Here is a 112,892-nt window from a genome sequence, read left to right on the forward strand (position 1 = left end):
GCTGATTATATAAGAGAAGGGAGGTTTCCAAAGAGTTTTCATATGTTAAAGAAGACTCCTGGGATACCTGGAGGCCTTGCCATCGTCAAGCTAAGGTTTTTCCCTCTAGCAAGGCATTAACAGTAAGATAGTTGGGAACTTCCCAGAGGAGCACTACACCTTGCCGGCTTCAAGTATCTGTCAATGGGCGGCAGGTTGTAAGCACATTTAACTGTATATACATTTCCTTCTGGAAGCTAGGTTATTGATAGTAATGCTTTATTCTTACAAATTGCTAAGACCTTTGTAAACCGAGGGAGACTCCAGTCTTGCAGGATTGTGATCTCTATAAGGTAACGATTTGTTTTTCCTTTCCCTAGCTTTAGGACAGCCAGGAGTGCCTGAGGAATGTCACACATATCCCATCTGGGGGAGGGGGTTGTGGGGTGTCAGCTTCTGCTTTGTCCTTAGCTAGCTTTCTGCTCCCTCATGGGGTGTCGAGGCCTCTGGGCCTAACACAGTGAATGGTAGGCCATCAAACTTTCTCAGCATAAGAAGAAAGCCCAGAGAAGTCGAGTGAGAAAGGCAAATGGAGGCGGGACTGGGCTGGAAGGCACCACGTCCGCTAGTCGGCTTAGACTTTCAGTTTCCTTTTCCTCATCTTGCTGGCGAATTTCAGGCGTTGTCCGCGAAGCCTGATAGGTCGCTGCCCTAAGAAGAGCCCCCCGGTGAGCAGGACGGTACGTGCCGAGTGCTTGCTCCCCTGGCTCCCCACCCTCCCTAGGTCCCAGACCCTACGCTGGAGGGCGGGGTGGGGGGTGGGTGCCGCCTCTCCCGCCCCTCGCAGCTACTCCTGGACTAGCTCTACCCGGAACTCTCCTGGGGCGGGCTAAACCTGGCAGGGGTTAGGGGGAGTGGGCCTTCCGGCAGATGACTCAATCTGCTAGGGTCCTTATTTGCTGTTTGTGGGGCAGGGGCAGGCTCAGGGGGCGGGGAGGGGACGGCAGCCCCGGGACAAACCTCCAGACCGACCTGCTCCGCCACCCTGTTCTCCCGCACCACGGATCGCAGGTGGGCCCCGGGAGGCTGCAGGAGTCCGGGGTGCTGTTCGGAGCACCCCCGCCCACCGGGCCACAGAACCCTTGCCCAACACTGAAACTCCAGAGGACGAGTAAACGTTGCTTAAAATCACCCTGAGAGTTGCTCAATTCCTGGGGCAAACTGTTCAAACGGTTCGGCAGCGTCCTTTGGAAAAGATGATGAGCAAGAAGACTTGTCCTGCATGATTACGTGTCTCCGCGGTAGTAGCCGGCCTGGCTGGAATTTTTACCGTATTGCAATAGCCTGGTGAAATAGGTCAGGGTTGTTTTTCATAGCAGTGTAACACATATTTTGCAAACTGCAAGGAAACTTCTTTGCTGAAGTTTGGAAATAACTGGTAAGATTTTCGTAAAGCCTTAACATAGACTTGTTCCCTCCTCCCCGCCTTTCCTCTCCTTCACAAAAAAATCTGGGAAATGTTAAGTTAATTTCAAGATACTCTGCTTGATGATATCCAGATTGGGACAGAAGGACATGGTGTTTTAAAACGTTAACAGTGGAATGCAATAGAACAAAGGCCTGTGAGGTTTGTTTTTGGTTCTAGGGAACAGGAAATGAGTAGGGCGTGGGTTAGTAAGCACTCTAAAGCCCTCTCGAATTATTTTCATTTGTTGACATTTGAAATTTATTTACGCAATGAGGCTTTAGTCCCAATAGAGAGAGTATGTCAAGCATTTTGGACACCGACGACCCTGATAATCTAAGGCTGGGCTCTGGTGGGCTTGACCTACTTTAGGTAAGAGATTTCAGATAAGAGGAACAGAATTTTTGGTATTTTCCCTCTAGTAGTTCCCCTAAATAATCTTACAAAAAAGTTTCACTGGGAGAAAATTCGGCTTGACTCCAAAATTACAAAGAAAACAAAAGAAAAGACTCGGGTTTGGAAGGGAATTTTGAATGCCGTACAGAAGTTTTCACTTCTCATGCTAACATTTGTACAGCTTCTGGGATGGATGTCCTGATTAAAATGGCTTTTTCTAACGACTAAACGTTTTCTATTTCTGTTTGTAACTGGCATTTGCACTTCTCTTTAACACTGTATTACTTACTAGCTTGCACCCGCTTTCGAAGGTGAATCCGCCTACACGTCTGCAGGAGTGGGGTGCACCTTGCCCCCTGGGAGTCTTGCATGACTGCGGGGTGGGGGGAGCAGGTGGGAGCGTACGCTTCAGGCAGTTTTCAGCGGTGGCAGGGGGCCTACTGGAAGCTGCAGCGGAAATAGGTTTTATCTCTGGGGCGCGCGGGAGTCACAACTTCGCCCTCAGCGCGTAGGTGGGGCGCAGCCGCAGCACCCACTCATTCTCCGCGAGCAGCACGTAATTCCCCTGAGTTCCACGTGGCCCTTTGCCTACCCAAGGGAGAGTTTCGGGACAGCCGCGGGTGTACCCTTGTGGAGTTCTTTTAGGTGCGGGGGCGGAGGGTTCTCGAGCCTTAAGTCTCTCGTGGGCTGCCTGGAAAAGACGCACAGGGACTTAGCTGGAGGAGGCTCCCGGAAGCAATCTGGAGAGTCCACCTGTTGATGGGTGCGACGCTCCCCTCCAGTTTCGGAGTACTCCCAACGCCGGTTTTCCGGAGCTGCAGGTCCCTCACGGTGGGTCTCGCTCCTGCCCGAGATCCAGCGGGAAGAGCCGGGGCTGCCCGGGCGTGAGTAGACTAAGAATCCTGTCCGTCTCTCCTCTCTCGACCTGCGCCCCCGTGCTGGAGTCGCCTGGGCTCTGGGGGTGTAAGGGCACTGCCCCTGATCCCTTCCAGAAATGGATTGAACCGCTTTTAGCCCTTCTGGCCTGTTTTGGAGCCTCCTGGGGACTCACCTACATCAGTTCCAAGTCACCAGGCATATCAGTTAAATCTCAGGAATGGACTCCGTTTGGTTATTTCTTCCTTGTAGGGCCGCAGAGGCTAATTAAACTCGTGTTCATGGACTGAACTGCCTCCTTCCCTTTGATTAAATGTAATCCTACCAACATTTATTGAGCTCCTGTGGGCCAGGCTGAGTTCTGGGTGCTGGGGACATAGAGATGGATCTGAACTTGTTTCCTTCCCCAAGAAGCTCACAGAGTGGTTGGGGGAGACTGAGAAAAGTTACCTACACTGGTAACTTAGATGCAAGGCAGCCTAGACAGGGACCACTGACAGCCAAGACTGGGAGGAAGACGTTTGGGCCATGTTGGAGAAGTAATGACAGGTAACAGAGGGCAACGTGTACTCGGGCTCATTCTTGCTTTCCTTACTATAAGCCACCACCACATGTTCCCTTCCTCTCTACTTTCATACACTTGGTGGCTGTCTTTACACTTACCATAGAATTGCTCTTAACACTCCGTATTGTAATGCTTTTCTTAAAAAACTTTTCAGTGAAGTTGTATTATAATTATCTGTGTTAAAATATATGCAAAGTAAATAGAGCCCTTAGGAGTCTACTCCCTAAGATAATGGAAGGTTGAAGCTTAATGTTTTTTCCAGACATTTTATGCACTCAAATACAGACTTTTAAATATTATATATACATATAATATATATATTGTTATTTTGTATGATGCTGTTTCTTCAATTGCATTTCAGAACTGGTTTTTTTTTTTTTTCTTTTAACATCTCTTCTTTTTTCAGATGGAATTTCACTCCCCTCTGGGGTCAGTGTTTCTAATGAGAGATTTTCTTTTCCTAATTACCACTTTTCTTGTTTTTGAGAATGTGTGTATCCACAATTTCACACTTAATTCATTTGCTTGTTCATATGTCTCCAGTGTCTTTTTTCCTTCAGTTCTGGGTCTAGAGAAGTCATTCTTCTTTGACCCCATGTACATATGAATGAATATATATATATATATACACACACACACACATATTTTTAATATTTTCTTTCCAGATAAAAGTGCTTCTTTTCTCTGATGGTTTCTGCTTTTAGCCACTTTGTCTTTATTTGGCCACTTAAGTGTTTGTGCAAAACAAACAAACAGCTTCTTCGTTGTTTTCCTCTTATTCTATTCATTGGGTTGTCATCTTTGGTAGTTCAGTACTTACGGTTAAGAACTAACCTTTACCCATGTGATTCCACATTCATTTATATATTCAAGATGCTCTGTGTTTTCTGCAGGGAACTCTTCAGCTGGAGAAATTAACCCATTTTATTTAGGTTAATGTCTGTATACTTAAGTTTTTCAGTGTAATTAAAAAATTCTCTTGTAGCTACTTGCCGCAAGGTTTAAAATGTTCCTCAGGCTAATTGCTTCAGTCTATCATCTGATTTTACAAGTGGGAACCAAAGCTTCCTTATCTGCTTGTCAAATTCTTGAGCTATTTTTTTTTTTTAATCTTCTTTTTGGATCTTCCTTTTAGCTTACCAGATCTTTTTTGTTTGGTTTTGGTTTTGGATTTTACTCGAAGCTTTCAAAAAGTATAGCTTTTTAAAATCAATGATTTTGTTTTAAAGAGTAGGCACACGACATCTTGCTTGGATACTATCTGGTGAATGAACCAGATTCCTTGCAAGAATGACCAAAGCTTGATTCAAAGTTGAATAAAATAAATCAATAATAAGTGAATCCCTTCATTCAGCATTTACTGAGCATCTGAATTTACTGAGTCTGTCTTTTTCAGCTGAATTGTCAAGGAATCTTTGAAGCTGGATTGTCAACAGGAATGTCAAAGAACCTAGAAAGAGGGAGCAGGAAGGAGATCAGGAGGTGGGAATAGTTAAATAGGTACCAGAGATAGTGATGGGATTGAAGCAAATGGGGAATTTTTATTTTCTTCTTTTCCAGATTTTCCTATAGCATGCAAGTAGTGCTTTTTATAGTTAGAAAAAAGAATGCTATACAGGAAGAATTGCAAGGCTTTATATCTGCAGTATTATGTGTAGCTTATGATTTTGATCAGGACTATCTCCTGATGGCCAGCCTCGGAGAATCCATTGTATGAACTGAGCAAGCTATACCTGCTAGGTTGAATGTTTAATTCAAGCTAGTCTTGTATAGATGGGCTTCAGAGCAGAGAAATGTCTGCTAAATGTTTTATTTTAGTGTGGCATAATTGATGCCTTGAACAGATAGGGTTGTTTCTTGAGACCTTTGTGATTCGTCTGATGAAAACCTTGAGAAGGGTTGTGTATTTTCCTGATTGGGGTTGCATGGTGGTAAAGATGACCTACAGAGAACTGAGGTCACAGCCCTCCCTTGCACTACTTGGAACTAAGATCTGGTCTCTGAACCCAGGCTTTGCTGAAACATTAAAATTTGGAATCTTGCTCAAACTCAGCTTTGCCTGTTGCCTTTTGTTGTTGTGGAGGAAATTGAAGCCTCAGAGTAAATTGATGAATGCAGTAAATGCTTCACACTGTCCTGTGACTGTTTCTTAATCACATGAGTGAATATAGTGATAGCTCATGGACAGTTAGTTGTGTCTGAAACTTACACCATCTCATACGAGGAATTAGTAATTTTGATGATATCCTATTTGAGGAAGTAGTTCTTTAAATTTATGCACTTTTGAGGCCAGCCTGAGAGAATTATACCACATGCAGAGGACCGGCCTAGAGGTTTGGTCAAATTGAAAATCTTGACACATTAATCTTAGAGTTTTAGAAATTATTTTAAGTGCAAAGGATAAAATTTTAGCTAAAGGCAGAGTGAGATAGACCTTTTGTTAAAAGGCCAGGGGATGTCCACTGAGTTTGACTAGAGAACTTGTATTCTGCCTGTTGAAGATGAGGTCCTGTCAGGTCCTAGGAAGCCCTTCATGGAGGCTCATCAGGCCTCTTACAATCACACTGTAAGCCACTCTTAAACAATAGTATTGTTATCTCTTATATTTGCAAAACCTTCCTTTCACAATCTGTTTCCTGGATCTAACAACCAGGTTCCAAATATGATATCTATGCCAACACCAGCTCCATCTTGCTTCATTGTAGATTACGAAAGGATGAGTAGGCATCACACATGTGTGGGCCTGCTGGAGCTGTGTAATGATGACCAGTCTGTTCTTGGGAGGGTGAACTTGTCAGGGCTGGCCAGGGTTCACCACAGCATAATAAAGATGAATGAGAACCTACCTATCCTCAAGGACCTTACCGCATATGGTAGATACCCAACTGGAATTAGATAAATGTCAGAAGAGAGTAAAAAAGAGTGTTACGAAGCAGCAGGAAATGACCTGACTTAGAAATCAAGACAAGCTTATAGAAGAGAAGCCTTGAAAGATGGGACAGAATTTCAGTAGACAGAGACTGTGAAGAGGGGAGGGGCTTTCCAAAGGGAGGCAAATGCTTGAACAAGGAGGTGGGATAGAAAAAGCCCTGTCCAGAGAACATTGAGATATCTATTTGTCATGAGTTAAATTACGAGTTGGGCAGAACTCTTAGATCTTCTTGGGGAGATACTCTTGGGTACTGGGGCTATGTAGGAGAAGTTTGCTCCTCATGGAAATTTAACTTTGGTTAAGATGGAATGGGCCATGGGGCTCCTGGGTGGCTCAGTTGGTTGAGCGTCTGCTTTCGTCTCAGGTCATGATCCTGGGGTCCGGGATCAAGCCGTGCGTCAGGCTCCCTGCTCAGATGGGAGTCTGCTTCTTCCTCTCTCTCTACCACTTCCCCTGATTGTGCTCTCTCACTCTCTCTCTCAAGTAAATAAATAAATAAATAAAGTCTTTAAAAAAAAAAGATGGAGTGGGCCATTGCATTGAATGGATTTACTTCTATTGACCCTGGTGATTCTGCTTATGTTTTTGTATCTAATTAATTGATTCATACTCTCCTCTCCATCTAGATCCTTTCTCTCTCTGTAGTTCTTTCATTCTCTCATTTTCTGCAACCTCTATGCAACTGTTATGCAACAGAGAGGCGATTGGAGGTAATGTTATGTTTGCATTTGTGGGAGCTTCCCCGAGAGTCATGGGACTGAGCCCCATTAAAAAATTTTATAAAAACATCTTCTAATTTTATGTCATTTTATAATTAAGATTATCTATTTTTTTTGTGGGCAATTTGCTATAATTGAAATGCATGGCTTGTGAAGCCAAATAATGTTTTTGTGTGTATTTTTAGCTACCGATGCATAATAATGGTCAGTAACCTCTCAAGTTGGGAAGTGTTTATGGCTATGCTTGGTATGTGGTCATCTAGGTAATCTGCAGCATTCCAGAAATCAGGAACCACGTGATGATCTATTATTTATAGATCTATTATTTATAAACCTCATTTTAAATATCTGTGTGTGGGGGGGGGTTGTGCAAAATGCCCCTTCATGCACTTTCTTAGGTTTAAAATGCCTCAGGTGGGAGAGGAAAGATGGGTTCATTATATTAGCTGCTTGAATTGTTAAACACACAGCCCACGTCTACCGATTCTGTACGTGTGTGGAGGAGAAGATGGCTTCTCTTTGGTTCAGGATGACTTCACACAACTCCCGTGAGATAGCCACATCCTCTTTTGCCCAGGATCATGTAACCCCTTCTCCTTGATCTTTTTAGAGTCCTCTGGGTGACTCTCTGAGGGACTTGATGTTCATGTTTCAGTGGGGATTTCCAGACACCTGAAAGTTCCGGCTTTGCATGCTGCTTCCTGACCACCAACTCTGCAACACCTTCAGTATATGACTGGTCCGGTTTGGTGGTGTTGCTGGGAAGTTACATTTGCTTTTATACTGTGGCCATGCTTGATTTCCTGTTCATGCGGTGACTTCGCTTTAGGCAGAGAAGTTGTGCAAAGAATGGAGGATTCAGTATGTTTTTGGATAGATTAAGGTATGATGGGAACTAGTCATGCTGGTGGCTGTGTTACTGATAACAGAGAATGTCATGTGCTTCGGATACCAGATGGTTTGGAGGCAAATTTGACATTCTGTGAAAAAGGTTGAGAAACCTGACTTAGGTTAACCACATTTTACTGTTACCTGCTGGGGCCAATAGGTACTGGGAGTTATGTCCATCGTACTGTGATGATACAAAGAAGTTGCTGGCCAAGTCTGTGTGGGCTCTTCCCAGGAAAGCTTTACACAGTAGGAGATGCTTCAGCTGGCCCTAAAAGCTGAGAAGGGTTTTGCTGGACAGGTAAGTGGGAAAAGGTAGTGCAGGCAAAGGCATAGAGGCATGGGAAAGAACTCTGTATTGAGATTAGGTTGAAGCCAGATGTGCAAAGTGTCTGTTAATGAGAGATGAGGGCAGGTGCTGGACCACAAGAGTCCTTGAATGCAAAGAAAATTGGAACCTGCAATGGGAGATGAGGAGTCATTGGAAGGTTTGAATTAAGAAAATAACTTAGTTCAAGCATGAATTTCAGAAAGTTCATTCTGATAGGAGATTGATTTGGAGGGGTTGAGACCATAGGCAGGAAAAACAGAAAGGCCAGGAGAAAAGTCTGGGTAAGAGATAGATGCTAGGGTACACCCTCATTTAAGGAACAGGAGCAGAAGGAGGGTGCTGAGGAGTCAGAGAAGGTTAGGGGAAGACTGCGTGAATATAGTGGTGTGAGGTGAGCCAAAGGAGTTTCCAGTAGGGATTAATCAGCAGCATCAGATGGGATAGACTGCCCAGGTAAAAGAGAACTTCCAACTGACCTTGGATGTAACCACAAGGTCACCAAGTCCCCTATAAGAGCAATGTCGGCAGGACTGGCACACTAGGGTGAGCAGAGTGAGGCACTCACCTCAGGCACAACATTTAAGGAGGGGTGTTCAACTCAATAATTAAGATAAATAATATTTTAGCACAATATTTTGAAAAAATTGACATTCATGCAGAAAATTCACAATGAACAAAATATCAAAATTTAAAATAGACACAGCATCAGTTTACAGATTTTTCTTTGGCCTCAGTTCCAGTATGGCTCCGTAGGGAGTGTCATTTTGTAAAGGGTACTGTGAGAGGGAGGATGCAGGTAGCAGCATATTGAGTGAATTGAAGTTGTAGGAGTTGAGGCACTGAGTGCAGACTCTTCCTTTATGAGGTTCCAGCTTTACATGAAGGGAAATAAAGTGAAAGGGTGGTTGGCCTCGGGATCTCAGGCTTAAGGGTATTTTCATTTTATTTCTTTTTTTAAGAGGAGAGACTTGAACATGTTTATAAGCTGGAGGTAGAGAGAGGTTGATGAAAGAGTAGTTGTAGGGGCTCATGGAGACAGGAGGGCACAAGGGGAGTGGATGGTCCTGGCAAGGTGAGGAACAGCAGGTGCTGGCCCCACAGTGGGAAGGTGGAAGATCGTGGGAACTTACTCCTGATAAATGTCAAGTTCAACCGAGGAGAAATAGCACCAGTGGGTGGTGTTAAGGTACAAGAAACCCATGAAGTTGGGAGCTGTCAGGCAGACGTGGGAAAGGAGCTGACCAAGGTCCTGTAAAAGCAATCGCTGAGCAGCAGTAAGGGGCCAGCTCAGCTTGAAAGCCACAAGGGGCCAGCTCCGCTCGAAAGCCACAAGTATTTGGTGTGATCTTTGCCCCTCTCCTCAGCATGACTTGCTACTCTAAACGTATGAGTGGAGGAGGCTCACCATCCAAAGATGGGGTGCTGGGTTGGCCAACCATCCTGAGACTCCTGGGACTGAGGAGCGTCCTGAGAACACAGACAGGACTTCCACTGCTAAGACTGGAAAGTCCTGGCAAGCCAGGACCAGTCATATACCGAAAGTGTTGCGCAGCTGGTGGGCAGAAGGCAAAGGGCAAGATAATCGGAGGTGCTGGTCAGAGAGAGTTCCCCTGTGCTCTAGGTCTAGTCTGGGGAGAAAAGGAAGTGAGGTCATTATGTGGTAGCAACTTGTGAAACTCCTTTTATTCATTGATTCATTCAACAAATATTGACAACATGCTTACGATGAGACGGGCACTGGGGTCCTTGCACAGGATTGAACCACAAAGATGTGGGTGTCCTCCTAGATGATCCTTCTGTGGCAGCTAATGTCAGCTGGTGGTCAGGACCCATTCTCATCTCTGTCTAGAGGTTGGAAAGTTACAAACTTCATTTCCAAGACTCCTTTACAGCTGGGATGGGAACTAAATTCTGCCAACTTGGTGCACTGAGGTAAGATCTGTAAACAGAAGTGAGGTAGAGGCCAATAGCTGGCTTTTCTTAGTTTCTCTGTTGGCAAGCATGATGGTGGTGAGGTAGGGATTTGGGCAGCAGTGTTATGGTGTCCAGTTACCAAATTTGGAGGTGTTGGAAGCAGCTGGGTTGGTTGACTGCTTTCTGATCTCTGGGTCACTTCCACGCAGGTGAGCCCAGCGCTCCCAGTGACGGCCCCGATTCCCCACTGCCCTGGCTGAGACAAGATCTTCCAGGGTGCTATAGGAGCTTTTCTCAGAAGCCCAGGCAAGAACCCTTTCATCCAGCCCTTGCTACAGTTTTGTAAGCATCCATATTAAATGTATTTCTACTGAAAATACCTGGACTGCTTTCTGTTTCTAGAACCTGGCACCTCTCCTTCTATTAGACAGTCTTGTGGATATTAACAGTGATGACATCGCCTTTGTTTGGTGTTAAGTAGCAACCGTTCCATGACTCCTACTTGAGAAATGAAACTAGAACTGATCTCAGGTTTAGTTGCTTTGCTTGTGAAGATTGGGGACAATTTAAAGCAGAGAGAGTGGAGAGTTTGTGTGGGTGTGGAAAAGAAAGGGGAGACAATTACTAAACTAGAATTTGCCAGTGAGGGGAGGAAAGAAGAGGGGGATTTCTTACAAATTTTAGAAAACATACCCAGATGCCAGTTTTGTCTGACGAGGGAAGGTGAACTGCTTAAAACAGTAGAGCGAAACAAAACTGGCAGAATATTGATCAGCCAGGAGGACTGGAAAGAAAAAGAGTTGGGCTTGGAATACCCCTTTGTCCTTCAGTAGAGGGAGGCGAAGCAAGTGACTTCTGAGGAGGTGAGTGGAGTGTGGAGCTAGGCAACCCGGGGAGGGGGTGCTGGGAAGTGCCGTGCACCGTCCTTTCTCAGAACTTCTAAAGAACTCATTCTACATGCCACCCCCTCCTAACCCCTTCTCCCCCGTTTTTGTAGCATGTTAAATAAAATCTGACATGTTCTTTTGGAGGATAACTTTGGGGGTGCCTCTAGGCTTTCTTGTTCTAATATTTGTCTATATATACACCAAGGAAGCTCTAAAAGTATTTTGAATGCTGTGAGATGGTTTCCACGGGGCGTGCTCTGCCTCTCCTCCTCTTCTCCCACACACTTGTATTTTCTTTATACAGTACATGTTAACTGAACGGATAAAGGCTGGGTGTGAAGGACAAAGTAATTTCTTAGTTTGAAAATCTATAGGGTGGGGCACCTGGGTGGCTCAGTCAGTGGCTCAGGTCATGATCCTGGACTCCCGGGATCAAGCCCCATGTCTGGCTTCCTGCTCAATGGGGAGTCTGCTTCTCTCTCTCCCTCTGCCCCTCCCCGCTTGTGTCCTCTCTCTCTCTCTCTCTCTCTCTTAAATAAATAAATAAAGTCTTAAGGAAAAAAAAAAAAGAAAGCCTACAGGGTTCCCCTTTGGTTTATTATTGTTTTCTAATTTTATTGTACTGTGGTCAGAGAATGTGGTATAAGGTTCATTTATTTTGATGTCTGTATAGCTATTTCTCAGCTTATAAAGTAAAATGTTACAAATTCAGTCATTCCCCCTGTGCATTTTTATCTAGTCACGTTCTATTCATCCTATAATGGAAACCACTTTTCTGAATTTAGCATTTATTGTTACTATGTGTGTTTTCATATTTTTACTACACACACACACACACATTGCTGAATAGTATATGGTATTTTTTTAACATTTAGGATTTTAATGTAAAATAATCATATGGTATATATGCTTTAGCAACTTGCTTTCCGCTTCAGCAAAAATATTTGCTTTGTTGTTTTTTTTGTGAGATTCGTGTAGTTCTGGTTCATTCATTTTCAGGGCTGTATAGTGTTCCATAAAGGACTATAACATTTTATTTTATTTTTATTATTTTTATTTTATTTTTAGTAAAGTGATAGAAGTTTAAGTGAAGATACAGAAAAAGCTCTCAAGAGTGAGAGGGGTCCTGACAGGGTTGCCCGGACTATAACATTTTATTCAGTCTCTTCTTGATAGCCTTTTAGAATGGTTGATGGTTTTGCTTTTCTTTTCTTTTCTTTTCTTTCTTTCTTTCTTTCTTTCTTTCTTTCTTTCTTTCTTTCTTTCTTTCTTCCTTCCTTCCTTCCTTCCTTCCTTCCTTCCTTCCTTCCTTTCTTTCTTTCTTTCTTTCTTTCTTTCTTTCTTTCTTTCTTTCTTTCTTTCTTTCTTTCTTTTTGCTATAATATCCACTGCTGCTAGAAACGTTGTGTATGTGCCTTGGTATACCTGTCTGAGAGGTTTTAAGGATATTTACTTAGGAATGAAATCTTCATGTCATAGAGTAATGTATGTTTTTATCTTTATCAGATATTGCCAAATTGTTCTTCAAAGTAGCTGTACTAATTTTTGATTCCTCCAGTAACGTTGGAGATTTTATATTTCTCTGACATTTGGTAACAGATACTAGCATTTAACTGATGTGAAATAATACCTCATTGTAGTTTAAATTTGCATTTCTCTGACTACTATTCTGGCTCAAACATCTTCTCATATGGTTAGTAGCTATTTGGGTTTTTTCTTCTGGGAAGTGCCTGTTGCGTCTTTTTCCTTTGGGTTGCTTGTCCTATACTTACTGATTTGCAGAAATGCTTTCTTTCAAGACTTTATTTTTATGTAATGTCTACACCCAATGTGGGGCTGGAACCCACAACCCTGGATCAAGAGCCACATGTTCTATTGACTGAGCCAGCCAGGCGCCCCAGTAGAAATGCTCTCTATATTCTGGATACAAATTCTTTGTTAATTAAATATGATGCATTTGTCTTCTCTGTCTGTGCTTAGTCTCTTTCATTTTTAAAAGGATGCCTGCTTTTTATCTTACAAAATCTTTTTGTAATTGGAGGTTATAGATTTTCATTTAGACTTTTATATCCAGGATTTTAGTACGAATGGAATTGACTTATAAACGATGTAAGGAAAGGCTTCCAATATCCCCCTTTATGTATTGAATAACCAGTTGTCCCAGCACAATTTCTGGACATTAATGTCCTTTCTGTATCGATTGGCAGGACCCCCTCAGTCATCTGTGTGTGGATTGATTTCCGAGTTCTCACCTGTGTCTTGGTTGCTTGGTTATATATCCCGGTGCCAAATACATTTGTATAAAATCTTGATATCTGGTAAGGCAACTTCTTCCAACCGGTTGTTCTTAAAAACTTGTATTGGCTATTCTTGGGCCTTCTGCTCCTTCACTTAGGTTTAAAATCAGCTTGCCACAGTCCATGGCAAATTATTTTTAATTTTTTGATTGGACTTCTAGTAAATTTATAAATTCATTTGGGCGTCTATTATAGCCAGTTTTTCAGATTATCTAGCGCAGCGTTTCTTAATCTTGGCACCACTGGTGTTTGCAGTTGGATAATTCTTTGTTGTGAAGGATGTACATCAAGGGATGTTTAGCGGCATCCCTGGCCCGATGACCAAAAATGTCTCATGACACTATCAAATGTCCTCTGAGGGGCAAAACTGCCGCTGACTCAGAAGCATTGATCTGGCGTATTGCAGAAGTTTTCCTTATTTTCTTGAACGTTTTCATATTTATTTAAATTATTTCAGATGCAGTTTCCTCAGATGTGAATTTTAGTTGTGTTGTCTACTGTCATGGTGATTTTTATTTTTTTTGCATGGCAATTTTTGAGCGGGAACTTGCCTCCAGCGGAATGGATGTCTTTTATGCCCTGGGTTGTGAAGGTAGCCTTATGGGGTAGTTTTGAGTTTGCCTCTGAAGATCTCATAGGCTTCCCTAGTTTGAGAGTGATTTTTATGTTAATGTCTTGGTTTGGGATTAAAAGAAACCCCAACAAAGTAGTGATTACTTGGACCCTAACCCTACTTCTCCCTTCCATGCTTCCCTTTCTCAAGTGCCTGTCACCTTTAGCTACAATTAACTGCCTCAACACCACCCTAACATACACACTGGTATTTTGCTGTAGGTTGGACTGACTCAGCACGGGATCTGTAGTTTTCCTTTTGATATTTTTTTCTGAATATGCCAGATGCTACCACTGAGTAATTTGGATTTTGCTGCCAAACTATACCTCCATTAGTACAGAGGGAAGACAGCGTGCCAGTTCTCTTGCTGAGTGTGCGTGACTAGCAGAAAGTCCTGGTATAATGGTTGGAGGGAATGAACTGAGCAGATAATTTTTTTTTGAGCAGATATTTAAAAAAGTGATTATCTAATGTTAACTTCTTGATGGCGTTGTTGTATCATTGATGACTACAAATCACAAAAATTGGCTACTGTTTTTAAAAATAGGGAATTAGGGGCACCTGGGTGGCTCATTTGGTTAAGCATCTGCCTTCTGCTCAGGTCAAGATCCTGGCATCCTGGCATCCTGGGATCGAGCCCCACTGTGGAAAGTTGGGCTCTCTGCTCAGCAGGGAGTCTTCTTCTCCCTCTCTCTGCCCCTCCCCCCTGCTTGTGCACTCTCTCTCTCTCTCAAATAAATAAATAAAATCTTCAAAAAAATAAAAATAGGGAATTGAACATTTGATTTCTCTTAGGTTCTTTTTCAGATAAGTCTTGTGAACATGGATAACATCTCATTTATTCTTCTGTGTTTAATCACCTCTTTACTTATTTTATACCTTCTAGTGTATATGAATATTTTATGGGTTGATTGATAACAACTGCTAACAAAATTGTGACTTTTAGTCAATAGAATAAGTACTTCTCTTCCTTCCATGGAAACTAGTGGTAAGGTTAAGGTATTGTTAGCCTGTGAATAAAGTATAAGTTTAGGGTCCCTGAAATGCATAAAATTGTTACTTAGCTTTCAGATTAAAAAAAAAAATAAAGTAGTCTGAGTGCCAGTTTTTCTACATTCATTGAGCAGCCATTTAGTAAATTCCATTTCTCCAGTTATTCATAATGGCTATCTTTAAGTGAAGTTTGGATGAGTGGGCACAGAATTGGCGTAGACACACCAATACTGATTAGCAAGTATACATAAGGTAAAATGTCTATTTTTATTAAGAACTCACCCACTTAGCCCTATTGTGGGAAGGCCAATGTGAAGGATGTAAATGAATGGTCTACTTTAAAATATTTTAAATTTTTGAAAAATAAAATAAAATTTAAAATTAATTTGATTTTGTTACTTTCAGACACTAAAATGGTTATTAATATTTTCATTGATGGGGAACTCTGGGTCTCTAGGAAATTGTGTTTACTCTAAGAATCTATTTTGTCTTTTTGTCTTTGACTGTTTAGTGTCCCTTATACCCCTTTTTGCTTTGACTGCCAGGAAACTTGGACAAATTCACAGTCTGCTAAAATCTGTTTAGACCTTTCCGGCCTGCATATTTGCTTTGTCTTCTTTATCCTTTCACCCCATTTCAACTTGCTAACGTAATGGTTTTTTAAACTAATTTTTCCCTCTCGTCTCATATAAAATTTTTCTTGTATTTAGTGTTGCTATTATAAGATGCCTCAAATCTATTGTGGACTGGAATTGTACATAAATAAATAAAATAGCTTCAGTGTTTCTTTCATTAAACATAGCTCAATAAATATATAAATACCCTTGTACACAAATAAGTAACGGTAACAGTAACTTACAGGGTAGTTCTGTTTCCTTTTTTTTTTGCTAAGATTAACTTTTAACCTTAAATGTTCTCTAATAGAAATAGACCAGGTACTCTCTCAGAATGCAAGAGTTTATTTAACATAAAATATAGTTGCATAAAATATGCAACTTTATTTATTTTTTGCTATGAAACTTTAGAATAGAATAGACAGGGGCTGCCATTTGCATCTTAAATTTTGAAGAATAGGTTGAGTTTCAATGGAAGCAGTTAGGACTACACCTATGGCATTACCTCCCATTGCTCCCACTCAAGTCCAGCCCTGGGACCAAGAACTTTCCCCAGATTTTCTGTTCTGCTTCCTTCCTTCCACCGATACCATCAGCAACTCCTGTGATAATTGCTGACCTGAAGCAGTGTATTGAGACTTAAGGGGCCTCTGGCACTTTTACGGGCTCAGGGTCTGAAGCAGTGATCAAAACTTGACAAGGCCTTTGTTCAGCTAACGGGTCAGGTCCTATGAGCATTCATGATGACATTGTGAAAAGGACCTGGGACTTTGGGAGGATGGCAGCAGAGATTTCCGCTTACGAGGGGTTTTAGAGTAGGAGACAACTGGGAGAAAAGGGAGTAGTTCTGATACCTGCAGAAGGTCTCTTGTCAAGACCCATATTTGTTCAAACCTACCTGGTTGGTGTCACGCACGTAAAGTGGGAGTTAACCATGTGACACCAGTTTTTCTAGTCCATTTAGCAGCTTAGTCATTGGGCTTTTTCTTCTTCCTCCTCCCACCAAGTTTATTCATAATGCCCTTTAGTTATTAACTCTCTCGTTGTGATTTTCTTCTTACTGTATTTGACATTCTCATAAATTCTGGTAAAGCCTGTGGGATTTTTGGGAGATAATTTGTTTCTGGTTTCATTTCCTTTAAAATGTAGGTTTTCTTCTTTGTCTGTTTTGGGTTTTCGATCAGTTGCTTTGTCTGCCTTCTATAGACCTAACAATGTAAATTTAATCTGCTAGGCTAGAGAGACCAGCAAGAAAGAAAGAGCCTAAACCTTGAATCTGAGACATCAGTTACTTTGATAAGAGGATTTAAAAAATTCCCTTTTAACCACAGAACTCCATTGGAAAGGTTTTGGAAAGAAATGAAGAAAACCATCAGAAATGAAGTCAGCAACTTCACGGCCTTCTGTTGACTAGAGCGGCGTTTTATTACTGCAGTGTTTTGGAACGACACTGTGCAGGATGTCTACTGAGGTCATCCATCAGGTTGAAGAGGCCCTTGATGAAGACGAGAAGAAAATGCTTCTTTTTTTGTGCCGGGACATTGCTGCAGATGTTGCTCCGCTTAACGTCAGGGACCTTTTGGATATTTTAAGCGAGAGAGGAATGCTGTCGGCCATGGGCTTGGCGGAGCTGCTCTACAGGGTGAGGCGGTTTGACCTGCTCAAGCGCATCTTCAAGATGGACAGAAAAGCCGTGGAGACCCACCTGCTCAGGCACCCTCGCCTTATTTCAGACTATAGGTAATTCATGAGCAATTCCCAAGGCTGGACCTGGTGGGAGGGAGTGAGGTGGTCTAGGCTTATGAACAATAGAAATGAGGCCAGTAAGGAAAAGCAATGATGTTACCTTCTTTACCCATAGATTCACCTGCCTTATGATGTTACCTCATTCCTTTGAAGTCTTTGAACATTTTTGCTAAAAGTAATTGGGCAGAAGATCATAAAGAAAGTGGAAGGGCTGGGTAGCGTGTGCTTGTTTGCCTGATAGATAGAATGAGAGAGATGAGAATGACTAGGAGCTAGTAATTCTTGCCATCCTCTGAATGTGAGACCTGCCGTGGTCTTTCCTAGCTTATTTTCTGTGATGTCAGACTGGCAAATTCTGAGAAAGGAAATAACAAGTCTGACGGTGATCTTCCTGACCTTTGCAGAGCTCTGTGATCCCTCCTGAGTCCCCTTTGGTCTTTCCCATGCGAAGGAGGTTAGTGAGGTGGGCTGCCTTTCTGTGAGTTCGTATGAGGTCCTTGCCCCCAGAGGCTCGGTGGGCCAGGGATGCAGAATGAACATCCCATCGATTAGCCAGCTGTAGGCCCCCTTCAGTTCAGAGAGGAATGGTCCCTGGAGTCCCCTTTAGTTCAGACCGTCTTTGAGTTTTTCCTTCCTCCTGTTTACATACTACTCTCTTGGAGGTTCAGCGGAGCACAGAAGCCACAAGAAAGGCTGCATTTCTGGAGAAAGGATGATACCTTGTAACCTTAAATGAATGGCTCCTTTTTCTCCAAACCACCAGCCTTAAGTTATATCAGTGAGGCATTATTTGGAGAAGATGTACATTATCAAGAACTATAGTAAAGAGAGTTGGAAGCAGCATAGGCCTTGGAAAGTGTCTGAAACTTGAGGTCTAGAGGCCTATTTAAGTCCCAGAACAACCAGTTACAGGCCACATAGGCTGAGCCAGCCACTAACATTGGTTGGGGCTTCATTTTCCTACTTGTAAAGCTAAAAATAATGAAAACTGATTTCGGAAGTTTGTTGGTGAAGATCAATTGTAATAATTTAGTATGTGAAGTACTTCTAGAACTGTGGAGCCCTCTACAAATGCAGGGGTTCATTATTATTATTGTAGTTACTCTCGACCATCTGCCACCTCTTCAAGTATCATATAATGTCCGTAATGTTCTTAAAACTTTTTCAGAGGCACTGGGTTTCAGTGAATAAGTTAGGGCACTCTCCATTTCCTGTCTCTTTGCAATGGTGAGTAGAGACAGTTCCTCGGAGCCTGTGGGCAGAGAGGCTGGGCAGTGGGATTCTAGATTCATCAGTGCATCTGTTTAGTGGCCTTTCTTTTGGGTCAACATATGCCAAGTGTTTGGTAAGCGCTAGAGCAAAATGAACGAAGCATGTTCTGTCCTCAAGAATTTGAGAACCTCATTGAGAAAACAGCCTTCTAAGCAGTGATGACAGTGTCAAGGCAATAATGCCAACCACGGAGTGTCCTGGGAGCCCAGATACAGTGTGATGGTGGCTCCCATTGGAGCAGAGGTGACTGAATCAGGAGGAGCTTTCTAGACAAAGACATCTATGGTCACAGTCCCCAGGCTCTAGATGCCTTTTACTCTTCGAGTTCAAGAGTGGGCCAGGATATCACGGGTGTAACTTCGCTTTAGAAGCTTGCGACTCCAGGTATGGTCCCTGGGTCTGCAGCAGCATCAGCCCCTGGGAGTTCGTAAAACAGAGAAGACAAGACCACTTCGAGTTCTATTTCTGTCTTCCATCTTAGTCATATATGTTCTTCACCTACTTCATCGTAACATCTGGGGGAGTAGGGGATTCTTTAGGGAAGTTTTTATTCTCTGAGCTGTTTTTAGAGCAGTTAGTTGGAAAGAAAGGTACTGTTTCCTATTGAAAGTACGGGCAGGGTGAATTTTCTTTTTGAGTTCCTTTAAGATATCTTCCTGAGGTGGCCTAGGCTTTCTGTTTTATGGGGGTGCATATCAGATGGGGGCCTGAACTAGCCTTTTAACCGGTTGTTGGCATAGCGGAAGCATAGGCTCTTGGTGTTTTCACTAGGATGGTATCTGAATTTACTAAAAAAAACTTGTCTGGTTTACAGGGTGCTGATGACAGAGATTGGTGGTAATCTGGAAAAATCTGATCTGTCCTCATTATTTTTCCTCATGAGGGATTATATTGGTCGAAAAAAGTTAGCCAAGGATAAGGTGAGTGTTCTTTTTCTTGATTCATGTTCCCAAGAGCCTATCAGAAGGTGGGGGTACTCTCTAGGGTGTTGAGAGAGAGAAGTGGGCCCTTGAATAGGGAGGCCCAAGCTGGGGGTGAAGGTAGGAAGCGAGAAGAATAAGGTCTTTTCTTAACATTGATAGGAAGAGAATCGGTCTCTCCTTTGAGAGGAAATAGGGTGGCCCCGGGTGTATCTCTCATCCTTGTATTTTATCCTTATTTCTATAAAAGTCAGAGGCCTGATTTAGGCATCAGTTTCTCTCCCCCGTTTGGCAGACCATCTGGGAGGGTTAGGAAGTCCCATCTGCTCATGCTGAGTGCAAACAGGTGGGAAGTACGAGTCCACTCCCGTCTTGCCCTCCCACAGCATCTGTGTCCCCTCAGCTAGCTCGAGGCCAGTGTGAAGTCATTAGGCTCCATGTGGAGATGAGCTGGGGGAAGGTACTTGTGACTCACGTATTCAGGGAATGGCAAAAGTAGAGATTTGGTGTTGGAAGCTAGGTAGCAGTCAAGATCTCAGGGATGTGATTGCTGGAGTATTTAAATTCTGTCTGGCCCTATGTGATACTGCTGGCCTAAGGACAAGCCAGGAAAACCTCAGGTCACTAGATTATGACAGTATGTTTTTGAAGGACTTGCCTTTGAGGACTATGGTAAGGGGTTGCCTGAGAATTTCCTCATGTTCTTTAATCACTGTAGTTTTGTTTCTGAAATCTAGGCAGGTAAGGTGACTGCATGACCCCACCATCAAATGCATCAAATGGGAAGGAAAATGAAAAAACAGAACTTCTCTGGTGTCCCCGGATCAGCTGATCTGCTGGTCATTTACATCAATGTCGTGAGGGTGATGATGTAAAAACATAAATTTATAGAGCCTCAGTAATCAAATGTTAAACAGAAGGGAAAGGAATGCCTGTTTCTGAAATACAGTTCTTTCATAATCTCTTCGGTCCAGGGCAAGTGACAGCAATATACCCTAACTTTTAAATTTTGCCCCCTCAGACCTCCTGAGTCAGAATGAGTTGGAATGTCCAGCATTGACTAAAATACTTTAGGAGCTTCAAAATTACATCATTGGGATTTTTCTAGTAGAGACTTGTCCCCAGCTATCTTCTCTCTTCCCTTTTTTAGGAAGGCCCTTAGAGTTTTTCGTTATAATATCAGCCGGAAATATCTTTCGGAAGAGAATGAACTCAGGAGGATTTTATTTTTAGGCCTGCCCTCTCGTGGTACTTCTTGATGTCATAAATGGCCCATGTGTCTATCCCCAACCTAGGGACGGGTTGTCCACCAAAAGACTTAACCACCTCTTTCTCAGTAAAATCCAGGAGTATAATTTGCTCTTGGCCTTGGAGGGACTATAAAACAGAGAGGTCTGGTTTAGGATCACTGAAGATCATGGAAGGGGCTCCTCTTGTCACATTTTCTTGCTGTTACAAATCACACAGCCTGAGATTTGCATTTAGGGCTTAAGAGCAGCCTTACTGACATTTGTTTTTTGTTGGTTGCTCTCTCAGAGTTTCCTAGATCTTGTGATCGAATTAGAGAAACTAAGTCTGATTGCTCCGGATCAATTGGATTTACTAGAAAAATGCCTGAAGAACATCCACCGAGTAGACCTGAAGACAAAAATCCAGAAATACAAGCAGTCGGGTAAGTAGAATTTTGGCCTTTCTGTGGCCTAAGGAAAGTACCCTATGCATCCGAGGTTTGGTTGGTAAAGATTCACTTGTCGAATGCGTGGAGGGAACAGAACCGAGTGTCGACAGCCCCCACTAGCCTGTGGCTAGAGATCACGTCCCTTTCTATCTTTCATATCCTACATCTGCTGACTTCGTCACCCTATACCCATGATCACAGAGTCTCAGCCCTCTGCAAAACGCTGCCGAGAAGTTCTTAACATTCCGGCCTTCAGGAAATAGTCTGCACCCCCATTTTCTGCACAGGCTGGCAGCATTGTGGACACATAGGGCTTTCGAGTGCATGTCGAACCCTGCTGTCTTGCTCCAGTGTTGGGCCTGACCTCCATCCAACTCCAGGTGGCATCCTGTCACTGGGATCCCCTAGCTGCCCTGTGTGTGTCCTGAGTTTCACCAAACCTCCTCACGGAAAAGGGTAACTTTGCTTCCTCCATAAGGGGGACCAGACTCACAGTGGCCTTCTTTCTCGTGCCACCCCTCCCCCATTGTCTTTTAGATTCAGCCTCAGCCTGGGCTCTGTTAGCAGTCCACTGCCACCATAGAGGCACAGCCTAGAGGGCATAGCTGAGACCCAGGGATCTACATCCCCCTCCCCACAGATGACCGATAAAAGATCGAGGGTCGGTGTAGCATTTTAGTCCTTTCTTAACGGCAGTGGGAGAATCATCTGATCCAATATTTTGAATTTAGTCAGGTAGTTAGATAGAGTTTAGGGTATTTTGAAAGATGGATGATTGACTGAACTGAGCCATTGTTGAATATTCATTTGACAAGAACTTAAATCCTAAGTCAATACCTCTCTTCTGCTTACAGCTCAAGGAGCTGGAACAAGTTATACAAATGCACTTCAAGCATCATTCCCAAATCTGAGTCTTAAGGATCCTTCATGTAACTTAAGGGTGAGTCTGGAGCAAATGTACAGAATTCCAGAAACAGTTGCAGGACTTTGATAAAAATATATATATTCTCACAGCGTGTACTTCATTTAATGTCTGAAAAAAATGTGATAGAAATGTGCATTTAAAAAAATATGTGTAGCTTCTTATGATTACAAAGCTAACTTGTGTTCATTGAGAGAATTTGGAAAATACAGAGAAAGTTCAAGATGTATTAAAAGAATTTTTGAAGTATGTTTTCTCTTACCCCAGTTCCTTTCCCCAGAGGCAGCTTTGTTAACCCTTTTCTTCTGTAAACATCCAGAGATAATCTATGCACATACCATATTTCACTTTTGTTTTTTTCTTTTTGTGCAAATGGTGGAACACTGTGCCCCTTGTCTGAGCTGGGAATTCTTGGAAATTTTTCCAAATGAATCATAGGGGCCCCGCCTCTATTCAGTCATTGTTTTTAATGGATGTATATAGTTCTACTTCCTGGATGTCTCACAACGTGTATCGTAGCCCTTTCTTGTGTGTGTATATTACAGATCATTTCCAATCTTGTGTTACTGCAATGATTGAAAATAAATATCCTTATATTTACCTCTCTGTGCATTTGCTTGTTATTGGGCTTATTTTAACAATTTCAGCAGAAGTGTTTTTGTTATTGGGCTATATTACTGAGTGAGTGATTCGTGACCATAAATGTCACATAGTCACTTCTGGTTGTTGTGTTATTATATGGTGCAAAGTATTATCATAATTGTTCTTGGTTAGTTTTTTATCTTGAGAAGTTAATCCTAGTATAATATCCTCATCCGCCTAGAAAGATATGTGGAATTTGTAGTTAGGCCTTAGGTCACAGTGCAATTTCATGGTTAGATTATAAAAGCTTTCATAAACGTGTGAGGAAAACATTAACTACCCCGGTAATAGAAATAGTTTCATGAAGAATGTGAGCTGTGCGAGATAACCTTGAGCAATAGAATTTCAGAGCTAAAATGGGTATTGAGGATTATACTGTCCAACCCCCTCATCAAACAAATAAGGACATTTAGGCCTAAAGTACATTAGGTGATTGCCCAGCTCTATGGGCCGCGTCAATGTTCCTTCCTCTATACCATGGTATATTTAATAAACTACCACAGTCATGGCACAGCTTAAGTGTATCTGTCATTTTTTTTTAAAGAATCAAATACACTTCCGTTTGTCCTTCTGAATCTCTATGATACCAAGTCATGAAACAAAATTGATTCAGGATTCAGATCCAGATTTTCTGAGCTTTTTCTACTACTGTATATCTAATATAAATTATACTGTCACTATTGGTTAAAAGCTTGCCATATTTTTACTATCATCTTTCTATTTTGTTGATGAAAGTAATTATATTCACTGTGTAGCCTATTGGGAATCCACATGCTCTGTATTTAAATTTCTCCTTTAATTTGCTGTATTGATCTATGACCCTGATCGTTAATTCGTTTAGTAAGCAGACACTGTGGCACATGGATTCAGCGAGGAGGTAAATACCTGGATGTTAACTCATACAAGAGTGCAAAGTGTTTTAAAAATTACAGTGACATTAAATGACACATGACACAACATATTATAGAATAAAAATGTTGTGTCACTCTGCAATACAATGCTTTTTAAATCTAGCTTTGATTTGATGTTATATTTCTTTAATAGCTACGTAAACGTGATTGCACATCCATGTAGGGTTCCAAATTCTATATAGTATTATCAGCCTCTGGCTAAGTCACGTATGATTAGTGATAAAAGCAACTTACATGTTTTTCTTTAGACACACAGACTTAGCTGCAGACACAGCTTAATGAATAGTGTACTTCTCTCTTTTGGCTAGGATAGCTTCAGAGGAGAACTGTCATTTGAAAGCTGAACCTATCAGATGGTTTGCAGTATGTGGTATATGTGCCTTACAAAGGACCTGTCATCTGAGAAGAGCAAGGGTCGGTTCAATCTTTCATTTTCTGATTAATTTCATTCTAGCCCACAGAATTGGTAGCTATTTATTATTTATTTATTTATTTATTTATTTATTTATTTATTTATTTATTTTGGTAGCTGATTTTTGAGAACCAACCCCACACGTGGCTTATGTGCAGCTAGGCACTGTAGAAACACAATAATAGAAAAACAGTAATATGCTAGCACATCAGAAAGTGCTTTGTGTACATTTAATCTTCACAAAAAATTTATAGGATGGCTACTATTATTATCCTCATTTTGAAGATAAACAAACATGGAGGTTAAATAACTTGCTCAAGCTTACACAGTTAGTGGCAGAATCAGGATTCATAGCCAGGTTTGTCTGGGCGAGAACTCCCCACTGTCTTTGTTTTTGAGTATTGTTGCCACAAAAATTATACCGTAGTTGCAGGTGTACAACATAGTAATTGGACAAGCTTATACATGATGCTACGTTTACCACAGTATAGCTACAACCATCTGTCCCCGTACAAGCTAATGTCATTGATGATAGTCCTTATGCTGTGCCTTTTATTCCTGTGACTTGGAAGCCTTCAGAATTGGAAGCCTTCACGCATTTTGCTGACCTCCCATCCCCCTCCCCTCGGGCAACCATCAGTTTGTTTTGTGTATTTAATAGTCTGATTCTGCTTTTTGTTTGTTTATTCATTTTTTTAAGATGCCACATATGAGTGGTATTTGTCTTTCTCAGACTTATTTCACTTAGCATAATACTTTCTAGGTCCATCCATGTTGTCACAAATGGCACAGTATCATCCTTTTTTGTGGCTGTGTAATATTCCATTATATATAGAATATTCCGTATATGTAATACTCCTATTTATGATATATTATGTATATATACGTATATCATCCATATCTCTTCTTTACTGACAGACACTTAGGTTGCTTCTGTATCTTGGCTTTTGTAAATAATGCTACAATAAACATGGGGTACATATATCTTTTTGAATTAGTGTTTTGTATTCTTTGGATAAATACCCAGGAGTGGAATTACTAGATTAAATAGTATTTCTATTTTTAACTTTTTGAGGAACCTCCTCCATACTGCTTTCCACAGTGGCCGAACAAATTTCCATTCCCACCAGTAGTGCCTAAGGGTTCCTTTTTCTCTCCGTCCTCGCCAACACTTTAGAACTCTCATTCTTAATCATCGTACGTACATTGCCTCTGTGTTAAAGGACCAGGTAGAAGGTCAACCTGATGTTCCAACAGCTTGTTCTGACTTGGAGCAATTATAGCAACTCGACAATGCCGTGACATCTGACTTTATTGAGCTGTTTTAAAACATTCTAATAAGCTAATTTAGCATATTGCATGTTCATTGTATTTTCGCTTTTTAAAAAGAAAAGTTGCCTTGTGCTTTGGCTGTAGAATATGGGATTTATGCGGTTCGCTGCTCTGGCTATTCTTCTTTAAATTATTTAACTGTGAATGTGATACTTTTATTTTTTTCCTGGGTAAGAATTCTATTGAGATATTTAAAGAGGTGTGACATAAAGTGCCTCTGAAAAAAAACTAACAGGGTATGTGACTTATTCTTTATATTTGAAGCTCCAGAATGGGAGAAGTAAAGAACACAGACTCAATGTGGGACAACTTGACCTGCAAAGTAAGGCCAATTTTTCTTTATATTCGTTCTTTATAAATGCTTGATAACTCGAGTACAAATTGTTGCGTGTTTGGAGTTGGCCATTTTCTTTATCTACATATTCTGATTAAGCTTTCAAAATAAATAGCAGTTACATTCTTAAAATGTAGCCATTGGCATTTCTAATTGTTTATTGAATTAGCTTATTTGAATGTAAATACCTCCTCCATCAGCTTCATCACCTTGGCTATATTTCTTTTTTTTTTGTTTTTTTTTTTAATTTTTTTTTTTAAGATTTTATTTATTTATGTGACAGAGAGACAGCCAGCGAGAGAGGGAACACAAGCAGGGGGAGTGGGAGAGGAAGAAGCAGGCTCATAGCGGAGGAGCCTGATGTGGGACTCGATCCGGGTACACCGGGATCACGCCCTGAGCCGAAGGCAGACGCTTTAACGACTGCGCTACCCAGGCGCCCCACCTTGGCTATATTTGTAAGAGATGTGCTATTTATTCCTGAAGTGGAACTCTAGCCAGGCTATGTTAAACATTAATCTAGCCATGATAACGAACCATGCTAAACCAGATATCTGGCAGCAGGAAGAAGAAAGGTCACTAGGATATTGTTTTATAGCTCACTTTTAAAAAAGATTTCATTTATTTAATTTTCAGAGAGAGAGAGAGCACACAGCAGGGGGAGTGCCAGGCAGAGGGAGAAGAAGACTCCCTGCTGAGCAGGGAGCCCAATGTGGGGCTCGATGTGGGGCTCGATCCCATGACCCTGGGATCATGACCCTGGGATCATGACCTGAGCCGAAGGCAGATGCTTAACTGATTGAGCCACCCAGGCACCCCTATTTTATACCTCATTTAATAAATCTAGATACTCTACAGATGACATTCCCCTACTCCTAAAAAGAAAGAAAAAATACAATAAAAAACTAGTCATTTCGACCCATACGACTCTTTCTTAAAACATCAACACTTGATTTCATAACGTCATTTTTTTAAAAACTGTGCTTCTTTTGCTTCACTTCCTTGAAGTGAAGGCTGAGACTTGGTCTCACGCTGTATTGTAGCTGATTGTGCCTCAGAACCCCAGGAGGCAGGGATCAATAGGCAGGGGAAGAGGGCTCAGTCTTCCCCGAGGGGCTTGGAATTTGTCCCATGTGCGGTGGGAATCACGAATGTTCCCAGTAGAGCAGTGGCCCGAAGGAAGCCTTCTTTGTGTGGCAGGCCCCTTGCCAAAATCTTCTGAGTCAGCCTCCATGCTGTCTGTCTGCATCTAGAAACTGAGAAGCATTTTGCCCAGATTCGCCAGATGGTACTGTTCATGCCTGTCATTCCCTACCTAGTATTTTGCTCTCCAGCAAAAGCTACCGAGAAGTGAATTTATTCCTGAAGTGACAACGTGTTTCTCAAAACACTGGTGAGGTGGTGAAATTAGCATTCTGAAAGCTGTTTAAAAGGAAAACAGGAGAACTGGTAGATTCGGATAGGAATGAAAACCAAATTGGTGTTCTTTCCATAGCTCCCTGATGGCAGGCTTCTCCTTAATTGTAATGATACTGGCTGTTATGTGCAAGTGACGATTTACTGAACTCTGCATCTGAAACTCATGATGTACTCTATGTTGGCTAATTGAATTTAAATTGAAAAAAAAAAAACACAACGTAATGACACAGGTGAGATGGGTGAGGCTCCCAACACCCATAGTGATCCTTCAGAGAGCTAGGGACCTGCTTTTGCCTGGACCTGGTTTATTTGCTGGTAAAGAAAAAAGCTTTCATATTAATTTGGACTTCCAAAGCTTTTGATTGGATGATGATGATGATAATCACTACAATTTATTAAGCTCTTATTGAGTGCCTTAACCCAAGATAGGTATAGTACATAGATTATTTTCTGGGTTTTTTTATTCTGTTAATCCATGATTGCTTAAATACTAAATGAAAAAGAGAAATTTCCTTTTAATCCCAAGTATCAGATGACCACTGTTAACATTTGTATACCTCTAGACTCTTACTTTTAAGCATATATATGTGTAAGCATATGCATACAAATACATATTTTTAAGTACCTGGGATTAATATTACCCATGTTATTCAATAATCCATTATCAGTTAATATATCCTGCATATCTTTTCATGTCGAATACATAAAGATCTTTCTTATCCTTTTTAACATGTATAGTATCCATTATATGTACCATGATTTATTTAGCCAGTTTCATGTTGGTGGATTTTTAAGTATTTTTCTAGTTTGAGGCCCGTTATAAACAATTATTCGGTAGATATTTTTGCATACTTGCTCTGTTATTTCCTTAGGATAAATTTCTGGAGCAGAATGTTGGTTTAAAAGGTAATGTCAGTTGTCCTTTAAAAAGACTGTTTCTTTTTTGTTTTTTTAAGATTTTATTTTTTTGAAGTCATCTCTACACCTGGTGTGGGGCTTGAATTTACAACCCCAAGATCGAAGAGTCACATGCTTTACTGACTGAGCCAGCTGGGTGCTCCTAAAAAGACTATTTTAACTTACACACTTGAAAGTACTCATTTCCCCCAAACCTTACAAATACTGGCATTTTCTTTGCTTGTCTTCAGACATTCTCATTTTTGTAACAATCTTAAAAGGTAGATGTTGGTATGCTCATCTTAGGCACCTAAAAACCAAACAAAGCAAAACACCCTGAGACTTTCGGAGGAACCTTCCCTAAGATCACAGCTCCTCAGTGATGGTGCTAGGGTTTGAGCCAGCCATTTATGGCTTCAAAACTGGTGGTTTCTCCACCTCTCTGAGCTAATAAAGTGATTTTTACCTAATGTTACTGGTTTTAGGTTCGTCTACATTTGCTAGGCTCACTGTCCTCTTATCTTGCCACTGCCATTTTATTTTATGACCTCTCAGTATCCCTGGACTAGGAAAACATGGCCATCTGTTGCACACGTGGCAGATACAAGGAAATGTTCCCTTTTCTGCAGTCTCTAAGGCTGTCCCCTCCAGGCATTGCCCATGGTTTCAGCACATGGAAGAAAGCTATCAATATAGTTGGGTGGTGAGGTTATTGGATTCTCCCTATCTGTTTAAAAATTCATCAAGTCACCTGGTCCTCACCTGGAGAAGGGCAAGGGAAAGCCTTTTTTCCCTTGCTATTTAAGCAATTTTTCTACCTACCCCCTGCATAGCATGGGGGCATGTATTTTCTTATCAGTTAGATTCTTCAGTGTGAGGTTGGAAGAGATAGTAAGGGGAAGGAACTAAGGGAAGAGAACAGCTGAGAGATAAAGAAACCCAGACAGCCTGGGAGCGGGCTCAGTTCTCCTTCAGCTTTGTAAATGATTTCTCTCTCATCCGCCAGGAGAATCAGTGAAGGCGTCCATCCAGGAATCAGGAGCATTCCTACCGCGGGTACAGAACAATGATCTGATCTGGTATTGTACTGTATGCACAGTGTCTGTGGAGAGCACTGACTGCTTTAAAAGATCTGTCCGTTAACAGTTCTCTGTGACAAGAATAGGACGCTGCCAGTGCCATTCTCCTGGGAGCTCTCCCAAGGGGGAACATTGGATAGAGCAAAGGGAAAATGTTGATGTGGATTGCATTCGTGAACTTTGGAGTGTGGGAAAATTCCAGAGTGGCAGTTCTCTTCTCAGCTGAGTGATTGCTGACTATATAAGTAAGCAGTGACACCGAACCTTGACTTGCTCTGGCTTCTTTTTTAAAGGCCAAAACCCCTTCTCCATAAGGAGGCATTAGAAGGCCTCCTTTTGTACTGGTTTGGAAAGATACTACTTGTATAACCTCAGGTTACTGTGGAAACATGTGACCCATCCTTTCTCTCAGCTTTAAATTGTCTTCATCCTGCAGAGCTAAGTCATGTGTAAAGAGACTGTGATTTTCATTAAAATTAAATACCGAGACAGCTTGTCTTCAGCACATTACCTAAACAGAGAAAAAAATGTGAAATTAATGGGAAATGTCAGCTGTGGTGACTTCAGGCTGTGTCTACTGAATGACTCACCTGGCAACAGGACGTTTGAGGAAATCCAAAAGAAAAGATGATGTATGTGTGGTACCTTCTGGAAACAGAGCTGTGTCCGGAGTTTTTAACAATCCCTGCCTTCCTTTCCAGCACATACCAGAAGACAGCTACAGGATGCGGAGCAAGCCCCTAGGAATCTGCCTGATAATTGACTGCATTGGCAATGACACAGGTGGGTATGGACGCTGCAGATTAACGGATGCTCCGCAGTGAGGTCACGGCCCAGACAAGCTGTGTTCATCAGTGATCAGCACCAGCTGTTTTAATAAACTGCGGCGGCAGCCTGTGGCTTCCATAGTGAGCGGTCTCTCTCATGTCACAGCCTAGTGTGGATTAGGCTGGAGTGAGCTTCGTTCCACGTGATCATTCAGTGACTTCATCATCTGAAGCCTTGGGGTTTTCCCCAGGATCCTCTGTATCTGGCTGGTGGATGAAGGAAGTGCGCCGAGGATCTCACAAGGGATTTTAGGGACCAGTCCTAAAAGTGAGGGGCATCATTTCCACCCACATTCCATTGGTCGAACTCACTCGTGGGGCCCCACCTAACTGCCGTAGACAAGGAACTCAGCCTGGCTGTGTGCCAGGAAGAAAAGGGAAGGGGATTTGGGGAGCACATAGCATTGTCTCGGGCACAAAGGTGTGACTGGTTGAAAGTTGGGGAGCTTCAATCTTGCTTTTTCATGCGGGGTGCTGCGGCAGGGAGGTGTCCTGGGATCCAGAGTGGGGTTGAAAATGGAAGGCTTTCTGGCTTCGGTGTTATCAGATGTCCCATCATTTCCCATAGATAGACTGTGGAAGCTCTTCTGGGGAAAAATTAAAACTGTTATAAATGTGTGTTCGCTTAGAGGCAGCGTGTTCCTTAGTTCTGCCGTCCTGTCCTTGGGCTGGCGGCCTCAGTCTGTACTTTGTGTGTTACTCTTCTTTGGATCTGAACTGATTCTCTTGCTCAATTGTCGCTGGATGTCCTGTTCAGTCTGAATCAATCACTGGTGATGAGTGAGAGAGAATAAGAATCTTATTGTGAAAGAACATGGTTAATTATTTATCTCTTCCTCAGAAGGGTTGGTCATCCCATTTCCACAGTTTTCTTGCTTTTCAGAATTCTTGGAATGAGTCAGATCTGTCTTTTAGGCTCGCTTAAAATGTTACCATGGCGAGTTCCATGGGAAGAGAATCTAAGAAAAGGTCAAATTAGCAAATATTAGGTTGAATTTCCCAGGATTTCAGATATGATCTCATTTTTCTCATGTCCTATTTCTGGTTAGAGGTGAGATGTGCTGACTCCTCAGCTATAGATAAGTGTCCTTTCTCTCTTAGCCATTAGTACCGATATAAGAATGAGAAAATATTTCCTCAATGAGTAACTTCCTGCTTTAAAAGAGAGTATTCGTCTTCCACTTTCTATTATAGTCAGTTTTGTTTCATTCATTGGCAGAAAGTTTCCAACTGCAGGATGTATATCTGTTGTGTGAAGAGAATCATAAAGCCATGACCTGCTGTGAATTTGTGACTAAAACCCGGGGTCTGTGTTTGCCTCTTGTGCGCTGGGATTGAATGTGTGTTTGTGTTTTCCTGCATTATAGGAGCATGGTCAGAGTTGGTCCTGGAATAGGACTGTGTGCATTTGAATCATGGCTCTGCCATGTCCTAGCTTGTGACCTTGGAGTATTTTCCTAGCCCCTGTAAGCCTCAGTCTCCTTTTTTTTTTTCTTTTTAAAGATTTATTTGAGAGATAGAGTGTGCGTGCACACACACATTGGGGGAGGGGCAGAGGGAGCGAATCTTCAAGCAGACTCCCTCCTGAGCATGGAGGCTGACCTGTGGGCTCGATCCCACGACCCATGAGATCATTACCCATGAGATCAGGACTTGAGCGGAAATCAAGAGTGGGACACTTCACTGACAGCACCACCCAGCTGCCCCTCAGTTTCTCTTCTATAAATGGGTAGATAATAGGACCTACCTCTTGGGGAGGCTGGGAGATGTGAATGAGTTCACACTTGTGAAGGGCTTAAGCCCATACATTACCATTTCTACATCAAAATGAATGGATGTTCACTCTAAGTGGAATAAAGACCATCAATAGCCTCTCATCGGTTTAGGAAAGGTTTTGCCACAGAATGAATCGGGGAAAAGAACAAGGTTTTCAGAGCTTCTGGGGTTTCTGAATTGTGGACGAGGAGTTGTGGATACATGATAGAGTACTTTGAGGCTGCCTGAGGTACCCAAAAGCCTCTTTGACATGCAATAGGCAGGCTTATTATTGATACTGTTTTCTCCTAAGAAAAGCTAGTCCAGAAGGAATTACTAGTAACCATTTGTACTTAAAAGGAAGGTATATTAAAAGTAGTTTAATTTTGAGTGAATGTAGGTTGTCCATTCAAACCCCTTAATTGGTCTATGGAAACAAACGAAAAGTCAGACTTAGACAAAGCTGACTCTGCCACCCGCTTCCTAAGTCACTCATTCCTCTGTCCTTGTTCACGATCATCTCCCCTACTTGGGGGGCCTTCCCTTTCTTCTGTTTGGTCAAGTCCCTGCTTAAATTATGCCTTTACCACAATCTCATCTCCAGGTGTCTCAGCACAGATGGTCCCTCCTCCGACCGTTTATTTTACCTAAAATCCCACTGTACTGTGTGACATGTCAGTCATTATTTGTGCGTATTTATAAGCTCCCCAACTAGACAGTAGGCTCCTTGAAGGGCAGGTACTTCGTCTGTATTTCCCAACATGAAATATAGTGTTTCTGCAACATAGGAAGAGGAACTTTTTAAAACATGAGTTTTGGGGTCAAGCGATTTTGAGAAATGATGAATAGTTTGTTCCTCCTTTGGAGATTTGCATTGGTCTTAAAGACTGAGCAGTTCTCCCATAAAGAAACTTATTTAAGTCTTAACGTTGCATTTCACATTTATGTTTGACATCAGAACTCCCCTTCTCACTAAGAATATCCTGCCCAACTTGTGTTCCATTTGTATACCTATTTTTTTTTAAGATTTTATTTTTTTATTTGACAGAGAGTGAGAGAGCACAAGCAGGGGGAGCGGCCCGTGGAGGGAGAGGGTGAATCAGGCTTCCTGCTGAGCAGGGAGCCCAACCCAGGGCCCAGGACCCTGGGATCATGACCTGACCCAAAGGCGGAAGCTTAACCAACTGAGCCACCCAGGTGCCCCTTTGTCTGCTTTATTGTAATTAGAACTGGGCTCATTCAAGGTGCTCATTAAGTAGTGGTAAATAGACTAATGAAGCACTCCCTCTTTCTTAGTTATTCTATACATTTATTTAATGGACTTCTTTTTATAGATTGTGTCAAGATTAATGCAGACTCATTTTATTTTGTTTTATGATTTTATTTTTAAGTAATCTCCACACCCCAGGTGGGCCTTGAACTCTTGATCACATGCTCTACTGACTAAGCCAACCAGGCACAGGAATGTGAACTCATTTTAGATGAAAACAAATTCTAAATGAATGGCTTCACGACTTTTTACTGTATTTAGTTTTTTGGATTTCATCTCAGTTGCCCCAAAGCTGTGGGTGGTGCTGACCCTAGTCCTTGTCCTAACTGCAAAGCCACATAAAAACTCATCATTTTGGGAAGCTGAGGTTTATAGAAGTAGGGCTGGGTCAGGAGTGGGGTTTCCAGGGCGGGCGGAAGGAGAAGTGTGACTTCTGCAGTTGTTGAGGTTTTATTTTCCAAACTCAGCATCCAAGTTTTTCTTCCCCTATTTGAGGGAAATGGCAAGGCAGCTCCTGTGATAAATGTGACACAATCTGACTGCCCCCAGCCCATTTTAATGCAGGCTAGAGAGACTTCCCTGTGGAGTCCCTTCTAAGGAGAAGCTTCCATGAGAGAGATGTGCTGCAGGCTCCTTTCTTTTCTTTTTCAAAAAGATTTTATTTATTTGTCAGAGAGAGAGTGAGAGAGCATCAGCAGGGGGAGGGGCAGAGGCAGAGGGACAAGCAGACTCCCCACTGAGCAGGGAGCCCGGATGCGGGACTCAATCCCAGGAACCTGGGATCATGACCTGAGCCGAAGGCAGACGCTTAACCGCTTAACCAACTGAGCCGCCCAGGCATCCCTGCCTTTATTTTCTTTAAAATTAATATCTTACATTTGAGTAAGCACTCATAGTTTGCTAAGTGTCTTTACAGACATCTCACCGGATCCTCACAGGCACCTTTTGAAGAACATGGTATAGGCATTAGTATTAATAACATTAATTACAGATGAATAAACTAAGACAGTTAATTTGTTCAAACCCACCCCATCATTACTCCCTTGATCTTATAAATCAGACCGGGCTATATCCATGCTCTTGTTGGCCCAAGAAAGTTGTAAATGCCAGCTAGCATCAGTCCTCCCTCTCTGATAGAGGAAAGATGTGACATTATGGGAAATCTCGACTACAGTGACTTCAGGCTGTGTCTACTGGGGTGACAGTGCAGCCAGAGGGATATTTAACGGAGGCTCCATCTTGGTCTGAGGCCCCTCCAGATTTGCTGTTCTTACTGGCTTTTGGGAACCTGTTATGTTTTTGGCTTTACCTCCCCTTTATTCTTGTTCTACTAGGTAAGCACTTCCTGCCCCAGACGTCGGATTCCCATCCCCTTCCTAGCCCCTCTGTTGGCGTAAGTTAGTTTTCCCAGGTCCAGGCAAGGTTCAGACCCAGTGGATAGGTAGAGGAGCCAGGATTTAAACTTAGATCTTGTGATTCCAAGACTGGTTCCTCTTTTGCTGGTCCCATGCAGCTGCCTGCTCGCTGCTGTGTGACAGTCTCCACTCTAGCCAGAACCCACAGGGAAGCCAGAAAAAAACAAAGAGATGGAAGGCACGGGACAGCCCTTGTTCTGTCCCTGACCCCTGCACACCAGCATGGAAAGACAGACTATGGCTTTGTTTCGAGGATTTCGATAAGGGAGGAAAAATCTTATCAGTGCAGGGAGGGTTTTGAGGGAAGTGAGTCAGTCTGAGAGAAGTAAACAATAGCTTTGAGTCTGGTGTTTTCCTGTTTGCCTCTGCCCCCTGGAGGAAAGAATACGCCATGACATATGAGTCTTCAAAGGAAGACGGGAATAAAACACTAGTGATGGAACTGGGGTCCTTGTCTGGATGCTCTTTGTCCAGTCCTGTGTTCCAACCTGAGCGCAGTACCGGGTATGGAAGGCTTTCCTACGCCTGCTGAGGTGAAGTCCAGGGGGCTGTGCTGGTGGGCTTTTTCTACCACCGTGAGATCCTGTGGGGACAAGTGAGCTGTTATTAGGTTCTCCAGCAACCCGTGTATCATGTCCTTCATGTCCCTCATAATATTTATCATGGGGTTTTAAGGAGATTGGCACCTTCTTTATATCTCTCCGTTATTACATGATATATAATTCTTTTTTTTTTCACCCTTACCTGTGGGCCAGATGAAAAGTAGGTAGCCTAACTACATCCTTAAGTAATGGTAATTATCATTCCCTTATCCTGATTTACCTGTTGAATTATTAATCTAATAATGTGTGCAAATCACTCCAAAATTTAGTGGCTTAAAACAACAATATTAATTTATATCTCTCACAGTTTCTATGGAGCAGGAATTTAGGAATAGCTTAGCTGGGCTCTTCTGGCCCAGAGTGTCTTGGCAGATTGTGGTCAGATTTTAGCTGGGGTCATCCAAAGGCTTGACTGGGATTGAAGGGTCCTCTCAGGTGGCTCACTCATGTGGCTGTGCAGTTGGTGCACGTTCTTCACGCGAGCTTCTCCGCAGGACTGCTTGAGTGTTCTCGTGACATGGTAGCTGGCTCCCCCCAGAGGGAGCTGTTCAAAAGAGAGAAAGAGCCAGGTAGAGACTGTATCCTTTTTATGATCTAGCTTCGAAAGTCACATCGTATCCCTTTTGCCATGTTCATTAGAAATAAGTTACCAAGCATGGTCCACATTCAAGGGGCAGAGAATTACCCTTTTTAAGGAACGAGCGTCAGAGAATTTGTGGACATATTTATAACTGCCATATCTGGTAGATGTGGGGTCACAAATAATCCCAGCTCTCCTGAGTGGGAAGTTCTGCTAGACCCGATGTGAACATATCCAGGTACTGCCCAGGGGCTCGGTGAATTAACTCAGAACACTCAGGAGAGCTCTTATTTGTCCAGTGGCTGGTTTTTCCAGCTTTTTGTTTACCCAAGTTTGTGTACCTTTTTCTGTCTTTCTCTTCCTATTTCCTGTTGAGAAGCCAGAAGAGAAATTGCAATAGCTGACTTTGACTTTTATAGTTTATTAGTGGTTGGTGAAGTTTTCAGGGCAAGAAGGCTCAAACTATTGGCTGAAGCTATGAGTCTTTGAATTATTTGTGACTATTCAGACCTCATGTTGTTTCCATTTAATGCAGAGAGTTGACAATTTGTGGCAAACAGTTACATGGTAATTTCAGGGGAGTTATTTACCTCTCCTTTCTGTGATGCCTGCACTGGTATGAGATGGGGCCCTTGTGTTCCTTGGTAGAAGTTGTATCTGTTCTAATTACTAGTGTGTTGTTTGATTTGGGGTGGAAGCAGTGGTAGACTTCTGGAAGACCATACCCCGGGGGATGAAGAGTCATGAGACATGGAGAGAAATCCAGAAAAGTTGGCTAAGAGTTTGGATAACAATCTGAATTCAGAGATGCCTGTTTAGCTTAGGGAAGAATAGTTTCTAATTCTACAAATGAATTAGGAAGTGGAGGCATGCCTCAGACAAGGAACAGAAACTTAATGGGTGGCTCAAAGGGATGTGAAATTTTTAATGAGGAAGAGAAAGATGTCTGTCTCTGCTATTAGAAAGATATAACAAAGCAGGAGGCTGTATTTACTCAGGAGACTGTATTTACTTCTCTAATGAAGGCAAACTGAGCAGATGGGAAAGAAATGGACTGGGTAGACTATAGAAATTTCTAAAAGATGGAAACGAGATTTTTTAAAAGAGGGAATAGGGCCCCAGGAACTTTATTTGTATTACCTCATTTAATCCTCACAGCACGTTCACAGGGTGGGTATCATCACTTCCATTTAAAGCTGGGGAGACCCACTTCTTTGAGGTCATGCAGCCCACAGGTGTAGTAAGGTCATTGCTAGAAGGCAGGCTTGTCTGGCATAAAGTCGGCCTTTTCCTCTGCCTTCCACTGTTCTGCAGGCAAAGTCAATCCAGGATTCCTGGAAACGCGGAGAAGAATCTTGGGGGCACTGCAGGGAGTCTTAGCTAAGGGCTCCCACTGCTCAGTCAGAGGTAACACTGGGAAGCAGGCCGTGAGAGGAACTGGAGAGTCTGGAAATGGTCACGACTTCAATGTGGGGCCTCTGTATCAGCCCACAGCCTGTGGGGATGAGGGAACTCGTGACCCGGGCCATCCTCTCTGCAGCCATTTGGATCTACGCTCTGCAAACGCATCCATCTCCTACATTCTTGTGTGTTAGTTTAAGAAAGAGCCTTTTGAAAAATCCCCAACTTTGTTTTGGTTGAAGAGAAGAAGTTTTGTTCCCTCTTTGGTTGCCTTGGACTAGAAGTGGACTCAGTCCATGCCTGTGGCCAGATGTGCCTGAGGTCGCCTCAGGCAGGGACAGATGGTAACCGAGAACCTGGGACATGAATGTCGTGTGTTTCACGTTGATTCCTTCCAACCCGGTGCTCAGGTCCTTCAAAACCTCAAAAGATGCAGGGACAAAAGCAGAAATGGATAAGTAATGGAGATCAGACTATGCTTAGAATTGCTAGCCGGTGTCTCTTAAGGTTTTCTCACGCTAGTGTTGTTTTCTGTGTGTGTTTGTTTATTTTATCCAGCGTTTCTTCGGGACACCTTTACTTCCCTGGGCTATGAAGTCCAGTATTTCTTGTATCTGAGTGTGGACAGTATAATCCAGATACTTCGCCAAGTTGCCTGCATGCCCCAACACCAAGACTACGACAGCTTTGTGTGTGTCCTGGTGAGCCGAGGTGGCTCCCAGAGTGTGTTTGGCGTGGATCAGACACACTCAGGGTTCCCTTTGGATCAGATCAGGAGGATGTTCATGGGAGACGCATGCCCTTCTCTCTTAGGGAAGCCAAAGCTCTTTTTTATTCAGAACTATGTGGCATCAGAGAGCCCACTGGACAACAGCAGCTTGCTGGAGGTGGACGGGCCAGAGCTCAACAACTTGGAATCCAAAGCCAAGCAGCCTGGGCCATGTACCATCCACCGAGAAGCTGACTTCCTCTGGAGCCTGTGCAAGGCGGACGTGTCCCTGTTGGAACGGTCTTCCAGCTGTCCGTCGTTGTACCTGCAGTGCCTTTCCCAGAAACTGGGGAAAGAAAGGTGAGCCACCTGGGTAGGCTGTGGCCCATCCCTGGACCACTTGTCTCTTCTCTTGCTACCAAGATGGAGATGACCACTGTGCCACGCTGGATGCTCTTCTCTTCAGGGAGAAGAGGATTTTTTATTCCCTGTTGGGGTTGCCTTAGGAGGAGGACATTTCATTAGGGCTTTGTGCTTCAGGAGGTCACTTGATAGTCAGCTTGTAGTTTGGATGTTGTTCAACAAAATAAAGACATTTTTAATTATCTTTTTTTTAATGACAAAAGCAGTACATCCTCCTTATTAAAAATAAAACCCATGAAATATAAATGCCAAAGCAGAATATAACAAGCAGTTACAGGCCTACTTATTAGATCAGTCTCTGTGAGCCACATCTTGGCGTATTGCCTTCCAGATCTTTGTTGGATACCTGCACAATCATATCTGAATGTTTTTAAAACCAAAGTGGAATCATCATCTACTCTTACTTTATAACCTGCCTTTCGTTGGTGTAACAGTGTATCATTTTACAGCGCCATTTTAATGTCTGCGGAGCAGTCCAGAATATGTCTGTGGCGTACTTCACTTGACCCATTTTCAGTCATTGGAAGGTGTCTTGCTTTCATAAAAGGAAAGCGTTCAGTATCTTTGGAGCTCAGTATTTGTGCTTATCCGTACTGTTATCTCGAGGAAAATTCCCAGAAGAATTGCTGTGTCAAACGACATGCATTTTTAAAGGCATGGATACAACTTACCAGATTGTCCTCTAGGACAGTTACACGCGCTGTGCACGGGAGCGCTTGTGTCCCTGAATTCTGCCCGACACCGCGTGTTCTTTGTTTCCCTGTCTCGACAGTTTGGTAGGTGGAAAATGGTACCTGACTCCCCACATCGGCAAGTCTTTGTTCTACAGACATTTCTGATGTTTATTGGCAAGAATACTTTTCAAAGGGAAAACCAAACCTTGGTGATCTGGTTTTCAAAATTTAAGAAGGTTATTTCCATGTAAGATTAGCAGTCTTTTTCAGTTGTCCCCTCATAACAATTTAGAATGACATTTCGGAGCCATGTGTGAAATGTATTCTGTGGTAGCTCTGGGGACCCCAGGAATATATCACATGGCCTGTGACACCCCCTCCCGACCCCCTCAGTAGTGGCTCAGCAGCGAGGAGTGGGCTGTAGTAGAAATGACTCAGCTTTCCATGGGCCAGCAGTGTTCTTGGCATGCCTCCTGCATTTGCATAGCTGATCCAGGTGCATTATCATCCCGCTGGCGTGTCTCCAGGATAAGACTCAGTTGCCCCTTGGGTGAGGGGACTGTGGTTATTGGGCCGGGGTGCTGCAAGCTGGTTTGGATCACTCAGTAAGCAGCTTGTAGAGCGTTTAAAAAGGAACAGTTTCAATGCACTGTCACATCTGCTGGCTCATTTCACCCTAATGACAATCTGTCTCCTCTCTGATATTTGCATGGCATTAATTTTTGCCTTTCTCTTTCCAGAAGACGCCCACTCCTGGAACTCCACATTGAACTCAACAGCAGTGTGTATGATTGGAACAGCAGAGTGTCTGCTAAGGAGAGGTACTACGTCTGGCTGCAGCACACTCTGAGAAAGAAACTTATCCTCTCTTGCAAATGAACAGCGAAAAGCCTTTCCTGGCCCTGCCGTCTCCACCACTAGCCAGAAGTAGTTTTCAAGTGAGTGTATGTGTCATGTGGGTAAGGTGAGGTCCCAGTATGTGCCGAAGTGAGCTTCTGTGAGGAATGTTGTCAGGAAGGTGTGTTTGAACTAAAGCCTCTGGGTCGAAGGCTTTGGCCTCTGTTGCTGAAAGCTTGTCAAGCCAGTGTTAGGAAGGAAATGGCTGTGAAACTTGAAAAACCGAGTACTGGTGGAGTTGGGTGCCTCAGGATTATGTTGCTTTCCTTTGTGCAATCAAGTAAACCGGAGCCATGGAGGTAGGGTTGTAGTCACAGTCTGTTACCTGTGGGTATCCGTGCTCCAACAGAAAAGTAAAAAAAACCACAACACAACAAAACAAGGAAACATAACACACACTTATAATCTTACCTACCACGAACCACCACAGTTAACGAGCAATTCTTTTTCTGTACCCAAGAAAAAATGCCTGAATGAGAAGACAGGGTGGCTGTCATCCTCTGTTCAGGCTACTATGACAAAGTACCAGAGATGGGAGGACTTAGGGAAACACCTACTTCTCCCAGTTCTAGACACTGGGAAGTCCAAGATCAAGGAGCTGGCAGGTCTGATGTCTGAGGAGGACCCGCTTCGGGGTCTGCTGATGGCCATCTTCTCACTGTGCCCTCTCATGGCAGAGGGCAGAGAGAGGAACCAAGCTGTCTTGTTATAGCTCCACGTTCATGACCTGATTACCCCAAATGCTCTGCCTCCTAATATCATCGCATTGAGAGTTAGGGTTTCAAACTATGAATTTGGTGAGGGGCACGAACATTCAGTGCATCGCCGTGGCTTTGTGATTTGAGATTGCTAGTCTGTCTAGGACTCAAGTGCTATCTTACAGCTAATCATGTAACCTTTCTTTCTAAGATTTGATGAGATGACCTAAAGCAGATCATTATTTAAAATATTTAAAGTTTTTTAAAAAAATTATTTATTTTTATATGTTTTGACTTGATGTTAAATAGTGTGTATCTCTATGTGCTAATGCAGTAAAATATTTCAAATCTTATAATAGCCCCAAATTGAAAATTTGCCAAGTGTTCAGTAATAAGGGTATGGTTATGATGATATGTTCAGTGGTTGGTGTTTTATGTGACCATTAAAATTATGTTTATAAATAATAAGAGCTTACATTGAGCTCTTATTAGCTCATTACAAAATTACATGGATTGTCTCATTTAATCCCCCCCAAAAACAGCTCTGCGAGGTGGTATTATTTTTCTCATTATTTTTCTTCCATTTTATAGATAAGGAAAATGAGTGATGTTAAGTAGCTTACCCATGGTCACCCCATACTAGGGTATAAACTCAAGCCTTAAAGAGAGCCACTTTGGGGCCCAAATCCTTAACCAGTTCATAATATGGCCTTGACAGGACATCATAATGAGAAAAATGCTCATATTTTTGTGTTACCTGGAAAGGAGTACAAAATAGTATGTTTATTGGAGCTATGCTTAAAATAAAACAAAAAAACTCCTCTCATAGGAAAACGAAAGACCAGAAAGAAGTGATTACAATGTGGCATATGGATGACAGAACTATGGCTGATATTTTCTCCTTCTGTTTTCCAAATTCTCATCTATATTTGTCTTCATGTTTGAGAATATTGGCTTCTGCCCTAAAGCCTAGGTAATTCCTTTTAACTTTCAAGTAGTTGGTTCCTCATCACTAACAAAACTACCCTTCTCTTCTTATTTTTGTCCTCACTTCTCTCTAGTCCCTCTTTTCCAGAAGCAGGACCCCTGGTCTCAGGGCTGTTTTTCTGAGCTGCTGGTTAGGATGACTGATTAATCAACCCTTGGTTGACCCTCATCCCTACCCCTGTTCTATCCTATCTGCTGTTCTCTCCCATTCCCCAATTCCTTCAACCTTTTCCCATGAATAGGCCATCGTAGGCGTCACTTGAAACCTTCTTATCTCTGAAGTGTTTGATATCAGAATCTCTTTTTGCCCTCTGAGATTTTAGGAGCAAGTTTTCAGGATTAAGGTTGTTATTTATGCTGCCAAGAGGTCAGAATTTGAGGTCAGTCTTGTCATTTTGACTGTGTTCATATCCCACTTGCTGATCCCACAGACTCATTTTCTTCTTCCCTAGTAATAGAAAACTGATTTGTAACTGGGCACAAATCTTCACAGAATGTAGTCTACATACAATGGAATATTACTTAGCCATCAAAAACAATGAAATCTTGCCATTTGCAACAACGTGGATGGAACTAGAAGGTATTCTGCTAAGTGAAATAAGTCAGTCAGAGAAAGATAAATACCATATGATTTCACTTCTGTATGGAATTTAAGAAACAAAACAGATGAACATAGGGGAAGGGAAGGAAAAATAAGATGAAAACAGAGAGGGAGACAAACCATAAAAGACACTGAACTCTAGGAAAAAAACTGAGGATTGCTGGAGGGGAGGTGGGTGAGGGGATGGGATAATTGGGTGATAGGCATTAAGGGGGGCACGTGATGTAATGAGGACTAGGTGTTACATATGACTGAAGAATCACTAAATTCTACTTCTGATAATACACTATATGTTAATTAAATTGAATTTAAGTTAAAAAAAAAAGAACTAACAGGTGCTGGCAAGGATGTGGAGAAAAAGGAACCCTCATGCACTGTTGGTAGGAATGCAAACTGGTGTAGCTGCTGTGGAGAATGATATGGAAGTTCCTCAAAAAATTAAAAATAGAATTATCATATGATCCAGTAATTCCACTATTTACCCAAAGAACACTAATTCAAAAGGATATATGAACCCTTATGTTTATTGCAGCATTTTATTTACAATAACCAAGATAACACAACCCAAGTGTCCATCCGTAGATGAATGGGTAAAGAAGATGTGATCTATATCCATATCTATATCTATATCTATATCTATATCTATATCTATATCTATATCTATATCTATATCTATATCTATATCTATATATAATGGAATATTACTTTGATTGATCTAGAGAGTGTAACGCTAAGTGAAATAAGTCAGTCAGAGAAAGACAAATACCATATGATTTCACGCATACATGGAATTTAAGAAACAAAACAAATGAACAAAGAAAAAATGAGGCAAACAGTCTCTTAAATACAGAAAACAAACTGATGGCTACCAGAGGGGACATGGGGGGGATAGGTGAAATAGGTGAAGGGAATTAAGAGCACACTTATCACGATGAGCACTGAGTAATGTATAGAATTGTTGAATCACTATATTGTACACCTGAAACTAATAGGACACTGTATGTTAACTATATTAGAATTAAAAATTTAAAAGGTAGTTGTTTATTGCCCTTCACCTTTTTATCCCTTCCTCTATCTTGCTGACTAGAATATAGTTGTGATGGCTGGAGCCTTAGCTTCCATCTTGAACTGTAAGGATAAGGGCTACACTGTAGGGATATGTAAGTGGTGAGCAGGAAAGAAAAATTTGTCTAGATGATTTTAATTTTCTAATTATTGTTTAAAAATGTATGCACACTGAAAATCTGAGCTACCTATATGTTTTACATGCATCTTGGTTGCTTCCAGGTTTTGGCATTGTGAAAAAGGGTGTGATAAACATTTGTGTGTTGATTTTTGTGTGTGGATACAAGTGTTTAGCTCATTTGGGGAAATACCTAGGAGCACAATTGTTGAATTGTATGGTAAGCCTATGTTTAACTCTGGAACTAACACAAGACTGTATTCCCAAGTGGCTATACCATTTTGCAGAGTTCTTGTTGCTTCACATCCTTGCCAGTATTTGATGGTGTTAGTGTTTTGGATTTTAGCCATTTTAATGGATGTAGAGTGATAACACGTTTTAATTTGCGATTACCTAATGGCACGGTAGTGAGTACCTAATGGCATGGTAGTGAGCATTTCTGTGTATCCTTATTTGAAATCTGTATATCTTCTTTGTTGAGATGTCTGTTCAAATCTTTTGCCCATTTTTATTTTATTTTTTTTATTTTTTATTTTTTTTAAGATTTTGTTTATTTATTTGACAGAGATAGAGACAGCCAGCGAGAGAGGGAACACAAGCAGGGGGAGTGGGAGAGGAAGAAGCAGGCTCATAGCAGAGGAGCCTGATGTGGGGCTCGATCCCGGAACGCCGGGATCACGCCCTGAGCCGAAGGCAGACGCTTAACCGCTGTGCCACCCAGGCGCCCCTCTTTTGCCCATTTTTAAACTGGGCTATTTGTTTTCTTACTGGTGAGGTGTTTTGTTTTTTTTTTTAAGATTTGTTTATTTGAGAGAGGCAGAGGGAGAGAGAAGGGGGAGGGGCAGAGGGAGAGGGAGAGGGAGAGAATCTTTAAGCAGACTCCCTGCTGAGCGCAGAGACCAACTTGGGGCTTGATCTCATGATCCTGAGATCATGACCTGAACCAAAAGGTTGCTTAACCAACTGAGCCACCCAGGCACCCCTCTTATTGGGTGGCTCAGTTGGTTAAGTGTCCTCCTTTGGCTCTGATCCTGATCCCAGCCTGGAGTCTGAGCCCCTTGCTCAGCCCGGAGTCTGCTTCTCCCTGTCCCCCTGCTGTACTGCTGTGCGCCCTCTCTGTCAAATAAATGAATAAAATCTTTTTTTAGAAAAAGAGTTCTTTGGTGTTTTGGATATATGTCCTTTATTAGATATGTTTTACAAATATTTTCTTCCAGTCTATGGTAGAAGTTTGTTATTTTAATGATATTCAACTTAGAGTTGTTTGGGTTTTTTTTTTTCCTGGATTGTGCTTTTAGTGTGTATCTCAGAAATCATCAGCAAACCCAAGGTCACCTAAACTTTCTCCTATGTTATTTTTTTTTAAAGATTTTATTTATTTATTTGAGAGAGAGATCATGCGTGCTTGCACGCAAGCAGGGGGAGGGGCAGAGGGACAATCAAACTCCTTGCTGAGTGTGAAGGCCAAGGCGGGGTCAGATCCCAGGACCCTGACATCATGATCTGAGTCAAAGTCAGACACCTAACCACTGAACACCCCGGCACCCCTTTCCTTTGTTTGTTTGTTTTTTTAGATTTTATTTTTTATTTATTTGACAGAGAGAAACAGCCAGTGAGAGAAGGAACACAAGCAGGGGGAGGGGCAGAGGGACAAGCAAACTCCTTGCTGAGTGTGAAGGCCAAGGCGGGGTCAGATCCCAGGACCCTGACATCATGATCTGAGTCAAAGTCAGACACCTAACCACTGAACACCCCCGGCACCCCTTTCCTTTGTTCTTTTTTTTTTTTTTTTTAGATTTTATTTTTTATTTATTTGACAGAGAAAGAGAAAGCCAGTGAGAGAAGGAACACAAGCATGGGGAGTGGGAGAGGAAGAAGCAGGCTCCTAGAGGAGCAGGGAGCCCGATGCGGGGCTCGATCCCACGACCCTGGGATCATGCCCTGAGCTGAAGGCAGATGCTTAATGACAGAGCCACCCAGGTGCCCCCCTTTCGTTTGTTCTTAACCAGAAATTGTAGAGGTTTGCATTTTGCATTTAAGTGTATCATCGTTTTGAGTTACTTTTTGTGCAAAGGGTAAGGTTCATGTCTGTGTTCATTTTTTTGTTTTGATCTTCATATGTAGAGCTTTATATTGAATATACCAATAGACCCAATATAGGTAGCATGTTGGGAGTTTTAAATAAATGCAATTGTATTATTTGTTTCTTTGTATACAAAGCGCATATTGTGACTTAAAAAATAAAATAAAAATTACATATTGTAAAAGGGTCCAGTTTGTTTAATATATAAACACACTTAATGTATTTATTTTAAACATAAAGGGGATAATATTTAACACTTTTTCTTTTCATTCAAGTGGTCATGTCTGTATCCATGCTTTGTATCATATTTAGGCTATTCACAATTTTTCACTGTTTAAATGATACGAGTAACATCTTTTCTTCCTTATTTGGTAAGGACTTCCTGCTGCAAACCCAGGATTCCCATCCCTTTCTTAGTGCCTCTTCTGGCATAACTCAGTCTTCTGTCAAGACTGAGCATTATTTCAACTGTCTTTCATCTTTAATCTCTCTCTCTCTCTCTTTTTATCCTTCAGTCCAAAAACAAGCTCTGACTCCCCATTAAATAAAGTCCCTCTCTTTCAAGCCACTGTCTTATGTCTGTTTTAGACTACTCTCCTCTCTCTTCTTTCACCCATTTACTCCATACTTCCTTGCTATCTGGATTTCACCGTACTCATTCTGCCAAATCTACAAGATCCAAGGGTAACTTGCACCACAGTTACCAGACTAGTAGTCCATAGATTCTATGGGGTCATTGTCCCCTTCCTACTTCTCTAGGGTATTCCGCCCTAGAGTTCTACCAAGGACTTTTCTGACCAAGTCTTCCCAGTATCTCTCTCCTCCAGATCCATAGATGTGGATATGCACAAGGATCATTCCTTTGTTTTCTCTCTTTATATGTTCTCTTATTCTAACAACCTTGTAGCTTCAACTACTACTCCTGTGCTGCTAACTTGTTGAATATTTCTAGCCCAGACTCTTCAAATTCAAATCTCACCCTGCAACTTCCTGGCAAATGTTTCCACTACATTTCCTTTGGGGACCTCAAACTCAGTGTACTCCAGATACAAACAAAACCTCCATTCCAAATCTGCTTTTCTGCCTGTGTCTCCACTTTCAGTTAACAGAGCCTCCAGAACACCATTTTCGCCTTGATCCACCCTCTCCTATGTTTCTTCATCCCCCTGTTTTCCGGATGGGTTGGTTCTGTACCTATAATGTCTTTTCCATCTATCTCCATCATTACAGCCGCCTCCTCTACCCCCCGGCTTTCATGATCTCTCCATTGAACTATAAGAATAGCTTTCTCACTGATCCTGTCTCCAGCCTCTTAAATCTATGATTACTTCGTACATGGCAACCTGGAGAGTCTCTGTAACTGCAGCTTTGTCACCTCCCTCTTTTGAAACCTTCAAGATTCTCCAGCGCATACACAGTAAGAGTGTGGCTGGGGGTGGGGTGAGGGATGGAGTGGGGAGCAGGGGCTGCTGGTGTAAGTCCTGGAGTCCAAAGGCCCAGAGAACCAGGAGCTTTAATGTCCTAAGGTAGAAGAAGATGACCAACCCAGTTCAAAAAGAGAATTGCCTTTCCCCCTCCTCTTTACTAGACCAATAATGGGTTAGATGTTGCCCACCCACATTGCTGAGGGCAGATTTTCTTTACTCAGTCTACTGATTTAAATGCTAATCCCTTCCAGAAACATCCTTACAGACATAACCAGAAGTAAGTTACTGGTTCTCTGGGTATCCCTTAGCCAACAAGTTGATACACACAGTTAACAATCACAAGGTTGTCTGTGACATCTGATAGTGACATATTCCAGATCTCCCTTTCTTGTTTCACTGAGATATAATTCACCTTTTATAAAATCAATCCTTTTAAAGTGTACAAGTCACTGAATATATATTCACAATTGTGCATATCACCACAATCTAATTTCAGAACAGTTTCATCTACCTAAAAAGATCCTCCATACATATTAGCCATCATTCCCTATTCTCTCCTTCTCCCCAGCCCCTGAGCAAACACTCATCCACTTTCTATCTTTACACATTGATCTAGTCTGGATATTTCATATCATACAATAGGTTTCCTTTTGTATCTGACTTCTTCCATTAAGCATAATGTTTTCAAGATTCATCCATGTTGAAGAATACATAAGCACTTGGTTTTATTTTATGCCTGAATAATATTCCATTGTAGAGGATATAGCACATTTTGTTTATCTGTTCATCAACTGATGGAAATTAGGATTGTTTCCACTTTTTTGGCCTTTATGAATTATGCTGCTCTGAGTATTCATGTGTAAATTTTTGTGTGAATACATGTCTTCAGTTCGCTTGGGTATTTACATTTCCATCAGCAGTGTATAAAGGTTCCAATTTCTCCACATCCCTGTTTTTGTTTGTCTTTTTTTTAAAATTATTATAACCACCCTACTGGGAATGAAGTGGTATCTCATTGTGGTTTTGATTTATTTGCCTTAATGACTAATGTTGTTGAACATCTTTTCATGTACGTATTGGCCATTTGTATATCTTCACTGTAGAAACATCTATTCAAATCCTTTCCCATTTTAACTGTCTTTCTATTGTTCTGGTGTAATTATTATTTTTTTTTAAGTTTTTTTTAATTTATTCATTTGACAGAGAGAGAAAGAGCACAGGCAAGGGGAGTAGCAGGCAGAGGGAAGGGGAGAAGCAGGTTCCCCACTGAGCAGGGAGCCCAGTGTGGGGAAGGGGTAGCTTGATGCGGGGCTTGATCCCAGGACCCCTGGGATCATGACCTGAGTTGAAGGCAATCACTCAGCTCATGGACTGAACCACCCAGGTGCCCCATAATTATTCTTTATATATTCTGGGTACTAGTCTATTATCAGATATAAGATTTGCAAATAGTTGTTTCCATTCTAGGTGTTGTCTTCCCACTCTCTGGATAGGGTCTTTTCTAGCACAAAATGTGTATATTTTGTTGATGTCCAAAACTGATCCGTTTTTCTTTTGTTGCTTAAAAGTTTCGGCATCATATGTAAGAAACTATTGCGTAATGCATGGTCATGAAGAGTTACACATATTTTCTTGTAGGAGTTTTATGATTTTAGCTCTTACATTTAGGTCTCTGACACATTTTTGGTTATTTTTAAATTTTCTTAGAACAGCATTAAAAATATTTTACTCTTGGGGAACTTGGGTGGCTCAGTCGTTAAGTGTCTGCCTTTGGCTCAGGTCAGGACCTCAGGGTTCTGGGATTGGGTCCTGCATTGGGCTACCTGCTCGGTGAGTCTGCTTTCCCCTCTCCCTCTGCCCACTGCTCCCCCTGCTGTGCTCTCTCTCTCTCTGTCAAATAAATAAATAAAATCTTAAAAAATTTTTTTTTACTCTTAACCACATCCGCCTAGTTTCCTAGACAATCTATTGTTAGTTTATTGAGTTCTTTTAGGAAATATCATCATGGAACTTTGACGTTTTGTCACTTCAGATTTACCTAGCTACTTGTCCCAAACTCATTTAAGTAAGAAAGTAAGATGAAAGACATTCAGGGTTCACAGACTGGGAAATGGTGAATTTATAGATCAGCTTCCTAGTTCTACATTTAGGTTCTTCCAACAAAAATAATTATAAATATGTGCCAAAATTTATCTATAACTATCTTCTATGCTGCATTGTTCACGATAGCAAAAGATAGGAAACATATTAAATGTCTGATAATTAGAAATTGGTTAAATAAGTATGGTACGTCCATGGAAGGGAATATCATTTAGCTGTTACACATCATGTTTTCAGACTATTTAATGATATGGAGAAAAATATGTGTGTGCTATTAAGTGAAAAAAGAAAATTGTACAGCACAATTCAATTTTTGGAAAATAATATACACATAGAAAAGTGAAAGGATATATACTAAAATTTTCTTTTTTTAAAAGATTTTATTTATGTATTTTAGAGAGAGAGAGAGAGCGCACATGAGTTGGGGGATGGGCAGAAGGAGAGGGAGAAAGAATCTCAAGCAAGCTCTGCACTGAGCGCAGAGCCCAACATGATCTCAAGACCCTGAGATCATGACCTGAGCGAAATCAAGAGTCGGAAGCTTACTGACTGAGCCACCCAGGTGCCCACAAAATTTTCTTTTTAGAAGATTTATTTGTTTATTTTAAAGGGAGAGTGCGTTGGGGGGGATGGGCATGGGGGGAGAGAGTTTTAGGCAGATTCCATGCTTAGTGTGGAGCCTGATGCGGGGTGTGGGGCCTGATGCAGGGCTCGAGATCACCACCTGCGCTGAAACCAAGAGTCGGACCCTTAACTGATTCTGCCACCCAGGCACCCTATATACAAAAATTTTAAGGTAGTTATAGACTACCAGTGACTGTGGGTTTCTCCATTTTTCAGCTTTTCTACTTTAAATATTGGGAGCTCACCCCCCTCTTTTTTTTTTTTTTTAATTATCTCTTTTGTAGTAAGAAAAGAGCATGCTAAAACAGATAGCTTTCTAGGATAGTGAATCCAAAATGGGTCACTCTTTACTTGTCTAGCTACAATCTCCTGCCAGTTCACTATTTGGACATCTCTGCTGGGATCCTTACCTGGGAGAGTCTTCCCCTTTAGTACATGGCTTCACCATGCTTTCATATACTAAGAATAAAACTGGTTCTGGTAAGGTCTGGAGTGTGTGGATAAAGTGTGGAATGAGTGGGGGAGGAGGGCCTGGAAGTTGGGGATGGGATGGCTAATCAGAAGAGGCTGCTACCTCAGGACCAGGGGTTGGACTGAAAATTTCAAGGCACAGAGCCCTTCTCCAGCTGGCATACCCATCAGACCCCATCACTTGTGTCCATTTTTTTAGTTCACAAGTATATACCTATAAAGTTCCCCTATATAAACCTGGAGGATGGAGAACTTGGACCAAAGCCTGGATGTAAAGGAAAGCCTACCACTGCCACCACCAGCCACTCGGAAGGCGGAACTAAAGAAACAATCCAGTATTTCCCTTTTGTCACTAGGGCAGTGGCAGTCCCCCATCACTGTAAAAGGCTATATAGGTTTTGACTGGCTCTTCATGTAGACTCAGTTGACTGCAACGAATCAGGAAAGATGCCGTAAGAAATGTTTATTCTTTCCATTACTCTCAACTTGCCATCAGCACGTGCTCAGTTACTGTGCTCTAATTTGGAAGAAGTATGAAATACTGACTACAAATAAAACAGCATACCATCTCACCTCCATAACTTGGTGCAGGTGTTTCCGCTGAGTACTAGGATAAAAGCTGAAGTTTTACTTCGTGTGTCTCTATTCTACTTCTACTTTCCAAGCTCAGCTCAAATACCTCCTCCTCCTCCAAGGCATCTCCATCAGGATTCATCCCTTGTTCCTGGGGCCCCTGTGGCACTTAGGTGAAGCCCTGTTGTAGCATCACCACACCCTGCCCTGTGGTTACAGATACCACGGCATACCTGGAGGTACAGGCAGCCATAGCCTTGGGACCGAAAGCATGGGATTTGGAATCAGAGAGACCTAGAATCCCCATCTCTTCCTAGCTTTGGGATGATGGCAAGATACTTTGCATCTGTGAACTTTGATTTCCTCATCTACTGAATGTAGCTAATAACATTGACTTTAGACAGTTCATCAGAAAAGAAGGGATCAAAAAATGGGAGTAATCATAATTACTTGAAGGCAGATGCATTTTATTCACCTTTCCTTTCTAATCGTGCCCAGTTCCGTGCTGTACACATAGGAAGGGCTTGCTAAATATTTAATATTGTTGAATCAAAGTTGAAAAAGCTAATGTACTTTATGAACGGGGTGAGGAATGATAGTTTTGCCAAACTACCTTCTGAAATGCCACAAGGAATTAAATAGAATAGAAGACTAAGACTTAGGGCTTGTGTATCTTTATCTTTCAAAAAAATTGTGGCAAAATATACACGACACAAAACTTACCGTTCAAATGACTTTTAAGTGTACGATTCAGTGGCATTGTGCAACCATCACCGCTAGGACTTGTCTGTCCTTGCTTCTTTCTTTTTCTCTGAACCATTTAGTTATTATTAGTAATGGCAAAGAACTTTTCCAAATGGCAAAAATTCCAATAATGAATGGAAGTCCCTATCTCGGTGCTCATGCCTGTCTGTAGGGATTTTGTAGACGTCATACACACATAATCATCTCCTCCTCACTCAAAGCCACATTCTGGTTTTTCGCACTTGTTTCCAGGACCAACCAATTGTATCTTTTGACCGATTTACTAAATCGATTGAACTGCTCTGCCCATAGTACACTTTAAGTCGTAGGCTTTTTGAAAATTGAAGTACAGCTGACATACTATATCCTATTAGTTTCAGGTGTACGTAATAGTGATTTGATACTTTTGTACACTATGAAATGATCCCCATGTTAAGTCTAGTTACCATGTCACCATACAGAGTGATTACGTAATTATCGACTATATTTCCTATCTACATGTTACATTCCCATCACTCACTTATTTTATAACTGGAAGTTTGTATCTCTTAGTCCCCTTCACCTGTTTTAGGTGTCCCCCAACCCCCACTCTAGTAACCAACAGTTCCCTATGAGTCTGTTATTGTTTTGTTTGTTCATTTGTTTTGTTTTTTAGATTCCACATATAAGTAAAATCACACATGGTATTTGTCTTTCTCTGACTTATTTCACTTAGCATACTGCCCTCTGGGTCCATCCATGTTTTCACAAATGGCAAGATTTCATTAATTTTTTAAAAAGATTATTTATTTATTTATTTGACAGAGAGAGAGAGAGAGAGAGAGAGAGAGCACACAAGCAGGGGGAGCAGCAGAGGCAGAGGGGGAAGCAGGCTTCCCACTGAGCAAGAAGCCTCATGTGGGACTCCATCCCAGGACCTTGGGATCACGACCTGAGCCAAAGGCATATGCGTAACTGACTGAGCAACCCAGGTGCCCTGATTTCATTCATTTTTATGGCTGAGTAATAGGGCTTGTCTTTCTTAAATATAGAAGTTCTCCGGATGATGCCAAGGATATGAAAATGGCACTTTAATATATTTGTTAATAAGCCACCATAAATCTTTTTTTCAGAGATAAAATATCTTTCTAAGATGCTGTACTTATCAGAGCTCTGCACATTTGAATGAGCTGAATTGCAGTGTAGTGACTTAGAGTCAGATTTGCTGGCTTAAATTTTGGCTTTCCCACTAGTTTACCGTATAATCTTGGACAAATTACTTAACCTTTCTGTATCTTAGTATTCACATCTTAAAAGAGGGTCATGCTAATAGTATTTATCTTAGAGCCTTGGGATGATTAAATGAAAAAATGGTAGTTGCCATGTAAGTATTAGGTATTGTTTTTATTCTTAGAAATAATGTCTTCAAAGTCTTTCCTGCTGCACTGAATGTGCTGTGAGGCCAAAGACTTCATCAGTTTTGTCTGCTGAGTTCCCTGCAAATACCTCCAAATGGATTTATAGTTCAGCTCTCCCTCCCTTTTTTCTGCCTTAAAATTTTATTTGCGCATGCAAATGTTTGAGAAAGGGTTAAGATGGCTGACCATTATTTCTCAAGTTTTTGGGTTTTATTTTAAAGGTTAAGAGAGTTTGGAGAAGGAGATGGTTAGGAAAATAAGCTCTTTCTCTCTCCTTTCTTTTTTCTTCTCTCCTTCCTTCTTCCCTTCCTCTCTCCCTCCTTTTTCTCCTCTTTCTTTCTTTCTTCCTTTTCTTTCTTTCTCTTTCTTTCTTTCTTTCTTTCTTTCTTTCTTTCTTTCTTTCTCTTTCTTTCTTTCTTTCTTTTCTTCCTTTCTTCCTTTTTCTTTCTTTCTTTCTTTCTTTCTTTCTTTCTTTCTTTCTTTCTTTCTTTCTTTCTTTCTTTCTTTCTTTCTTTCTTTCTTTCTTTTCTCTCTTTCTTTCATCAATCTCAGTGATCCAAGGGAATGGCAAGAACACTTAGTCCCTTTCAAAAGTTTATTTGTAGGAGCCCTTGGTTTAACCTAGGAAAATCTGGAGCTGTCCCGTTGTGGAAAGTTGTGACTCTTGCCTTTAGGAGGCGCTGTTTGTCAGAGTTACCCCAAACCCGCAAAGGGAGGGGAAAAGGCAGCCGGGGCAGCGATGACGTAGGCAGGAAATAACTTATAAAGCTGCCCAACCGGAAGATCCCGTTTTCCTTGCGGAGGCTGCAAGTCTTGCGTTCTCTTCCCGCGCAAATGGGAACTTCGCTGGAACTTGGATTACGCGGAGGATTCTAATTTCTTTAAAACTTGATTTTCAGGCAGTGTCTCCCGGAACCATTTGCCTCCAGAGGGTCAACGGAATTGGATCTGAAGGTATGTGATTAGCACCTTTCCCCTGCTGAGCTCTTACACTCTAGCCTTGTTCCTTGCTTTAGTGACAGACACTTGCAGAAACTCTCGTCGGCAATGGCACTATTTCTGCGTGGATTTACTAGCCGTGCTAGGGAAAATGAAGGTTTAAAAAGCCCCAGAAAGCTCCAACAGAGACTTTTACAGGCGGAAATATGCTAGTCCCAAAATAGAAACAGTCTGGCCGACTACGGATTGGAATGTTTGGGAAACTGCAAGACAAACGTAGGTAACTTAGAATGGGAAGCCGTCTCCAAGAAACCATTCATTTGGTTTCTGGTATCACAGACTACTTCCAGAAGGGAAGACCCCATGGATGATCACATTAAAAATACCATTTTCTGTTTTCTTTCTCTGTCCCCCCCTTTCCCTCCCTCTCTTTATCTCCTTAAGTAAGCGGCCACACCTAATGTGGGGCTTGAACTCAAAACCCTGAGATCAAGCGTCACAGGCTGTACCTACTGAGCCACCCAGGCGCCCCTTATTTTCTTTTTCTAACAAAAAAAGTAATGTGTGTTCATTGCGTAAAATCCAAGAAACTCGGTCAGGAGCCGAGAAGAGAATTTATAGTATTTGTATTTCTACCACCTAGATCTAACCACTCTTTGTTAGTGATGTTTTTTGTTACGTTCTCCTTCCTTTGTAAAGTGGTTTCTTGTTTCTAAATAGCCAAGTCTTGCAAAGAGAATATATACCTTGAGGCTTTACAGAATAAATAATATTACACTGAAAAATTTTATCAGTTCATTGCTCCTCTGATTAGAATGGAATTTAGTGTAGAAAATACCATATGAACTTTATGAACTGATCTGGTGGAAATACTAATTTAGGTAATTTGTGACTTCCTTCATTGATTTGGGCAACTCTTGTCCAAAACCACCCTTTCTTTTGGGGTCTAGGATTATGGCTTCTCTTTTTGTGCGATATGGACCTGTCCATTATGGTTGTTCTTGGATTAGTGGACACTTGTGAAATATAAACCCCCAGACCGCTTTATTTCTAAAATGAAAGGCATAAATCTAAGCACTATTTCTACCCTTTGGTGGGAATGAATGAAGAGTTCTAATGGGGAGAGATTGTGCTTCGTCAGCATCCCTTTTGACTAGCTCTCACCAGGGACATTTTGATTTGGGAGAAATGAAAGTAAATTGGATTCCAAAAAAGCTCCCTCCAGGCCTCCAAGAGGGTCGCCACACAAGTGTTGGGCTCATTTTTCTGGCGATTGGTTTTTGAAGTAAGCTCACAGGAATTTTTATTTTTCAGCCCTTTTGGGAAAGTCTCCTGCCTGGAACGGAGAAGGCCCGATAAGTTGGGGTTCCATGTATGCTTCCTCTCTCATGTGCTGCCCCACCTCTGTCTCTTTCAGGCTGGCCATGACATCTCAAGGTCAAAGTTCGAGTTTCCCTTCAGATGATAATAATGGTCAATCGAGCTTCCGCGGGAAGCTTCTGACTATTGATTCAAAGCTGGGGAACCAAGATGTGGAGGGCTTAAAGTTTCTCTGCCGAGACTGCATCTCCCACAAGAACCTGGAGGAGTCCAGCTCAGCCTCAGACATTTTTGATCATCTGTTGGCCCAGGAGCTGCTGAGTGAGGAAGACCCTTTCTTCCTAGCAGAACTCCTCTACATAATCAAGCAGAAATCGCTGCTGCGGTACCTCAGCCAAAGCAAAGAGCAAGTGGAGAGTTTGCTGCCTACCCGAAGGAGGGTCTCTCTGTTCAGGTGAGGAGGGGTCTGTGATCAAGATGGGGCCGGGGGTGGGGTGGGGGGTGCTTTCCATCTAGTTAGTGTTCGTTCGGGCCACGGGGCTTTGAAAAGAGGCTGGGATTAAGATCTTTTTATCTACGTCCTTGGATGGCACAGTGCTTCTAAACCAGATCTCGCCGCGCGTCCGGTACTCATGAGATGAGAGCTGGGAAGGTCAGCGAGGCTTTTCAAAGCCCGGCTCTGGGCCTGGCAGTGGCTTCCCTTGGTTGGCTTCTCACTGCCCCAGGAAGCCCGCTTCAGCAGAGCAGGGCCTTCGCTTTTTTACCCTCCACATTCCCAGACAACCCTTCTTCCTGTGAGTCACTGTGGGGACTCATGAGAAGAGGGAATGTATGCATTTTTGCGGCCACATAAGCAGAATGACAAAGGAGATGTGTCTCTGGGGTAGGGAAGGACACCATTTATACCTTGTCCAGTTTTAAATTTTCATACATTTTTGGGTGAAACCCAGAGAGGTAAAATACAGACATATTATCCATGGTGTGACGTACGGGCACAGGTCTATCATGGGTCAGACCTTAGGTAACATGATTTTATTTACTTAAGATTTTTTATTTGTAATTGAGATATAATTGACCTCTAACATTATAATAGTTTTGGGTGTACAACATCATGATTTGATGTATGTATCTATTGTGAAATGATCGCCATAGTAAATTTGACGTTCGTCACCACATATAGTTACAAATTTTGTGTGTATGTGAGTGATGAGAACTTTTAAAACCCACTCTTTAGCAACTTGCAAATATATAACACAGTATAGTTGATCCTTCAGCATACCTCTACTGCTTATTGTGTTATCTTTCTAAATTTTATTTTATTTTTAATCTTATTTTTTGAGAGAGAGTGTGTGCTCAAGTGGGCGCCGGGGGACGGTGGGGGGGAGGGCAGAGGGAGGGGGAGACAGAGAATCTTAAGCAGACTCCACGCTCAGTGTGGAGCCCAATGCAGGGCTTGATCTCACAACACTGAGATCATGACCTGAGCTGAGATCAAGAGTCTGAGACTTAACCAACTGCCCCTACCCCAGCACCCCCTTATTGTGTTATATTAATGTAATAGGCCACTTAAGGCTCAGGGTTTTGTTTTGAATCTTTACAGTGGGATTCAAAATTGTCTATTCATAGGTTGTGATCATTCACATGAGAGAAAATATTTATAAAAAAGCACTTGATTTACTGTGCTGTCCTCTGCAAGTGTGAGGTTTTATTTGTCTCTCTTGGATGTATGTCTTAGAAACCTGCTCTATGAACTGTCAGAAGGCATCGGCTCAGAGAACTTAAAGGACATGATCTTCCTTCTGAGGGACTCAATTCCCAAAATCCAGATGGTAAGTGGGTCGTATAGGGTGGGGTATTCGTGAGCACTGCTATAATTAGTGTTGAGAATATGCTGGATGGGGTTTTCAGAAAGGGTTTGTACTTGCTGGAGATGACGTCATACAGTGCTTGGGAACATGGACTTTGGTGCTGTATGGGCCTGAATTCTAGTCCTGGTTCTAACACCTCGATGTGAGGTGAGGGATTGAAGCTTTCTGAGTCTCCGTTTTCTCATACATCCTATTTTGGACAATCACACTCCTTCCAGGACTGTTGGGAGAATTAGACAACATAATGTGGGTAAAATTTGGCACCTAGTAATCAGGTAGTAAATGGTTAACTGCTGTTGGCACCTACCATGTTTTACCGTAGAGAAACGTGTGGAAATGAGAAGGCAGGAAATCATGGCAGAGTGGGAATGAGTCATTGATCATCTATATTAAGTGTCCTTTTGAGGAACTTTGCATTATCTCCTATGTAGGGTTTTTGTGAAAATCAAATGAGACATACGTTTGAGGATGCGCTTTGTAGAGGGCTGTCCAGGTGTTTTGAACTAACAGTAGTATTTTTAATAATAACATAATTGCTGTCTATTAATATTATTGCTGTATGGGTCATATTTAAGGGTAGGAAAGTAGCAGCCGATCTCTCTTCCAGGCCTTAAAACGTCATATGTTTTTCTTTTGATTGTAATATCAACTTGTAACAAGGAGGTTAGTTAGCTTGGGAAGGGCCACTTTTCAAATTTTACCCTTTAACATTACTTTATAATTGTGCTATTCAGCGGCTATTTTTATTAGATTTTAAGTTATGTAACATCTGGTGACACCCAAAAAAACAAGTAACGTGTATGGAAGTTACAAAATGTAGTACTAAGTGAACAGCCATGAACCTCCCCGCCCCCCCCATGCAATTTAGGAATGCGAGTATCACCCGCGCTCCACATGGCACGCGTACCCCTCCCATTATCACATTCTCCTGAGATCAGCTGATATTATTGACAAATAAATTTGGTCTTTAGAAAAGTCACTGAGGATTGGGAAGCTGTTTTACATGGGGTAGGTTAAATGAGGACTATGTAAGTAATTCATTAAATATGTTTCCTGGTGTCCGACCTGTAGACCTGAGTAGGTTCATTTTGTTTACATTGCTCACAATCTTTGAGATCTTTTTTCCCCTTTTAGAGCCCTCAGGGGTTTTAGCCTCTGTGTCTTTTGATTAGTCATCTCTTGAGGCTCCTTTTTTTCCAGACGTTGGTTGTGGGTTCTGTGGGGTTGGGGACTGAGTCTCACTCATCATTATAGGCCCAGAACGTTTAGAATCTGTTACAGAATCGTGCTTTGAATGAAAGCGTACATGAATGGGATGATATAGTCTTCCTTTTCTCTTTCTGAGAAAATGTCCTGAACCCTTTCCGTTTATATGCTTTTGCAATGAATCACTGGAGAGATTAGCAGCTGAACTAAACCACCTTGATGGGATAGGCAAAGGTACACGGCTAACCTTCTTATACACACTGCCGCTCGTCAGAATCTGCTAATTTTCTCCCGTAGATAGCCCCTGGAAGTTCTGATAGATTTCTGTTTTTGTTTTTTACACCTTTTTTCTTCTCTTTTTATCTTTTTATTCTTAAAAAAAAGCCCAACAAAACACAAGTGTAGAAAAATGACATAAAACAAATGTACAGATTAATGAATTATTATAAGGCTCATCCTTTTGAAACCATCACCCAGGTCAAGAATTTGAATTTTGCCAGACACTCTGGAAGCCCCTCCATTTCCCGCATTCTAATCACAGCCCTTCCCACCCCGAAGAACCGCTGTCCTGGCTTTTATAGTAACCGTGTTCTGACGTTTCTTTATGGTTTTATCATTTCCCTGTGCATTTACCCTAGATGTCAAGTTTAGTCTTGGTCAGTTTTTTTTCTTTTGAGTGTTTTTCAATCTACAGGTTAAACTCCTCTCCCTCCAAACCCTCCCTTTCTTTTTCTTAACCTTTATGTGTTGAAGAAGCACGGGACAGTTGGCGGGTAGACTTCCCGAAGTCTGAGTTTTGCTGATTGTGTGCTCGGTACAGTTCAGCACGCGCCTCTGTCTCCCGTTTTTCCTGCACCCTGGCAGCTCGGTTCAGAGGCCAAATGTCTCTGCATTGGAAGAGATTTCCTGTAGTATGAAAAGCTCTCCAGGTTATTCTGATAATATTCTCTTCCAGCTTAGAGTAGCCTCTGACAATTTTTCCAGTCTCTGGGTCTATAAATACAATGAAACCAGTCTCTGTGGTTATAGCTGTCCCTGTAGGTGAGAACAGGAGTTCTACTCCCCACGACGGGGTGGCAGATGAGGAGATGGGCAGGAGTCCCCGGTATGCTCCACACGAAACCGTGATTTTCTCCTAGGAAAACCTGGGGAGTGTATTTCTTCCTGTACTTCCTCCAAGGGTCTTGGACCTTAGCTTGCAGGCATCTGTGGTTTGTGCCCAGAAGCATAACAAACGTTTTGCCCCCTGCTGAATGAGCTTTTAAGTCATGGAAGGCCCGTGCTCAAGTAGCCAAATGATTTTATTCCTTTCTCATTCAGTACAATAGTAAAAGGAGCAATCGCTGTATTTCCCTGTGGCACAGAACTGTGGGAATACCTGGTCAGATGCAGGAAAAGTACACTGTTTGGGTTCCAAATGATCTCAGCTTTATTCCAAAGGAGATCTATTTCTTCATGTGAGAATTGTGGCTGAGTTCTATACCCTAGGTGATCCAGGTTGATCTCTTTTGGATGTTCTTGAAGTGGGGGAAGGACAATCTCTGAGCGACCCAGATGAGTTTCCGTACCAGGGCTTAATTAGGCTGCGTTATCTGCTGTTGCGATTGCGAAAGATTTTGTCACAGAAATAAATGGTTCAGCAGCCAGGTGGGGAGGGCCTGAACTTCCCTCACTCAAAAAGGAAAGGTCCTAAATTCACACGATCTCTCTCGAGTTAGAAAAATGACCTTTGTAGAGTGTTCTAGGATTCCGTTTTGATAACTTTTGTACAAGTTCATAGCAGTAGAGCTGCCTTCACACATTCTGAGAGACCCAAAAACAGTCCGGAAATCCGTTCTCAGGGTAGTAATCAAATGAATGTTGGATGTAAAGGAAACCACACCCAAATCTACTCGCTTAGCAAAGAAGCAGAACAGGAGCTTTCAGATACTTCCTGCTAGTATTTACTGGGAGGGTGTTCTTAAAGTACGGACTCCGTTTCGATTGTGTGTGTGTGTGTGTGTGTGTGTGTGCGTGCGCGCGTGTATGTAGAAAGTGTCATTTACCAGACAGCTCACAAACTTGCTTCAAAGTATGAAGAATTTCCATCATTGCTTCTAGAATCATGTCTTAGTCCCTTTTTTTCCCTCCTGGTAGGTTGCTGTCAAAATGGGGTTTCTGTTTCAAGGTTCAGTGAGAGATCATTTGCATGTGACCTACCACAGAATTTTGTGTGGTGGATTCCCTCTGACCCTTTTGCCCAGCTGATAACTCTGGATGAATCTTTCTGCACCCCCTTCTCTCTTCTGCTTTATTCCCTGGCTAAGCTATTGCTGTGCTAGGGCTGCAGGTGGGCATACATACTCTTCTTTGCCTTTTCGGCTGTCCTCCCTGTCTCTGGAATTTCTTTGTTTTTTTAAAGATTTTATTTGTTAATTTGACAGAGAGAGAGACAGCCAACGAGAGAGGGAACACCAGCAGGGGGAGTGGGAGAGGAAGAAGCAGGCTTCCCGCTGAGCAGGGAGCCTGATGTGGGGCTTGATCCCAGACCTTATCCAAAGACAAACACTTAACGACTGAGCCACTCAGGCGCCCCAAGTCTCTGGAACTTCTTAAAAAATTATAATCTCTCAGGGGTGCCTGGCTGGCTCATTTGGTAGAGCATGTTACTCTTGATCTTGTGGTTGTGAGTTCAAGCCCCACATTGGGTGTAGAGATTACTTAAAAAACTAAAAATCTTTGAAAAAAGTTTATAATCTCTCTTTGATCGAATGAGAACAGAAATCAAGTAAGATTTTGTAACTCTGGACTTTCCCTTGGTTGTTGCCATCTTGAGTGCCTTATTTGGAAACACTGCACGCGCGCGCTCAGTAACCCTTCCTCATCCTCATGTTATTGCTTTGTCTCCTCCTTCCCCCTACTGCCAAACTTCTTGAAAGGATAGTTTGTATACACTCTTTCTCCACTAACTCAACTCTGGGTCACATTTCAGTGCCTTTCAATATGACTTCAGCTTCCTTCATTCCAATGAAACTTCTTGCTGAAGCCAACATGAACCTCCTCATAACCAGGTTTCTAGTTTCACATCACTTCCACATGTGGTCTACTTTGCCTTGGCAAAGGAATGTTTTTTTCCGTGTTGGCAATGAAGACCTAGTCATCCTTCAAGAATCCCCTTCCATGTGCAGCTTGTGTGAAGCCTGCTTTGTGATGTAGATGAATGATGAATAAATGAGTGGTGTCACCACCGAAAATCATCTTCGATTCTTCATTTCTTCATCCACCTCCAACTGATCTCCACAACTCACCAATTCTGTTTCAGAAATGTTTCTCAAATCCGGCGCCTCCTCTGTTTCCACCACTGGCTTTAGACCAGGTCTTGATCATGTCTTTGCCAGAGTATTTAATCTTGCTGCCAATATTTTCTCTCTAATCCCCTTCCTCCCCCAACCTATTTCAAGACTTCTACTCAAAAACAAATGTGTTCATGTTACTGTTCTTCTTAAAAGCTACTACTGGCATTCCCTGATGCATGGGGCACATGCCAGACTCCTCGCATACTGTATGTGTGTGCTCCTGCACGGTCCCACACCAGCCCGCTGGTCCAGCACTGACCTAGTTCTTATTCAGGGTTTGTACTCAAGCCTCCTTCTCAGAGTTCCTGAACATACTGTCCCTTTTCAACCATTCAACCGTCCAGTATGTCTGGAGACCTCTTCCCAGTTCCCACCCAGCTGGCGCTCAAGTACGCAGTGAGCTAGTGTTCAGAGTTCACTTCCGATGAATCACTGTTCCTGTAGGCTCTCCTGTAAGTTCATGCGTATAGATTTTTTCATAACCGGCTCCATACGCTGAGAAGCCCTGTTCACTGAAAAGATTATGGTGCTTTCCGCCCCATATGTAATTCAATATTAAAATAATACTAGCCAACTTGCCATTTTTCCCAGCAGCATTTAAGAAATTTGTTTTCTTTTAAAATACTAAATATTTGCCCCTCGTTTCTTTGGTGCCTCTGTTTTGTCGCCCCCCCAATCTAATATATCATTTATAGCTGTGAGTGAGAGGCAGTGTAGCTCAATGGCTAACAAGAGAGACTCTGACATCAGACTGCCAGGGTTCAAATACCAGCTCTGCCGCTTATTGGCTCTGTGACTTTGGACAAGTTGTTGAACCCCAGTTATCTCATCTTTAAAATGGGGGTTATACCCAGAAACAAATAATATATTATATGTTAATTAATTGGATTTGAATTAAAAAAATAAAATAAAACGGGGGTTATATAGTATCTGGCCTTATTGGCTTGTTCTTGAGGTTCAGCAAGCACTGCCTGTAGGGATGTAGTGAGTTATGTATGTTTGGTATTTGCTGTTCATATAGATAATTTACTCGGTAACGCCTCTTCCCCCACACTGCTGACCCTCCGCAGGGACAAACACCGTTCCTTATTCATCATGGCAAAACCTGGTCTCTAGAGGCCATGCGGGTAATGTTTAAAGAATGAATGGATCATCAGAAGGCAAGTACATGTGACTCCATTGATTCTCTTGCAGACCTCTCTAAGTTTCCTGGCATATCTGGAGAAACAAGGTCTAATAGATGAAGATAATCTGAGGTTACTGGAGGATCTCTGCAGAAGAGTTGTACCTAACCTTATGAGAAAGATAGAAAACTATAAAAGAGAGAAAGGTAACTAGCTTACGCTTGCTTGCTTGCACAAGACCATGGGAATTCTTTTTTTTTTTTTTTAAGATTTATTTATTTATTTGGGAGTGAAAGCAAGAGAGATCACAGAGGGAGAGGGAGAAGCAGATTCGCCGCTGAGCAGAGAGCCCAATGTGGGGCACGTTCCCAGGACCCTGAGATCACGACCTGAGCCAAAGGCAGATGCGTAACCGACTGAGCCACCCAGGCGCCCAAGACCATGGGAATTCTGAAACTAATTGGTCCTATACTCATCACTCTGATAATATTCTTTTAGGAAAGCCAGAACTTTCTCCTCAGCTGTTCATTCAAGACATACTTATTGAATGCATACTCTGAACGAGGCACAGGTTTAGAAGTTGGAGACACAGCAGTGTATATAAGCAAAGCTCCTGCTATCTTGGAGTTTATATTCTAGGGAAGAAAAGGAGTTTTAGTTAAATGTCTTTTCCTCATTCTTACGTGGGGCTGAGAGTATAGAAAATTGTTTTGAATGAAATAACAAAAAAAAAGGAGGCAGGGTAGCATAGGCATTAAAAATAAGGTCTATGGAGTCAGATTGCCAGGACTCCACTTATTAATGGGACAGCGGTTCTTTTCTTAACCTTCCACTTTCCCCATCTGTAAAGTGGGGATAATAACAGTACCTACCTCATGGGTGTTTTGAGGATCGAATGAAGTAATTCCTATAAAATGCATGTCTGGCATAGAATAAAACATGTTGCTATGGATATGTTTGTCAGAAAGTCATGAAAACTTTCATATTCTCAGAAATTACTACCAGAGAAGAAGAATTTTATTTCCTTGTTTTTTTTTTTAAATCCTGTCTTGTAAAGGTAGTATTGCTAAAGGTAATAGCAGAAGGTGGAAATCAAACCTGGTTACCTTACCGTGTATCAATATGCTAAGTATTTATGTTTTTCCAGGTCCCATTTCTCCACTGTTAAACAAGAGCTAAAATAAAAATGCATGAGTATAGGGGCGCCTGGATGGCTCAGTCAGTTAAGTGTCTGCCTTTAGCTCAGATCATGATCCCAGGGTGCTGGGATCGAGCCCTGCATCAGGCTTCCTGCTCAGCGGGAAGCCTGCTTCTCCCTCTCCCTCCGCTGCTCCCCCTGCTTGTGCTCCCTCTCTCTGTCAAATAAATAAAGTCTTAAAAAAAAAATGCATGAGTATATTCATGAAGCTTTTATACCACACCCATATTTTAAGTCAGTGAGTCAATCTGGTGTGCAAATATCTTTGGTTAAAAACGAAACCAGTTAAAAGGAAACTTCTCTCTAAGAATGCTATAAATAGGGCTCTCTGCTTAGCATGGAGCCTGCTTCTCTCTCTCCCACTCCCCCTGCTTGTGCATTCTCTATCTGTGTCAAATAAATAAAAAAATACAGTCTTAAAAAAAAGAATTCTATAAATACAAAATGAGTTGAGAAACAAAATATCCTGTTGTTAAATTGATAAAATCTCAAAAAATAACTAAAGCAATGAATAAATGCATAACTTAAGTAAAAGTTATGAAGAATAAAAATGATTCTTCTAACCAAAGTTATCAAGTGAGAAATAAAAAGCAGGGAGTTGATGTCAAAAGTACATTTAGGGGGCGCCTGGGTGGCTCAGTTGGTTAAGCACCTGCCTTCAGCGCAAGTCATGATCCCAGGGTCCTGGGATCAAGCCCAGCATCAGGCTCCCTACTCTGCTCTCTCTCTGCCCCTCCCCCCGCTTGTGCTCTCTCACTCACTCTCTCTCTCTGACAAATAAATAAAATCTTAAAAAAAAAAGAAGTACATAAAAGTACATTTAGAATCCTCACTGAACGCTGAATGCAGAGATTTTTTTTCTGATTACGTTGCCATTTTCCTGTAGTTAGTACCCCCCACAAAATAAACAGAGCGGTGGTCAGATGATTTTGTATACTTGAACTCTGGAGAAGGCACTCTGTAGTGTTTATGCAGTAAATGCTTCAGTGAGTCCTGAGACCTGAGCTTTATATCAGAAGAAGAATTCTAATTTTGATTTTTCTTTTCTACAACCTACCTGCTGTGTGATGTCTTTTGGGTGTCAAAAGAAAACAACCAACCAAACTTGTTTTCCTCTGCTACTATCACACCAGCACTTCTGGAACACTTCTGACATGGATGGGTAGGATTCGTCCATACCAAGCAATTCTCTAAGTGTGTGTAGATACCAGCTGGGTGTCCTATGATTTAATCCAATTCTGACACTGACCCGAGATAGTACAGACCTTAACTAAATTAGGTTAAGGGCTCAGTGCCCTAAGACTGCCCCCCACTTCAGACACCCGTCACAAGTTAGTAGGTCCCCAGAATACCCATGACTTCTGTCCGATTTAGCTACAAACTGAGGGTTCCCATGACCCCCTTCTCAGGTTCTGTAATTTGCTGCAACAGCTCACAGAACTCAGAAAAACAGTTTACTTACTAACTTACTTGTTTATTATAAAAAGATTTGACTCGGCAACAGCCAAATGTAAGAAATGCATAGGGCAAGGTATGTGGGAAGGAGCATAAAGCTTCCAGGTCCCCTCCAGGCGGCTTACCCTCCCAGCATCTCCACATGTTCACCAATCTGGAAGCTCTCCAAGCCCCTTCAGTTAGCGATTTTTACGGAGGCTTCATTGATTAAATCATTGGCCATTATGATTAATTCAACCTCTAGCCCTTTTCCCCTTCCCAGAGGTCTGAGTGCAGGGTGGAGAAAGTTCCAACCCTCTGACTGCGGGTTTATTCCTCTGGTACCCCGCCCGTCCCCCTCCAGAGGCTACCCAGGAGCCCCAATCACCAGCCGTCTCAGTAGCATCTTAATAGCAAGGGACACTGAGCATTTCAGAGATTCCAAGAGTTTTAGGAGCTCTGTGCCAGGAAGAAGAGGTCAGAGACCAAATACATATTTAGTGCTGTATCATAGATATCAGTTAGTATTTCAGTATTGACTTAGTATAGTCCTAAGAGCTTGGGCTTAATTCTTCCATTTAGGATGAAGGACTAAAGGACTGAGAAGATGGTAGGTGACTTTTCCGCAAGTGAACGTGATCCAAAGACAAAGCCCATTGTATCTGATGAGGACACAAGCCCTATTTAAGGACCACCAGGTTAACTTCTTGCTTTCTTGAGCCTTGGCGTTTGCTTTAGTATTTTAAATTTCTTATTAAAAATAATGCATAATTATAATAAAATTAAATAAAAATTCAAATAATGATAATACAGAGTTTATCTACTGCCAGCCCATTCCCCAGAGATAATCATTGTTTGCTGTTTGGAGTATACATAGAAAGACAATTTGTGTGTGTGTGTGTGCGTGTATGTATGTGTGTGTAGAAAGCCAGATAAATATATATTTAATTAAAATCACGCTAATCATATTCGATAAACTTAGTTTAGTCCCACCTACGAGACCTCACATTTCCCCATGTACATAATACAGACATAGGTCATTCTTATTAATGGTTCCATTGAAATACATTTTGTGTACATAACATTTATTTAATCACCACTTTTGAATTTTTTTTCTTGAATGGTTTTTTCTTTTCCTTCCTTCCTTCCTTCTTTTCTTCTTTCTTTATCTTTTTTGCTATCGTCTGAGTTCTGGCTTTATTTTTTGAGGTAACACTTTTGTAATCTCTACTTGGCCAATATCTGATGCATTAAATACCATAAGTTCTGAAATAGTATTTAGTAAAGCATATAGTAATTTTAAGGGATAATAAAATTATAAAAATAATAAAAACGTAAATATAATAAGAAATAAAATATAATAAAAGGAATGAGAATATAATGATAAAAACAATGTATAAGTTCACACTTTTTTTCCCCTAGGTGTATGTGTAGGCCTCTTTAAGCAAATGGCACTACAAATCTTCATGTGCCTATAAAATAATTTCCTTCGATGCTTGGTTATCTTGGATTGCTACTAGTCAGATGATGATTTTTGTCTTACTGTGATTCTATTTGCAGCCTCCCAGGTAGTGACACGTCCCACAGACCAGGAACTGGAGTCTTTGCATCAAAGAGAGGAAGGACCATTTTCCCATTCACATATTGAACAGCTGTTAGAAGCCTTACCGGTAGGTTCATTGGTGTGTGGGTAAATGTTTAACCACCAGCTCTTCTCTCCACCCTCAACACCCCACCCCAAAAAGAAAGAGAGAGAGAGAGAGAGAGAGACCCTGATGTGTAGTGTTTGGTGTAAACGTTCCCACCGTGGCTGATTTCATGCTACCAACACGACATCAGTTCCATGACAGAATTTCTGAAAATCTGACGAATGGCTTTCACTAGCTGGTTTGCGTTGACCCCAGTACACCACTGGGTTGTTGTGAAATGCTTCTGTTCTTATCTATACGATTTGATCAAGGCCAGCTTCCCGAACATATAGCCTGTGTAGTCCCAGACGGCCCCTGCTTTTTTAACGCTCAGTGGTCACTGTTTAAAAATTCTTAATATTGTTTGAACAAGGGGCCTCACATTTTATCTTGCATGGAGCCCCACAAATTATGTAGCCTGTCCTTTCCAAAGGACAGGAGTGCCCAGCACTAGAAGGGTGAGCACAGCGGAAACACTGGGAGATTTGCAGTCGGTTTCTTAACAGCATGATCATGATCCTTGGGAGCCACACATGACGTTCTTCCCCGGGACTTAGTTTCTTCCCAGCAGATTTGGGCAGTTTTATTTTGCTAACATCAGTCAGCATCAATGAAGTTATCTCGGCCTTGAAATTTTTTGGTGCTTTTAATTGTGGTAAAAGACAACAAAATTTACCATCTTAATTATTTTTAAATGTACAGTTCTGTACTGTTAAGTACATTTATATTGTTGCATGACCAATATCCAGAACTCTTTCTGTCTTGCAAAACTGAACCGCTGTGTCTATTAAACAATAACTCCCCATTCCCCTGTCCCACGCGCCCCTAGCGAACACCATTGTACTTTATATCTCTATAAATTGGTCTACTCTATTTACCTCATATAAGTGGATTCATGCAGTATTTGTCTTTTTGTGATTGGCGTATTTCACTTAATATAATGTCCTCAAGGTCCATCCATGTCAGAATTTTCTTCCTTTTTAAGGCTAATATTTCGCTGTGTGTATAGGCCACATTTTGTTTATCCGTTCGTCCTTCAGTGGACGTGTGGGTTGCTTTCACCTTTTGGCTCTTGTGAGTAATACTGCTATGAACATGGGTGTACAGATATTTCTTTGAGATTGCGCTTTCAACTCCTGTGTGCACGTACCCAGAAGCGGAATTGCTGGATCGTATGGTAATTCTCTACTTCATTTTTTGAGGAACCTCCGTACTGTTTTTCACAGCAGCTGCATCATTTGCATTTCTGCCAGTAACGCATAAGAATTCATCCACATCCTTGCCAACACTTGCTATTTTCTTGTTTCAATGGCAGCCATCCTAATGTGTGTGAGATGGTATCTCGAGGTAGTTTTGATTTGCGTTTCCTTAATGATTAGTGATGTTGAGCATCTTTACATATGCTCGTTGTTGGCCGTTTGTATTATCTTTCTTGGAGAAATGTCTGTTCAAGTCCTTTGCCAATTTTTTAATTGGGTGGTCCGTGGAAGTTTTATTTTTTATTCTTAAAAAAATTCTCTGATAGCTTCTTTACTACTTTCATGATTTCATATTTTTACACTTACCATTTTTAATCTTTAAATTTGGAAATAATTTCAATCTTAAGGAAAAGTTGAAAGAATGCAAATAATAATAACAACACAGTTTACTCTTTGACCAGATTCACCTACCTATTGTTGACTTTTACCCCGTGTGTATTAACCTTTGCGTGCTTTCTCTGTTATCTATTTATGTAAGCACATACTTTTTTTTTTTAAGATTTTATTTATTTATTCGACAGAGATAGAGACAGCCAGCGAGAGAGGGAACACAAGCAGGGGGAGTGGGAGAGAAAGAAGCAGGCTCATAGCGGAAGAGCCTGATGTGGGGCTCGATCCCATACGCCAGGATCACGCCCTGAGCCGAAGGCAGACGCTTAACCGCTGTGCCACCCAGGCACCCCAGCACATACTTTTTTTCTCACATTTTTGAGAGTAGCTTGCACACATCATTGCTTCTTACTGCTGAATACTTTACTGTGTATTTCCTAAGAATAAGGAAATTTTTCTTACAGAACTGTAGTACTGTTATCCCAATGCCAGGAAAGTTTACTTCATACAATACTTTCTTTTTTTTTTTTTAAGATTTTATTTATTTATTTGACAGAGATAGAGACAGCCAGCGAGAGAGGGAACACAAGCAGGGGGAGTGGGAGAGGAAGAAGCAGGCTCATAGCAGAGGAGCCTGACGTGGGGCTCGATCCCAGAACGCCGGGATCACGCCCTGAGCTGAAGGCAGACGCTTAACCGCTGTGCCACCCAGGCGCCCCCATACAATACTTTCACCACGGTCAAGTGCTACATTTCAGTTTTGTCTGTTGATCCAGTCATATCCTTTATAGCTTTTTTCTCCTCCAGTGCGTAATTCATCTGGGATCATTATGGTATTATCATGTCTCTTTAGTTTCCCTTAATCTTAAACATTTCTACAACTTTTCTTTATGACATTGACGTTTTTGAAGAATACAGTCATCCCCACTACCATCTTTTATAAAAAAAAAATAGAATTTTCCACATTTTTGGTGTGTGGTTTGCCTATGAGTCGTTTCAAGCTATACATTCTCACCAGAATATTACCTAAATGATGTACCCTTCTCAGGGTGTCCCATCTGGAAGCAGTGGTGTCCATATGCTCCCCATTTGTGATGCTAATTTTGATTATTTGGTCAAGATGTTGTCTGATTTCTTCACTATACAGTTTGTTTTGCATAGTTACTATTTTTCCCTTGCAACTAATAGGCAACTGGTGGGGAGACATTTTAAGACCATACAAATATCCCACTCTGCATTAAGAATTTCCCCTAGATTGAGTATCCATTGATGATTCTAGTGTGATTCAGTATTTACCTTGTTGGTTGAAAAAGCAATGATTTTCAAACTCCACTGTTTTCTCCAAGTTTATGAGTCAGCGGTCAGCATGGTGCTGTATGCAAGAGCCCTCTTTCTCCCCAGAATTTTTTTTTGCCCATTAAATATAATCCTCCCCACCCACTTTTTCAGCTAGTTTTATGTATGCTCGGATACTTAGGTGCGTGTAGAAAATACACACACACACACACACACACACACACACACGCGCACACACACAGAGGACTTTGCTCTTTGCCTTAGAAATTCAGTAGTTTGTAAGGGGTGTGGCTCAACCATGGTTCCGAAGTGTAGCTGTTTTGCTGACCTTGGACTCCACTCTGGCCATGGCCTGATAAAGGGGGGTAGCTGTCGCGGTGCTGGGAGCATGGGAGCACCTCACATTACATACCTTCTCCTAGACTCTCGGGGTTGAAAGGTGTCTTAAAAGTTATCTAGGCAATCCTGCCCCTGGATAAAATGAAACTTGGGAAATCATACCAAGTTTCGTCTGCACCTGGCAGGTTTTCTTATGTAAAAGAGCACTGCCAACCATTGCATTAAATGAGAAGAAACAAGTAGTATCCCCTAATTAATGAATTTAACATTAAAAACCAAATCACTAATTAATGAATTTAACATTAAAAACCAAATCAGTATTTTTGAGTGTGGCATTAGGATTTTCTTAAGGAGAGCCACGTCTCTCTATTGAGAAGACTTAACAATGGCTTCCTGTTAAAGCTTTATTGGGCCCTTATTGTTGTAAACAGTACACTGTGGCCACAGGTCATTCATTCCTTCCTCTCTGACACAGAGATTTGGGGGTGTCTACAGATGATGCAGCATTTTCAGAGAAAGAGCCAGGTGGACCTTAAAGCTTATCTCTTGTCCCTGTTCAGGCTGGTTTTATCAGCACAAGGAAGGAGACAAATCAAGAAAACCTGGGGCAGGACCTGGGGAGGCATCTGTGTTGCCTTTAGTCCCAGGAAGTTCGCTCAGCTGCTTGCAGAACCAAGTGGACCAACCCAGTAAACAGCCTGCTTGGCCCTTGGATGTGGCCGAGAGAAACGCTAGCATTTTGCAGGAAGGAAAAGGTGGCTTGGGGGAAGAATGGCCGGAAGTGCTTTGGAGAGTGAAACCGAAATTCTTTTGCGTTTTTGTTCCCTCAGAGTCGGGGAATTCTGGTGTTGTGCAGCCTGGGAGCGAGGCGGTGCAGCTTTGGTCTGGCTTGAAGCTAAGTCCCCCTCTTGTAGCCAGAAGCTCAGAGGGCTCCAGCAGGGAGGCGTCCCTAGAGACTTGGGGGCGCCGTGCTGGTCACCTCTCTCAAACGATGAGAGCGCAGGTGCTGTTTCAGTTTTGTATTTAATGATCTAGAACATTTATGTAGGACTGAAGTCAAAACTGTCAAGAGAGTATACTCGGAGGCCGCATTACATTCCTGCCCCTTCCCCTCCCCCATACATTGTCATCTTTTTTTTAGTTTATTTTTTATTTATCCTATTGTTACTTTTGGCAAAAAACCCCACCCAACCATATCTCCCCTTCATTATAAAAGAGGGAGCCCATTAAAATACTCTTCTTCACTTTCCTTCCCTCATGAAACAGTATCTCATGGGGACGTGTACAGCGTCTTCTGCGTCCTGCTCCACTGTGCACATGGGCCGCAGTTCTTTCCTGCACTTTCTGTTGCTGGACATTCGGGTTATTTCCAGTCTTTAGTTATTCCGTATAATGCAGTGAATAAATATCCTTGTGTGTGTGCCATACATCCTATTTTTGTCACTGTGTCTTTGTGAACCTCCTCCTTTGAAAGCAGAGAGTCAGTTCTCTTGTTGTCACTCGTCGCTGACCTTTTCTGTGGCTGGGGATAAGGTATCTGTCCTTCTCTGCATCAAGTCCAGCCTCCGGCCCCCATCCTAGCTGTGGATTTCCTGTGTTTCATTCATTTCCTGTTTCCTCAACGGAAGGGTTCCTGGCAAGATCAGCCTTCAAAGAAGAAATGGTAGATGTTTCCAACACACTTTACATAACTTGGATCGGTATGGCAGGAATAGGAATATCTGATATATACCAAGCAATTTGAGGTGACTTAGGTGAAGGTTAACAAATAAGTGGAGAATTCATTTCTGATCTCAGTTCAGGCATGGATTATACCAGGCTTTTCTGTGGGAGGATGGAGAGGGATGGGTGGTTTCTACTCTGAAACCCTTATGCAATAGCATCTGAGGAATGCAGGCAATTGCTTTCCCCCCCACCCTTCAGAATGAGCTCACCCTCTGGAAGGAGGGATGGGAAACCCTGGTTCGGCTGAAACCCACAGGCCAGCATGACTGAGCAGAATGCTGATTCTGTGGAAACATCTGGTGAGGTGGGGCTCCATATGCTGCTTGTACTTTTCAGAGGGAGAGAGTCCAGAGGGAGAGAGGTCGCTGGTATGTTCGGTGACCTGAATCCTTGCCCAAAAACCATGACGTTTTGGAAAATATTCCAGAATCTGCTACAGGGCTGAATGGCTTATGAACAGGGCTTTGGTGTAGTCTCTCTGTGATATGTAAAGTTTATCAGAGGCCATTCCTTATTTTATTTATTTTTTCTTTTTCTGGAAATTTAAACTTCGGAGTCCAAACACTTCACTTTTCTAGGAATCTCTTCTTTCTGCCTAAGTGGGAGATTGCATGACACAATCTTGATGAGAGTTACCATTACTGAGCTTGTCACGGGCCAGGCCCTGTTCTAAGAACTTTCTAGGGCTTATCTCATTGAATCCTTCAATCACTTGGAGATAGGTACCATGGTTATTACTGCTTAATGGTGAGGAAGTGGAGACTCAAGAGGTCTAGTACTTTCCTGAAGGGTCACATGACTAGAAAGGAGTGAGGCTGGGATCTGAACCCAGCAGTCTGACTCCAAGGCTCCCGCTCAAAGACCTACCTCTACCACTGTGTAGCTCCAGGAGCTCAGGCAATGGCTTCACCTCTCTGAAAAGTAAGAGTTTCTTTAGGTTTTGCAATTCTGTGCTTTGGAAGTTCGGACATGACTTCTCTGGAGCATTACCTTCTCCTAAGGTGAGGAGGAATTTACAGGTGCTCTGTGCACCTGCGGTTTGGCGTCCTCTAGGTATGCTCTATGGTCTGGGGAAACTGGATGCACTCAGCCTGAGCTGCGTACCCAGGACTGGCCCTTAACTATAGTTAATAATTAACTCAGGCCTCAGAGATCACTGGATTCTACTGAAAACTTGTAGGGTGTGAGAAAAGAAAAGCTTCAAGTTTCGTTTTCCTGTACTGTCACATGACAACCCATCATTGGCTTCATCTCTGCGGTGGATTCTTATTTAGAAGAACCAGGGAGTTTGCAAGAACACTTCCGAGCAATGCAATCTTTAGCCAGTGCCCAAGACATGACTACATCAATCCCTGGGCTGTGGGCTGATTTTCGCCCTGCCCACACTGGGTCTCTGGGCTTCCCCTGTCTCCCCTCTTTCTGCTTCTTGGTGTTCGCATACCCTCTCTATATCCAGTAACAGATAAATGCTGCCAAAGCCCACCCAGGCTTTCTGCCAAAAACACTTGAGCAGATTCATGGGATCTTGACTCCCACCCCATCCTCTGTCAGGACAGCTAAATGTTTGGGGACGGATATTTGAAGAGTCTGAGAACTTCTCCTTGCAGGCGGCAGAGCAACGCTGGTCTCCACGGAGATGCTGTGAGCATCTACTGGCACTCTACCTTCCGAAACCAGCACAGAGGTGTAGAGGGTTCTTCAGGTCTTCTCCCGCAGGGTCCATCCCTTCATGACTGTGAGGGCTCGGAGCTGTTTCTGTCATTGTTCTTCCTCTCTCTGTGATTATCTCTGACCTTCCCACCTTTTTCTGAGACACTCAGAACTGTGTTGGCCTTTGGCCGTGGAGGCGGTGCTGTCGTCCTCACAGCCATACAGAGCCTTCAGATTATTTCCGGGTAGAATTTTCTTTTCTGTCGACCGAAGCCACTTCTTTTCTGCTTGGATCAAAGACATACCAATGTTTTTGGGAGATCATGTTAGCCACACAGAGGCCCCACCGAAGCCAACTCAGCTTATTTGTCATCACATGCTGTTAAAAATAGCCTTCAAAAATAATTATGTGTATTTTAAACTTCTCACTGTGATCTCTACCAGAGAGACTTCTCTGTTTTCAGAGGAGTCAGATCAGTCTAGGATCTTACCATCTGACAAGTGATAAGCATTTGCTAGACTTGTTGTTTCATTAGATCCTTACTTATGCTTTCTTCACTTTGCTGATCCAAAAAGGAAGATACTTTTGCATAAGCTCTTGATTTGCCAAAGTTAAAGCACATATTCTGTTATTTGACGCTGCTGACAGTCTGCAGTCAAACCAAGTGAAGTCGGAATTTTAATCCGTACCTGGCGTTCCACCTTAGACCTAAGGGATTAATTCCAGGCCAGGACCAGAATCTGGAGAGCTCGCAGCCTTTGGTCCTGATAAACGGAGTGGTTGGTTAGAAGCATTAAACCCTTAAAATGAGGATTCCCTAGTAAGCGGTTCTACCTCTTCTTCTTTCAAGGAGGCAGGTGTGTACAGGATGGATCGGAAACACAGAGGCCACTGTGTTGTTGTCAATAACCACAAGTTCACCTCGCTGTCCGATAGACGAGGGACTGATACAGATGCTGGTAAGAAAATCGGGAGCAGTATATCAAATGCAAGTGGGGGATCTTAAAAATCACTTTTTTATTTTCATGTTTTCTTTCTGTAACTTTAATTTTCCATTTAAATGTCAGGATGATATCATAAATGTTTCTGGCCTCTTGTATGTCCCTGGTGTCTTAGTCCACCTGGACTGCTCTACCGAAATACCCTAAATGAGATGGCTTATAAACAACAAACATTTATTTTAACAGTTCTGGAGGCTGGGAAGTCCAGGATCAAGGCTCTGACATTTTGATGCCTGGTGAGAGCCCACTTCCTAGATGGCAGTCTTTGTGCTGCAACCTCACTTGGCAGAAGGGGTGAGAGAGCTTTCTGGGGTCTCCCTGTGGGCTCTACCCTCACGACCTCATCTCCTCCCAAAGGCCCCCCCTTCCTCATACCCTAACTTTGGGGCCTAGGATTTCAACACATGAATTTTGGGGAGACACAAACCTTTTTTAATTTAAATTTTAGGTAGTTAACATACAGTGCAATATTGGTTTCTGGAGTAGAATTTAGTGGTTCATCACTTACATACAACCCCCAGTGCTCAGGGCGCCTGGATGGTTCAGTTAGTTAAGCGACTGCCTTCGTTTCAGGTCATGATCCTGGAGTCCCAGGATGGGAGTCCCGCATCAGGCTCCCAGCTCAGCAGGGAGTCTGCTTCTCCCTCTGACACTCTCCCCTCTCATGCTCTTTCTCTCTCAAATAAATAAAATCTTTAAAAAAACAAAACAAAACAAAAAAACACCCACTGCTCATCATAACAAGTGTCCTCCTTTACGCCCATCTCCCATCTAGCCCATCCCCGGCCACCTCCTTCCATCAACCCTCAGTTTGTTCTCTAGTGTTGAGTCTCTTTTGGCTTGTTTCCCTCTCTCCTTTTTTTCTTTTCCCCTTCCCATATGTTCATCTGTTTTCTTTCTTAAATTCCACATATGAGTGAAATCATATGTTATTTGTCTTTCTCTGACTGACTTATTTCACTTAGCATTATAACTCTCTAGCTTCAGCCATGTCATTGCAAATGGCAAGATTTCATTCTTTTTGATGGTTGAGTAATAATCCATAAATATATGTATTTATGCACACACACACACCACATCTTCATTATCCATTCATCAGTCGGTGGACATTTAGGTTCTCTCTGTAGTTTGGCTATTGTTGATAATGCTGCTGTAAACATTGGGGTGCATGTATCCCTTTGAATCTGTATTTTTGTATCCTTTGGGTAAATACCTAGTAGTGCAATTACTGGATCGTAGGGTAGCTCTATTTTTAGCATTTTGAGGAACCTCCATACTGTTTTCCAGAGTGGCTGTACCAGTTTGCATTCCTACCAACAGTGTAAGAGGGTTCCCCGTTCTCCGCATCCTCGCCAACACCTCTTGTTTCTTGTGTTGTTAATTATAGCCATTCTGACAGATGTGAAATAGTATCTCATTGTGGTTTTGATTTGTATTTCACTGATGATGAGTGATGTTGAGTATCTTTTCACGGGATACACACATTTAGACCATAGCAGGGGTGTCACCAGCCTGTCGAAAGAGCGACAAGAGTCCCTGAGCATTTAGGACTCTGTGGTTTGGGGGAAAGCATGGTGTGTCAGCTAGACAAAACCTGTGTTTGAGCTCTGGCTCCACCACTAACCAGTTGGGGACTGTGGGAGAGTCCCGGGGCCTTGGCTTCCTTTTCTGTGAAGTAGGATGAAAGTTGGGCCTCTGCTGGCTCTCAGGACCATCGAGATAGCACTGTGGGTACTATAAGAAGGCAGGTAGTAAATTGTAAAATTTTATTGTTGTGAAAGTAAAAAACTCCAAGCTTCAGGCTCTTTGCTGTGCAAGTTTTATAACTGTTCACATTGTTTCATCCCTTCATCTTATTTCATTCCACTCAATTTCATTTCATTTTATCATTTCCCCTTTCTCTCCTTTTTTTTTACAGAGCACTTGAGGCATGTGTTTGAGTGGCTTGGGTTCAGTGTGCATGTATATGATAATGTGACCAAAGGACATCTGGACGAGGTTCTGCAGGAATATAAGTGTCATCCAGGCCATGCTGATGGAGACTGCTTCGTGTTCTGTGTTCTGACCCATGGGAAGTTTGGAGCTGTCTACTCTTCAGATGGGACCCTTGTTCCCATTCAGGAGATCACGTCTCACTTCACAGCCCAGCAGTGCCCTGGACTGGCTCACAAACCCAAACTCTTTTTTATCCAGGCCTGTCAAGGTGAAGAGATACAGCCTCCTGTGTTCATTGAAGCAGATGCTGTAAACCCTGAGCGTGTATCCCCCTCCCTTCAGGACAGTATTCCTGATGAGGCAGATTTCCTTCTTGGCCTGGCCACTGTCCCTGGCTATGTGTCCTTTCGGCACGTGGAGAAAGGCAGCTGGTATATTCAATCTCTGTGTAATCATCTGAAGAGCTTGGTCCCAAGGTGAGAGTTTTGAGTTGTTCCTTCCACCTACCTCTTTATCCATCTGTCTATATACCTGTTTGTCTATGTATTCACACACCCACCCATGCACCCATCCATCAGTCCATCCATCGGTCCATTCATCCATTGTCCGTCCATCCAAACACCTGTCCATCCAACAAACTCTATTGAGTACCAGCATATAACTGGAAAGGAAGAAACAGAATTTAAAAAAAACCACAGTCCCTGCTTGCTCACAGTCTAGAGGGATAGAAAAAATAGATGGGGGAAGAGCAGCCCCTGTGGTCAACACACATTGTAAAGCATAGGTGTTATGGGGACACCTAGAACTAGTACCTCACCCAGATTTGAAGGATCAGGAAGAGCTTCTAGAGATGACAGATAGATGTTGGGTAAATAACTGGGACGAAAGGCATGCAGGGCAGAGGGAACAGGATGAGTGAAGGTAGGAGGGCCTTTTATTTGTTCGTTTGTCAGTGTCTCATACTTACTGAGTGCCTGTGTGTTGCCTTCGGCATTATAACACCTTTGATCTGCCGCTGCTCTCACGACTTTCCTCCTGGATCTGCCGCATGCTCCTTATCTGCTGCTCTGGAAATGGGCCTTCACCATGGTTTAGCCCTGGACCCCGTTCTCGGCTCTCTGTAGCTCTCGGCAGCCTTAGCTATCCCTGGAAGCTACTGGTCTCCGTGAAAATGTCTCCCAAATTGCCATCTCTGGTCCATTAATCTCTGAAGTTTTGGAGAGCACAGTTGTTTCATTCAGCTTTATAGCCTCATACTTGACCAATACCTTCTGTGTTGTTGAGCTTGATAAATATTTGCTGGACCCATGAATGACTGAGTGAATCTCCTTCTTCAGGTCAGTTCTGTATATTTCTTGCAGCATGCCAGACATCCTACCCTTGTGTTGCCCTTGGAGCTCATGTTCAGTATGCCTAATTCTGAATTCATCTGCTCAACCCTCTCCAGCAGCCTCCTACTCCTGAATCCCCATTTCTAGGAATTGTCATCATGCTCTTCTGGGAATTCAGAATTGGGAACTCAGGATTGGAATCTTGAGTCAACTTTAGCTTTTCCCTCTTCTTCGCTAATCCCTCCATCCCCACTGTAGCTGTCGAAGACCAATGTCCTATGACTTCAGGGACAAGGCAGTGTTTATCAAGGTCTTGTGTGTGCCTACTGTACTGGGTGCTGAGCTAGGAACTCGGGGTACAGTTGTGACAAGAGAGACAGAATCTTTCATGGAGCTTATTGTCCAGTGAGAGGAAGAGAGGTAATGAAGATGTAAGTAAGTGAGGGGCGCCTGGGTGGCTCAGTCGGTTAAGCACCTACCTTCAGCTCAGGTCATGATCCCAGGGTCCTGGGATCAAGTCCCACATCCAGTTCCCTGCTCAGTGGAGAGTCTGCTTCTCCCTCTTCTTCTGCCTGCTGCAGCCCCTGCTTGTGCTCTCTCTCTCACTTTCTCTCATAAATAAATAAAATCTTAAAAAAGAATGAAAATAAAAGATGTGACTGTTACAGTGTTCTTAAACACTAAATGTAGAACTGAAAAACTTCATATGATTTAGCATTTCTTTTTTCAACTTTGAAATAAGCATTTCCTTATATTTGGCAGGACTCCAGTTAGAATCTTGGCCTGTTAAACTAGGAAGAAGCCACATGTTTTAGGGTTTCTTTCTGTGACTTCTCTATGATGTGATTTCTGTCTCCTGATTGAAAATATTTTTTCGTATCTGCCTGCAGACATGAAGATATCTTATCCATCCTCACTGCTGTCAACAATGATGTGAGTCAACAAGCAGACAGACAAGGAACAAAGAAACAAATGCCCCAGCCTGCTTTCACACTACGGAGAAAGCTAGTATTCCCTGTGCCACAGGAAAAACTTGAACAGTAGAGAGTTTTCATTGATTCTTTGGCTTGAAAGGAAGCTTTGGTCATCCATTCCAATCCACCCCCCCCCCACCCCCGCCATCACAGGAATCAGTGATAGACGGTGAGCTGGCCTGCATCTGTCATTCTGATAACTGGAAATACCTTATTTTCTGAGGCAAGCAAAATCTTTTTTTTCTTTTTTCTTTTTGACAAGTCTGAATGTTAGAACACTTTCTTTCTTGAAGCTTTGGATTGTAGTCTTGGCTTTAGTTGTATGCCCTGAGAAAAAGCAGTTGGCCTTGGTTTGTGCATCCATGAAGTAAAGGATGGAACGCAGGTATATTTTAAGATTCCTTTGAGCTCTAAGAACCATGGTTTCTTAGCCTCAGATGAGCTTCTATTTCCTCTCTACATGAGCACCCCTTATTATCATTCTGCATCCCCTCTGCATGGCCTTGTTTTGGACATTGGATAATGGTAGAGATCATGCATGGTTCCTTGATCTTCTCTGCTCTCCCCTTCCTAAGGCTCCTCTCCCGCACATCTACCTAGGTGAAAATTTGGTCTATACGATGCCCATTTCCTGCTTTAGCGTAAGGAAGGTATTCCTGCAGGAATTGATTCTCTTTGATTGGGAACAGGTTCGGCTCTTAAGATGATGACAGTCCGAATGAAGAGAGACACACTCAGCCACTCTGGGAGCAGAGGCTTTACGGCCTGAGGTTAAACCCCATGTTGGTCGGAACCTTTCAGATGCCGATGATAGAATACCCACATCAAACCAGCTAAAGCAAAGAAGGGTTTTTGTTGTCTCATTCATCTGAAAACACACAGATGGGTGGTGCTGGCTTCCGATGAGGCTTGAGTCAGGACTCAGTCTGCATCACAGCATGTCTCTCTTTGCCAGGGGTTCTCTCAGTGGCTGCACTGTGCTGACTGTGGTCAACAGCCCCTACCTTGTCCCCCACGTGCTCTGTTCCTCTGGCCCAAAGGATGGAGGAGGAAGCCAGCCTGAGGGTCTGAAGCTGTTCACAGGGGATGTTGTTCTCTCTTTAAGAGAGTTGTCAGGCTGTGCCTTGGGGGGTGTGGTTCTATCTGGAAGCCTTGATACTTTTTACATTAAGGTTTTGAATATCTTTATTTATGTGAACTTTTTTTTTTTTTCAATTTCAAGAGGAATTTCTTTTTCAGCTCCTGAAGGAGGGAGGTTGAAAGTCTTCTCCTTAAGGCCTTTATTTCCAGATGAAGAAGTTGAGGCCCCAGGAGGCAAAGTGATTTGCTACAGTTCCCCAGATGGTCATTGTTTACAGGATTTTTTCCCACTTGAGTGAACTGGAATGTCATGGGACATAGCAGGGCTGGAGGAACATTTCCTTGGATATGAGATGTTCATGAAAGATGTCAGGGGCTGAAGAAAAATCACTCTCAGTGATGCCTGATTTTGTAGTTATTCTTGTGAAAGTCGCATTAGTTTATAGTGTATTTGCTCTGAGAAGCTTTTTATAATAGTAATTATGTGGATGGAGCTAGTAATTATATGGATTTGACTGTAGCTTGACCAAGGAAAGGAGTCTAACGCATATGTCAGGATGATCTTCCAGAACTCGTGTTTATACAAGTCAAGGCTAACCGATGGTTATCACAATCTTTGCCCAGTTGAATATACACAGCTTTTGGCCATTTCACAAAAGCTTCTCTGCAAGTGAAGGATGGTGTGGTTCAAAACAAAAAGCAAAGAATCGAGAGGGAAGTCTTGGGTTTCCTTTTGGCGTTGTGACTGTCTTGCTCTGAGACACTAAATCGAGCTAGTTTTTTGAGTCTTATCTATGAAATAGAGAAAAGTTACCTATTGCAGATGAGGATTTAGGGGAATATATAATGTATGTATATTGTAAATATATATATACCCATTTAAATCCAGTTGTTGTGAGATACACATAAGGCCTGTAGGAAGCAGATCCTCTGGCGTTAACCTCAATGGAAACAGCAGAGTGCGAGTTCCTTTGCGTCTAATTCCAGCTGAATTTTAGCCGCTCATCAACCGTAGCAGTCCCCACCGATGTCCTCTGAGTGAAACGCTGATTCTTCCCTCACTGAGTCACAGTGTCCCCAGCAGCAACAGGCCAGCTCTGGGCTCTGAATCCAGCCGGACAAAACACCGCTAAGGAACTCTCCTTCAGCAGCAGCATTTGGGGTTCGATGCTGAAGTACCCCGGTCCTGTGGGTCTATTCCATATTTCTGCTGTGCTGGAACTTAGTGCTTATGCAGGGTTAAATTCTGGAATCAGGAAACGAGCCCACAAGCTTTATTGTCAGAGTTCTCTGGCAGGCACACCAGGAGTCACTAGGCATTGATGACTGGAAGTCACGGGCCTATGTGGACACCAGGAGCACACCCATCCTTCAGTCATTTCTCCTAAATGGAGCGTGTACACACTTGTCCCTTGTCTGTGTGTGTGTGTGTGTGTGTGTGTGTGTGTGTGAATTTAGAGCGAAATACGGGAGGCTATTTGTTCACTGGTATTTGGCGGTGGCTACAGCCATCGTCTGCCCAGACATTAATTCAAGAAATGCTCAGACCAAGTGAGGTTTCTATATATTTTGCTTAGTTGTGCTCAACCTACAAGAGCTGTGGTTAATTTTTTCTTTCTTTTCTGTTTTTTTTTTCCGTCAAAAATTTGGTTTCTATCAAACAAAATGAAGGACATGGAAACTTTTCATAGAATATTATGCCAATGTTATTTAAGAATGATGCTACTGGTGTTGACTATTATTAGAGATACTAGTCACCACAACATCCTCCTGGCCTCTGCTGCAGGGCCTCACCCCGCTGGTGGGCAGGTTTGATCTCACCAGGGTTCCCCTTAGCTCAGGTAATGCAGACATACAAGCAACTGATACAGTGTGGTTACTGATGCGTCAGAACAGACACTGACCAATATAACACTATGCGGGGCACCACTGAACAGCAGCCCTTTATCAGTGATCCTGTCTCCACTGAGGGAGACCCAATGAGAAGCTGACCTCATTTTGTAGATAACTTGTGTGCCATATTTGAGTCCTAAAATCTTCCAGGACCGATACTTCCTGAGTGATTTAGTCACGTTGTTCTTAACCTGGAATTCTTGGGTCCTTGGATGTTTGGGGATTTCTTCTCAGGGTCTACGAGTCTTCCACCTTCGGTTTGAAATGCTTCATTTCCTTTTTGGTGATAATCTTCAGTTAATAGAGGTGGATCCTGGCTCTCCTGCATGCTCACTTCGTACTTAAGCACTGACAAACAACTGTGTCCGCATCCTGGTGCCCTCAGGAAGTGATGAACTTTACCCTGAACTTTTTAATATAGCATGGATTGGGGTTCCCGGGGCTAGCAGTCCTCAGATCTCTTGTTGGGTACCAGTAGTTAATCTATCTGAAACCTGCTCCAGTCCATTCCCTTAAGCCGTGACAGACTCCTAGTCCACCATCCCTCCGCCCCTGCTTACCTCTCAGCGGAGGGAACTCACACTACACACAAAGTCATGGGTTTGAGAGCTTGGAGGAACCCTAGCTGGAGAACCCGTGGTCCAATCTTCAGTGTCAAAGGGCTTAACTAACGTCTGGCAGCTCTTAGTGTAGGATTTGCAGTCTTACCACCTGCTTTCACTGTGAGACGCCTTTATTTGTCCTTTTCCCTGTTGTGATTTTTGTACTTAAACTCCCTGCCTTGCATTCTGAATTCTGGAGCCATGCCAAACAATTGTAACCAACTTGCGGTGAAGTACATGTTGCTTGTGACAAGTTATTTAACTTTGTTTCTGGTAGGGTCTGGCTCTCAGAAGTCTGCAGTTCGCCTTTAACGATGTGGTAAAAATATCGCATTTGTGGTAAAGACACCTTTGTGTCTTTAAACAGCAGCTAAATTTCTGAAAATGGAATCCTTTTTAAAAAGTATTAGGAGAAATTCCCTGTTTAAAGGAAGACTGATTTGCCAGTATAAACAACCACTTTGTAACATAACTTCTGCATATGTGAATTTTTAAAAGAGGCTTTTTCCTCTTTTAAAATTTTTAAATTGTATGAATTTTTACTTTTTGAATCTATTTTTGAATAAATAATATCTTTACATTGCTCAAAGAGAATACAAAAAGGTATTGAGGATAAGTCTTCCCTGCATTTCTACCTACCAAATGTGCAATCCTCCCACCTCTGAATCCCAGAGATAATTTCAGGATTTCTTAATGCAGATGCAGATATGACAGATACAAATTTGTATGTATTTAAAAGTAGGCATTTCTTGAAACAAAGTACATACACTGTGAAACTCAGATCTCTCGTTGGACTCATTTTAAATGATTCTGTAAGGTGCCTGGAAGTACTTGTACAGCTGTACAGTGGGAATGCCTTTATGAGCTTTGTGGACGGGTTACTTGTGGGCAGTAGGAATTGTCTGACCAATAAAAAAAAGGGATTTTTTTTCCTTTTTACCTTTGAGTAATATCTTTGATTTCTGCTTATGTAGTAACATATGCACATTTTGGAATATTTGGGAAGTAGAAGAACACACAAAGAAGAGTTAATTCCCTTATGATTCCATTTTGATGTATGCTCTGCATTTGTCCCTGAGCTTCCCCACCACCTTTAAATCAGCTCACCTACCGTGTCCTCCCAGTCTTGCATCCAGTCAACTCTGTCATTACCAGTATCTGTACCTCCACCCACAGCTCAGCTGCAGACAGGCCTCCCTGACAGCTGCCTCCTACCATTCCATCTCACTTTCTCTAGGACCCTCCCGCCAAAGCCTTCAATGCCCCGGGGGCCTCTGGTTAGTCCATTAACCCTATCTGCCGTCTTTCCAGTGCCAGCACTACCCCTCACTTCTTCCCTCCCTCTTTGTCCAGCTGGAGTCCCATGTGTCGTTAACCGTACTCGCTCACACCCACCCTCAACACCCTTGCCTTTCCCGCAGTCCTCCTCATGGGGCAGGATCCAAGCTCTGGTTAATCCCATATGCCCACTTACCCCCATGTTTGTACTGGAATTTCTGGTAGAGGCGGGTGTAAAAATACACAGTGTTGCAGACCGTTCTCATTTAAAACCAATGACCATAAACTTCAAACAGGCTTTCGGTGGTTCTCAGCAATCCTGTAACATTTCCCTGGTTATGTCACCCTCTGCTTTCTCAGTCTATTTTACACTTTCTTTTGAATTTTCAGACCTGTGTCATCCTCCACTCTCCTCGCTTTACTTTGATGGTCTCAGTGGCCTCACTAAGGTAAGTAATCCGAGATTTCCACCTGCCACCACCGAGCCGTGATCCACCTGCTCCCTAACCGCATTTCCCCGCGTTCTGTCCTGTCAGCAGCGGGTGCACCGTCCGGTCTGTGCTTCTCCCAAGAGTCAGTTTGGCTCTGGTGCGGGGCTGTCCCATCCTGCTCACTCTGAGGACACCACTCTTGTAGCCCTTCCTCCTCTCTCCTGCTCTATTAACTGTCCCCTCTCACCAGATCATTCCTCTCAGCACACAAAGCGTGCTGTAACTTCTCTTCCTTCAAAACTAAAACTAAAACAACCAAAACCCCTGAATGCAGATCTTGTGTCCCGTGCTCAGAATCAGATCCCGAGAGGAGGATTCGTGTGCAAGTGAGCTGTTCAGGAATGGCTCTCCGTTTACAGGGAGTCAGAAAACCTCCCTCAGCCCTCCATCCTCTGCTGAGAGCGGCCCCGGGTGGGAGACCTCAAACTTCCAGGCACTTCCTGTGGTCTTGATATAGTTGTGGAATATAGGTGAGGTTTGGTGCGGTGAGGTCCAGAGCCCACAGCCAAGAAAGAATTCTTGAGCTGTCTTTGGTGCAAAATGGTGGTTTTATTAAAGCTCAGGGACAAGACCCATGGGCAAAAAGAGCTGCTGCACCAGGGTTGTGAGGGGTGACTGATTATATACTTAGGAGTTGGGGGACTTAAGGAAAAGGGAGGTTTTCAAAGTAAGTTTTGTATGTAAAAGAGGACCTAAAGATATTCGAGGCCTTGTCATTGTCAAGTTAAGGTTGTGTCTCCCTCTAGTAAAGCATTAACATTCAGTCAGTTGGGAGTTTCCTGGAGGAATGTTATACTCTACCTATTACAGGTCCTTGTCAATGGGCTGCAGGTTATAAGGAAATTTTATTTTATTTACATTTCCTTCTCTACCTTTGTTCCCACATCACTGTGGATGTGCTGAGGGAACAGAAGGCAAGCTGAGGACAAAGCAGAAGCTGACACCCCACCCTGCCTCCTTCCCACCCCCCATGGGATATAGGCGACATTCTTCAGGCACTCCTGGCTGCCCTAAAGCTAAGGAAAGGGAAAACAAATAGTTAACAGAGATCACAATCCTAAAAGACAGGAGTCTCCCTCAGTTTACAAATGTCTTAGCATTTCTATCAATACCTAGCTTCCAGAAGGAAATGTAGATACAATTAAATGTTCTTATAACCTGCAGCCCACTGACAGGTACTTGAAGTCGGCAAGGTGTAATGCTCCTTCTGGAAGCTCCCAACTATCTTACTGTTAATGCCTTGCTAGAGGGAAAAACCACCCTAACATGACAATGGCAAGGCCTCTATCCTGTGAGTCTTCTTAAATATATGAAAATCCTTTTAAAACCTCCCTTTTCCTTACCGCCCCCAAACTCCCAAGTATATAATCAGCCACCCCTCAAAACCCTGGTGCGGCAGCTCTTTCTGTCCACGGGTCTTGTCCCCGTGCTTTAATAAACCACGATTTTGCACCAAGGACGTCTCAACAATTCTTTCTTGGCCCTCGGCTCTGGACTGCACTCCACGGAACCTCACCTATATTCCAAAACCCTACCAGGTGGGTGATGTTAGGGCTCCAGGAAATTGAGTCTATGGGTCTCTGGAAGTTAGGCTATTGATAAGAGTGCTTTTTTCTTGTAAATCACTGAGACATTTTGTAAACTGAGGGAGACTCCTGTCTTGGGGACTGTGATTTCTGTCAGTTAACCATTTGTTTTTCCCTTCCCTCAGCTTTAAGGGACCCAGGAGTGCCTGAGGGGTGTCACACATGTCCTACCTGGGGGGGGGGGGGTTGTCAGCTTGTGCGTTGTCCTCAGCTTGCCTTCTGTTCCCTCATCTGTCCGAGGGTGTACTCTCCTCACACAAACGTGTGACTCTTGAGAAGCAAAACGCCCTACAATCTGGCAAGCTGGCCAGACTGGCTGGCAGGTGGGGATGGGGTGTGGGGGTACGCAGAGGGGGATTAAAATGGATCAGAAGAGATCCGCCTGAAGCACTGACCACACCCCCCGCACTCCTCTTGACCCCCATATTCCCTCTCCTCCTCCCATCCTCAGCCTCATCCAACGTTTGCAGGGCCTGGGCAACAGTAAAATCTGAGGCTCATAACCTATGTGTTGAAAGAAATATCAACACACTGTTGTACTCTCCTGCTCTTGCTCTGGAATGACTTGAAAGGCCAGGTTGGGATTCATCATTTTTATGGTGCGCAGAGTATCTGCCTCTGGTCCACAGCCTGTGCCTTTCTCTTCCCAACCCTAGCTCCTTCGAGATTACCTGAAGCCCTCAGAGATGCAAAAGAACATGAAGAAAAATGTCGCACAAAGTCGGATCCGTGTACCCTTCAGCCCAGAGTTTTGTGAAAGAATTTTCTATGGTCTCAAACTAAAAGATTAGAGCTCTTTCTTGGATATGGCCACCTTTTTCTTTACTAATTCCCTATAGATCTGTCACTTGTGAATTTAAGCAAAAATGCCCTTTCTCCTTTTAACAATTTAAAAACATCAAAAACAACATTGAAAAGCTAAAGAATGAGCCACAGACTGGGACATGGTATGTACCACATATATAACTGACAAGGGATATGTAAATATATATAAATGAATTTATATTTATAAAATGAATTTATATATATAAAAATATATAAATTCTACAATTCTATAAAATAAACAGTTCAGTTAGATGGGCAAAAAAATATGAACCATTGGTGAAAAGAAAAGAATACAAATGAGCAGTAAACCAACGGGAACATAATCTGCTCGATAATCAGAGAACTGCAAAACTGAAGCCACAATGAGTCACCATTTTGCACCTGTCCTATCGGTAACATTTAAAAACCCATCAGTAGCAAGTACGGGTGAGGATAGTATGAACCAGCAATTCCAGGTCTGGGTCTCTGCCCCAAAAGAAACTCTTGCACATGTGCTGGGAGACACGGAGGAGAATTTTCAGAGCATTATTGCTTGTAAGAGAGAGAAAGAAAAAAGGAAGCAGCTTAAGCAACCTAAATATCCATTGACAGGAGGTTAGATGGATTGGGGTATAGTCACATAAAGGAATACTCATCAAACAGTGAAACAAAATGAACTGGGATTATTAGGCCGAACCATTGAAATTGCCATTCCCTAAGTCAGGAACAAATATTGGCAATCTTGTATGGGTCAGTCATAGGCATGCAGGGCAGCACGATGCTTTCGGGGACTGAGTGGTGGTGAATGGGAACACTGTGAATACACCAAATGCCATTGAACTATTCACTTTAAATTGTTCAAATGGTAAATGAAATTAAAAGTCTATAAAAAAAAGAGCATATGCAATATGATACAATTTACACAGTGTGAAAAACCCGGACAGTCCTGCAGGTCGCTTGTACATTTGTACGCATGGTGTACAAATACAACAATAAGCATGGGTGTGATAAACAAATTCTGGCTGTTACCTGGGGTGGGTCTGGGATTTGGGGAAAGAGTGGGGAATGATGCAGGGGCTTCAGCTGCACCGGTCATGTTTATTTCTTCTCTTTCTTCTAAAATCTTTTTGCGTTGCCCCCCCCCCCCATCTGTGTGGCTCCCTGCTCAGCGGAGAGTCTGCTTCTCCCTCTCCCTCTGCCCCTCCCCTCTGCTCGTGCTCTTTCTCTCTCTCTCAAATAAATAAATAAATGAATGAATAAATAAATAAATAAATCTTTAAAAAAACATAAAAAAAATTCGTTTTGCTTTGATGCTGGTTAATGTAATTTGGTCACCAGACGGGGTGATCTCTCTTTGGCCAGGTCAGGTACACAGGGTGGTTTTGCCCTCTTGGTTGGGGCAGACTGAGTTTCTTCCACCCCATACCTGTCTGTATTTTGGTGGTAGTTATTTCTGTGGCGGTGATCTAACTTGTGTTGCCAAGACAGGAAGGAGGGGCGTTGGCTCACTTTTTAGAGCCATCGTTGTTGCATGTCTAATCTGGCACAGGAAGCGAGCCTGCGGATAAGAAACCCCCTTGTGATGCCTCTGAGTGCCCCAAACCTGTTCTCTCATACATCAGGTTCAAATGCAGACTCAACCTTCTTCATCTGTGACCCCCATTCCCACCCCAGTTGCTGCTGACATTTTTCCATCCCCAGAAGGCACAATCAGAAGCTCAGTTCTACATCTGATCAGCCTACATTTCTGCTTATTCTACCATTTAAAAGTATCCTTGTCCCTCTACTCATGTCTGCCTGTATCTCCAGCTCTGGCCACCCTTCAAGGAGACGGTGAGCCAGTTTTGTCTAGGTGCTTCTCGGTGCTGCCAAATTAGCAACTTCAGCCCTAGGGTCTAGTTGCTTGCCCACGCTGAAAATGATGACTTTGTGAGAGTGACAGAGAGGTGTTATTGTGCCCATTTTATGGATCAGAAAATCAAGGCTCAGAAAAGCTAAATAATAAACAAGGTCACACGACTAGAAATGGGGAAGAACCAAATTTCAGCTCCATTTGGCTGACCTCCACGTCCAGCGGCCTGTCCTTCCTGTCTGTACCATATTGCTCTTGTGAAAATATTTCCTGAGAGACAGGGGGCAGGCCTATACGAGTGGTTTGCATCCCATCTTGGGTTTTGGAGATGGGAGCCTGTCCTCCCTTGCTTGAGTTATCACCCTGAAATGTCGAGGAGAAGCCAATTTTATGAACAGTTTCAGGCCTGTAAAAAAATGGGCTTGGCCTAAGTTAAAGATTAAAATAGTTCTATTACTTACAAGAGAGGTGATTCATTCTGCCAGTAATCGAAAGCACAGCTATGTGCAGAAGTTAGGCGGGTCTGACCTCCTCAGGCTCCAGTTTCCATAGGTCTGGGATCCCTCTATGTGATGCGTGCACTCAGCCAGGTGCCCCCTTTCTTGCTCTGTGTTCGGTAGGGGATTATAATTTCTGGGAAGGACATGGAAGTGAATTCAGTGGCAGTCAGAGAACATATGTCAGGCCCTAAACAGACAGATCTCAACAACTTCCTTGCTTCGGTTTGCCTTTGCTCAGATGCTTCCAGGTGCCTCTGGAGCTGTGGAGTTTAGAATTCCTAACTTGTCACCCTTCTTCCCTCTTACTGCTCACACTTTTGTTTCATGTATCTATGTGTCTATCTCATTTCATCTTTTATTTATTTATTAATTTATTAAGATTTTATTTATTTATTTGACAGAGAGACAGCCAGTGAGAGAGGGAACACAAGCAGGGGGAGTGGGAGAGGAAGAGGCAGACTCCCAGTGGAGGAGCCTGATGTGGGGCTCGATCCCGGATCCGAGAACACCGGGATCACGCCCTGAGCCAAAGGCAGACGCTTAACGACTGAGCCACCCAGGCGCCCCCTCATTTCATCTTTTCAAAATTCTTATTTTCTGGCACCTGGGTGGCTCAGTCGGTTAAGCGTCAGCCTTCAGCTCAGGTCATGATCGCAGGGTCCTTGGGTGGAGTCTGGCATCGGGCTCCCTGCTCAGCAGGGAGTCTGCCTCTCTTTCTGCTCCCCCTGCTTGCTCTCTCTCTCTCTCTTTGTCAAATAAACAAATAAAATCTTTAAAAAAAAATTTCCTCTTTTCTTTATTTGGGAATATAACACAAGCATCTGGTAAAACATTTAAACAGTACAAAAGGACACACGGAGAAAAGTAGATTTCTCACTGATTCCCATCTCCCAAATCCCCACTTCCTTCCACAGAGGTGTTGCTTTAAATTTTTTTATTTATCTAAGTAATCTCAACACCTAATGTGGGGCTCTAACTCACAACTCTGAGATCAAGAGTCACATGCTCTTCTGACTGAGCCAGCCAGGTTCCCCCAGAGGTAATTATTGTTTCCAATATTTTGAATATCCTTCAGAGATATTTTTTTTCTTATATAAACACATATGTGTCTGTGTCTTTCTCTCATTTTCCCCTTCCTAAATGCTAGCGGACTGTTTCGTCCTTGGGTTTTTAAATTTAAGATATCTCAGACAGCCTATTCTGTATCAGAACATACAGGTCTCCCTGATTCTTTTTATGGCGGCCTGTGTTCCATTATACGCCTGTATCATCAGTGATCTAAAGAGCCCCCTACTGACAGGCTTTTAGGGATTGCAGACTTCATGCGGGTAGGAACCAGATCTTACCCATCCTTTGTTTCCTATGCTCCAACCTAAAACAGTGCTCTGCCAGAATTGTTTAATAATTAAAATACAAACACAAACCACAAACACATTCACTCATGAAAACTGGGGAACAGCTTTTATTTATTCGTAGCTCTGAGTTCTGCGTGTGCTGCTTTGCTGCACTAGAAATGCGCTAGCTCTCCTTCAGCTTTCTCATCAGTCACACCGTCAACCAACAGGTACTCGGCTCCGCCAGTTATCAGGTAGTTAGAGAACGTGTGGCTGCAAAAAACGCCCCTGCCCTCTGGGAAAGTATAATCTGGCTGGGGAGAGAAGAAAGGTACTTTTTGGCAAAAGTGACATAATAAGATGATCAAGAAAGGATAGGATAAATTTAAAAAAATGGTATTAGGACAATTGATTCTCCGCCATCAAGAAAATAAAGTTAGATGCCTACCTCAGACCACACACAAAACTCCAAGATACACAAAACTCCAAAAATACAAATGTTAAAACAAAACTATAAAGGCATTAAGAGAAATACAGGCAATAAAAGACCATAGAAGGTTTCCCTAAGCAACACATACAACCTAGAAGTCACAAAAGAAAAGACAGATACATTTGACCACATAAAAGTATAAATCTTCTGTGTAATCAGACACAAAACTGCATTAAAAGAGAGGCAGTGACATTTGGGAAGATGAAAAAGATGCCCATTATATCTTGATAACTAAAAAGAAAGCAAACCGTAAGCCATATATATATTGATAAAGATACTCAGAGTCCAGTCAGAGACGGAAACCACACCTGTAATCTGAAATGGACAATTTAATAGGAAGCATTATTAACCAGTAAAAGAAAGTTAACTATTCAAAGTAAAATCCCTTTAGGGCTGAGGGAGAATACCCCTGGAAGGAAGACTGTCGGAAGACTCCTCCCCACTCCAAGGTTGAGAGTCAGAACGGATTGGAGAAGATGTGGCTGCGCCCACTGACCGTAGAGAAATTCACGGGCGTGTCACGGGTCAGAGGTCGTCAGCAGCGTGCCAGTGGAGGCTGGTGAGCAGGCTTCCTGCTGGCACGCCGACAACATTCTCCGAAGTGTGAGAGCCACTAGGTCTTCTGCAAGTTGCTGGCAGCTGTGCCTTAGAAGCAGGAAGAAAATCACGCTGAACTTGAAAGAGAAGCCCTTCCTCTGCCCCGCCCTGCGCTCTCTAGCGCCCTCTAGGAACAAAACCGAAAATTGTACCGGCGGCGAAGGAGCCATTTTCATTGGGCTCAGCCACAGCGTCGCCAGCCAGGTGGAAGGAGAGTGGATTTGGAGCTGAGAGGCAGTGCGTGGATTGATTCTGGCGTAATATACTGACCCTGCATTTGCAAACAAAACAGCATGTATGATATATGTGCATATTCACACTTCTTAGGCATTTACTCTGTACGCCGGGAGATGTTCTAGGTCTTTTGCATGCATTAACTCATTTGATTTTTGCAATAACTCTCAAATTCCTCAAAGGAATTAATATTAACATTAATATTAATGTCAGGACACGGAAGCACCAAGCTGTGAAGTGACTTGCCCAAGCTCATGCAACTGGTAAGTGGCAGAGCAAGAATCGTGATGGCTTTATAGGCACAAAAATAGAAAGAATCAAAGTAATAGTGTGAGCTCTCAAGTTCGTATTGAAGAGGTCACGGAAGAGGCATTTATTTATTTATTTATTTATTTATCAGTGCTTCAATACATAAATACAATGATAAACGACTGCTTTGTATATGTGGGTGGGCTTTTTCAGGGAGGAGGTTATTTTCGAAAGAAACAAAAATAATTGATAAATGACAACTGTCTGTGCAGGGAGGTAAGAACCTAGTGTCCCGCGAGCACGAGCACGAGACAACTCTCGGTGGGAGGAGGGCATTCCTGGAGGGAGGGGCAGGGGCCTGAGCAAAGGTTTGGAAGAGGGTGAGTCACACAGTTCCTGCCACGTGGTGTCAGGTCCGATCCGTGGCTGGTTATCCACCCTGAGCTCCTCATCTCGACAGCTTCAGGGGAGAAGGTGGCTAGCGGCTGCCGGAGGGCAAAGGAACGAGCACTTCCTGAGCATCTGCTCTCTGTGAGGTAATGTGTTCAAACACCACAGATAACTGCTTTACTCATCCCCGCTCAACAGGCAGCAACCTCATCAAGAAGTCATTAGCATTCCTATTTCCCACCAGAAAAGATCGAGGCTGAGTGAAACAAAGGAAGGTATCCGGATCCTCAGCAAGAGGCAGAGTCAGGGTTTGAATCCAGATCCAGGTCGGATTCCAAAGTCCAGACTCAGTCCACAACACCCAGCTGCTTTCCAGATGGTGAAGGACCAGGCCCCTTTCCCTAACAGTCGGCTTCGGGAATGCTGACCCTGGTGGCCGATCAGCAACTTTAGATCCTTCCCCAGAGATGGAAGGCTACAGGTCAAGTGTTAGTAGAGAGCCCAGCTGAAGGGCTGATACTGGCTTTCAACTCACTTTCAACTCATCTCTCCTTCTAGGAGTGGCCCCTGGGCTACATCCGCTTTCAGACTGTGGGGCTGGGCCTGGGCAGCTGAAGCACAGTTGGCACTCAAACCTTGGGACCACTGAGATGAGCCTGGAATTTCCAAGATGCGCTTAAGAGAAGTGCTGGACTCTGCTGCCTAAGGGGCTGATTGAGAAAGGTACTGTTTGGGACCTACCCACTCTCTTGATGCCTTATGAGTCCATTATTGTTACCTACAGGCTGGGTTATGAATGGAGGGGGCGCTATTTACCCATGTTCTTGATACCTGGGCCAATGAGCTCACGCAATGTTCCCTTCTCGCCTGGGGCCCACTGCTGATACTGGACGGTGCATAGTCATTATGCATTAAACAACAGTGGATCACAGAGTGAAAAATCATTCTCTTTAAAATTCTCTAACATCAAGGGAAAAAAAATCCACTATCAGTGCTAATCTATCTTTAATATATTTCAAAACATGCTAACTTCCCTTTTTGACAAAGGAGAAAGGTGTCAGTAGTATCGAGCTAGAAGTTTAATTATAACAACATTTTCACTTTATTTATTCTTATAGTTTCTCTTCTGTAGCAAATGTAATGCTTTTCCATTTATGGTAGCGATATAAAACTTCTTTTTAAATAACATTTATGTAAATTTTTATTCAAGGAAAGAAAGTGAGTCAGTTAAAAATTAAGTAAATAAAAGAATAAATAAATAGGAAATATGACAAAAATTGTCAGAGTCATTCAGAAATGACTGAAGGGAGGAACTTGGTGCCCTTTATGATGAAGGCCAGCTTGCTGTGACAGACAGCATCTAAAGTGCCCACGTGGTGATTTAGCTACAGAAGCCCAGACTCTTGAGGGAGAGTTCTAGAATAAGTCTTGTGTAGAGATCAGTGATTTTAGGATAATATTAAGGAGTTTTTTCATGTTTGAGTTTTGATGTACATGTGCCTTCTCAATCTGGGAAAATTGGAAAGTGTGGATTGGACCAGATTATGAACAATTGGCAGGAAGTTGGTGGTTTTTCTAGTTGGACACAAGGAATGGGAATTAGCAGATATCCTATCTGGGAAAGAAGGACACACAGCATCTGTTCACCAGTGGGAGATCCCACAGACCCCACCTTCTTCTCCCTGTGGTATCTACTTTGGACACTTTGTTCTTCTGGTAACATGCTTATCCTTCTAGCTTTTGATTAATCGATTTTGTCATTTATGTCAAGACTGTTAATTGAATTATTCAAGTTGCCAATAGCTCTATGCTTTTTCTCTGTACTGTCAATTGCTGAGACGCACAGATACCTCCTACTATAATCATGGATCATCTATTTCTCTTTTTAGTTCTGATCACTTTTTTCTAGGTCTACTTGGTTTGATATTAGTATAATGATACAGTTTTCCATCCTTATATTTTCAGGATCTCAGTGTCTTTACATTTGAAATGTGTCTGTTGTAAGCAGTTGTAGGGGAGGAAAATTTTGCCCTTTTTTCCTTCTAGGTTCTTTGGTCTAAGAATTAAATTGACACAGGACAGGCGAACAGGTAAAAAACAAAGTCAATTTTGTATGTATGGGAGCTCATGAAAATATCAGATTCAAAGGAGTGACCAAAGCAGACAGCTTTTACACCTTTTAGACAAACAATAAGTTTGTGAAGAATTGACAAAACAAAGAAGTTTGGGATTGAGGTAGCAGATTAGTGAGAAAGTAGTAAGATTTGTTTATATAATCTTTTTGGCCCTGACTTCTCTATTTCTAGTGAAAAGAATGTCTCTCTACCTGCTGGTACAGGGAGGGTACTTTTCACATCAGAGATTTATTTTCTGCCGTCAGGGGGACAAAGGAGGGTCAGAGTATCTTTCTTGCACTGGCTGTTTCTTAAGTAAGATTTTAATTCAAAATAATCAATATACTAAGTGGCATTTTTTTGGGATGGTGTATTTTGCCCTTCCTCACAATGTATTGTCAGGTTTTAAAATTTTTGCTTTGTTTTTGCTTTTAAAATCGAATCTGGGTTCTTCATACCTTTAAAATATTTAGTTCATTTTCATTTAATGTAATTATTGATATAATTGAGTTTAAATCTACTGTTTTTCTAGTTGTTTTCTATTTGTGGCACCAGTTCACTTTTCTCTACTTTCCTGACTTCCTTTAGATAAATTAAGTAGTTAAAAAAAGTCTATCTTACTCTTTAACTAGCTGGTTAATTATCTATTCTTTTGATTTTCTTTTAGTGGTTGCTTTTGATCTGCATTGTCCGATAGTGTAGCCACTACTGACGTGTTGTTTTTTAAGATTTTATTTATTTATTAGAAAGAGAGAGAGAGAGAGAGCGGGGGGGGGGCAGAGGGAGAAGGAGAGGGAGAATCTCAAGTAGATGCCACACCAAGTGCAGAGTCCAACGTGGGGCTCGATCTCACAACCCTGAGATCATGACCTGCGCTGAAATCAAGCGTTGGATGCTTAACTGACTGAGCCACCCAGGCGCCCCCCCATGTCTGTTTAAAACCCAGGCGCCCCCCCCATGTTTTACTGAGGTGTACTGATAAACAACAAATAGCACATACTTGAAGTATATTATTTGATACATTTTAACATATCTATGTATATCTGTGAGATCATCGCCACAGCAAGACAGTGAACATATTCGTCACCTCCAAAATATTCTGTGTGCCTCTTTTCATCCTGCCCTGCTGCTCTTCCTCACCCCTGCTTCTTATATGCAGTTGGTGCTATAGATTCCCCCCTAAGCATTGCTTTAGTGGCATCCCACAAATTTTGATACATTTTGTTATCATATTAATTCAATTCAGAAATACTATCTAATTTCCTTTAGATTTCTTTTTTGACCCATGGATTATTTAGAAATATGTTACTTAGTTTCCAAATATTGGGAATTTTCCTGGTATTTTTCTGTTGTCCAGGCCAATAACAAATTCGTGGCCCTTGAAGTCAGAGATCCTATTCCTCAGAGGGAGAATTATACCCAAGAACCATAGGTATCTCACGTCACTGGTCATTGCCAGAGTGAATTTCTCAGCGTTCGTGATAAATACTTTAATAAACTCACCAGAGGGCAGCAAGTCAACATGAGAATTCCATTCAGAAATTGTGCAATTATCACATGGTTTCATTCATTTATGGAACATAAGAAATAGCAGGGAGATCAGTGGGAGAAGGAAGGGAAGAATGAAGGGGTGTAAACAGAAGGGGGAATGAACCACGAGAGACTATGGACTCTGGGAAACAAACTGAGGGCTTCAGAGGGGAGGGGGGTGGGGGATTGGGATAGGCTGGTGATGGGTATTAAGGAGGGCACATATTGCATGGAGCACTGGGTGTTGTATGCAAGCAATGAGTCATGGAACATTATATCAAAAACTAAGGATGTACTGTATGATGACTAACATAACATAATAAAAAAAAAAAGAAATTGTCTGTGATCCAGTCAAGCAGATGGGGACCAGGCAGGTGAGGAGAGAAGGCAGAAACTTGGAGAATGGACTCTGCTCAGGGCCAGTCTTTCAAGGAGAGCAGAGAGAAAGGAGGTTGGGGTGAAATTCAGGGAGGAAGCTGACCAAAAACTCTACGCTCATTATGATCCATTACAGTTCACATCTATACATATACACAAAGTTGATACCTATGGGTAAAGGGACGGCTGCTGAACTTTTTATTTTTTATTTTTATTTTTTTGGGCATTTTCAAAATCATCTGTGGTGAGTATATACTACTTTTATAATCAGAAAAAAAAAACCCTTTACTGATCAGAATTTTGAATGAGGTCCTCAAGATTTAATTGTCTGCTGCAGGTGGGAAAAGGGCGGGAATCTGGACACAGTTCTCAGTCAGGAGTAGTGACTGTGTTTGGTTTCACTGGCGCATCAGATATGGGGTAGGCAGATGGATGGGGAGCTGAGATCCAGGGGAAGCGAGGGAGACTGCCCACGCCCCTTATTTGGTAAGGGGGACAAAGAAGAAATATATACCATAGCCAAAAGGCCTCAGACCAAATGGCAGATTTTTTTTTTCTGAGTTAACTAGCTATTTTGAGTTATATTTTGAACTGGCATATTTGGTTCATAAATGCAAGCAATTTGGAGCAGAACAAAAACCTCTGAGTTTTAATTACTTGACAACATAAATGAATTTAGCAAGCCCCTAGATGGGAAGGGAGGAATGCCTATTTACAATTAACCTAAATTACACTGGTGGGCCTTGGCTTTTTGCCAACTCCCGAGCTTTCCTTCACATAGCAAAAATATCACAAACAACTGCTGAGGTTTACTTTGTAAGACATGTCTGTCAAGAAGTGAATGATGTTAACTAGGCTTATTGTGATCATTTCACAATCTATGCAGATGTTGAATCATTATGTTGCACACCTAAAACTGACGTAACATTATAAGTCAGTTATATCTCAGTTAGAAAAAAAAAAAGAAGTGAATGGTGGAATGAGGGGGAATAGAGGTGAGGAAATGAAGAAAACAAATAAATTCTACGTGCTCGCCTAGATCTCTTTCAGGGCACATTCTACCCTCTGACTTGAAACACAAAACCAATATAAAACAAATAAGAAGAATGGTGTGACATGATTTTTCAATGAAAGAAGGAACTTAGTTGAAAAAGTGTCAGTTATTTCTAGTCTCCACTTATATCTCGATAGCCTTTCTTCAACAGATTCTTAACTATTTGGAGTCTTTTCAATGTGTCTAATTTCTTTTCTCTGGTAGAATCCTTTTCTGTATCTTTAGGAAAACATCTAGCAAGGCCTAGGAGTAAAAGCAGAGAATCAGGAGACAAGAAATGAATCACGTTGGTTTTTTTAAATGTAAACTTTTCACTGAAATATTCCGTAAATACTGAAGGTGCTCATGAGTCATAAATGTACAGCTTAAATCATTTTGATTTGTAGGCAGGTTTTGTTTTTCCACTTACTGTTTCTTCTCCAAACCTAGAGTCTCACGTTTTCGATCAAGTACATCGTTCCCCTGTTTTGTCTGGGGGACAAACTAATGCTCAGAGACTGACATTGTCTTTGCCAATAGTTCATTTAACGTAAGTTCACTGCGGGACTTTTACAAGTCAATATACATACAGGATAATATCCCTTAATAAACCAATAAAGAAATAGTATACTTCAAATTAATGATAGCTCAGTCACACTATTGTTCCAGGCAAGAGGAGATGAAAGAGAGAATGGCCAAATGGAGTTGGGGTGTACCTTTATGCAAGTTGGTAATGGGGAGAGATGGCTTAGCCAACTGCAAGCTGACATCCTCCTGCCAGGGCAAAGGTGACAGTCCCCTGTTGCTGGAGCACATTGCTTGGGAATATTGGCCCTGGTACTGATGGGCAAGACTGCTGCATGGTTCACCCTTGCAGGGAAGTGTTGCTTTTACTGTAGCAGGAGCTAATGCCCCAAAGTCTTTGGAGTGCTATCTAGATTAGCAGAATTGCCTTGCCCAGACTGAACACTCTCAGACGGTCCTCACAAACGCTCAGTATGTAAAGGCTAAATGTCCCCTGGCCATACTTGATTTTTCTTTTTTCTTTCTTTTTTTTTTTTTTTTAGAAGAGACAAACAGAGGAGCGCCTGGGTGGCTCAGTCAGTTAAGCGTCTCCCTTCGGCTTAGGTCATGATCCAAGGGTCCTGGGATCGAGTCCCATGTCCAGCTCCCTGCCCAACAAAGAGTCTGCTTCTCCCTCTCCCTCTGCTGCTCCCCCTGCTCGTGCTCTCTTACTCTCTCTGACAAATAAATAAATAAATAAATAAATAAATAAATAATCTTTAGGAAAAAAAAGAAGAAAGAGACAGAGTGTGTGCAGGGTGAGGTGGGGAGGGGCAGAGGGAGAGAGAGGATCTTAAGCAGGCTCAATGCTCAGTGCAGAGCCCATCTCAGGGCTCGATCTCATCATGACCTGAGCCAAAATCAAGAATCAGTTGCTTAATCAACTGAGCCACCCAAGTGCCTCTCCTCTAATGTTTTTATTGATAAGTCCCCAGCAGCACCCCTCAAGAGCTGAGCTATCTGAGTGCTTATCAACAACAACAGATAAGATGAGGATAGCCTGATACAGCTTACTTCACTCTTATTTTTTTTCATCCTTGCCATAAACAAATGGATTTGAAATCATATCAAACCAATACAGAACATCCCCCAAGAAAGCATGCTGGTTTGTAAAGTCATTTAGTTTATTGGTGCATCAATGGATAGTTCTGTTGTCTAGCTTCATCCTGCTCAGAAAGATGGAAGAGTTGAGAATGACAGTCTTTGGTTCTGTGCCAGTGCCACCTGTGGGCCAGCTTCGTGTGATGATGATGCAGCAGCCTTAGGTGTCAGGCATGACAAGGGTTGAAAGGCTAGCCTGGGGAACAATGGAAAGGGGCATTTTGTTCTCATCAAACAGTCTGTGGGGTTCTGAATAAACATGCAAGAAGAACTTGATCCTAAGCTGGAGTAGTCAGAGTGGGCTTCCTGGAGGAAGTGAACAGTGTTGTGAAGATTCACACACTGGAGTATCAGATGGAGAGTATTGCAAGCTGGGACAGCAATTAATGGGGACAAAAGAGGAAAAGGTAGGTGGCATAGCATGATATTATCAAGGAACCAAAGCTGAGCTGGAGTTGAGATGCTGTAGAAAAGAGCCCTGAGAAGACTTAGGTACATTTTGGGACAAGCAGAGAACTTGCTCTATTTGAAAACTATGCCTTGAATATGTGGGATATCACTGAAAGTTCCCCAGGGTTATTTATGAAGTAATTTCAGGGAGTAGTCACTCCCACTCCCACACAGGCGCACTTAAACTTTTATTCTCTTCTGTCTTCTGAAATGCATTTCTCCTCAACTGTTAGGTATCTACACCTAATTTCTTTATTTTGTCACCTGAATTGCTTTTTATTTTTTGGTTAATAACAGACCTTTTTAGGAGTTCGTAGACACCATCAGCTTACTTTTCTATCATGTTTTCTCCTTAAATCTCAGGTATCTTGGGCGGATTGTGCTTTGGGCTTATTTGCTTTCCCTTAGTGATCCCATCTTTTTGTTTCCCTTCCCTTCGGGCTTCGCAGTTTTCACCCATTTCAAGCAAGAGACTCCTCGCAGTTCGGATGTCGCTGACAAGGGGGCAGTCATCGCCCCATGTCTCCCAGCTTGCTCTCGTGAAGCTCCCGCTGCAGCAGACTTGTGAAGCATTTGACCTTGCTCCTTGGTGGCTTCAGGGGCAGTCTGGTACAGCATTTCATTTATCAAAAACCAAGCGCGTGACCGGACTCTCCTCTGCCTTTTTCCCCACTACCAGCGAGCCCCTACTCTCAGAGCACCAGGGAGACTTTTGATCCCTTTTAGCCTGTTTATTTGTCTCTCTTCCTTCCTGAGAGGTGAGTCTATAAATAAATGATCTCAAATTATTGCATAGATATTCCCGAAATCCCCATGTTACTGAAGCCAGGCCCCTTTCTACCATGTGGGAGGTAAGGCCTAGACCTGCAATATCTCATCAGTCTCATGCAGGAATACAGACTTGACCCAGAGGTACTCTTCTCTTTCAGGCCCATCGCCTTTAAGAACAGAGAATTTTAAGGCCTGTTTACCATCTCACATTTTCTGTTACTTTTCTGCTTCTTCCTTTTCCCCTCTACCTCCAAAGAAACATCAGAGTCATTCTCCCTGAGAAGAGCAGAAATAAAATGCCTCCTGTCCTCAGTCTTATTTTACCCTGTGAAACAGCTTATGCTGGCCATCTAAGAGGAAAACAAAATAAAGAGCACAAAATAAAGAAAAAAATCAAACTTATACCCTCCACTGACCAGATAAAATATAGACTTGTAGTAATGAAAGGCTAAGAGAAGATACATAGACAGAAAAATGGAACAGAGTAGATAGCCCAGAAATAGTCCCTAAAATATGCAAAGGTGTCATAAAGGCAAGGGGTAGCATAAATCAATAGTGAGTATGGGAATATTAAGTCAGTGGCACGGGATGACTAACCACTTGCACAAAAAGTCAAGTTAGACTCTCACTTCCCATTGTACGTCAGAATCAAATCATTGAATTGGATATTTAGATTTAAAATACAGGGACACCTGGGTGGCTCAGTCGGTTAAGCATCTCCCTTCACCTCAGGTTATGATCCCAGGGTCCTGGGATCAAGCCCCACATCAGGCTCCCTGCTGAGCAGGGAGCCTGCTTCACCCTCTGCCTGCTGCTCCCCCTTCTTGTGCGTGTGCACTCTCTCTCTCTCCCCCTCCCTCTGACAAATAAAATCTAAAAAAAAAAAAAAAAAAAAAAATTAAACATATGAAAAAAATCAGTTAAAAATTTGATTGAATTTCTTATCTCTGTGTAGGTAAGGTCTGTTTAGGCTTGAACACAGAGAAATTGACAGAGGAATATAGTGAGGGGAGTGGAGTGGCCCACTGCAAAATGTGCCCCTCTGGCATGTGGATTATTCCCAGCTGAAGACAGTTGTGACCCAGCAGACTCAGGAGAAGTTTGTTTTTTTTGTTTTTTTTTTTTGTTTTTTTTTACCTCCCCCTTAACTGCCTAAAAAAGTTAGATAGGGGGCCTGTACCATTAGGTAGAGAAGAGAGCTAATACCAGAAATAGCTTTTTATATCGGAAGGACTTACCTGCATGGCACAGCCAACATTTCCTTACCAGACATTTGCTCTGCTCATCTTCCTGCTAATGGTCTTCCTCCACTTTGAAGCTCCAGACCCCTACCTGGTTCTTAGCTCTGGATGACATATAACCCTCGACTACCTGATTGCCGAGGAGTCTCATATTTGAAGAAATGTGCTCTTTTACTGTGAATGTGTCTTATGTCAGTTCAATTATTAGGTCAGCCAAAGAACCTAGAAGGGAAGAAGGGAAAAGTTTTCTGCACCTGCATAGAAAGATATAATTTCATAAACACAAACCATTTTGTTTTACCTGAAAATCCTCACGAGTGCCCAATTAGAGATCAATACCAGAGATAAAATAAATAGATTTCAATATCCAAAAATTTAAACTCTCTCCCTTTCACAAATAAGGCAAAAGAAAACAACAAAAATGGAAAAATATATATGATAACAAAAAGTTTAATAAATCTATGTTAAGAATTCATACGCCTAACAAAGCTGATACCTCACATCCATTTAATAAGTGACAAAAATAGAAGAACAGTCAAGTTGTACACCAGAAAATTTCTGTTGTTGAAGCAATTACAGGCTATAGAAAGAGATTTTTCTCAACTCATTTTGTGAGGTGCACATAGCCCTGAATCTATAAGCATAATGCAAGCTATTTATTTTTAGGAAACTGAGGTAGGAAAATCCTATAATCAACATCAAACATCCTGAAAAAATTTTTCTTGATAATTTAACACACCTCCCTCATTAAAAAAAAAAAAATGCTATGGAGCTTAAGTTGGAAGGAAGAGTCCCTAACTTGAAAAGTAACTGTCAAAGCTAGATGGCCAACATCATCAGGGAAACACAAATCAAAACCACGATGAGACATCACCTCACACCTGTCAGAGTGGCTGAAATCAATAAACAAGAAACAACAGGCATTGGCGAGGATGTAGAGAAAGGGGAGCCCTCTTGCACTGGTGGTGGGAATGCAAACTGGTACAGCCACTGTAGAAAATAGTATGGAGGTTCCGCAGAAACTTAAAAATAGAACTACCCTATGATCCAGTAATTGCACTACTGGGTATTTACCCAAAAGATACAAAAACATAAGTTCGAAGGGATGCACCCTGTTTACAGCAGCATTATTTACAATAGCTAAATTATGGAAGCAGCCCAAGTATCCATTGACTGATGAATAGCTAAAGAAGATGTGGTATATACACACACACACACACACACACACACACACACACACAGTGGAATATTACTCATTCATAAAAAGAATGAAATCTTGCCATTAACAACGACATGAATCCATAACACTCTAGAGAGTATAAGGCTAAGTGAAATAAGTCAGTCAGAGAAAGACAAATACCATATGATTTCACTCATATGTGGAATTTAAGAAACAAAACAAATGAGCAAAGGAAAAAGAGAGAGAGAGAGAGAAGGAAACCAAGAAAAAGACTCTTAACTGTAGAGAACCGGTGGTTACCAGAGGGGAAGTGAGTGGGGGGATGAGTCCTGAAAGAAAAATAAGACACTGAATGAAAAAAAAAAGCATATTATTATGCACTCATTAAATGTTTGGACTGAAAGTGTTCTTCAAGACTGTCTAGTTAACTCCCTAACCCCCTTACTTGGGAAGGCAGAGAGTTTGGACTGAGAGCTGAATTGTGCAGTTCAGATTCTCACCCTCTCCATTGACTTGCTGGGTCTGTTCTGCCTGCAGAAATTCCAGAAGTTGTGTTCACAGGGAACACTAGCCAAAGATTCTTTATTAGACTTTCACTACATTCTTGGAGGCGTTTCTTGGAACACATCCCAGAAAGAAGCATCTATCTTTGCCGTCTGGTAAGATTTATTTAGGATTTTCTTTTGAAAAGATTTTATTTATTTATTTGACAGAGAGAGAGCACCAGGAAGGGGAGTGGCAGGCAGAAGGAGAAGCAGCAGGCTCTCTGCTGAGCAGGGAGCCTGATTAGGGGCTCCATCCTAGGACCCTGGGATCATGACCTGAGCCAAAAGCAGATGCTTAACCGACTGAGCGACCCAGGTGCCCCTTATTTAGGATTTTAGGAAGGAACCAATTTATTCTAGAATTTTCTAGGTTAGTAGCCACTGGGATGTCCAGATGATACTTTCTTTTGAACTGAATATATGTAAATTACAAGTTGCTCTTGCAATCAACTGAGAACCCAGTTGAGTCCTTGTAGCTTTCAGGTTGGACATCCTTCCTCCTGGCTCTGTCCTTTACCCTCAGCTCTACCTTCCCCTGGGGTTGCTCTTAACAGCTTCAATTTTTGAGGTCCAAATACCCTACTTCCTTAGTCATGGTATTTATTTCTCTCTTTTCCCCTATTTAAATAATTAACAAGATAAAGACAAATATCTAGAACAATTGGGCTCGATTAATTTGCTAAACTCGCTTGCAGACCTTAGGGAAGCACTTTTGCTGGTTTACCAGTTTTTTAAAGAAGATGATAAAGGATAAAAGATGAACAGCCAGATGAAGAGATACAGAGTGAGGTCTGGGAGGGTCCCAAGCACAAGAGCTTCTGTCCTCATGGCACTGGGGTGTGTCACCCTCCTGGTGTGGATGTGTTTCCTGGCCTGGAAGTTCCCAGAACCCCTGCTATTGGGATTTTATGGAGGCTTCCTCGTGGCATGATCAATTGTTATTCCATTTCTAACCCCTCTCCCCTTTCTGGAGGCTGGGGGAGGGGGTTAGGCTGAAAACTCCAAGCTTCTAATCGCGGCTTGGTCTTTCTGGTGAGCAGCCCTCACCCAGCAGCCCACCTAATGTCACCTCATTAGAACAGAAGAGGCTCCTAGCGCTCACGGCACTTGGGGATCTGTAAGGGGTTTAGGAGCTCTGTGCCAGGAGCCGAATACAACATGTGTATTTTCTGTTATCTCACAGATGGGGGCGTGGCTTACTGAGGTGGCTGTGACAATGATCGCAAGTGGCAACACGCTCAGTTCAGGTTTTCAGCTTGAGTGAATCTGTCAGTTAATATTCACCTCAAGGCAAGATGCAAATTTCCCCTCAGAAAATCATTTGAAGGTTTTTCACTTTAGAGCTGTGACATCAAAGGGGTTGGGATGCCGGGGAGATGTCATTACGTGTTTTCTGGTGACCGCCCTGGGTGTAAATATTTCTTCTTCTAGTTAATACTGCTCTGCAACACCCCGTTCACTTATCAACGCATCTGGAAGATTCCTCCGTCTCTGAACATTTCTTCCCCGGTTCTCTGGCCTACCTTCATGCTTCTGAACAGAAGCTCTTAATTCTAAAACACTCCAGCTGGTCAGGTTTCCTTTATGGTTAGTACTTTTTGTATCCTATTTAAGAGGCTTTGTTTCTTCAGTGTCACGAAGACCTTCTCTTAGGGTTTCTTATAAAAGCTTCCTTGCTTTCCCTTTCATATTAAGATTTATGATCCGCGTGGAGGTGAGTTTTCTGTAGGTAGGAGATAAAGGCTCGTTTTATTTTTTATGGCTGGATCCAGTTGATCTGTCCTTATTTATTATAAAGACTATCCTTTTTTCACTTCACTGCAGTGTCATCTTTTTTTTTTTTTAAAGATTTTATTTATTTACTTGACAGAGAGAGAGGCGGTGAGAGAGGGAACGCAAGCAGGGGGAGTGGGAGAGGAAGAAGCAGGCCTTCTGCCGAGCAGGGAGCCCGATGTGGGGCTCGATCCCAGGGACCTGGGATCACGCCCTGAGCCGAAGGCAGTCGCTCAACGACTGAGCCACCCAGGCGCCCCTGCAGTGTCATCTTTATCCATTAATCTGGGGATCACGAACTTGTGAGATGTTTTTTTTTTTTAAGACTTAATTTTTTCGTTTTTATTTTTTTTTAAGAAGGCTCCACATCCAGCATGGAGCCCAATGCGGGGCTTGAACTCATAACTCTGTGATCAAGACCTGAGCTGAGATCAAGAGTCAGACACTTAACCAACTAAGCCATCATGCACCCCAAAACTTTATTATTATTTATTTATTTTAAATTTTACTTATTTATTTGGGGGGGAGAGTGAGAATGGGGTGGGGGGTGCAGAGTGAAAAGCAGGCTCCCCACTGAGCAGGGAGCCCGATGCAGGAGCCCAGGACCCTGGGATCATGATCTGAGCTGAAGGCAGATGCCCAACCAATTGAGGCACCCAGGTGCCCCCCACAAGACTTTATTTTTAAAAAATAGTTTTAAGTTTACAGAAAAATTGAGCAGAAAGTATGGAGTTCCTATGTATCTCCCTAGCCTTTCTCTCTCGACACACTTTCCTCTATTACCAACATCTGCCATTAGTGTGGTATATTTGTTACAACTGATGAACCAATATTGACACATTATTATTATTATTAACTGAAGTCCATACTTTACATTAGGGTTCAATCTTTGCATTCAATGTACACTTCGAGTGATTTTGTCAAATGCCAAATTCAAATGCATCACAGTATCATACCATTTCACTGCCCTGAAAATCCCCTGTGCTCCATCTACTCGCCTGCCTTCCCCTAAGCTCTAGCAGACGCTGATCTTTTTACACCAACCCCTACCCTCCAAAACTAATGTTTATTTTATTGATTCGTCTGAACTCATTGGCCTACCAAAAGGAACTGCATTTATTTTTCTCCCATCACTTCATTCATTCATTCATTCATTCATTCATTCATTCATTTATAATCTAAGTATAGTTGACACGCAATGTTACATCTCCCGTCGTTACTTTCAGTGATGGTGTGAGATAGCTTCTGTGACAGCCCTGACTAGACATTGGGCAGATCCCACAGCTTTCGGTTCTCTTTTGGTTATAAGGATATTATTTAGTAATTATGACTCATTTTCACCCATTAAAAATTTAGTTCAGATACTTCAAGATTTCTATCTCAGGGGAAGTCAAAGGATCTCCATTACCCTCAGCTCAGGGGGGGATTCCTAGCTAGGACACCTTCAGTTGGGGAGGGGACTATTTTCTTTGTCATCTCACTCTCCACCCCCACCACGGTCTCTGGCACCCCCAGAGTGGTGCAGGGCGAGAAGGTAAACAGGCAGAAGTCCTTCGGCTTAGCTGTAGCTCTCTCTTGTCAGGCAGTGTCTATTGTCATGACAGGTATCCAAGTTCGGACAATGTCACACACAGATGTGTGAGGAATTCCAACTTTCCACAGTTACAGTGGAGTTTTGAGAGTTAACACAGAATCCTGCTCATCACAATCAAGCTCCCAGCCCTAGGGATGAACTTCACAGTATCGAGGCCCTGGCAAGCAGTTATTCCGGTTGGGATCCAACCAGAGGTTTTCAGCCAGGCAACTTTTGTCTCATAAGAAAATCCTGAATTGTACCTCATTTCCTCCCTGGCTTCCCTCTGCAGAGTAGTGGTGATGTCAATAAGTTTCTTAGCTTCTTCATGTTCCAAGTGGGATGAAGGCCCCAGTCTGCACATTCACATTGCCCCTAAATACCAGGGATTGCAAGCAACACTCTCCCGAGAATTTCCTCAAAGCATTCCCGTTCAATGGACCTACTATAATGGTCCTCCCAGCTTCTGTGGTTCATCAAGCCTCCCGCTAGGGAGTGAGGTGCAAGTCTTACCTTCTTTCAAGCACCCTGATCAACTTAAGTATGTAATAAAATAAAGAATTGAATTTTGCCCAAAGACAGGGCTGACCTTTGCCTTTGGCCTCTGGGAGGTAATCTCTGTGACTTAGAATGTCCTGCTTGATAAGGGGTCTTTGCTACCTGGGGGACTTGAACTAAGCCAGAAAGTTTTAAAATGTGATTTATGGTAGGGGCTGTGGGTATCAGCTCAACCTCCCAGAGGGAGAGGCTGAGGTCAGCCATGCAGGCTGATGGCCTCAGATCTCCAGTAAAGACTCTGGACATTGAGGCTCAGATGAGCTTCCTTCATTGGCTGTACTCAGTGTATATTGTCACACCTCATTGCTGAGAGGATTTAATGCTCTCCATGACTCCACAGGGAGGGGGCAACTGAAAGCTCAGTTTTTGGAATCCTTCTGCACTCTGCCCCATCTGTCTCTTCCCTTGGATAATTTTAATCTGTATCTTTTATAAGATACACACAACCATAGCCATGTAATAATACCACAACCATGAGTATAACAGCTTTCAATGATCAAACCTGAGGGTGTTTTGGGGAACCCTCTCAACTCGCAGTTAGTGTCAGAAGTGAGGGTAGTTTGTGGACAGTTCTAGCTCTGTTGTGTATGTGTGTGTATGTGTGTTTTCCCCCAGACCACCAAGCCATTAACTCAACTTCCTGTGGATACTGACTGAATGTCCCACAGGGTGAGGTCCAGAAGGGTTCTAAACACCAGAGCTTCTGCCTCTGTGGAGTTTGGGGCCTAGCATTTGGATGCATTCTGGTTCACCAAGCCAGCAGCTCTCCTAACCCCTTCCTTTCATGTTTTTATGGCGGCTCCATTACATAGGTATAAGTGATTAGATTACTGACCATCGGTGATTGATCCAAACTCTAGCGTCTCTCCCCTCCTCAGAGGTCAAGAGATGGGACTCAAATTACAACCGTGTATTCATGGTTGGTTTCCCTGGCCACCAGCTCCCCCATCCTTAGGGGATTTCCAAAAGTCACCTGATTAACATAAACTCAATTGTGGTTGAAAGGGGCTTGTTATGAATAACAAGACACCCATTTCACCTTCATGGTTCTGAAATAATTTCAGAACAGATTACAAAAGACCAAATATTGTAACAAAATAAGCTCTTATACTCTTATCAGAACTTTCAAGTGTTTTGGGAGCTGTGAGCCAGGAACAGTCAATATATATTTATATATATTCACAACCTACATATTTATTGTAAATCATAACTTCACATTAACTTTACACTAAGTATTTTCCCCCATCTCCCTCCTCACTAGGACAGTGTGGACAAGTGCAAGTCCTTTCTCTTCTACTGCACCCCCTCTTACCCACACTTCAGTTATCTTTTGTTAACCTTAAAAATGAAACTGCCAGTTATTTTACCAGCAAAAGATGGGTTTATTTGGGAGTAGCAGAGAATTGCAATCCATAACAAGCAAGCTATGGCAAAACCATAGGCAAGTCCACAGAACAAAGGAAAGGAACGCTCTTTTATAGAAGAAAGGGTTGGGGGGGGGGGAGTTGGGAAGGCTGTTATAAACCAAAATCCATTGGATTAAATTAGGAGTTTGGAGTATGGTGGCTTCTCATTGGCCAAGTTGTGACAATCTCTCATTGGCTGGGCTGTTGCTGGGGGAGAAGGAAAGCCTTCCTTCCTCCTGTTTGGGATAGTAAAGTAGTATCCATGTGAGGATTTTTCTCTTCCTGTTGGATTTGCAATTGACAATGAGTGGCAAGGCTGAGAGCTCTCCCTCAGCCTCCTGACTCCATTTTAAATGAGGTTTCCTTTTATTAATTTTCATACCTTCTGCCATGATTCTCTCTCAAGGAATTTCATCTTCTGCTCCTGTAGACTATACAGAGTGGGGTCGAAAATGTTAAAAAACCAGTGTCGATGTTAAGGGTACCTGGGGTTTGTTTTAATCAGGTATGGTTAGACATGCAGACATGGAAATGATTGTCTTGAGGAAAGAGTTTATATTCACAGATCCCAAGAGGAGGGGCATACCATGCAGGTCCACATGGGAAAGCACCAGCCTGCTCGGGACGCAGAGGGAGTGAGGGGGAAATGTGGGCAAGAGCTTTTGTTGGACGGAGTGGGCAAAACGGGGTAATCAGGCTTAGGGTGGGTTAGTTTGTATAATTTCAGTGAACTGAAAGGGGATGTAGGGGCTGGATGTAGGGGCTGTCCCTTCAGGATGTAGGGGCTGTCCCTAGGCATCTGGTACCTGGCCTGGAGTAGCAGGGCAGAGGAATAGTGGCCTGGAGTAAGAGATCTCATAAAAGAGGTAATTGGGGATATGGACTCTGGATTAGTTGATATGCTTATGAAAAACATGCTCACAGGCAAGTTATCTGCTCTCTCTAAGAATTAACTAACTCTGGGAGGGTAATCTCTCCAGGATCAACAAAGCTTCAAAATGTCAAAGCATCAAAAGTACAAAATAAAAGACATGACTAGTACACTGTCTTTTATTATTAGTATGAGGATGTGTCTAGCATATGCTCTAGTATTTGGGGATACAACTGTCCTTACCCGTGGATATTTAGCTGAAGGTCCGAGCCACCAGGAAAACTTCATTTACTGCCCTGCATAAAAGAAGGAAAGAAGATGGAGTGACAACAGGCCTGGCCATGATACTTTGCCTCTCCTCTGCTCTGTCAGGGGGACGATTGTTGGCACTATAGAAAAGGAAAAAATTTCCCCCTCTACCCTACTAGGTTCTCTGTCTGGGGCCCTGAAAACTAGACCAACAAAAGACAGACGAACAAGAGAAGAACAGTTTATTAATGCATCAGAGCACATCAAGTAGGAGAAACCTCAGTGACTGGTAACTCAAAAGGGTGGTTAAAACCAGGACTTTTTGTAAAAGAATAATATTTTTGCAAAGAATTTTTGCAAAGAATAATATGTACAGAAGTGAAGGCAAAGGCTTTTAGGCTCCCAAGAGCAGCAAACTGTAGGAAGGTAACTATATGGGGCAAACTAAGCTGGTGCCAAATTTCCTTCTTTTTCATGGCCATAAAAATTCCCTGAGAGAGGAATTTATGGAAGTTCTCATTTCTCAGAAGTTTCTACTTTTAGTCAGATAAGGGATGCTCCAGAAGGCTTCTTTCTTCATCTGTTGATTCTCATTTGCCTCTAGCTCAAAATAATCCTTGTGCCAAACTGGTATATTTTGGGGTGGCATCTTCTGGTCCCCTAGATGTTGTGTTGGGTGAGAGATGACTCATTCTCTCGGAAACTGGAAGTTTGTAAAACAATATGGTAAATCACAAAAGAGTTAATTTTATAACCTAGCTTCAATGCCTACTCATGACCTTTTCTCTTTGTTTTGTGAAACTATAAGCAATTACGAGGGCTTGATCAATGTTTGTTTAACAATGTGTGAATATGAATTTTATCCACACCTCTAATATGTTATTTGGAATGACTGTCATCAGGACTCTTTCATTTAATCTCCTTCTGAATAACTTTAAAGAAAACAAAAAGTCTAATTTGGAGAGTTCATAACATGCCCAACCCCGGTGGCAGAAGACCCATTTCTAAAATCTGGCCCTTTTGCTCACTAACCAACTGTCACTGACTGTGAGGAAATCAAACAGCCTTGGCTCCCAGGGTCAGCCTCAGGGTCAACACGGCGTTTTCACTCTTCAGCACGGTTGTTCTAAGGATCCCAAGCGGGTTCACAGAAACTCTGACTTAAATGCACTGTTAAACTCTAACCTGGAAGCACGGAGTGGTAATAAAGGATTGAAATGGTTCATAAGTACTGGTGTGGAAAGGGCTACAAGATGGAGTTAGATGAAAACATTGTAACATGCACGTCTTTATACAAATAAGCAAATCATTTGCACAGAAATTAAAGTTAATGCAAATATCTGTTTTCCTTTTGGTTTTGTATAGACTATCTCAAGAAAGATAAATAAGAAACCGCGTTAACCCTCCTAATACAGCAGGTGGGTTGTCATTTAGTTGAATGTCCATCGAGAGCAGGATTTGGAAGCAAGAGGGTATGGACGGTGAGTCTGAGGGGACACCTCTGGGGGAAGAAACAGTGTCCTGTGTGGGGACAACACCAAATACACATTTTGCCTTCTTAGCAGTCTCCCCTGGGGCTTGCCTGTGCCTGCGTGCCCGCTGCCCTACGCCTGCGTGCCCGCTGCCCTACTGAGGGTGTGTATGGTACTATTTTTACTAATAGTTTTGAGGAAATCAAATCATTGCCCATTTTTAACTGAATGCTTTGTAATTGTTACTATTACAGACATTCTTGAAATCCTTCTCTCTGGAGAACGAGTAAAATGAATGTCCTTTACAGAAAGTGAGGAGTGACTTCTTTTAAAATAGAGAAAATATCTGTTTCAGAGAATAATCCACCCATCCTTTTTAAAGAAATGGTCACTAGTGCTGGATGGAGATACGGTAGCTGTGCAGCTCGGTCACCACACTTTCTGAACTGTGGTTTCCTAAATGTCTTTGTAACACCCACCCTTCCAGTGTTAGACTAAAAAGTGTGGCTATTGACAAGGATCAAAAGAGATAAAGTGAGAAAAACGCTTTAAATGAAAAGAAATTTAAATTTAACTTTAAAGGAAACTGCATTGGGCCCCTGGGTGGCTCAGTCCGTTAAGCGTCTGACTCCGTTTCGGCTCAGGTCATGATCTCAAGGTTGTGAGATCTAGCTCCGCATTGGACTCTGCACTCAGCAGGGATCTGCTCTCTCTCCCTCTCCCCCTCCCCCCACTCATGCTCTCTCTCTCTCTCTGTCTCTCAAATAAAAAAATAATTCTTTAACAAAAAATGAAGGAAACTGCATTGTGCCTAATGAATATGTTGTTATATTATGAAAAGTGGCTCTTGGATTGTGGTGATGGTTGTATAGCCGTGCGAACGTACTTAGTGCCCCTGAACTGTACGCTTAAAAATGGTTAGAATGGTAGATTTTATGTTATGCATACTTTACTATAATAAAACAATTTTTTAAATGATTCTTGACACTTGTCTGTAGGGTGCCCCATTTCTTGGGTATGGGCATATAGTGAAGCAAGAACGTGGAGGACCCTCACCTTGTTTATGCTCAGGCCTCCAAGAAAATATGGAAAAAGTTAGGTTGGTTACATGGATATTGGCATCACAGCCCAACAGTTACCACCATTTCCTCCTTTCTAGATCAGTGATATGTGTTCTTGTCTGCAGTAGTTTCTTTTCGAGAGTAGAGGGGGCAGGTTTGGCAACCAGCACGTTATAGAATATATAAATTGAAATCAGTGACTCTAACTCTTCCATCTATCCGTGACTATCTAATCATCTCAATTTCAAAACAAAAATCAAAAGATTTAAAATCCCAACTGTTAAAAACTCTTAGATAACTAATCAAGTCTCTCCCTACAAGGCCCAGGAGGGAATGAAAAAGATTGATTGGAATGCCATCTCTTTTCTTTTCTCTTCCCACTCCCTAAAAAGAGTCTAGGGCCAGAGCCAAGGCTGGATGGCAGAGTCAAAGAAGGGCGAAGAGGGGTCCAGTCGAATCCACAAGCCAGACCATCTGGCCTGTGAGTCAGGTAAACACGACTTAATAAAGAAGCAACAAACAAAAGAATATGCATGTGTTGGGGATTTTTGTTTCACGGAGAGTATTTGTCTTTGATTCATGTCCTCCGGTGCAAGTCTAGATTAATGGGAAGGGTGTGCCACAGTTGGTTGAAAGGAGGTTTAATTCCTCTGGGCTTTCTTAGGGACATCTACAGACTCAAACTTGCTTTTAGCAGATTAGTAGACACAAGTCTGTGGAATAGGCCTTCAGGCGGGAGCTGAGATTCAGGAGGGTGGAAAGCACTTGGCAAGTAAGGCTGTCCTTACCCTGCGCTGAGCGAGAACCAGCTCCCCTGGTCCTGCTTCCGGTGCAACGCCTTGTCCGCCAGCTCCCCGGGCACAGAAGACCGCGGACATCACTCACTGTGAAGCAGACCCTCACACACATATATCTCAAGATGGAAGCAAGAAACTGGTTACAGCAAGTGAATTAATGATGATCCTTGCAGATCACAAGGAGAGTTTAACCAGCTTGAGGTTCACATTTCCCTTGTCAATGATTCATCTTCCTTTTTAGAAAGTGCTAAGACTGGGAGAGCCTAGGATCCATACTTTACAAATGACACAAGTCGAAGCCCTTGAGACCCCTCTGTTCATCCTCAGTACAGCCCCCTGGGTGCCCCCAGCAGCTCATCCATTTCTGCCAGTGCAGATGGGGGCAGGAGCCACTCAAGTGAGACATTCCTGGGCTTGT

At 42.4% G+C, this 112,892-nt stretch overlaps 2 protein-coding genes across 13 annotated transcripts; both read left to right on the forward strand.

Annotated features, from left to right (window-relative positions):
* The first annotated feature begins 322 nt into the window (after window positions 1-322).
* CFLAR (CASP8 and FADD like apoptosis regulator) lies at window positions 323-45,322 on the forward strand. 11 transcript variants are annotated; one of them, XM_045806476.2, is made up of 11 exons: window positions 329-719; window positions 10,275-10,407; window positions 16,801-17,209; window positions 19,302-19,407; window positions 20,944-21,079; window positions 21,940-22,025; window positions 25,569-25,626; window positions 28,961-29,010; window positions 29,735-29,816; window positions 37,442-37,952; window positions 39,430-45,322. In XM_045806476.2, exons 3-11 carry the CDS (start codon window positions 16,929-16,931, stop codon window positions 39,566-39,568), a joined length of 1,449 nt encoding a protein of 482 aa, XP_045662432.1. In that variant the 5' UTR covers window positions 329-719; window positions 10,275-10,407; window positions 16,801-16,928; the 3' UTR covers window positions 39,569-45,322. The 11 variants fall into 11 exon arrangements, with proteins under 11 accessions (XP_045662434.1, XP_045662432.1, XP_045662427.1 ...); XM_045806478.2 differs by lacking the exon at window positions 10,275-10,407 and having other exon boundaries at window positions 323-719; window positions 16,704-17,209; XM_045806471.2 differs by lacking the exon at window positions 10,275-10,407.
* A 7,967-nt stretch (window positions 45,323-53,289) lies between these two features.
* CASP10 (caspase 10) lies at window positions 53,290-86,380 on the forward strand. Of its 2 annotated transcripts, XM_045806484.2 has the most exons (9): window positions 53,290-53,428; window positions 54,831-55,187; window positions 56,469-56,562; window positions 62,337-62,472; window positions 66,459-66,568; window positions 74,037-74,145; window positions 76,106-76,598; window positions 83,671-83,729; window positions 86,014-86,380. In XM_045806484.2, the coding sequence occupies exons 2-8, from the start codon at window positions 54,838-54,840 to the stop codon at window positions 83,705-83,707; spliced, it is 1,329 nt and encodes a 442-aa protein (XP_045662440.1). In that variant the 5' UTR covers window positions 53,290-53,428; window positions 54,831-54,837; the 3' UTR covers window positions 83,708-83,729; window positions 86,014-86,380. The 2 variants fall into 2 exon arrangements, with proteins under 2 accessions (XP_045662440.1, XP_045662439.1); XM_045806483.2 differs by lacking the exons at window positions 83,671-83,729; window positions 86,014-86,380 and adding an exon at window positions 78,344-82,941.
* Window positions 86,381-112,892: the final 26,512 nt, after the last annotated feature.

The sequence above is a fragment of the Ursus americanus genome, chromosome 1 (genome assembly GCF_024610735.1).
Source record: "Ursus americanus isolate L20-20 chromosome 1, mUrsAme1.1.p, whole genome shotgun sequence".
NCBI lineage: Eukaryota > Metazoa > Chordata > Mammalia > Carnivora > Ursidae > Ursus > Ursus americanus.

Coding starts and splice junctions, on each gene's coding strand:
- CFLAR (XM_045806478.2), top strand. CDS start 16,929: ATGTCTACTGAGGTCATCCATCAGGTTGAAGAGGCCCTTGATGAAGAC. Junction 29,817..37,441: donor CTGCATTGGCAATGACACAG/GTGGGTATGGAC, acceptor TATTTTATCCAG/CGTTTCTTCGGGACACCTTT. Junction 37,953..39,429: donor CAGAAACTGGGGAAAGAAAG/GTGAGCCACCTG, acceptor TTCTCTTTCCAG/AAGACGCCCACTCCTGGAAC.
- CASP10 (XM_045806483.2), top strand. CDS start 54,838: ATGACATCTCAAGGTCAAAGTTCGAGTTTCCCTTCAGATGATAATAAT. Junction 56,563..62,336: donor CAATTCCCAAAATCCAGATG/GTAAGTGGGTCG, acceptor ATTCTCTTGCAG/ACCTCTCTAAGTTTCCTGGC. Junction 74,146..76,105: donor AGGGACTGATACAGATGCTG/GTAAGAAAATCG, acceptor TTTTTTTTACAG/AGCACTTGAGGCATGTGTTT.